This window comes from Nelumbo lutea, chromosome 1 (assembly GCF_056320005.1).
Source record: "Nelumbo lutea isolate HS-2025 chromosome 1, American lotus-T2T, whole genome shotgun sequence".
Lineage (NCBI taxonomy): Eukaryota > Viridiplantae > Streptophyta > Magnoliopsida > Proteales > Nelumbonaceae > Nelumbo > Nelumbo lutea.
In genome coordinates, this window is record NC_142684.1 from 17,892,454 (window position 1) to 18,036,632 (window position 144,179).

General features: G+C 39.5%; 3 protein-coding genes, 2 long non-coding RNA genes and 1 pseudogene across 15 annotated transcripts in view; 3 read left to right on the forward strand and 3 right to left on the reverse strand.

Moving 5' to 3' along the window:
• Positions 1 to 3,424: 3,424 nt before the first annotated feature.
• LOC148873767 (uncharacterized) lies at positions 3,425 to 4,097 on the forward strand. Its single transcript, XR_016104780.1, has 2 exons — positions 3,425 to 3,685; positions 3,816 to 4,097. It is a non-coding gene; the product is annotated as an uncharacterized LOC148873767 (long non-coding RNA).
• A 1,773-nt stretch (positions 4,098 to 5,870) lies between these two features.
• On the forward strand, positions 5,871 to 11,329 carry LOC148873768 (putative beta-1,3-galactosyltransferase 14). Its single transcript, XM_088963596.1, has 7 exons — positions 5,871 to 6,671; positions 6,991 to 7,143; positions 7,246 to 7,328; positions 7,419 to 7,518; positions 7,649 to 7,762; positions 9,322 to 9,464; positions 10,845 to 11,329. The coding sequence occupies exons 1-7, from the start codon at positions 6,316 to 6,318 to the stop codon at positions 10,928 to 10,930; spliced, it is 1,035 nt and encodes a 344-aa protein (XP_088819722.1). The 5' UTR covers positions 5,871 to 6,315; the 3' UTR covers positions 10,931 to 11,329.
• Positions 11,330 to 12,762: 1,433 nt separating this feature from the next.
• Positions 12,763 to 18,363, reverse strand: LOC148873769 (ketol-acid reductoisomerase, chloroplastic). Its single transcript, XM_088963595.1, has 10 exons — positions 17,805 to 18,363; positions 17,606 to 17,698; positions 16,825 to 16,890; positions 16,550 to 16,690; positions 15,109 to 15,336; positions 14,683 to 14,800; positions 14,433 to 14,572; positions 14,171 to 14,338; positions 13,447 to 13,602; positions 12,763 to 13,346 (listed from the first exon to the last, which is right to left on the reverse strand). Exons 1-10 carry the CDS (start codon positions 18,090 to 18,092, stop codon positions 12,984 to 12,986), a joined length of 1,761 nt encoding a protein of 586 aa, XP_088819721.1. The 5' UTR covers positions 18,093 to 18,363; the 3' UTR covers positions 12,763 to 12,983.
• A 16,698-nt stretch (positions 18,364 to 35,061) lies between these two features.
• Positions 35,062 to 112,750, reverse strand: LOC148873770 (uncharacterized). Of its 11 annotated transcripts, none has more exons than XM_088963601.1 (9): positions 112,062 to 112,750; positions 107,100 to 111,307; positions 90,044 to 90,167; positions 89,220 to 89,302; positions 66,427 to 66,668; positions 38,032 to 38,118; positions 36,619 to 36,718; positions 35,928 to 36,132; positions 35,062 to 35,808 (listed from the first exon to the last, which is right to left on the reverse strand). In XM_088963601.1, the coding sequence occupies exons 2-9, from the start codon at positions 111,156 to 111,158 to the stop codon at positions 35,453 to 35,455; spliced, it is 5,256 nt and encodes a 1,751-aa protein (XP_088819727.1). In that variant the 5' UTR covers positions 111,159 to 111,307; positions 112,062 to 112,750; the 3' UTR covers positions 35,062 to 35,452. The 11 variants fall into 11 exon arrangements, with proteins under 11 accessions (XP_088819727.1, XP_088819732.1, XP_088819728.1 ...); XM_088963606.1 differs by having other exon boundaries at positions 35,062 to 35,828; XM_088963602.1 differs by having other exon boundaries at positions 107,100 to 111,300; positions 112,062 to 112,743.
• LOC148873771 (autophagy-related protein 3 pseudogene) lies at positions 71,428 to 72,383 on the reverse strand (annotated as a pseudogene).
• A 31,312-nt stretch (positions 112,751 to 144,062) lies between the features above and the next one.
• LOC148873772 (uncharacterized) overlaps positions 144,063 to 144,179 on the forward strand; it is a 5,033-nt gene continuing 4,916 nt past the window's right edge. Inside the window, exon 1 of the long non-coding RNA XR_016100648.1 lies at positions 144,063 to 144,179. This exon is cut by the window's right edge and continues 328 nt beyond it. This is a non-coding gene — a long non-coding RNA (uncharacterized LOC148873772).

Consider the following 144,179-nt stretch of genomic DNA (forward strand, 5'->3'; position numbering starts at 1 on the left):
GAATGCCACATTAAGATAAACCCCCTTATGTGATTGACTTGTAATTGCCCCTATGTTATTCAAAAATTACATGACTATCACATATAAGACAAGCTTTTCAACTTGCAATTGCCTCTATGGTATTTGAAAATTGCAAGACTACCACATATAAGACAAACATTCCAATTTAATTTACTCTAAGGCATTCAAAAATTATAGGAATGTCACATATAAGACAAACCTACTCTCTTTACAGCAATGCCTTTGTGATATTCAAAAATTACAGCAATGCAATATATAATTATTTATGATTATCCCATCATACAAAATAAAATGTCATCCCTCTTTTCTCTCGCTTAACTCTCTCTCTATTCTTATTCTTTATCTCAACTTTTATTTATTCATTTATTTTTTATTATTATCTAAGAATTTATTTATTTAAGAAAATTAAATAAATTATTTTAAATCAATAAAACAAAAGAAAATTGAGAGAAAGATTTTAATAGACATTTATTTATTTATTTTATTAAATTATTTTTTTATTTTTTTATTATTATCTAATAATTTATTTAGTTAATAGAAGTAAATAAATTATTTATAAATTAGTAAAATAGAGGAGATTTGGCATTGAGAGACATATTTTAATAGTCATTTATTTATTTATTATACTAAATTATTTATTTTTTTTATTATTATCTAAGCAGTTATTTACAAACCCTATCGATTCGGTTTCGATCCAAAAATTACAGACCCTATCAAGTCTGGGTCCAAATCCGAGTCCTCAACATTTTATGTTGGGTTGGTTCTGGTTCCAACTGGTCGATTTCGACCTAGACCTTACCCATTGATAGTACTATATTTAGGGCTATCAATAGATAGGTTTGAGCTCAATATTTATGAGGGGGGCCAAATGTAAGTGGAGGGGGCATGGCTTCCCTAGGTCCCCTTGGCTCCACCCCTAGGGTTGGGATTAAACCTACTCATAGATCATGTCGGGATGTGATCTTTACCTTAATATCAATCGAACATATTCAAGTCCAAGTTTGAGCATGACTGGACCATTGGATATAGATCTTAAGCCCAAGCCCGACACCCATATAAAGCTTGAAGGTCAACCAAGAAATTGAGAAAAAATATTTGTGTTCTTTATTTAAAAAAATTGATTTATTTATATTAATTTGACTTCAAAAGTGAAAACTTTAATTATTTATTTATTGTTTTATTTTATTAAATTAAATATATTAGTATCCATAATTTTTATTTATTTAATTCAACATGCGCCCAATATTTAGGGTTGTCAATGGGTCGGGTATGGTTCTAGATAACTTGGACCAGTCATGTCCCAATAATAAATGAATAGTTATTTATTTTATTACAATAAATAAATGATTTATTTATTTTACAAAATTAAGTAAATTATTATCCATAAATTTTCTATTTATTTAATTTACTAAATTATTCAATTAGTTAATAATATATTTTACTAACAAATTATTTATCTTTCTCCCTAAGCCTAATAATTAAGGGCTATCAATAGGTTAGGTTTGCGTTGGGCAAGGGTGGAGTTAGGAATTTTTTATGAGGGGGGCTAAAATCTAAGTAGATTGGAGGTAATTTAGGGCTATCAATAAATTAGGTCTAGGTTGGGGAGGAGTAGATCTAGGAATTTTTTATGAGGGGTACCAAAATCTAATTGGGTTGGGAGGTAGGGGGAATAAATACGGATGACCATTGGGGTGGGGAGTGGGGGAGTAGGGGAGTGGAAAAATATACATGAAGAGTGGGAATTTCTTGGGCCATAGGGGGGCCATGGCTCCTTAGGGTCCCCTTGTCTCCGCCTTAGGGTTGGAATTAAACCTCTTCATAAGTCATGCTAGGCTTTGCCTTTATATCAATGGAACATATTCAGGCCTAAACCTGAGCACAATCGGGCCATCAAGCCCAGATCTTGAGCCCAAGCTCGACCCCCATATAAAGCCCAAAGCCTAGCCAGGAAATTGAGAAAAAATTGTATTCTTTATTTAATAACAAAATTGATTTATTTATATTAAATTGACTTCAAAACTAAAATTTTATTTATTTATTATTTTATTTTATTAAATTGAATATATTATTATCCATAAATTTCTACTTATTTTAAGTAAATCCTTTTTACTAAAAAATATTAATTAAAAAATTTACCTTTTGCAAATTCATTTTTTTCTATACAATAATTTAGCTTTTGCAAGCCCATGCAACGCAAGGGCCCCTCCACTAATATATACTAACAAAAAAATGGGATACGGATTACATAATTACATTATCTGAATCCAAGATAGTCGATGGGCTTAATGTATACTAACAACACAAATGCCCCTCCGTCGAACTACTTAGTGCATGAACAGGTCTAATTGTAACATGGGAATCCAATCTGATTACATCATCATAGTCCGTGGGCTAGTGTTAGAAGAGAAATAGAGGGTTGTGTGGGAAATGACGAGGCCAATGTTAAAAGATAGATAAAGGGGGTTGTGTGGGACCCCATGTCATTATTGGGGTGGGAGGAGAACGCGGGGTTGTGTGGGACCTAATGGGCCTAATGTTAGGAGAAAGAGAATGGTTGAATGAAACCTCACGGGGCCTCGTGTTAGGAGAGAGAGAGAGAGAGTTTGTATGGGACCTTCTGTCATAATGGGGTTTAAGAGAGAAGAGAAGAGGGGGAGAGAAAGGGTTATCTAGGACCCGATAGGGTCTGTCTCCTGTGTTAGGAGAGAAAGAGATAGAGAGGTTGTGTGGGTTTTGTTTTTTAAAAAAAAAAATTAGTTTAATGAAAATAAATTATTATTTTTTTATTTTTTTAATGATTTTCAATCTTGCAAATTATTTTTCTTTTTTTAATGATTTTCAATCTTGCAAACTCCTGAATAAACTTAGGGATAATTACTTATATATACCTTTTTATATTTAATAAACTACTTAAATGTACCCAGACAAAAGGTAAAGGACAAAAATAGCCTTAACTGTTTATTAAATTCTCAAAATAGGTGAACTCGTCAATGATGTCGAAGAGAGAGAAGGAGGGAGGAGACTGAGGGAGAGGAACTACCACTGCTAGCTTGGCGGTGACAGAGGTGGATGGAACCAAAGGAGAAGGAAAAGGAGAAGAGTAGCAGAATAGGGAAGGAAAGAAGGGGGAGGGAGAGAGGGAGAGAAGGGGGATATGAGACCGAATCTGCTACTATAATGACAGTGGCGGAATAGGGGAAGGGAAGAAGAAAAAAAGAAGGGGAAGAATGGAAAGAGTTGTGGAGAGAGAGAGAGAGAGAAAGGAAAGAGTGTCAAGGAGTTGACGAGTTGACAAATGCAATCACCACCCAGTCTCCAACCGGATACAACCCATGGACTTCTCTAACTTCTGTGGGTGAAAATATATCAACCTTGGGATTTTCAGACCTTGAATGTATCTATCATAACCCTTTTTTTTCCCACCAACTCCAGCAAATCCTTTAATTGTTAACCGTCGTTACACGCACAGGGGAGAGAGAGTAAGCAGGGCGAAGAAGATGGGAACAAGAACGAGGAAGAAGGTCCAAAGGAAGTTCAAGATTAGAGGCTATACCCTGAAAAATCGATGCCCTATAAGATATTCTCTTTTTCTTGATCCGTTTCGAAGATGTTGAAGACGAAGCCATCGACCTCCTCATCGACGGAATCAAGAAGGAATCTCGTAAGTCACACTTACCCTTTTCCTCAAAACCTTCAATCTCTTCATTTTCTCTTCCTTCAAATGTTTTAGTTTTTATTTTGATTTTCTGAGTCCTGACCTTCACTATTCTATTGTTGTGAAAATTTGGCAGTTCAATTGTCCATTTTGAACAAGGAGCCCTGCAACGGGTTGGAAATCTTTTTATTGGAAGCAAAAGCCACAGCAGAGGAGAAAAGTCTAGTTCCAGTAGTCAATCTACAGATCTGCACTTCGTGTAATAGAAGCTTTCATTGTCCCCAAGTTTTACTATGATCCCAGTAAGTCCTTTAATTCAATGTTTTTTAGCAGTAGAGTTGGACAAAATATGAATATAGTGTTCAGGTAAACAGAAATAAGATAAAAATACAAACATGTTTGCGAATTGTTGCCAAAAGCCCATCTGTGGTTTGGTGTTTAGTTATAAGGGCAATATTGACATTATAAAAACGTTTAGATTAATGGTTCTAAACGGTTCATTAACAATTGTCCAATATATGTTATGTGGGGTTGGTCAACAAGGTATATATAAATAGATTTTGAAAGTTTAGGGTATATTAAGGAGTTTGGCTTTGATTAGTACACCTCTTCCAACCTTTTATTATTAGAATATTTCCCCATGAAATAAAGTATTAAGTATAAGAATATTCTTAATGCAAGGCTGTAAATGCTATTTGAACGGACTTTTCACCCATGGAAACTGAACTTACATTTAAGTAGATTCTTAAATGTACGTTATATGTAAATAATGAGCCCATAAAAAATATTTATTTGGAAACTACTTTATCTTTCTCATAGCCGCTGCAACGCAGCCGTCCTCCCCTAGTATTAAATTAACATGAACCCTTGACCTTATTTAATACCAACATTTACCAAAAGGGAAGTAGAAAAATCTGGCCAACTGGAATCCAACCCAAAGGCCAAAGAATTGGGGTCAGGGGTTCAACAGCTCCAGTTGGGTTCGCATTAACTCCATCCCGAATTGCATCCCTGCTAATGATTCCAAATCTAATAGGCACAGGACGATTAATGAGTACTTAATAAATATTTTGACAATTATATTAAAATTTAATATTATATAAATTTTGCTCATGAATTTGACATCAATCTATGGGCAGATTCAGTCGACCCCTATAAATCCTACCTCTAGGGTGGACTGAATTATAAAAATTCCTTCAATTTATTTTTAATCTTTTTCAAGGGTAAAGTAGGGTATTTAAAAGGACAGATGCCAAATTTTTTTTTGAAGTGCTTACTCATCTGATCCGGACTGCCTAACGTGTTTGAGCTCAATCCTACTTGCGATCTAGAGGCATTCATCAATCATCATCATCATCAATTTATCTTCTTGATTCTCCAAAGATAGCTCCAAAATTCCATTGATGCAATGGACAATAAGCTTCCTATCTCCTACCAAAATGGGTTGTAAATCTCTTAACTTAGTGGCCAGTCATAAGCCACCAAGGCGGCCCTTGCCTCCACAATTGTTATAATAGCCCAACCAAACGATTTAGAGCGTGTAGGCGGAATTCTATTTTTTCGTTTTGTGCAATGCAAAGGTTTTAAAAAAATGACGCAGAAGTGGAATCGTTCTGACCATCGCTTTTCAGGCCAATGGTTGGACCATCCGGTTTGAATACATAATCTGTTTTAGCTTGAAAAATAAATAATTAAAATTAAAAAACAGCCAAAACCATTGAATAAATCAACGGTTCAACCATCATGTCAGCAGGTTGTTAGCTAAATCAATGTTTTTTGGCCAAATACCGGATTAAGAATGAAACAAAACTGGCTCGGTCTGATCATCCGGTCAACGACGGCTGAGAACAATTGTAATTGCAAATTTGCAACTATTATGTCAGGGGTTGGGATCTGCTACCAACACAACACGTGGGCCAAGTATACTGTGTACTAAAACACTGTAGGCGGAGCATAACTAAGGTTCAAAATGTCAATACGTTCGATACGCCACTAGGGGTATATCGGGTGTTTTGATAATCGTTCTTTTAATTTTATTTATTTTTTTCAAAACTGGTCCAGGTGAACCGGCCTAGGACCCCTTCATTCCTTGAACCGGTCAGACCCCGATACACCCACTGTAAAATCATATCGGAAGGGTCCCGAAACGATACGTATCGGCCGATACGTAACGATACTTTGAACCTTTAGCACAACCCGCATTTCCACTCGACAGGCGGCTCTATAGGTTGTTGTGACTGATTGTTGGACCGTTGTTGGGACTAGAGCCGGTCTCCTCTACTTTGTTCTTTGGTATCTCATCCTGCACAAAACTCTCACCGGAGATCAATCTATACGTTATCATACATTCTTTTACTTTTTATTTTTTTATTCTATTTATTATTTTCAAATTTTTTCCTTTTTAGATCTCTTATTATGTTCCATTCCTTGAAGTGAAATTAGTAATTCAGTTGCTTCTTCTTTTAATTTTCGCGCAATGAATGCTCTCCGGCATTCGTTTCTGGCTCTGCTGAGAAATCTCTGATTTCTGTAACTTCTCTGCAATCTCAGTAACCTTACTGTTCTTCCTGCAACCCCTAGTTTTCTTCTAAGAAAACCCTAGTTTTCTATGGTTATGAAGGCGATACTTAGAAGATATGCCTTCGTCTCCTAAGGCCTACTACCCTCGCCCATCGAGGTATTCTTACGTTCGGAGATCTTCGTTTTTGGCCTTTTGTCTTCTTATTGGAATCACTAGTTTGGCTTTTGGATTGGTGTCCATTTTAAAGCCTGCTCCTGGGTATAAATGTAAGAATAGGGTAGCTAGATCTGTCTCTGTTGTTTGGGAGAAGGGGAAAGATGTTGAGGATCTGAATCGCGTTAGTTCTGATGGGGATCAGAAAAGGTACAAAGTGATGGGATTTGTGGGAATACAGACTGGTTTTGGATCCGTTGGAAGGCGAAGATCGTTGCGGAAGACTTGGATGCCTTCTGATAAGCAAGGCCTTCAACGGTAACTTTCCCACCTTGGATCTTGAACTTTGATTTCTTTGTCTTATTTTCCTCTATTTTATCCGTTAAGATGTGACAATGCTCATTTTATGGTTTTGGCTTATGTCATAAGTGAATTAAGAAAGTTGGAAATCTTGCAAGGATTAGATTCAAATTCCAAAGATGGGAAGCGTAGTAAATTAGTTGTCATATGTTGTCTGGATGTGATAAAAGTACTGTTACCCGTTGAATACATTTAATGATTTTAAGTAGCGAATTTATAGACTGTTAAAGTTTCTTTCCTTATCTTCACCCTTTTGAATTCTGCAAATTTCCTGCAGCTTGGAAGAGTCTACGGGATTGGCTTTTCGATTTGTCATAGGAAGAACACATGATAATTCAAAGATGTCTGAGCTCAGAAAAGAGGTGGCAGAGTATGATGATTTCATGCTCTTAGATATCGAGGAAGAGTATAGCAAGCTCCCGTATAAAACGTTAGTACCAAAAGTAGATTAGTATAGTTCATCTGGTTATGCTTTTTTTATTCCTTTCAATTTTTTTTGGCACAAAACTCTTATATAGTCTTTCTGTTGCAGGTTAGCTTTCTTTAAAGCTGCTTATGCACTTATTGATTCAGATTTCTATGTTAAGGCTGATGATGATATATATTTGAGGCCAGGTGACATGTTTGGAATTTTACTCTAGTGCAATAGTGTCTTCCATTCTTTCCCACACTTGTAAATTCACAGCTTTTCTCTCTGATAACTAGATCGTCTTTCACTACTCTTGGCAAAAGAACGTTCTCACCCTCAAACTTACCTTGGATGCATGAAAAAAGGTCCAGTTTTCACTGAACCAACTCTCAAATGGTTAGTTGTAATATTGTCATTCATTATGGTTAGAACTTGTGATTTTTAACCATTTACATCTCAAAATGGTGATTGCCCTGCCTTATGTCTTTTCAATAATGTAATGTTTGGATAATTTGCATTAATTCAGGTATGAGCCACTATCTTATTTACTAGGAAAGGAATACTTTCTCCATGCTTATGGTCCTATATATGCTCTTTCAGCGGATGTGGTAGCAAGCTTAGTTGCTTTAAGAAATGACAGGTAAAGATCTTTTTCCTATCCAGTCAAGTATTTACACTCAATCGTTTCATAATTTATTCCTCACTCTCACATGGAAAGACTGGTACTGGATCTTGTGGTTTTCATTTGTGGCACACATTCACCAAATTCAATTAACATATCACATTACTGACTTTTTTGTAATGTCTAATGTGTATTGAACTTCAATGCATTTTCATATCGATCCAAAACAAAACTCAAATGCATTTTCACTCCATTAATAATTCATTGTTTGATGGAAATGTTATAAAGATTTTCTTTGAATATGGTTTTCATAAAAATAGATGATTTAATACATATTATGGTAAATCTTGTCATTATTTTTTGTTTCTGTCTATTTGATCATTTTAATGTTATTTCTTCCCTAATGAAAGGCAGTAAAGAATATCATGCAGACCCTAGATATTAGATCTCAGATTTAACCAGTAACTTGCAACGTATGTTCTCAGAGATTCCACTAAATATGTTTTTCAGCAAGTTTTCTCTTCAATAGATCCAATCTGAGTAATTAAAGCGTGTAGCTGTGTATAGCTGGACTTAACCAGTAACCATTACTTTCATGCCATGGTTATCTTAGATATCAGAAGGGAAGGGGTGGTACCAGGGAACTGTTAACATAGAACTAGATAGATGTGCTATATTAATCCCTATTGTAATTGTAGGAAGTCTTTCAATACCAATAAAGGAAGAGAATTCACTTTATTAGATTTTCATCCAGTGTTGCATGGACTCTCCTAAGTGGATAAAATGTCCATGTTGGACATACATTCGATTTTGGCACTCCATGAATTATTAATTGCCACTTTTACATAATATTTCTTTTATCTACATGCTTATTTGACATAAATGTATAGTTAATGTACACAATGGATTTCGTTTTTTTCTAAAACCATTATTAAGCAACAGAGATAAAGGTACAGACCTTATTCATAGGTATATAATGTTAGAATTGGAAGAAAACATATGGACTATTTTAATAGTTTATAATCTTTTGTAGATGTTTCCAAGAGTCATTGACTTCTTGCCAAGTCATACTCCCTGAGATTCATCAAATTCTGATTCCCATATTTGTGTCAATAAAACACTTTTTGGCTAAATGTTTCTTTTTGTAGTTATTATAGCCTAACATATTCTTAGGAAGAAAATTCAATTGTATAGCTAATAGTTGGTACAACTAGTTGGTAGCTTTAATCTGCCACCCTGAGTTCCTGACTAGCCTATTACCTTATCCACCTACAACTACTATAAAAGGGGCTGATACTGGCTGGCTGGGTTATCTCAGATATTGTTATAATCTCCATCCCAACCTGTCCCAAGTATGAAGTGGGGGCTATCAAACTAGAAACATGAAAACAAACAAATAAATAAAACAGGTTCATAACAAGTTTGCTGTTGGGTAGGTCAAAATTGCCACCTTTGGTTTTCTGGGTGAAACAGCTTTTGAAAATAATGATAGTTATCATCTACATACAATATCTCATATTTTTTGGAATTTCCACCTCCTATCTAACAATGACTATATTTCTTTTGTGAAATTACAGTTTCCGAATGTTCAGTAATGAGGACGTTACAATTGGTGCATGGATGCTTGCAATGAATGTCAACCATGAGGACAATCAAGCACTATGTGAACCAGAGTGCACACCATCATCTATTGCTGTGTGGGATATTCCCAAGTGTTCAGGTTGGTGCTTATAGTTTTTCTTTTTATACTTTTTATTAATGACTAAAATCTATTTTATTACCTTGGGTACCTCTTCAAACCTCTTGATTCCAGAACTTTTCCCCCCTGACCCACTAATGGGGTTGACAGTGAAAGTAAAATTACTAAATTTCACATTCAAGATCCATTTGGTAGACAGTAATAAATATCAAAATGATGAAAATAACCATATCATTCTCAAGGGTTGAGATTTTAGAAAAACTACATTAGGTAAAATGGTCTCATAAAATGATAAAATAACATAAAGGGTAGTGGTTTTAGAAATGTTTAAGGAATATTCCATGAAATTAACTAATGGAATGCTAATGGTGGGAGAAAAGTGCTGGAATCCAGAAGTTCAGGGAGAGCTTTGTTGCAAAACAAAGTTCAGAGGGTGTTTAATTTTAGAAATGTTTATAAAATGAATGTTGGCTTAGTGGTTAAAGGTGTGTTTAATTATTGGGCGTAGGTGTCTTGGGTTCGAATCACGCCACCCTCTAATTTTATTCATCAAAAAAAAAAAGTTCAGAGGGCAGTGTCACTACCCCATAAGTACAGTGTGGCTGTCTGTTATATACCTAATTATTTTTCTGGATTAATTATGCCAAGTGGCCTGCTGAACCCATGATGGGGTGTTTAGCAAATTTATAGGTAAAGATGGATCTAAAACTAGAGACTATTGCTTCATTTGCTTGTGGCAATGGTAAAACCTCAGGCTGACAAGCATGAGAATGTGGATTCAAGTATGACAGCAGCCATTAAAAAAGAAAAGAAGAAGCTAAAGATTAGGTACTTATCCAGTCCACCCTTCCCATGACCCCAGATTTCTAGGACTAGGGGTGTTCACAGTCCGGTTCTGTGCTGTTTGGAGAAGACCTCAGACCAAACCAGTAAATTACGGTTTGAGAAATTTGCAGACCAAACCAAACCATTTGCTGTTTGAACCGTACAATAAACACCCCTAGCTGGGACCGACATTGAGTTATGGTCCTTTTGTGGATCTAAACCCAGTGGTGGAAGATCATTGCACATAGAACCAACTCAGCAAGCTGGTTTCTTTAGGTCCTTAGATTTGTCCAGTTGAGTCCACTAATTTGGTCATTTGATATAAAATAAAACTGTAATATAGAAGTTCCATTTTGATCAGATACAGGTTAGAAATTACTTGTTGAATATTTGGTTGAAGATCTCTGTAAACTATTGAATTGGATGTTGTCTTTGATTAGTTGACTGTTATCAAGATGTGGGAGGCTTTTTTCCTATATATAATTTGCCCAGAAGGATTAATTTAGCAGAACTATAGTTCACCTATCTGAGAGATCGATAGCCACTAATAATACTAACATGGTTATCTTCACACAGGGCTTTGCAACCCAGAAAAGAAGTTACTGGAACTTCATGAAATTGAGAGCTGCTCAAAAAGTCCAACTTCATATTATGACGAGTAGCATCTTTACCGGTTCCTGGTGCAAATGGGACAACTTGTGCAGACTGCAAAATCGCTTGGTTTACCTTTAACTGGTTTGCCAATCGATCACCAATCCTGGCTTTATATTTTCTAAGGGTGCCAATTTGGGTTTCATGTTTTTCAGTTCATTTTCCTCTTATTTTTAGTTGGGGGAGAGGGGGAGGTATGAGAATATCCTTATGAAGCCATAAAATTCAAAATTCTTGGGAATATGGTAGAGACTTATCTGAGAACTCCGATACATGATAACCCTGGACATAGGATATACTCATTCATAAGCACGTTGTTTCAAATTTTCAATTAAAGGTGAACCAAAGGGAGATATCAGCCACGGACTGATGGACGTGATGATAAATTATAAGTTGGGTTTGCCCATCAATCACTTTTTCATCCATACATAAACGTTTGATTTGGCGGTGTACTAATGTTTGATAACAACAGGAAAAATGCCAAAATCAGTTTTACATGAAAACAATGTTTGTCCTAGATTAAGAACTGAGATTAAAGATTTTTATTTTCTCCAATGTTTTCTTTTTCTTTTTGGTTCCACGGAGCTGCTCGTCACAACGGGGTAGCTTATCTCCCAAAGGCTCAAATCCATAATCCACCGGAGGGATTCGATCCCAGGAGTCCTCTAACCAGCTAGACCTTAATATGAGCCAGTTGCCAGTTGCCACCTTTCATTCATCAAGACTGCATTGGACAATCAGACAGATCCCCATAAAATTTGGGCTTTTGGCCTGTTATGGTTCATTTAATCATAATTTTTAGGGTAGAGGAGTTAAATCTCCCCTGAAATTTCACCTAAATACTGAAACATCCTCTCACTTTTCAAATTGAACTTAAATTTCACCTCTTAAATGACATCAATGGGCACAAACCTCCCATCCTTTAAATTCTCCTTCTGTTTGTTAGCACATGACATCATTTTCTGTTATTTTTTTTTTTTAATTTCGATGATACCCTTTATTACCTCTTTGCCTCAATCGATTGTCTTATGTGGATACAAACCTCTCCTCACCCATCAAAAGCAAACTTGAATAAAGGACCTTATTTATAAAAAATAATCTGTTTTTTTGTTTTTTTGAACATTTTTTTTGTAAAATATACAAACGCAAACTTGAATAAAGGACCTTATTCATAAAAAATAAAATCTGTTTTTATTTTTTTTCAACATTTTTTTTTGTAAAATATACAAACGCAAACTTGAATAAAGGACCTTATTATAAAAAAATAAAATCTGATTTTTGTTTTTTTGAACAATTTTTTTGTCAAATATACAAACGCAAACTTGAATAAAGGACCTTATTTACAAAAAAATTAAATCTGTTTTTAGTTTTTTTGAACAATTTTTTTTGTAAAATATACAAACGCATGTAAAGTGGTTTTATGAAGCCAATCAGAGGATCTCTTCAGCTATTATCTGTAAAGTGGTTTTAATGAAGGGATGCTTCAGAATTTGGGTAGAATATTAGGGGAGGTTTTAATCTTTTACCCTAATTTTTCTTAAGCTGCCACTCGGTGGTCATACAGACAAACCACCGATGGACCGATGTTCAATCAGTTGATATTGTCAATACTGATTCATAAGTCAACCCAATTATGCCGGGTTTTGGAGGCTTGGCGCAAAATCCCTCGTATAAGCATATTTTTTAAGGATTGCTATTTGAGTTGGTGGGATGTCAATTTTGCACATGACCAACCTCCCCCTCCAAATAGTGCCAACTGCATGTCATATGATTCCACAAAGCATCAAATTAACTCTGCCAGTGGAGTTGCAATTTATTAAATAATTATAGTCAACAGCAGTAATAATACTAAATAGATAAAGATGTGTTATTAATCTCTGCACGGTTCACAAAACTCAGCACAACATTACAACGTTACAACTCGTAAGAGCACTTGATGCAGGAAAAAAAAAAAGAAACGGATTCATCCTAGATATCCTCCTCATGAAAGCTAATTCAAAGCAACAACTATAAAAAAGGACACAGGTGGATATAGGCTATAGCCGCCTCATCTCAAGTCTAATTTCAAGATTGACGCAACTCAGGCCTAACGAAATCTGCATCAGGAGGTACTGATATGTCGACAGTTGGCCTTAGCTCAGCGCAGACTTCAATGGCTCCATGCACAGGATCAGACAGGAAGTTGCTGATGAGGTCCTGGTTAATTTGAGTGCCTTTGTCCACAGCCACAAGAGCCTGTTGGGTAAGAATGTAATCAAAGCGCGGAGCCCACTTCCTAGATCCCAACCTTGCAGTTGTGGAACAGTTATCAACCATGAATGAGACTCCACGTGCATGCATGAAAGGGTTCAATGAATCAACTGACTCGATCACACTTTCATTGATGATCTCTGAGTAAGAGTGACCCTTCTTCCTCAATACCTCAATCTGAAATGTTTGATGATAAAATAAACTCACAAATGTCAATCGAATGATAATAAAAACATGGTTCAGATCAATCTACTAATAATAGGAATGTATCTCTTACCTGAGCCATCATTAATGCCACATAGACACCAGCAGTGAAAGGATGCAACGGACCCAAATCCCCCTCTGGCCTTGTTGATCGTACTCGTTCACCAACTTTCCACATTCTGGTCTGGTCAATCTTACCCATCGGGAATGCTGGTAAACCCTCTTTTTCCTGTTCAAAAATTACTGATTATTTTGCTGTTTGGTTGGCCAATTTCTATGTTGGTCAGAAATCAATTATTAAAATTGGGCTGAAAAGAGGGATCACCCTTTTTTATAGGGTTCCTCTTTTCAGGCCGATTCTGATCTTTTTGGATGACGTGGCATGTAATATGGATAGGGGAGATAGTTCCTAAAAAGGAAAAATCACTGCTAATAATCACTACCAAGCAAACTCGGGAATCGGTTGACATGGCAGCAATGGTACCAAACGAACAATTTCTCCATCAGTGATTTATATCTGGTCTTTGGTTTAACCAACTAGATTGCCTTGAAGCTTCACAATCATTTTCACATAGTGCCAACTAAAGAGGTGTTTCGGATTGATGATGATTTATGAAAAATCTCATCAGAGGAATCATATTCAATCCCAAACACCTCCTTAGTTGGTACTATGTGAAAATGATTGTGAAACTTCAAGGTAATCTAAGTGGTTAAATCAAAGACCAGATATTAAGACAACACAACATTATGGGCAAAAACATAGAGATGGTAGGAGTGGATATGGTCATAACGCATACATAAAAGCGACGCCCCGCCAAGACAACACTCCGAATCTCACTCCCGTAAGCCACATCTTCATAGCACTCGTACAGGATATCCATACAAGGATAATATGAAGCACTGTAGGCAGCTTCGAATTCCTTTTTACCATCCTCTGACAAGGCATTATAGACAGCCAGCATGCCCTACGGAAAAGAAAATGAAACAAAAAATCCCATTCAGCACAATTTCCAAAAGCAGAGGCAGAAATGGGGAATGGAAGAAGAATTCTAGAATAACCTTAGTTGAGATGGTCTTGGATATAATTCCTGTAATGCACTCGACGGTATTTTTGTAAGCAAGATCTTCACTCATACCGTTCTCAGTGTACCTTCTGAACAAGGACTCCACAATTCCATGAACAGCACCAAGTAAAATGCCTATAAATCAAACATGTGACTAGAAGAATAAATCGACAAAACAATAAATAAGAAATCGTAACAAGATTATCAACAAAAAATGACAGCTAATAAGACACTAATGAGCTTACCACGCTCCCCAAAAATGTCACTTTTATACTCTTGTTCCAGTGTAGTGGCAAATGTAAACGGAGAGCCAAGGGCCACTGACCACCCAAGCGCAACATCTGTAGCTCTACCATCAACATCCTGCACAAGATTATTTGAATAATTTCAATAGATTGAAAATATAAATATAAATCTGTGCAATAGAGAGGCAGTTTCTGGTCTCTTTATTAGCAGTGCAAACCAAGCTGGATGCAGAAGTTGCACTCCCATACATTTTGCACCAGTGCAAATGAAGTTGTACTGCAACAAATTGAACCGAAGTTTTTTTTTATTATTTGTAATAAAGCCAAAAGTTCCACTTAAAAGAGAGCCAAATAAACCCAAAAACTTTGCCTTTTAAATTTAAATCCCAGAGAAGAAAAAATGGTCATTCAGAAGATAACAGAGACCTGGTGGACAGCAAAGCTAGAATTGATTCCTGCGCCATTTATCTCTTTGCCTTGGACATACAGTCTTCTGACAGAGGGGCCCATTCCCTTGGGGCATACAGCGATAACACTAATGTTCTTAGGGAAATCAAGATCTAATGACTGTAAATGTCCAAGAAGAAACCCATGAGAAAGACCAAGTATGCTGTTTGGCTTCATGTGAGAAAATACTTTCTCATAATTATCTGCCTGCAACCAAGGATCGAGCAAACCATTAGCACAAAAAGTTGTTCAGAAGTTAAAAAGAAAGGCAAATAACTAGGAATACGTGCATAGTTCATTTTAAAATCTGTCACAGATATACCTTGAGGGGCTATGCTTGGTACAATGGTAAAACCTCAGGCTGACAAGTGTGCCAACATAGGTTCAAGTCTTTGTGCAAAAAATTCCAAAAGTTTATCTATCCATCTCTCCCAAAAACCCAGGTAGTATCTGGGACCAGCAACGGTTTGTGCTACAGATATTACTTAAGTGGTCAAGTGTTTGGATCACAGCAATGGAATTGGAATTTTAATCCATTCTCACCTCTTCGTAAAACTCATACGTAACTAGGGGCCTTTGATAACAGCTAAGTTCCTTAACTGAATGACTTATTGCTTTGTCATTTAGTGGATAAAATAACTACTTAGTAAAATATACAAGGGTATAGTAGTAATCTACCAGCTTTCCTTCAGCTATTAGAAGCTCACAACCTCCTCAGAAACTTGTTCACCAAAGGACAAAGCAATAAGCTTTTCAGTTGAGAAACTTCAACAAATGGCTCCATAAATTATTCTAGGTTTCAAATTCCACTTCCTTGTGAAAATGGAGCCAAATTAGCAGAATCCTGCAACTTGTGGAATTGAGCCCCTCAATTCTGCCTGGATCCAAAGACAACCTTAGCTTAACTGGAAACCAATCCACCTCGTGGATTATTCATTTTAACAGTCAATAACAGTAGAAGTTTTTACTATAAAAAACTGGCAAATGTAGAAGAAACCTCATAGAGAAGCTTGTATAATATATTGTGCTTGTAAGATGAACCAATTGATCAAGTCTTTTAGTTTTGTTCCATTTTCTATATCCTTCTTTTATTTTATTTTAATAGGTTAAAATTCATCTTGATTAAGTAAAAGGAAATATGGAGTTGAGTCAATTGTGTAACTCTTAATCAGTAGGGTCTCTTGTGTTTTGCAGAATGATAAAACCAAAATTCCACTAAGAAACTTTTAAAGATTTGCAAGATGTTAATATCATATGCTAGTAAAAGTCTTCTGGACCTGGACTGTTGTGGCTGCAATGCAATCATAGACAAACAAAATGGGGAAAAAGAGAAAGAATGGTGGATGGGTGGGGGGAATGATTTGACTGAAGCACCACAAAGAAAGGGTAGATCTATCATCTCTGTGTAAAATCTTCTAACCTGTGCTGCATCGGAAATCAATAGCAACACCAGATCACTGCCAGAAATAGTTTCCCATATATCACCCAGGGTACCACTTTCTTCGGTAAAACCAGCAGCACGAGCTTCCTCAAAGGAACGTGAGCCCTTCCTCAGACCAATCTGTGAAAACGACAAGATAACTAAATTGAGATTGTCATTGATTGGATATAGAAATGTAGATGCAAGAAAATCTTTTGCTTCTTTTATCAGTAAGAAATTCGTTTTGGATAAACATATATGAATAAATAATTCACCTTGACCACAATGTCGGATTTTGCTACTGCAAGAGAATCTCTCAAGTTCTGAGCTTGGGCAGGCCCCTAAATGTTATGCAAAGGGAGAGTAATTACTTAATACGCCTGGAAATATTAATATGCAGCTTCTAAAGGAATTAAGGAAATATCAAAGAAAATGGAAATATACATCAAAAATCAATTCTGGAACTATAAAGAGATGAGGTCACACACATTAAAGTGCAGCAGTCTTGTCAGTGTCAAAGGGATAATCTTAGACAGGCATCAAATAAATCGACAGAGTCAAAAGAATTAAAGAAACAATAAATTGTCTATACAACTCTCGTATGGTAGTTGTTAAATAAAAGAACCACAGTTACAAAGGAGAAAATAATTACAAAGTTGAAAACTTTTATGGTAGAAAAGAGATCAGTTTAAAGATCATAATGAATAATATTTGTATAATGTCCAAGACAACAACCATGACGCTACAACTGAAGCTAAACAAGATCAACATCTATAGCATTTTAACCGTAGGCGACATCACCCCCAAAATACCAGCAAATATCAGTAGTGTTATGGCCATCGGGGGAAAAAGGAAATAAGTGGACATTGAAGATGGCATTCACGCCACAAAGACAAACCAAACAAATACTATGTCAGAAAACTACAACACATAGCAAAAAGTTAAGGGAGAAGGAAGTCGTGTTACAGAAAAGAATAATCTGAATCGAGTTACCACACCCATAATTTCAACCAGAACCGTAAAACTCATGCAAGAACTGAAGAACACGAAGTTCACCTGAGACCCCCACCCAATGACGCCAATCTGCTTGATCCCCTTGAAGGCATCTGGCAGCAAGGGGAACAAATCTCTCCCACCTCTCACAATATACTGCAAAAATACCCAAAGGGATAAACAAAAATGGTCCAAAAAGAAAGAGGAAAGAAAAAGCTTATAGACTGAGATAAAATTGAACGGAGAAATGTAGTGGCTTTACCTCGTCATGACCAGCAAGGGTTATCTTCTCCTTATTGAACACAGAAGTCTCGAAATCGAGCGAAATCATGGGCTTGATCGCAGGTACTGAGACCATGCGAGCTCCGAGAGCGGATCCCCTGGTGGAAGCGGCACAACTCGTCGAGACACGGGCAAGGAGAAGTCTCAGGGTTTTAGAAGAGGAATATTGAAAGCCCAGCCTCAGGCCTAGGGTCTTCGAGACTGGATTTAGGGTTTTGGATGAAGAAACAGGAGAAGTTACAGATGGGGAGAAGCTGGCGGCCGCCATTTACGAGTAAAACAGGCTCACACACTGAGAGAGAGAGAGAGGGAAAAAGAGGGAGAGATGCTAATGGTCGAAGTGGGTTTTATACAGGAAGGAGGAAGGACAACTGATCATCTCTGCGGGAGGATATTGCTCTTCACTCTTCAGGTGAGTCACACGTGGTCCCATCCCATGTGGCCGAAAGGCTGGACACGTGGACGGTTGTAAGATAATCTGCAACCACGGTCACAGCAGATGTGCTACATTAGATCCAAAAAAAATCAGGACATAATCCGTACCCAACGAGGAGAAGATTTTAGTTTTGAAGTTTGAACCCTGGTCCAAACAGGACTACAATTCCATTCTCCCGTACGTACATGCTATATATAGGAGTTGAGTGTGTAACAGATCTTTACAGTTTACATCACCATTCATCTAGCAACAAAACCACCAACCAAAAGCAAAAGCAAAAAGCCAAAAAAAGCAATGCTCCCGCCAGTAGATAATCCTTTTTCCTTTGCTACTCCCGCTGCTACGTCTTCCTTCAATGGTGTCTTCACGTTTACGGCCTTATGTTTTCTGCTCTTCGGCTATTTCATTGCATTCTATTTCATGGTCAATATTACTTGCTCTCTCTACCGCAAGTGCATGGAGATGAGAATGTCGAATCAAAGACGCCGTGGCCATCGTCCTGATCCATCTTTGCCTCTGTCGGTTCGATCCCATCCGACTGTGGATGTGGGTGACGGAGAAGATTCCAGTTCCGAATGCGCCATCTGTTTGGATGCTCTCACGGAAGACAGCCGCTGCCGGGTGCTCCCCGGCTGCAACCATAGATTCCACACTTCTTGTATCGACAGCTGGTTGTCCAGGTCCAATTCATGCCCTATTTGCCGCCTTCAATTACCTCCCCGACCTCAAATTCACATTATCCTTAATTGTTGATTAAAACTTTATTTTTCTTTCTTTCTTACTTATGTAAGTCTCCAACTCTCCATATATTTTCAGTGGTAGGATAGAAATAAGTAACAGACTTGGCTGTTTAACTGTTGGATGGCTTTGGATATTTTAACCAAGGTTTTAAATATTGATACAAGGCTGGTATGATATGCCGGTAATGTGTAGTATTGGTGTTTTTTTTTTTTTGTGTGTTTTATTTATTTATTTTTGTATTGGGAAGGCTCAGAAATGTGCTGATACGTAACGATTCTGGTACAGTTTTTGGGTCAAATAGTCCAACTGTTTGACCCAAACAGATGGCCTATTCTGATAAAAAATAATAATAATAATAAAAGTAAAAACGGCTACAACTGTTGTTTGGGCCAACAGGTCGATGGTTCAATTGTTTAGATCAATGGTTTGCTGACTAAATTAATAATTTTTTACCAAAAAGCCGTTCTGAACTGAAACAAAACCAGTGACCAATTTTTAGTTTTTCTGGTCTGATCGTCCGATCCGGTCCAGTTTTGAAAACATTCCAAGAATGCATAAAAATTGGAGTCCCAGATAAACAAGTATTCCCATGTTCACAAGTAAATCAGATACGTTTTGCCAAAGTAAACACAATCAAGTCGTGGTTTGGCTTATCAGATTATGGATTTGATTGAATTGTTTTGGATATTTTAACACAATATCTGTAAACTACAAGAATTGGAGTCCAAGCTAAACAATTATTCCTATTATGTTCACAAGTAAATCAGATACGTTTTCAATGGCTAACTAAAGTAAACACAATGAGGAAAGCTATCCATGAGTGTGCTTCATAGTTTATTATTAGAACCCTAGCTTAAGAGGATGATTGGTAAAAGAGGTTTCTTCCGTCTATAGTTGCTTAATACGGTGAGTCAGCTACTCTTCCATAATTTGTTATGATATACGCTGTGAGATGAGATCTGCACACAACGAAATACTTTTTCAACAAATTCTAACATGATCTGTGCTCTTACATCTTACCATGGTGAGTCCAGTCTCATGGTAAGATGTGTGAACACTGATCATGCTGAAACTTGTTAGAAGAGTATTTTATTGTTAACAGATCCGGCCCCATTTGCTGTAGCCCTAATTTAAGGCGCTGATTGACCACATATTTATTGTTAGACCTGTTCATCAACTGTGCTTTGAGCCCAATTTGGGCTCGGGCTTGGGCCCATTAGAATAAAGTCAAGCCCGAGCCCAGTCCATGAACAGGTCTACATATTGTATATATGTATAGATTGTGTATATAAGAGATGACTGGTGTAAGGGCATATGCTTGGTAAAAGGTAAAGAGTAAAGGTATAAAATAACATTTATTATATTATTAAGTTCAATTTTCTAACCTGCACCAAACCAAAGACGAGTATCATATTATAGATGTAGAGTTTAAGTTTGGGCATCAGTTTAGACCAAAGTTCAAATTTTCTACACGAAATCCATCCTAGAACCCAAATTGAAGTTCAGCCTGCTCAATTTGGACTTAGGAGTGGATTCGAACTGAGCCGAGCCAAATAGTACGAGGCTCAAGATAGAACCTTGAGCTCGATTTTGGCTCGAGTCAAAAATTCGTAAGCTCGAGTTCAATTTGAGAAAAAAATTTATAAAAATAAAAAAATTATATATAAAAATATTTTTTTATTTCATTATTTGATATTTAAAAAATTAGGAATTATAATATTTTTATTATATATATCATTTTCTATAGTTTTATTATATATATAATTTTCTATAATTTTATTATATATATATCTCATTTTCTATAATTTTATTATATATATATATATATATATTTGAACTTGCCGAGCTCTATTAGGCTCGAACTCGAACTCGAGTTCAACTCAAAACTCGATTCAAACTGAGTAGAATCGAGCTCGAATAACTTGTGAAGAACTCAACTCATGGCCACCCCTATTTGGACCTAGTCAGACTTGGATTGGGTCTACCCAAATTATAATCCTAATTATTATTAATGGGTCCTATCTTTTTAAATTATTTATTATTTTCTTTTTTTTTAATTAAAAGGAAACTTGCAGTTACTGATTTATTGTATCAATTGCATTTGGGTTAAATGTGACCATTTATGATAGTGATACCTGTTTTGTCATAAGCGCATGGGATACACACAACGCAATCATTTAAACCAGTATTAGTTTTGTCTACAAGATCATCCCAAAGACTCCAAAATACCAACTAATTCTCATACCTTAATAATTCATTTAACTTCAAAGTTTGGAAGCTATTGAATCCATAACTTGGAATTCAAATAAGGTCTCATAGGAGTTCAAAACATTTCAAGGAAGTCTCGGTATACAGTTCTATTCATCTATGTAAATGGAAGGTTGTTTTCTCCCTAAAGGGTTTCGGTGGGCTAGGTTTCAGGTTGATTGCTCTAATTAATAAAGCCTTTCTTAATACTTCATCAGAGAAATTAATACCTCCATGCCACTCAAGTTTGAGCTCCGTTGTTAACCTCTTCTCCTCTCTTTCTCTATCCATAAACCAAGAATCCTTCCTAGTAGTGTGATACTGTCATTGTTCTGAGCCACCACCCTCTTTTGTTGATTTCATGGAGTTGTAATTGATAGTAGAGCAGCCATAGGTTCTCGTTTCATCCCCAACATGTTAGAATATCCAATGGCCATATAACAAGTCACATGCTGATGGAAGATTGGTTGTTTTATGGATATCTTTGTTCAATGCTTTTCACACACAACCAAACATTTTTCCTTTTTTTTTTTCTTAAATTATTATTATTATTTTCCACAAAAAGAAAATTTATTTGGCTGGTATTAGAGCAATGTCTTCAATCCATTAGATTCAAACCTTACAAACAAAGGATTTTAGGTACTCTCTCTCTCTCTCATCGTCTACCATTGATATCAGAGCCCCAAGTTCAACTGGTGTAACATATTAAGCGTGGCCACGCTCCATTGAATCACGACCCATGTTTTAAGTCTCAAAAGGAAAGGAGAGAGACCAAATACCTATTCGAGAGTTTCGTCTCAACTCGATTGAATATAAATATACAATGTTCAAGGGACTACGACAACAACAACTTATTCCATTCTATTCATTTTCTTCGATACAATCTAAGAGACCATGCACCAGCATAAATCTGAACTGCTCAAGTGTATTCTTCTCTTTCTTGAGCGTCAATGCCCACTCCTCTTAGCCACTTGAGTCTTCTCTACAATGCCATTAGAAACTCAACAAAGAAATCTACATCAACTTGTGCTTCCGTATCAACTGGAGCTATTCGTTGGGTGGATGGATATCAAATCTAATATCTAAACCTTCAAGGAACCTGATATAAAAGCTATTTTTGAAGAGTATAATAATACTAAGGATATGTTTAAAGCTATTAAAGAAAGAAATATATATATATATATATATATATGCACAGATTACTAAAATGTATAATCATTTATTGATTGAAAAATATTATGACATTGAAATGAGAGAAGATGATTCCATTGTTGAACATGTGAGCAAAATGAATGTGCTAGCCAAAGTGCTGGTAGTCACTAATAAAAATCCTATTCTTGAAAAAATTAGTAGCCATTGTTCTAAATAGCCCTCCACCTTCTTGGAATTCAGTAGTGACAAATCTAAATTTGTCTGAAAGGGAAATAAATATTAAAAATTTACCTACTTTAATTGTAGGGTTTAGAGGTTGAAACTTGAAAGTAAGAAATAAAACACAATGTAAAGGGCAAAAATTTTAAACACAATTGGATGAAATTTTAAACATAAACATCATCCCTAATGGTTGCTTCCAAATCAACTAAAACTTCCAAAGTGGCTAAACTAAGGGAAAAAACTTTAAACACAATGGAAATAAATTTAATAAAAAGTTGACGTTCTCAAAAGGGTTCAACAAAACCAGAGGTAAAATTGCTTCAACTATGGAAAACAAGGATATACAAAAATATAATTGCCTTGAATGCAATAAGAATGAATCAAATAATAAAAAGAGAAAAACTGAAAAGAATGATATTGTTAATTATGTGGTTTCTGAACCCTACTTCACTAATTTTAAATTTTCTAATTTTTCTAATTGGTGCATTGATTTTGGATCCTCTAGGCATATCTACAAAACTAATTAAATGTTTTTAGAATTAAAGGAAATGAAGGCAAGAGAACATAGATTTTTTATGGAGAACAACACCTACATAAAAAATGTGCTTGTAACTAGAAATGTTAAGATCTCAATAAATGAGAACACAAACTCGATTCTTACTAATGTATTGTATGCACCTAATTTTAAGAGACTTTTATTATATGTATCTTTTATTTGATGAAAAGGGGTTTAATGTACATTTTAGGGGAGGAAAAAGTGACTATTGGAAAGAGTGGTTGACTGTTGGGGTTAAGTTTAATGGGTTGTACTAACTATTAATAAAGTTGATGCATTCTAGTTATTCTGGCTGTGTTTATCATGTGGATAAAAATGCATATATATATATATATATATATATATATGTGTGTGTGTGTGTGTGTGTGTGTGTGTGTGTGGGGTACATTAAACTTTACCACATAAATAAGAATAAAATGATAAGAATGAGATCCAATAGCTTAATACCCAAAATGAAAACAAACTTTTAATTATTGTAAACCATGCTTAAGTGGGAAAAAATGATTAGATTCCCTTTTTAAGGAAGGAAAAAAATTAGAAGAATGATTAGTATCTATACACTCAAATATTTGTGGCCTTTTGATTGTAAAAACATGTCGGGGTATAGAATATTTTGTGACATTTATAGATGATTCCTTTAGATTTGGTTTTGTGTACTTGATTAAAAGAAAATCTGAAGTCCTAGAGAAATTAAAAAAGTATAAAACACTAATAGAGAATCAACTAAGAAGAAAAACAAAAAATTCTTGAGAGTGAGGTGCAGAATATACTTACAACCTATTTGATGATCTATATACACAATGAAATAATATATCAACTCACCATGTCCTTTACAGCACAACAGAACAAAGTGCCTATACGTCGAAATAGAACTTTATTAGATATGGTGAGGTCAATGTTATCTCACTTAAATCTAGGACACACTTTTGTGGAGAAACTTTTGATACTATTGTATATTTAAAAATAAAATCAACTAAAGTTAATATCTTGACACCCCATTAAATGTAAATTGGTAAAAAACCATATTTAAGTGATATTAAAATTTAGAGGCATTATGCATAGTTAAAGTGCTAAATCAACAAAGAAGAAAGATAGATAACAAGAGTCTCATGTGTACATTTATAGGATAATAAAGAATTGGCTTGCTTGTTTGAAATTAATAGAACAATTGAATTAACATAAATTAGAGATTTTGTATTCCTAAAAACCAAATTAAGGATAATAAAGAATTAATAAGCCTATTTGAAATTGACAAAGAAATCACAATAATTAAAAATACACTTAAAAGACATGTTTCATCTAATAATGACACCCTAAGTAGAATTCAAAGAGAAAGATTCCCCTCATCAAGACTAAAAGACTACTTACTTGAATAGGAATCTCTTAATGATCCAATTAAGTTTGAAGTTGCTATAAAAGCATTTAATATAGAAAAAATGATGTAAAGCCATGACTCAACAAATAAAATCAAGTTTGGGAATTAGTTAATTTACCCAAAGTAGGAAAACTATAAAGTGTAAATGTATACTAAAAATAAAAGTAAATGCTAATGGGACTATAGAAAAATATAAAGCAATGCTTTTAACAAAGGGCACCCAAGTATAAAATATTGGTTACAAATAGATTTGTTTTCCTATGCCAATTAAGTTCACCTCTATTAGAATCCTAATGTCTGGTTGCTTTTTTCAACTTAGAATTATGCCAACTAAATGTTAGAACTAGTTTTTGTAATAAAAAGTTGAATGAAGAAAATATACATGACTCATCCCAAGGTTATATAATAAAGGGACAAAAAAATAAAGTATATAAATTAAAGATATCATTGTATAGTTTAAAACAATCATTTAGGATGTGATACCATACTTTTCATGAAGCAATCTCAAAACTTGGATTTATTCCTAATTTATTCTTTCATTATATGTAGATGACATTCTCATTGTTAGTAATGATGTGTCTATGATTAATGAAAATAAAAGATTGGTTAAAAACCAACTTTGAAATGGAAAACACGAGTGATGCTAGTTATGTTCTTGGAATTAAGATAGAAAGAGATAAGAATGCTAAAAACTTGATTCTTTCACAAGAGCATTACTTAGAAAAAAAATTTAAGGAAATTCAACATGAAAGATTGTGATGGAGTTAAAACTCCAATTTATAAAGGAACCAAGTTAAGTAGAAATATGACTCACTAATAATGAAAAAATGCAAAAAAATAATAAATAGAAAAAGAAATATAAACCCTATGCTCAAACTATAGGCAGTTTGCTGTTTGAAATGCTTTGTACAAAACCGAATAAGGCATATGTTGTAGGTCTTGTAGATAGATATCAAAGTAATCTATGTAAAACACATTGAAAAACTGTTAAAACTATATTTTGACAAGACTTACAACTAACAAGACACTTCAAATTAATTAATCATGCAAATAATTTAGAGTTACTAGGTTATTAGGATGTTGATTTTATAGGTAACCTAAATGATAAAAAATCCACAACCGGATACGTATTCCTCTTAGTAGGAGTTGTCTCATGGACAAGCAAAAAGCAAAGCTACATAGCTAAATTTACCATGGATGTTCAATTTATTGCATGTAGTTCTATGGCATCGAAAGCGGTTTGGATTAGGAAAATATTCAAAGAACTCAAGGTTCCCGATGCGCCAATAGAGCTGTGAAAATATTCAATGACAATGAAACCACTGTCCAAGCAATAAAAAAGGTGAGATCACTCCTAAAAGAAAACACCTAGGTCTCCAATACTAGTATTTATATGATATCTACCAACAAAATGAGATCCTAGTAGAATATGTGCCTACAAGTGAAATGATTGCTACCGTGTTGATAAAACCTATTACAATTACAAATATGCAAGGCACATGAAGACAATGGAATTGGTTGGCACTTATTCATCTCAAGTCTAACTAGCCAAATGGGAGATAATGGTAGTGGTCATATGCCCTCATTTGATCCTCAACATACAAGTGTAAAACATGTCGTGCCGAGCCTGCACAACACAGCTCGTGCAAAGTGCAGGTAGGGTTGTGCTGTCCTGCAGGCCATCCCGGGCTGTGCTTCCCTCCCCTGGGATATTTTGGGGGGTCAACCCAACATGGCCCATGGCCCGAGCCCATGTGGGCTTGTGTTGGCCTAGTCCATGGGCCAAGCCTTGGGCTAGGCTAGGTCGTGGACCAGGACAAAGTTATTTATTTAAATTTTTGAAAAAAAGTTAAAATTTTAATTTTATATAAATTTTGATGTTTACAATTGCTTATATATACAATAATTAAATAAAATAGTATAATAAAATTGAAAAAATTATTTATTTTATTAATACATTATATATTATATATTATTATATAATTATAATTTATCTAATATATTCTATATTATATATAAATATATATAAAATATATATGAGCTATGCTAGGCCACGGGCGGCATAGCACGATAATGCATGCCGTGCTAGTCCAGCCCGCTAACCTAAAACCCCAAGCTTGGCACAACCCATCAGCCCATACAAATTATGTTAGGCTGACTCAAATTATGTCGGGCCATAGGGTAGAACGACCCAATTAACACCTCTACCTCAACATATTGGAATATCCAATGGCCATGTGACAAGCCACATGTTGATGGAAGATTAGTTATCTCTATGCAACACTTTTCACACAACCAAACTTTTTCCTATTCTTTCTTCATTTATTATTATTATTATTATTCATAAAAGATAATTTATTTGGTTGTTTACTTCCTTAAAAACTGATTTTTTATGTGTAGATATGCCACTATTATTGAATTACATTGGTATTTCTGGCTCTTACTAGGTCAATGGAAGGCCATTTGACTAGAGTAGGCTAGATGACCAAGTGTAAAGAGCCTTGATTATTGAGGCACTTGTCTCAATCTATGGGGTATAAGTCATTCAACTGGGGGAACCTATACTCAACATTTTTTACTTTGTTACTTGCTCCTAATAATAGGGTAAAGAGTCGTCCGAAGCCAAATATATAAAGGTGTTCCATGCTATCTTGTTGATACATAGAACACAAGTTATGTGAGGATATTGAAAGGAAAAGGGGCCTCCAAAACATTGTTTCCCCAATAAGATTTAGTAATTCCCAGTTGCATGTTGCTCTATGGGCAAGGTCTCTAATCCATTAGATTTGTACCTCACAGATAGGAGATTTCAGGTACTCTATCTCTCTCTCATTGTCTATCAGTAATTTGTTCATCTTAAACAAAAACAAGTGTGCCAAATAAGAATTATTTTTACAAATATATCAATAGAAAAAATTATAAAAAATTTTGGAAACATATTATTTAGGGTAAAAGACTTAAACATACTCTGTAATTTTAGAAATTGACTTAAACATACCTTAAGCTTTTAAAATAGACTTGAATATACCTTGTGCTAGCCCAATTGAACTTAAACTTACCTTTCGTTGATGAAACACTAGCATGTGACATTATAAGAACATTTTAATATTTGAAAACCCTATTATGCCCTTTGAAATGTTCCTAAATTTAATTGAGATGCGCATCTCTCTCTCTGCCCTGGTTCTGCTAAGCTTCTTACAAAGAAGTTGGAGAAAGCCAAACTAAAACCTTAATAGAAAGGAGAAAGGTACCAATATTAGAAATTGAAATTCTTTCTACAGAGTATAGACCAACACCGAAGTTTCAAAATATGGATATAGGGTGATACGCCAGTAGGGTGTGTCGGTCTATATCTGTACTGTTTTTTATGTGTTTTTTTTAACTAGTTCAGAGGAGACAGTTTAAAGCCGATCTACCCCCTAAACCACTCGTTGACCCGAAACACACTCTGTAGAGGCATACCGGGAAGGATCTAATATGATATGTATTAGCCGATACATATCGAAATTTTGATCCTTTGCCAACACCTAACCTACACTGTGCCAATGATAATTTAATGTAATGTTAATGGAGAAGAAACACTCCATGTTTAACCAACTATAAAAATGCAATTGAAAGGCAATAAAGTTTAATTAAAAAGAGTAAAACTCTAGCAAATTTGGCATCTTGTTCCAATCCCATCAAGTTCATGCCTCCATAGGCATGCATAGAGCAATGATAGGTATTTTTGCATAGAGCAATGGTCATTTAGTATTTTTTAATCCATAACTATAATGTTAGAGAGTAGAGATAAAAGGGGATGGAGAATACCTTGCATCATTAGAAACCAAAAACTCCTTATGTAAATAACTAAATCCAATGCTCGATTGAAGCACATTGTCGTTGATCCATATTTCATTTGCCCATCACATCAAGGCTCATACCTAGATATGTAATTACATAACCCATTGATAGTAGTCGATTTTAGTTTCTCTTTCATTTTTTCTTCATGGTTCCCTTTTGAAAATTTGAAGGATAATGTAGGGTAAAAGAATCTTTAACAACCACAAGGTAAATTTAAGTCCAATGACAAACCTCAGTTTTATTTTTAAGTTAATTTTTAAAACTTTAAGGTATTTATAAGTCTTTAGCCCTATTAAAGGTGTAAATTGGGTCGGGCCGCCTGTGGCCCAACATGGCACGACACCACACGACAGCCCACGGGCCGTGCCAAGCCCAGCATGATGGTCTGTGCCGTGCTGGGCCTGGGGTTTGAAGTCCACGGGTCTGTACAGCATGGCACGACCAAGTAGGTCGTGCTGCCCACGACCCCCATGCCAGCACGGCCCAGCCCGCGGCACGACCCATATATATATATATATATATATATATATTTGTATATAATATATAATATATTATATAAATTATAGTTATATAATAATATATAGTATATAATATATTAATAAAATAAACAATTTTTTCAATTTTATTATACTAATTTATTTAATTATTGTATATATAAGCCAAGGCTTGGCCTACGGGCCAGCCCGGCCCATAGCACAGCACAACACAACACGGGCCCACGTGGGCCTGGGCTATGGATCGTGCCGGGCCGACCCCAAAATTTTCACCGATAAGGGCAGCAGAACCCACGTGGGCCTCAGTCCCTTTGATTCGGCGTGGACATCTGATAAAGGTGAGATAAATGGAAGAGTAGCTAACTAGCACGCTACAACTAGCAGCCTACTAAAAAACGGATGTAACAAGCGAGAAAATAGAAGTGCACTAACGCGCACTCCGGCTTTCGAGCCTACTTGCTTGAGTGTGTCAATTTATGGACTAGTTGTGGCATTAGCACTTTTATTTGCGAATCCCTTTATTTAATCCTAGAAATGTGATTAAAAACATATTTTTGATTTTTTCTTATTACTTTGCTTGGACTTGCCTCTTGCTTTTTCGAATTATATCAAGATTTCACTCCTACAATCACTTATTCATTAAGACAATTTCCCATGGGAAGGTCTGATTTGAGGATGAAGAATTAGCGAATCTGATGAAACCGTTTCTGCTCACGTATCATTTTTTTGTGGCTAAGTACCTCATCATCATGTCTGCTCCCAGGTGGCCGATGACTCAGGGGATGAAGCGGAGCTCCCTGGCATAGTGCAATCCGGCTGCTCCCTGCAGCAGATGATCATCATGTCTGCTCCCAGGTGGCCGATGACTCAGGGGCTGAAGCGGAGCTCCTGGGCGTAGTGCAACCCGGCTGCTCCCTACAGCAGATGATTTGCTCATCTTTGTAGACGACAGGAATTGGTTGCCTGCAAGAGCTGAATCAGAGAACACGGGGTGGCTTACCCAGCGGGGACACTCTGATGGCTAAGTTAACACACAATAGAGAGCTTAAAGATGATATCAGAGAGTTAGAGAGATAGAGAGTAGGGGTTACCATCTCTTTTCTTGCCTCCCTTCATTTCCTCCTTTGGGGGGGTGAGGTCTTTATATACTGGATTCCTCACGGGTTTGGTGGAGCAGTTCCGGGATTCCTACTGTGATGGGACCTATTTTCGTGTTAGGTGGGGATAATGCCACCAACTAGTGGGGTTGCCCATTCCCGCCTGAATCGGGGAGTGGGTGAGCTAATATAGCCGTTACAAGTCATAATCCCATAAAATGTGGGGTACGGTGGTGAGCTCCTCAGGGTTGTCATGCGGTGGTCGGTCTGACTAGGAAACAAGCTGCCCGTAAGGTGCTAGGTAGCATGGTGGCGAGGTACCTGTAAGTGTTGCATGGTGGCGAGCTGCCTACTGCCTGCGAGTGCTGCATGGTGGCAAGCTATTTGAGAGCGGCAAGTTGCCTGGTTAGTTAGCACTTAGTTCTCATGAGGTGTCAGGTGTCATAATGTCATTGGAGGGCCAAATCCGCCTTGCCCCCCACTCCCGAGCTGAAAGTAACTCGGCAAAGGGAGTAGATTTCTCCTTTTGGCCTGTAATTCGACGAGCTCGTAAGCGCAGATTCAATTTCTTAGGCTCCGGGAGCTGCTTGGAAGCGAGCTACCCGTAAGGTGCCGAGGTCTTTGCCAGTTCGGTACTATAGCCCTTAGGCTCTGGGAGCGACTTGTAATCCACTCATGGACTTTGCTAATGCCGAAGAGGCGACTGGGTCTTATGTAGTATTGTAGCCCTTAGGCTTCAGGAGCGACTCGTAGTCCACTCCTAGATTCTGCCCATGCCAAAGAGGCGACTGGGTCTTATGCAGTATTGTGGCCCTTAGGCTTTGGGAGTGACTCGTAGTCCACTCCTGAACTTCGCCCATGCCAAAGAGGCGACTAGGTCTTATGCAGTATTGTGGCCCTTAGAGAGCGACTCATAGTCCACTCCTGAACTTTGCCCATGTCGAAGAGGCAACTGGGTCTTATGTAGTATTGTGGCCCTTAGGCTTTGGGAGCGACTCGTAATCCTCCCCTAAACTTTGCCTATGCCAAAGAGGCGACTGGGTCTTGAGTAGTGTTGTGGTCCTTAGGCTTTAGGAGCAACTCATAGTCCACTCCTGAACTTTGCCCATGCCGAAGAGGTGACTGGGTCTTGAGTAGTATTGTGGCCCTTAAGCTTTGGGAGCGACCCATAGTCCACACTCCTGAACTTTGCCCATGCTGAAGAGGCGAGTAGGTCTTATGCAGTGTCGAGCTACATGTGAGGTGCCGGGTTGACCAAGTGCCGAGCTGCCTGTGAGGTGTCGAGCTGACCAGGTGCCGGGCTGACCGGGTGCCGAGTTGCCTGTGAGGTGTCGGGCTGACCGGGTGCCAAGTTGCCTGTGAGGTGCCGGGCTGACCAGGTGCCGAGCTGGATTGATGAGATTCGTTGCTCTTTAAAGACCTGCAAGGAACTAAATGTCAGAGGACCCGGGGTGGCTAACCTGGTGAGGTCGCTCTAGTGCTTAAGTCAGTACTCTCATAGTAGACTGCGAGCTAAAAATCACAAAATCTGAGAGCTAGAACTTGTTTACTTGCTTACTTGTTTCTGGCTAAAAATCACTCGCCAGGTCGGCGCATGTGCCAGGTCGCCAGGTCGCGCCTAGGGCAAATTGCTAGGTTGGTGCCTGTTCCAGGCCGCCAGGCCATGTGCAGGTCGTCAGGTGGGCACCTTAGAGCTATGATTGCACTACATCAACCTCGTGGTGCGGTCACCCTCTCCTACAAGAAGCTGCTAGGAGCTCGACCAACGGGGGCAACACTACAGATTTTAGGTCGCCAGCTCGCACGGGAGCCTTGGAAGGCTCCACCAGCAAGGGCACCCATGTAGTCTATTGGCTACCAACTTCTACGGAAGCCACAAAGAGCTCATCTTTGTAGAGGGGAGCTCGCGAAGAGGACTGATAAGGTTTTATTTTCTGTGAGAAGAGGACTTAGCTTTTTGTAAGATAAAAACTTAGCTTTTATAGAATGAGAACTTAGCTTTTTTTAGCGATTCCCACAGACGGCGCCAAATGATGTAACCGTTTCTGGTCATGTATCATTTTTGTGGTTAAGTACCTCATCATCCCGTTTGTTCCTAGGTGGCCAATGACTTAGGGACTGAAGCGGAGCTCCCTGGCGTAGTGCGACTCGGCTGCTCCCTGCAACAGATGATCTGCTCATCTTTGTAGACGGCGAGAACTGGTTGCCTGCAATAGCTGAATCAGAGAACTTGGGGTGGCTTACCCGGTGGGGACACTCTGATGGCTAAGTTAGCACACAGTAGAGAGCTTGAAGATGATATCAGAGAGTTAGAGAAGTAGAGAATAGGGGTTACCATCTCTTTTCTCTTCTCCCTTCATTTCCCCCTTTGGGGGGGTGAGGTCTTTATATACTAGAGTCATCGTGGGTTCGGTGGAGCAGTTCTTGGATTCCCGCTATGATGGGACCTATTTTCATGTTAGGTGGGGATAATGCCACCAACTAGTGAGGTTACACATTCCTACCTGAATCGGGGAGTGGGTGAGCTAATATAGCCATTACAAGTCATAATCCCGTAAAATGTGGGGTACGGTGGTGAGCTCCTCGGGGTTGTCATGCAGTGGTCGGTCTGACTAGGAAACGAGTTGCCCATAAGGTGCCAGGCAACATTGTGGCGAGCTGCCTGTAAGTGCTCCATGGCAACGAGCAGCCTAGTGGCGAGCTGCCTGTGAGTGCCAGGCTCTATAAGGTGCCAGGCTACATGATGGCGAGCTACCTAGTGCCTATAAGTGTTGCACGGTGGCAAGCTGCCTACTGCTTAAGAGTGTTGCACGGTGGCAAGCTGCCTAGTGCCTATAAGTGTTGCATGGTGGCGAGCTGCCTATTGCTTGCGAGTGCTGCATGGTGGCGAGCTGCCTGGAAGTGGCGAGCTACTTGGTTAGTTAGCACTTAGTTCTCATGAGGTGCCAGGTGTCATAATGTCATTGGAGGACCAAATCCGCCCTCATCAGGATCCACTTGCTTTCTTCCTTCCCGCCCTTAGTCCAATGGAACCCCATTTTTTAATGCCGGCAACTCCCATCATATGAAATGGGTTCAACGTTCAATTATGAAACCCTTGGAATAAGAGAACGAATCAAAATATAGCTGCTACACCAAAACTAGGCGCAAAGAACCAACCAGACTGACCTAGTGGATAAATCAAGAATACAGAAACAAAAACAACAATTGGAACAGAGAATGCAATTGCATTATAAGGGCACAATGGAACAGATCGAGCAAGTTCGAATTGATGTAACATGAAACCTATTAATCTAAAAGCGCCATAGCCCAGCACGACCCACTTTACACCTCTGAACCCTATTATTTACTATCATCGTTATCGTAAAAAATCATCACGTGCAAACCATGTGCTTACTTACTAGTTATGTTAAATGGATATGAACTTATGATGGTAAGAAAGAATTATAAAGATTTGATCTAGTTTGGTAACTTTCATTAATCCATCAAGAACTTATGACAAAAACAAAACAGCTTTTCTACTTTTCGATAATTTAGAGAAATAAAAATAAAAAAAACTGAATAAATATTTTAGTAGTTAAAAGCTGAAAATATATAACTTTCACATGATATGATATATATCTTAGAAATTTTGATGGATCAAATATTTTCTAAATTAAGATTATATATTTCTATAAATTATTAGTTATGGTTTAATTTATAATAAACAAGTAAATAACAACATATTGATGCTTAAGAAATAAAAATATTATTTACAAAATTGACTTGTTTGCTTTAATAATTTATAAAAAGTTAAACCCATCAACTTAATTTTTTTGGTTGTTTACACTTTACAAAATAAAAAAGCTAAATATAAAAAATAATTAAGCAATTTTGGTCTTTAAGTGGTTATTTCATGGTTATCTTGGATTTAAATGGCATATGTTAAAATTGAATTTTGATCTTTAACAAAGAATAATAAGAGCTAGATATGGCATTATATTTTATAGCCAAATTGTTTTTCCACTTTTTTGTCCTCTGGATGCAATAACTATTGAATGTATGAATGTTACAACATCCGAAATGAAGTTGTCTTACATATTTACCCCTTTGAATTTATTTTATTTAATTTTTCGTAGATGAAAACAGAAAAAGGAAAACATAGAAGAAAATGGTTTTATGTAGAGATAGACTAGTAGCATTTACTACACCAAATTAAAAAAAGCAAGCGGGGAATCTAAAGCCATGTTTTGTTCAACTCTCATTCTTTTTCATTCTTACCTTAGATGAAATTCTAAAATGGACAAGAATGGGTTATCATAAATAGAATGAAAAAATACCACTATGTAACCAAACACATTTTTCTTGGAAAATGAATTTTTTTCAAACTAACAAGTGTCCATGTTGCTCATTTTCATTCTTAACAAAAAAGAACAAAAACTTTGTTAGCCACAAACCACTGACCTAGGTCTCCAAAATGTTTACCCATAATTGGCCATCAATACAAGTTTCCATGGCAATCCACTAATAAACATTTATAGAATGGTTTTGGAAACCTAGACCAGCGGTTTATGACCACTAACATAAAGTTTCTTTGAATGAAAATGATCAAGATGGGGCATAATTATTTTTCATGCTAAATGCTACCACAGTTTTTATGCTATGAGCTGATTTTTCATTCTATAAAGAATTGAGGCTAATGGAAAGAATTTTGTAACCAAATGCTCTAATGTTATTCATTCTTGCCCAGAATGAGTAAGAATTAAAAAAAAAAGAGAGACCTAAAGCAGCAAACCAAACATGGCCTAAGCCACTAAAAAGAACATATAAAACATGGTTCAAAGTATAGACTTGTTCCAGCACCCCACCAATACATATCCTAATACGCCCAAAAGGAGTAAACCAAACATGGCCTAAGCCACTAAAAAGAACATATAAAACTAGGTTCAAAGTATCGACTTGTTCCAACACCAAAAGGAGTATCGATTCACCCAATACGCCCAAATGTATCTATACCTATGCATATCCAAAGAACATCATAATGCATGTCCATTTCAAAGCTTATTAATAGAATATGTTGTATGATACTTGAACCTTGGTAGCAATTAGTTGGCATTTTCATTGGGAAAAGATATTGCGAATGAATGTTTTGATTTAGGACACCACAAGATTCATCCCACTCCTCTTACCATTACACAAACACAAAAAACAAAACGCTAGGCATTAACAAAAAAACTGGCAACATCACTTCCTTTTCATTCTGAAAAAAATACGTTTTCCCACTTTTCTCCCCTACTAAATAGGAACATTTTGCACTTGATTCCTCTTGTTTTCTTGTTCACTTTTCTCCTTTAGTTATCCTCCCTCCTTGCCCCTGTAAGTTAATTGTTTTATTTATTTATACGTTATATACTGTAGTTTTCTTTTGCTGTTTTTTTTTTTTTAATCTGAGCATTGCATAAGTCTTATCTAATACTTTATATTCATTATTTCCCACGCACTGCACGGGTTTTTCGCCTCAGTTCTGTTGAAAGAGTCCGACTCCCATCATACATACACGAGGACTCTTTCCTTGGACTGCAACATTCAGCATTAGAATCATTTTTTTGTTCACTTTCTCCTAATGTGTAAGTAGATTCCTCAGACAGCCCTGTAAAATGTTTCTGAGTAATTCCTTTCTCTTCACCTGACTGTACAGTCTGGTGTGGGAGCACAACAGCTTCTGCTTCTGGGTCAACTTGTACACTGCAGTGGTTTCTATCTGACTGGAGGATGATCTCTTCACCACAGACACCCATTTCTACTGATCCATCTATTGTCAAGGGCACTGGATCTCCTGGTCCTGGAGCGTGTGATAAACCCCTAATTCAATTCTTTGATTAAAGAATGGAAATATATATATATATATATATATGAAAAGAAACAGTCTTTACTCTTTACAGGCAAGAGCAAAAGGCATACCTGCACATCTGCTCTCTGTAACTTCTTTCTCATACAATCTCTTTTGTAGCAATGTTGTCCCAGGAAACATCATCAAGTTGATGTTGTTTAACTGTTCTTTCTCTTTATCCTCCATTGGTTTAAATCCGAAACCCAATGTCCAAGTATCCAATAAATTTGGAATTGCAGCTACAACCAGTTTCTCAACCTTGAATGACTTCAGCATCTATGAGGGTAAAAGCAAGTACAAGGATTGAAGTAAAATACCTAAGAAGCCTGTAATCAATGTAACTTGCTGGTTTCGAACACAAAGTTCAATCTGTGCTCGTGAACAAAAATGATAAAAACTCAATGATAAGATGCATGACTTTTTTCTTTCCTTTATTCATTTAATGAGATCTCTCCTTTTACTCCTGTTGAACAAAATGGAACCTCAAGCAATAATGAAGAGAAAGGCCAGATGAAATCAAGTCATGCGGTCAAACTTTCAATGGTACCATTCAAGTGGACCTCCACTATAGTGTTTGTTTCATGCCAATGTATGGTTTTAGGTGATTCTCCCACGAAGCATGCATTTAGTTATCTTTAAGTACCAAGACTTGAAGACAACCATTGAAAGTCTTCAGAACTTTTGAGTGATATCCACCACTATGACCACCCAGACACATTTACTCTATTGTAGTGAAAATATAAATATTTACAATTAAAATACCTCTTCAATAGCACATATAAGGCGTCGACACATTCCCTGTCGGCGACGTTCACTTGAAGTTGCAATAAGAGGCATCTCTGCAACTGTTACTCCATGGACCCTGCATAAAATCAAGGACTAAATTAGACTCGGATTCCTTTGGATTAGTCAACCAGACCAAGATCCATAACAATATCAAGTAAGGAGAAAACCAAAAAGGTTAACATCTAAAATAGAGTTGCAAGACCATGTTGTGGTTTAAATTCAGTATTTCTAGTCATTTACATCCTTTATTCACCCTCTTATTTAATGAGATATTTACCATTTATCTAAAAAATAAAAAGAGTATGAAGGTCTACCTGCCAGTCAACAAAATTGGATAAAAAAAACCTGCCAATTTTATCATTCTGGCTGTTAACCCTTTGTTCCAATTAGTAGTCAAGTCCTTGGTGCTCAAACCATTAGGAACATATGCAGCTACTAAAAATTGTGGCCAAGCCTTCATCAAAAGAAAAGAACAAAGGGAAAAAAAATACTTGTGCACAGAATCTTCAAGCTCTTAAAGCCAAGGCAGAGTTTTATGAGAATGCCTCCTTCTACAGTTTATTGGAATAGGAAACAAAATGATATTTATTTTTGTTTCTAATTCTCAAATCCCAAAGAGTTCAAGGCATGTATGTTGTTCAAAGTACTATTATCATTGTAAGGGCAATTGAGTCATTTGACTAATTAGGACGGAGGAGGGTGTTGTAATTTTATGTGCACTAATCTAAATACAAGTGCAAGGGCTACACATGACACTTTTTGGTAGCCCATTCTTCTCTCCTAATTCTTTTTTTTTTTTTCATTTCTAATCTCATACAAAACATCAAGAAACTTGAAAAGTCATTTCAATGACCTCTTGCCAAAACAAAACTTTGTAATTAGAGGACAGAATCATTTAAGCAGTGAAGTTTTGAAGGTAGTTCCATAGGTGATGCAATGCAAATCAGTGTGGTGTGGGTAGAGTTTCAGGGGCATTATGGATAGATTATTCTTGTATTCATGGGACTCAAAGCTTATGGTGGTTTGGTTAAACCAAAATCAACTCTCTTGCAAGGCCTAATGCTTATATCGCATTGAGTCTGTAGTGGATAGAAGTGGAAGGAGATTCTAAGGTCATATTCATTTCATGACCACCTTCCAAGAAAGCCTTGCACAGTTCATCTCATTATTCATTTCCTATCTAGCATAGCTTATGCCTTGTTGGCCCTCTTTTTCCACATGGAGGGCCTGAGCAATGTATTCTTATCTTCTGGAATATGTAGTATTTATTTCTCCACATGGAGGAAAGTAATTAGTTTCAAGGTATCCATTGATTAACCTACATACTTCTCAATGAACAAACCATCGAAGCTAAAAACTATGCAAGTCCTTATCCAATTAAAGAAGTACCTGATTGATGCTACAGATATGAGCTCATCATCCTTCTCTAACACCACAGCATAAAATCCTTCATAATTCAAACGCGCAAAATTTGATCTGAAAATTAAGAAATGGTTTAACATTGTTTGCAACTTTAGATGCTAGCAGAAAAAGCCAAAAAAAAAAAAAGTATAGATCTAAAAGAACTAAAACAAAAGTTCCAGATTCTTGAAAATAACAGGCAATCTAACATTTTAAGAATGTAACTAAGGATTTGCAACACACACACCCAAAAATTTTCTTTTCTGAGTGTGTTTTCCTCTATCTTGTTTTTTTTTTTATTTTTTATTTTTTTTTGCGAGGGGGGGGGGGGGGGCAGGAAGAGGAGGGGAGGTCTTACTCTCACAGAAAGTAAATTGCACTATCCTTTGGTAGATTAGCAAGAGGTACAAGTGTGAGATGGGAAGACTGCTGAAGCTGCCACCACTAATGAGAAGGAAAAGGACAGCACACTGGAAAATCAAGATTGCCAAGATTGTTAGAGGTTGCTTCAGCTTTGCTAAAGGAACCAACTACCACTACTTATCAGAATAATGGTGAAGGGAAATTGTTGGGTAGAATAAAATAGTTGCAGGAGCTGGAGATACCCGAAAGGTGCTAAACTAGTTGTAATGGAGAAAAGAGGGTTGTGACTAACAGGATTGCAAATGGATGCTAGCTTTTTCTTCCCATTAAAATTGGTTATAAATCATGGGAGTTTCAAAGACTTTGAACAGATGTTTTGCTGGACAGTTGGTATAGAACAGAAATGTTGGCCAGCTTTCCAGACCCATGCTCTCCAGGTGGACCTGTCTTGCAACTTCATAGGCGCCATGAATGTTGACAGAAGGTAGAAATCGACCTATTAAATAAAAAGGTAGAGACCCTTTTATTAGCATTTTGAATATGTGAAAGACAGGTTTAACTTATTTCCAGGATCTCTCAATGCTTAAGCCTTTTCTTTTCTCTTCTTTTTTCCCATGGCAATAGGATATTGTGGTGAGTTGATTTTTTCTATTTATAATTTTATACTTTTATGGTGAGTTACTCCTAACAGTTTTGTCCAGGGACTTAGGTTTAAGGATTTTCTTTCAGTGCTTTATTTTTTATGGTTTTCTTTGTCCTCTCTTTAATCCTTTTCCCCTTGTAAATTTACTCTGTTGCTGAGCTTGCTCCCCTTGTAAATCTATCTTGCCTTCCTCTGCATTTAGATTGATGGGATAGGCCCTGATAAGTCACCAGGTGAAGGATCATCATATGTACATTCCCACTCAAACCCTCAACCCCTATGAGACTCCTCCCTTCACATGGAGAAAAAAAGGTCTGATAAAGCTCAAAACAGCATGGAATGCCACCACTTTTTGACTCCTCCGACCACTGAGCACACCACACCACAAAGGAGAAATCCCTTAACAGACAAAGAGGACCATGACTCCGTTCCATCCTTATCACCTTCAGGAAATAATCTTGCAAAACTAGTAATTGCCTCTCCATGGACGATTAAGAGGTAACCGTTGTAACCTCTATCACCAACTCAGATGCAGACTTTGTCAACTGAAACCTCACCCTGCCCAGTTTTTCAATTCCCCACATCCATGGAAACCATTCAAAACCTACTTACCAAGAAAGGGTTCATGGAGTCCCTCCATCGATATCTTTGTCCCATATAAAATGTAAGCATGTAGACTTGAAAGAACCCATAGGTCCCATACAATAAGCCCCAACCCATAAGCCCATGAGAGGCCAAAAGATTCCATAAGATCTGCTTAATGAGGGATCATGGCTTACCAGATCACACTACAGAACCCTGAACCAAATCCAGTAAACCATACCACTCCCCAAAGTTCAAAGTATCGATACAATACATCCCGTATTGGGTGTATTGTATCGTATCTTTTGACTCCCAATACACCTATTTAAAGGAAGTTTGATAAATGTTTTAATAAATAAAGTATATAAAATATTATATTTTTATGAGATTTTGGAAAAATAAAACTAAAAAGAAACTGTGAAGGCAGAAGGTTCAAAGTATTGATACACCCCTTCTTCCATATCGGGGTGTATCGATACTTTGAACCTTGCCACTCCCCCCACTCAGACAAAACTGAACAGACATGTGTCTCAACTGTCGGACAAAGCCCGAGACTCATCCATGCCTAAGAAGGCAAAAAAAAAAAAAAAGGAAAGGAAAATAATGTAAAGTTGAATAATCTACAACCATCCATTGACATTGGTAAGACTAAGATTGAATTAACTCAAGCAATGTATATGGTTATTTAATCATATAACACATGAAAAATCAAAGAATTGAATCAATAGGAGACAAAGAAAGCATTGCTAAGGCATGATTGAATTTCAATACACACACATCCTTAGCAAAAAAAAAGCTAACTAAAACAAGGAATTATCAAAAAGAAAAAAACTAACTAAAACAAGGATGTCCATGCTTTTTTCTGTTTTTTTTTTAATTTCCGTATTTTTCATGCCTTTTAAAATTGAACAAAATAACTCTCTCTCCTCTTTCTCATTAACTCCAATTATCTCTCATTAATCATACTATTAACTCTCTCTCTCTCCTCAAAGAACCCATGCCACTAATTCTCTTTCCTCTCAATTACTCCATTAAATTGCCTAAAATTCATTAATTCTATCAATATCTCTAGACGTAAAAGGAGAAAGAGAAGAAGCAACAGAGAAAAAGAAAGAGTATTTGCCAAAAAAGATGTCAGTGGTGGCATACACATTGACTTATATATTAGGGTGTTAAAAGAATAGAGAAAATTACAATAGTACCCCTGATTACAACTTAACAAAGAAAAGATAGTAACAACATTCTATTCTAAGGAGTCTCTGAGGATGGAGAAAGCGGAGGGAGGCTTCGTGGAGAAAGCGGAGGGAGGTTCCGTGGAGAAAGTAAAACGGAGGTCAGCTCTGAGGATAGAGGCCAAAGATTTCCTGTTCGAAGAGATATGGATCAAAGGAAGACTGGGTTTGAAAGTAAGAGAACAGAAGAGAGCCACAATCCTTGTGGAAGGCTCAGAAATGATTGAGTAGGTGAAAGAGTTTGTCTCTGATGCAACTGCTAAAGGGAAGCAGAAATATCGGAAAGAAAAATTCTCAGGATCAGGTAGGAGGTATGTGCTGGAGAACAAGAGGAATGCAAAAGGTGCATTTATTTCTCTTACTGAATATTTCTCTAAAGGAAGGAAACAAATGATTTGTCTTCCTCGAGGGATGAATGACCAAGGGTGGAGAAGGATTGCTGGGATACTAACAAATTTCCTAAATAGAAGGAAAATGGAGAATAAAGAGAATTTGAAAGTTGATGAAAGGGGACAACGACCAGAAGCTAGTTTCTGTGTAAAAAAGAGGAAACAAACAAAAAGCTTGTGGCCATGGCAAATAGTAGGAGGGACCCTTCATTGGTAGCAGATGGGACAAAAGGAAAATGGGAAAGAATGCTAGTGGTTGAAGCTGGAGGGGTGGTGACAGACTGGTGGAAAGTGGCAGAAATGTTGAAGAGCAAGATGGAGCTAAGAAGCACCTTTATTGTGACCCCACTCGATCCTGCTAAGGCAGTGTTGGACCCTCTTGAAAACCAGGTAATGTTAGAGCACTAAGTATCCAAGATGATCTGGGAACCTTCTCGGTTTTTAAATGGGCGTTTTCATCAAATTCAAAGGTGTTCTCAGTGGTAGATAACGTAACCGTTCGAGTGATTGGGTTGCCATTCCATCTCTGGAATCAAGAAACAGCAAACTCAATTGCTTTGTTGTGTGGAGCTCGCCTTGATGGTGTTTTCTGGGGAGACCTGCTAAGTGCAGCCATTCTACTAGATGGCGTAAAACCAGAAGATATACCGAGGAAGGTGAATGTAGCTGTGGAGGGTTTGTTCTTCCCAGTGTGGTTACTGTCCTCCATTGAAGCTACCCTTTGGAGAGAAGCAAGGCAGGAGGAAGACGAAGAGGTGGAGGATTTGCAGCTACGTGGCAGTTTGAAGTTGGCTGGAAAAAAGAAACAAGGAGTTGTCACAAGAATGGAAGCACAGCCTTTAGGCAGCCCAAAAGACTTGGATCAGGAAACTAATAGAAGTATTAGACGTGTTACACAAGGCAACGGGAGGAAAACCAACGCTTCTTTTGCTCAGGCAGTTGCTTGTGGCGGTAAGCAATTTATTTCAAAGGAGAGGAATGGTCTGAGTGCAATACGGGAGGAGAGAGGTGATTCATCGGGTCGGGCAGAGGTATTGGTAGCTTCAGGAATTCGCACAGGGGTCCAACCAGCAGGCCCATTTCTAAATTGTAATTCTGGGCCCAGTAGGCCCAAAAAGTTAAGTGGCTACTCTTAAAAGACCCTGGGGGCACGTGACAACTTAAAGGAGCACGTGACAAGGCTTACTCCTCAGGTAGACAGTAAAAACTGTATACCATCATCTTCTTTGAGCCCTTTCTCTCACTCGAACAGTTCAGCGAAGGTCTCCAGCTCGTTACAGTGGAGACGCTCGAAGAAGATGCCTCGTAAGGAATAGGAACGACGTAACCCTAGGTGTGTGAAGAGCAGTGAGGTTTTCGACTCTGTTTCGGAAAGTTTGACAGACGATGAAGAACCTCCTGATTCGAATTCAGATTCGGGAGAAACCATAAGCTTGGGAAGTATCAACCTCCAAAAACCAAAAGACATACTGGAAGAGGGTAGCCTAAACACAACTGTTATTCCTAGAGGAGGAGACGGACTCGCACGACTCTGGTAATGTCAAAACGCAAAGAAGAGTGAGCCTTAGAAGTGGCGAACAGATTTTTCCCAAACTGGGTATGCCATACAAAAGATAGGTGGAGTTGGGAACACTCAAAGAGGTACGGCAGATTGCATCCCTGCCAATAACGAGTCTACTCCATATGTGCAGCCTAGTCAGGACATCAGGCCAGAGAGACAGGAATCAGACTTGGAGCCTTACCTAAGGATTCACGCAGAGGGAAAGAGAAGTGAAGTTTCTTTGACTGTAGAGGGTGAGAAAGTATTGGTTGTACCTAGTCCACTTCCAGGGCTGAGTCCGGAAAAGGGGAAGGGCCTAGTCCTGACTCCAACAATTGATACCCAAGAGCTGGTCCACATGCAACCATCTCTGCTAAATCCAGGTAAGCCTGTCCATTTGGTTGTAGATACTAATATGGGTTCTCTGCCTGTAATAGATATCCTGGAATCTCAGTCAGACCAACCAATTGGCAGAAGGGGAGTGGCGATTGATAATGACCGAGTCCAATCTGAGAAAGGGAGTTGGGTTGTTAGAGAGGAAACAGGAGGAATTAGAATGGATTTGGGAGCAGATTTGTGCCCTGTTAAAGGAATATAAACAGGAGGAAATGACAGAGGTGGCTCCAAAAAAGCCTGAACCAGAGGCAAGACCCAATAGATCGGGGCAGGAATTAGAAAATAAAGGGCAGAATAGGAAGTCAGTGGGAAATAAGGGTAGGAAAAAGAAGAAAAAGTCTGAGGTAGAGAGACTAATAATGGACATTGAAGGGGATATCGAGTTCAGTGGCAGAGGGGAAAGAAAGAAGGGTTCTAAATGAAGAAACATTATATTGGAGGGCTAAATTCTTGAAAGGTAATGAAGATAATCAGCTGAAATGTAAGGGGCTTGGGCAGTGCCAGAAAAAGGAGATCGATTAAGGAGCTACTTAAGAGAGAAAGACCTGATGTTATGATGTTGCAGGAGACAAAATTAGCCGAACCGGATAGAAGGTGAGTCAGAGAGATCTGGAAAATAGGAGGGGTAAGATGGTGCTCAACTCTGTCATGGGGAGCCTCAGGGGGAAATAGTAATTTTGTGGATTCACTTGGGTGCTAACAAATGTGTATGGTCCAAATAATCACAGAGAGAGGAATGAGTTATGGGAGGAGCTTCATGGAATTCAAGGTTTATGGGATTTTAATGCGATAAGAATCACAACTGAGTCAAATAATCCCAAGTAGGCCATTACAACTAGTATGAGGAAATTCAATGACTTCATTAATTCTTGTGAGTTACGAGAGCTTCCTTTACTACAGGCTACCTACACTTGGTCCAACTTCCAAGAAAACCCAACTTGCTCAAAGCTTGATAGATTCATATTTAATGAGGGTTGGGAGAGCCACTGGAGAGGTTTGGTGGCTAAGGCCCTACCTAGGATAACCTCTGATCACTGCCCTATAGAAGTAGGACAAGAACCTCTTGGTAATGGACCTAGACCATTCAGGTTTGAGAACATGTGGCTGACACATCCGGACTTCTTACCTAAGGTTAAGGAATGGTGGAGTGAAGAGATGAGAGAAGTGAAATGGAATGGGTTAGAATCAACAAAAATTTAAAAAGGTTAAGAGGCAAAATAAAAGAATGGAATAAGGATCAATTTGGAAGAGTTGAGGAGGTAAAAGCTAGATTATTGGTTCAGATTGAGGATTTAGATGCAAAAGAATCCCAAGGGATGATGGATGTGCAAGACAGAGAAATGAGGTGGAAACTAAAAAAGGAGTTAGAGGAGACTTTGTTGAGGGAGGAGCTCTCTTGGAGACAAAAGTCCAGACATAAGTGGATCAAGGAAGGGGATGGGAATACCAAATTCTTTCATGCTTTGGCTAATGGGAGAAGAAGGAAAAAATTGATACTAAAGCTTGAGGTTGATGGTGTGGAGATAACCTCTCAAGAGAAGATTGCCAGTAGGATTGTGGATCATTTCAAGTCAATCTTTCAAAGACCCTTAGATAATCAATTAATAGTGGGGGTCCTGGGGGAGGAGAATTGGCCAACTTTGAACCAAATAGATAGGGGATGGCTAGAAAGAATGATTGAGAAAGAGGAAATTAAACAAGCTATTTTTTCTATGGATAGGGCTAAGGCACTGGGTCCAGACGAATTTACAATGGCATTTTATCAGGATTGTTAGGGCATAGTCAAAGAAGACTTAATTGGAGTATTTAGAGAATTTGAGGATAAACATTTTGTGAGTCTTGGAATCAATGCCACCTTTATAGCCTTAATTCCCAAAAAGACTGATGCCAGACACCCCAAAGATTTTTGGCCAATCAGCCTGGTGACAAGCATCTATAAGATTCTGGCAAAAGTGCTCTCTAGGAGGATCAAAGCAGTTCTCCCTTCTCTCGTTAGCCAAGCACAAGGAGCCTTTATATAGGATAGACAAATTACAGATCAGATCCTTATTGCAAACGAGAGTGTAGAAGAGCTAAGGAGATTGAGCAAAAAAGGATTTGTTTGCAAACTGGATTTGGAGAAGGCCTATGACTTAGTGGATTGTATTTTCCTGCTGGAGATGTCAAGAAGACGTGGATTTGGGGATAAATGGTGTAATTGGATAAGAGGATGCTTAAATTCTTGTCGTTATTCAGTGTTGGTGAATGGGGTGGTTAAGGACTTCTTTCCAGCCAATAGAGGCTTAAGACAAGGGGATCCACTCTCCCCTTTCCTCTTTACACTTGTTGCTGATGTCTTTAGCAAGATGATCTCCAAAGTAGATGAGGAGGGCCAAATAAAGGGATGGAGAATAGGGAGTAGAGGCATTCCAGTAACTCACCTTCAGTTTGTTGATGATATTGTTATCTTCTGTGAAGGGAATGAATTGAGAAAGGTGGATAACCCTTAAGAATTTAATAAGAACTTTTGAGAGTGCCTCCAACCTAAGGGTAAACTTTGATAAAAGTTGTGTGGCTGGAGTAAACATGGAGAATAGGGAGATTGAATCCATTGCAGAATGTTTAGGTTGCAATACTTCTTCTTGGCCTTTGACATACTTAGGGCTACCCTTAGGAGTCAACCCTAAAGAAAGTAGTTTTCGGGCCCCTATTGTGGAGAAATTTGATAAGTGCTTGGCGGCTTGGAAAAAGAATTACATCTCAATAGGGGGTAGGCTGACTTTAATTAAGGCTACACTTGCCAACCTTCCAACCTACTTCCTTTCAGTGTTCAGGATTCCTCCAAGGGAGGCTAAGAAACTAGAGAAGAGAATGAGGGACTTTTTATGAGAACCAAGAGAGGTGAAAAATGATCACTTGGTCAGATGGGAGATAGTTAACAAACCAAAGGAAGAAGGGGGTTAGGGAAGTGGTTATGGAGATGGCCCCAAGAGAGAGAGAGAGAGATAGATTATGGCATGATGTGGTGGCAAGCATTCATGGTTGCTTAGGAAATGGTTGGGATTCCGGGATATCTCACCGAGCTACCCTTACTACACCTTGGAAGGCTATACATGGTATTCTCCCTCGCTTCCTCATATTCATCAGGTATGATGCTTGTTCTGGTAATGCTATTTTGTTCTAGGAGGATATTTGGGTGGGTACTCAACCCCTCAAAAATCGTTTCCCCTCGCTCTATTCCCTTTCCCTTGACAAAAATGAGTCAATTGCAACTTTTCGCCCGAGCCTGTTAAATCCCTTATCTTTAAGGGTCAGTGTGTCGAGTTGTGTTATTGAGCTAATTCATTTACTAGAATCCGTTTGTTTGGACCCCACTTCTTCTGATCAAAGGGTTTGGACTCCTCTTCCAAAAGGTACATTTACTTGCTCTTCCTTTCTAAAATCCCTCAATTCTAACCCCATTTTCCAAGGATTCCTTGTCAAAGAAGTCTGGGCGCGACCTATTCCCCCAAAAATTGTTGTATTCTGCAGGGAAGTCTTCTACGGGAAAATCAATACTTTGGAAAAGTCAAAGAAAAAGAGACCCTCTCTTTCTCTTTACCCAAATTGGTGTTCCTTGTGTAAGGCCGAGAATGAGGATTGTTTCCATTTGTTGATCTCCTGTTCCTTTGCTACAGCTATATGGAGTTGGAGCCTTTGTTTATTTGGAGGTAGGTGGTTTATGCCTTTTGATTTAAACTCGTTATTCAATGCATCTGTTTTTGTTTGGCACACTAGAAGAGGTAAGGTCATATGGAAATGTGTCAGGGCAGCCACTTTGTGGACTCTTTGGGAGGAAAGGAATGCAAGAATTTTCTTAGAGAAGGAAAGAAGATTAGATGAAGTGAAGGACTGCATCCTAACAAGAGCAATCCATTGGCTAAAAACCATGGATATTTTTTATGACTTCTCATTTGATGACTTGAGGAATTGGCTAGTAATAGCTAACACTTCAACAAAGAAGAATAGAATTCTGTCAGAATGAGTTCCGCCTTTGGAAGGTGTCATCAAGCTGAACTTTGATGGAAGCAACCAACGCAACCCCGGGCCTTCAGGTATAGGGGGTATCCTGAGAAATAAGGACAGCAACATAATTTCCATATTCTCAAGACTGGTGGGAGTGGGAGACTCCACAAGGGCAGAAATCCTTGCTATAGTACAAGGAATTCAGATCGCTAACCAGCTTGAGGTGGAGCATCTCCTAGTTGAAGGGGACTCTCAGGTGGTAACAAGGTGGCTTCTAAACCCGGATACCACCATTTGGGGCTACAAAGATCTCATAAAAAAAGTAAAGTGGTTAACCAACAATATGAGAGTTGAGGTAAAATGGGTTAGTAGGTCTGCTAATTCTATGGCTGATGCTTTAGCCAAACAGGGGGTTTCTAGGGAAGATCTTTTCTGTGCTTCTTTGTAAGTTGCTATTAATCTGGAAATCTGTACTTAACTAGCCCGGAGAGGTTGCAACTCGTGCCTTTCCTTGGGGACTTTGTACTATTGTCTATTGCTGATCAATAAAATTATTTCAATTATCAAAAAAATAAACATTCTATTCTAGTAACAGTTTAACAGCAGTCCCAACAAAATTTTAAATTTGGGTTGGGTTTGGGCCCTTTGGGGAGAGGAATGAACTATAGGAGGAGACTTAAAAGGGCATGTGGGGAAAAGATGTATAGGATACAATGTTCTGAAAATCGTAATCGTATCATAAATCATAAAGGGGTTTGAATTGAATCGTATCGTAAATCGTAAGATTTTTTCTTATTTTTTCAAAAGCTGTTAAAAACTCTAAAATATACCTAAATCTCTCAAAAATAGAAAAAATGACTTTGCACAAGCTTTCTAACCCATAAACATCTTATAACTATACAGTAATGACAGACTTGTAGTTACACTAGTGCCAATAAAAAGCAATATCTTTAATTATCTTGATATGGAATATGAATGAACCATTATTTGTCAAAAAAAATATGAATGAACCATAATTTTTTTGAAAGGAACAATAATGTTTTCTAGAGTCTAGAAGTATAGAGTCTTGTTTCTATTGTTTTAAATTTTAAGTTTCAACTTTCAAGTGTTCAACAAAGTAACAAACTACAGCACATCAAGTCATCAATTAATAATTATCCATACAATTTATACAATAGTGAGACAAACACTACAAATGACAGTTATACAACTAAAGAAAATAATTTCTCTGAAATTAATGAATATAAAGAGATATCATGTGTATAGAACTATGGATGAATTTTAATTCCATTCTAAAGAATCAAATTTTAAAGTCTAAGTATAAGTGCTTCATAAATCATAATCTAATTTTGAGGAAGGAAAATATAAAAAAGGGGAAAATGAAGAGAAGAATGGGGCAAAGTCACTGTTTTAATATGAATAATGAAAGAAAGAAAACAAATGAACCCTGTTTTCTTGTTAGAAAAGAGTGAAAATATAGAATATATCCCTGCTTTTTCATAAAAAAAAATGAGAGTGAAAATAATAGAATGGAACATGTTTTAACATTAGCAAAAAAAAAAAAAAGCTATTTTTGCACAATAGAAAGCAACCTGCTTTAACCTACAAAGTGTCAAATACATCTCTGTTTTTGCATAATATAGTTTTATTTTATTTGTAAAAGGAATGAAAAATGGGAATGAACCCCTGTTTTGTGATTAGAAAAAGGGTGAGGGGAATATATCCGGGCTAAAGCCATACTTTCATGCAAGAAAACAAGTAAAAATATTGGGGAAAAGCCCCTGTTTATGCATGTAAAAAGGGTGGAGCCCCTCTTTTTATGCAAAAAAAAATCAAGATAAAATATTACGAAACAAGGGAAATATTACAAAACTAGGTGCCCCTAGCTTTCATGCAAAAAATGAATGAAAAACATAGGACGAAGCCCCTGTTTTCATGCCAAAAAAAGATTGAAACAAATGGAGTGGAGCCCCTGTTTTTATGCCAAAACACCGACTGAAATAAATAGGGCGGAACCCCTGTTTTCATGCCAAAAAAACAACTGAAATAAAGGAGAAGAAAGAAGACAAGAAGAAAGGAGGAGGAAGAGGAAGAAGAAAGAAAGAAAGAAGAAGAAAATAATGCAAACCATGTACAAATAATATAAAAATGGTAGAAATCAAAAAACAAAAAAAAAAAAAACAAAATCTCTCACCTTTCAAGGCAGACAAGTAGAGGAGGTTTGGAGCTTCACCAAAACAATGGAGGGTTTCTTCTCTTCCAGTCTCCCGCCAAGTATTTTCCTTCAATGGTAAGTCATGTTTGATTGACCAAAGTGGATATTCTATGTTTTATAACTAAAATGGTGATTCTGCCCCTCTATGTAAAGGAGAAACTTTAAAAAGGAAAAGGGTTAAATGGTTATTTAATCTTAAGTTAAGCTTTCAAACTCTAATCGTATGAATTGTCCAAGAATCACGATTTACAATTTACACTAGCGATTTGCTTACAAATCGTACAATTAATTCAAAAAACAATTTATATATACAATTTGAATCATAGATTCAAATCGTGAATCGCACAATTTTGAAAACATTGATAGGATATGATATCGTGCATGGAGGATCTGGATTTGGGGAAACGAATGAGTTAGGAGGTAAAATATTAAATTTTGTGGTAGCTTATGAAATGACAATTTTAAACACCTTTTCCTCAAAATGATAAACATTTAAAAGTGGGTCAAATATAAGTCAAATAGAATTTTTCCTTAAGAGAACAAAACGAATTGATGCATAAAGATTGCAAAGTTTTTTTGGGAGAAAGCTTAACAACACAACATAGGCTAGTAGTCGTAGATGTGCACATTAGGAAATAGAAGAGAAATAGGTGTCCAAGAAGTAGTTGGAAAACTTGAAACAAGAAAAGCTAGCTCAATTTAGATGGAAAAATTAATGATATTTGGCTTATAATGGCGAACAATATAAAGAAAGTAGCAAAGAATGTCTCAGTAAAATATAAAGGGAAGTGGCAAAGTACTAAAGAAACTTAGTGGTATAATGAAAAGATTCAAAATATAATTAGTCTAAAACAAGCATGCTATAAAGAATGACAAAAGGTTAGAAATGTAAAAAAATGGGAAAAATATAGAACCATAAGAAAGGAAGTTAAAAAAGTGAATGAGGTTAAATGTGAGACTTATGGTGAGCATTACCATAAATTAAGCAATAAAGAGAGAGAAAACGGAATGTATAAACAACAAAGTTGAGAAAAAGGAAAGGCAAAGGTTTAAACCATGTTAGGTGCATTAAAGATGAAAACCAAAGAGTCTTGATAAAAGATGAGAAAATCAAACAAAGCAAAAACAATTTTCAAGAATAATTAAATGAACAACATGGAGAGGGTACTAATGGAGGAGATTCTAGCAATATCAATAGTGTTAAAAATAATACATACCTTCGTAGAGTTAGACCCACTGAAGTAAAAGAGGTACTAAATAAAATGAATAAGGGAAAGGTGTTAGGACCTAATGGGATTTCAATATAAGTTTGGAAAGGCATAGGAGAGGAAGGCTTGTTATGGCTAACCAAGCTATTTAATAAGATAGTAAAAGAAAAGAAGATGTCAGATGATTAGAGAAACAACAATATGGTGCCTATATTTAACCAAGTCTCCACCCTCTCGATTCAAACTTGAGTTCGAGGGTGCACTCTGTCTACAACCGAGATGAGATTGGGAATATCTCATCTTCACACCTACGTACTGATTCTCCGAAGGGAGCAATCCATGTAAGGAAGAATGGAAATTCTGAAATGAAAATCTGAGACGAACTACGCTTCGAGATTCAATACGAACATGGAACGAAGAACCGCAATGGTTGGTTCAAAGACTTTTGAACTAGAAAAAAGAGGATGTAATCAAGATGATGAGATATCGGTAACAGAAAGAGGAAGGGGAACTTGGACTCGACTTCTCCTTTCTCAGGAGGACCTCCCCTGTATCAGGTTTTTTGTGCAAGAAGCAATGGAAAGGCAGACATGACCTGTTTCTGACCGTAAGAGAGTGTCAAAAGGAAGAGTTCTTGGTTTACAACTCAAAGAAAACAAATGGGGCAGATTCATTCAACTGAGTCATTGGGAAAAATCAGACAAGGTAAGAAGCATTTGAATACTTGAAGAACCAACTATAGGAGGGTGGAAGATGTTCCCACAACTGATAAGCTATTTCTGCATTCCTAAGCTGACTTTGTGTCCTACAGAGCTTCGACAAACCTCTTCCCTCCTCTAGACTTGAAGAGTAAGATCGTCAGGACAAGAGGTTCAGCTTTTATTTCAATTTTTCACCTAGATAAACTGTTTGGAAGTTGGAAGTTTGCTTTTGTCTGCACAAAAACTCCAAAACTTAACTGGAGGGAAGTGGAGTTAGGCCTGTCTGCAAACCTGCACACAGAGGACCTCATGAAGCTATACCCCTTCGAAGAAAACAAAGCAATAGGCTTTGCTCCTACAGAAGATCTGGTTTTAGCTTGGGTTAAACAGGAGACTGCTTTTATCTATGGTGACAGGATAACTCTAGAAAGATGGTGGTCGAAGGTCAATGAGGTTCCTAACCTTCTAAGTTTCAAAGGTTGGTTAAGAATTAAAGGCCTTCCTTTCCATCTTTGGTCGAAGGAGACTTTCTCCCTTTTAGGAGAGCTATGTGGTGACCTGGAAGAGATAGAGCCCGAAAAGCTGGACCTCTCCAACTTGAATTTCGCTAGAATTAAAGTGACAAGTCGAGGTGTGCATGCTATCCCTAGATCAATTCCCTTGCTCAATAGGAATGTCTGGTTCTATATCTCAGTGGAGGTGGAGAAGACAGATGAGTCCCACTCCAGTTGCACCGAGTCAACTCGCCTCAACGGCTCTCACCCACGTGGCAACCCCTACTTCGACCTCTCTCTGCAAGCAAACACATGCAACTTTTGTAAGGAAGAAGCAAATTTGGTGAAGAGAGGAAACCGGAAAGTCTCGACCATTCATAAAGAATTCTAAAGCTTCAAAAATCCAGGCATCCAAACCTGACCCAAATTCAAATCAGTTTGAAGTTCTGGGCCTATCTTCAAAGGCCCACGATTCCTAGGTGGACCCAAGTCCAAGCTTGGTGAGCCCACCAGAAACCCCTTCCTTCTCTGGTCTCTCAGTAACGGAAAAAAGGCAATGCATTCAGAGCTCCTACTCCTTCAATGAGCTCTGGTATTTCGTCATCTTGTGAGGAATAAGATTCAGAGGAAGACACCAGCTCCTATATTACAGAACGTGATGCAGACCCTCAGGAGATAGCATTTGATAGAGCCCAAAGAGTGTTCGAAGGAAAGAATTCAGGGGTAGTGTTGAGATCCTAGAACAAACTCAAATAATTAATCCAGATTATGGGAAACTCTCTGATTTGGAGAGCTTTGATCGTAGACAAGGAAGAGTCTCATCAGTCCATTCTTCTAACTGCCTCCAACCTAGCCATTCAACAACCAGGCCTACTCTCACCCCTCCTTTAAGTTCCTCTGATCCTCAAAATTTAAACCTCTCAGAACACTCACCCTTTCTCTTCTTCTTTCGCTTTTCTAGGTTCAATCGAAGAGTTATCCCTTCAAAAGCGCTTAGAACCTCAACAAACAACTGTGTCAAGCGGTATTGGAAGGCAGAACTCGACAGACTTAGAAGTGGAAGAGCTAGCAAAGTCTCTGGGAATTGAAAGAAGGGTGACAGGTGGCAAAACACGGGGCAACTCAGGAGGAACAAACCAGTAACAAGAAATCCCAGGAAGACAGAAGGAAAAAAGGACCCAAAAAAGAATTACAAAGGCTTCAATGGGGGTTACAAAACTGGAACTCAAGAGGAAGTAGGATGAACAAGGGAGTTTCTTCAAGAGAGACTCGATAAAAATTCTAAACTGGAATGTCAGGGGTTTGGGAGGTCAGCTCAAAAGAAACTTTGTGAAGGAGACTCTATAAACAGGGAGAATCCAAACATAATTATTTTGCAAGAATCAAAAAAAGAAACTGTAGACAGGAAGTTAATGAAGTCCATTTGGGGGATAAGGGGAAAGAAATGGATAGTTGTTCCTGATGTGGGATCTTCAGGTGGCATCATCTTAGCTTGGAATGAAGATGAACTCTCAGGCCTAACTCTCCCTACGAGAGAGAGATTTTGGGAGGAATTGGATTCTTGGCATGAAGCTGAAGGCATTCCGTGGTGTCTGGCAGGAGACTTCAACATCATAAGGTACAGTCATGAGCACTCAAGGGGTAGAATGTCAACAAGAAGTATGAGAAAATTTTCAAACTTTATTTCCAGAATAACTTGTGTGATCTCCCCCTTAAGAATGGTCAGTTCACCTGGCCAAACATGCAAGGAAATAACATCAGCTGCAGATTAGATAGATTCCTTACTTTTCAAGATTGGATGGAGAAATTTCCCAATCTATTCTAGGAACTACGTTCTTGGTGCACGTCTGATCATTGGCCCATAGTGCTGAACACTGAATTGATCTTAAAAAGAAAGTCCCCTTTCAAACTGGAAAAATTTTGGACCTTACACAAGGGCTTCACCAAAAATGTAGCTGGTTGGTGGGAGGAATGCATTGTGGAGGGATGGCCTGGTTTTAGTCTGCTACAGAAACTAAAGTTCATAAAAAGGAAGTTAAAGAAATGGGGAAAAGAGGAGTTCAAAGCCCTTGAGGAGGAAAAAAGGCTGATCATTTCTGAATTGGAAGTGTTAGATATGAAGGAACAAATTGGCTCTCTAGAAGAATCAGGTAGAGAAAGGACTGATTTGAGGAAATTGTGGGAGAAGGTTATCGGAAAAGAAGAAATTTATTGGAGGCAAAGATCGAGAGTGAGATGGCTGAAGGAAGGAGATAACAACTCTAGATTCTTCCATGTTTATGCTTCGGGAAGACGTAGGAGAAATCTCATCTCTAAACTGAAAGTGGACCAGAGGGAAGTGGAGAATTCTGAGGAGATCACAGAAGCTTTTCTTTCTTTCTTTAGAAATCTTTACTCTAAGGAAAAAAAATTGCAGCCACTTCTTGGGGAGTTGGGAAGGCTCAACCCTGCCTTCAGACAAGAAATCTTGGATGGAAAAACATTTCGAAGAGACAGAAATCAAAGAGGCAGTCTTTATCATGGATGGAGACAGGGCTCCTGGGCCAGATGGATTCCCCCTATTTTTCTTTCAAAAATGCTGGAATATTGTTAAAGAAGATCTATTAGAGTTTTCAGGGATTTCCACCATTGTAAACAAAGGGTTAAATTCAGCCTTTCTTGGTCTCATCCCGAAGAAAGGGGGAATTTAAGAGGTCAAGGACTTCAGACCAATAAGCCTGGTAGGGAGCATTTACAAAATCTTGGCCAAGGTGCTAGCAAGGAGGCTTAAAGAAGTCCTAGGAGATCTGATTTCCCCAAATCGGTTTGCATTTTTCAAAGGAAGACGGATTGTGGATAGCATCCTAATAGCAAATGAATGTGCGGAGACAGAATAGCTTCTAGGAAGCCCGGGGTTCCAGTTAAATTAGACCTCAAAAAAGCTTATGACAAAGTGGATTAGGAATGTATTTTGGACTGCTTAAAACTGAGAGGTTTTGGTGGTAAATGGACTCAGTGGATTAAAGGCTGCATTAGCTCTTCTTGGTTTTCAGTGTTGGTAAATGGGGAGCCTAAAGGTGACTTCAAGGCTAGTAGGGGCTCAGACAGGGATGCCCACTTTCTCCTTTCCTCTTTATCTTGGTCATGGACACCTTCAACTATCTTTTTGAGAAAGCTAATCATCTAAACCTTGTGAAAGGGTTTGAAGTAGGGAGAAATTTGGTTCATATTTCACATTTACAATTTGTGGATGATATCATTTTGTTTTTGGATGCATCCTTAGAAAACATCACAAATGTAAAAAGGATAATCGACTGCTTCGAATTAATCACGGGGTTGAGTGTCAATTTTAGCAAAAACAGCATGGTAGCCATAAACTTTGTAACAGAGGATCCCCTAGAACAATTCAAATCAGTGCTGGATTGTAAAGTGGAAAACCTCCCTATCTCCTACTTGGGGATGCCTCTTGGTGGAAATAAGTTTTTGGGGCCCGGTGGTGGAGAAATGTGAAAAGAAGCTAGCGTCCTGGAAAAGATGCTACCTCTCTAAACGGGGAAGACACACACTTATAAAGGCCTTCCTTGCAAATCTACCTATTTACATCCTATCAGTTTTTCAAATCCCAACAAAAGTGAGGAATTTAATCAAAAAAATCCAAAGAAATTTTCTTTTGGATGGAGGAGAGAAAAGAAACCATTTGGTAAGATGGAAGCAAATTTGCTAGCCAAAGGAGGAAGGTGGATTGGGAGTTGGGACATCTAAAAGAGGAAAAACACTTCTCTTCTGGGCAAATGGCTATGGAGGTTTCCTATCGAATCCAATACCCTTTGGACAGCTGTAATCACAAGCAAATATGGTTCAAGCAACAATGGATGGGATAACAATCTCCTTTTGAACCGGGTAAAGTTATCAAATCCTTGGAAAGGTATTGTCTCCTAACATTCTGTCTTCTTTTCTTTTATTAGATACAGATTGGGAAATGGCTATAAAATAAAATTCTGGAAGGACCTTTGGTGGGGAAACTCTACTTTAGCAGCCTCCTTCCCTAGACTCTACAACCTCTCCCCAGACAAAGACTCAACTGTCTTCTCTTGTATTCCTAATTTTCCCGCTAACAACCTGAACTTACAACTCAGAAGACCTCTAAGGGACCAAGAAATTTCAGACCTCACGGCCCTCATCCAAACCATCAAGGAGGTCTACTTCTCCCCCCATTCCCATGATACCCGAGTGTGGACCCTCCACCCAAATGGCAAGTTCTCTTCCAACTCTTTGTTCAAGGCGGTTTCAACAGGTGAACACAGGTCCTGTTTCCCCTTCAAGAAAATCTGGTGCAAACACATCCCTTCTTTGTATGGGAGGCATGTCTTCAGAAAATAAATACATGTGACCTCCTCCAGAAGAAAAGTCTGTGAAGACTTTACGTTTCTCCTCATGCTTTCTGTTTGTGCCTGCAAGATGGAGAAACGGCTGACCAACTTCTTATCCATTGCAAATTTACTCAAAAGGTCTGGCTGCATTTCTTAAAGCTGAAAGGGTTACCAGTTGGTCAACCCAAAACATATTCAAGACTTAGTTCATCAGTGGCAAGGCTGTGGCCTAAGCAAAAGAGGCAAAGCATACTGAAAAAAGGTGTTACATGCAGTTATGTGGGATGTCGGGGAAGAAAGAAACAAGCAGGTATTTGAAAACAAGGCCAGAAATCTAGAAGAGTTACTTTTGGACATCACATATCACTGTAACTTTTGGGCTGATAATTCGGAGCTATTCCAAGATCTCTCAATCAATGACTTTAACAGAAACATGCAAACTATTCTCTTCCTCCGTAACTCCACTCAGATCCCATTAAGACATCCAGTTTCACTCAGTGAAGGTGGAATATTGTTACATTTTGATGGGAGCGCAGCAGGCAATCCAGGGTTTGCTGGAATAGGGGGATCCTTAAGGCTGAAGTGATGGCTGCTCTCATTGGAATCAGAATAGCTAAAAGTTTGGGTATTCAAAATCTTTCCATCTTAGGGGACTCAGCAAATACCATCAAATGGTTAAGGGACTAGGAAGGGGGTCCTTGGAGGTTAAGCCATTATTTGGCAGAAGCAAGGGATTCCCTAGACAGTTTAAAAAATATTTAAGAACGAAGGTTATATACAAAGTTGTAATAACCATCGAGGGATTAAACTCATGAACCACACTACGAAACTTTTGGAGGGAACAATTAAATAAAGATTACAACTTGAAACAAGTGTATCAGAGAACCAATTTGGCTTTATGCCAGGGAGATCAACCATGGAAGCTATATTTCTTTTGGGATGGGCGATAGAAAAGTTCATAGAGAAGAAGAAAGATCTTCATATGGTGTTCATTGATCTAGAAAGGCATATTATAGAGTTCCCAGAGAGATGATATGGTGTGGGTGTTATGGACACCTTCCTCGGGAAGACGTACCATCGCCGCTGGCAGCAACAGGCACCTGACCCACCGCCAGCAGCAGCAGTGATTCAGTGATGCTCATCCTACCCAGTTCGGCAACAGCAGCCTTATCTAGATTAGATTAGCTCATCTTATTGTTCTTATCTCTTATCTTATCTTGTTAGTAGCTTATCAGATTATGTTCTTATCTCTTATCTTATCTTGTTAGTAGCTTATCAGATTAGGATTAGCTTATCTTATCCTTAGCAAGATAGAACTGGAAGTCTCCCTATTCAGCAAGGAGACTCCCTTTGATTAGGACTCTTGTAGTCTCCTATTTAAGGAGACCCCATTATTGAATGAGATATCGAATATTCAGTTGAAGAAGTGAGTTAGGAGAGTTGGTGATCTCTTGAACAAATCACCAGAGGTGCCAAGATAGGTTCATCAAGAGCAGGAAGGAACAAGGAAAAACAGGAGGTTTTCCCCGTGGACCGACCCATGACGAGATCCTATTCCCGGGCCCTCAACAACTTGGTATCAGAGCAAGGCGTCATGGGTGATCTGGAGCAGCTACCATCCAGGATCCACGACCTCGAGCACCAACTCGTGGAGACCAGCTTCGAAGTCCATGAGATCAAAGACGAAGTCAGAGAGCTGCGACGCCTGATGGAGCTATTCCTTTCTAGCAGGGAAGGGAACTCTGAAGGAGGGACAGCCGCCAATGGCCGCCGACTAGATCTGCCAGAGTCTTCCGGCGAGCAGCAGTCCGTGAGCCAAAGAACCACAGTCGTCCCCAAGTACAGCAGGCTGGAATTCCCATCGTACAACGGCAACGGAGACCCCTTAGGCTGGTTGTATCGTTGCGAGCAATTTTTTCGGAACCAACGGACAGATGACCAGGATAAGGTAAGTCTAGCCGCCTTTCAATTAACAGAGGAAGCACATCTTTGGTTTTATCGGTTAGAGCAAGAAGAACTCGGGCTCAGTTGGCCCCAGTTTAAGTCCTATTGCCTTCTTAGGTTCGAACCCCCACTGACCAGCAACCCACTGGGTGAGCTGATTAACCTTAAACAGACCGGCACAGTGGCTGAATATTAGCGACAGATCCAAACCCTCCTCGCGAGGGCATCCTCCGTACGACCTGACCAGCAAGTGGATATGTTCACGGCAGGGCTATCAAAACCCCTGCGGGTGGATGTCGAGATGCAGAATCCCCCAAATTTGGTCACAGCCATGAACTTAGCCCGTACGTTTGAGCGCAAACTACAGCTCAACTCAAACTGCAATTCAGCCCATACGTTCGAGTGCAAACTGCAGTTGAGACAAGCCACCCCAACCAACTTGGTGGCACATCAGTGTCAACCTTGGTAGGATAAATCTCCCTGGGTCTATCCAATGGCTGTGAAGATTCTAAAGTAACATGAGTCTCATAAGTGTCCAGTTTAAGGGTATTACACAAAAAACACCACAATGACATGAATCGATTATGTACGTTATTCATTTACAATAAATGTCAAAAGGTACATCAATCTAATTGGAGCTAAGGGCATAACTGTCTAACAGCTCCCACTTTCACTTAGGTCCAATTGGGTATGGGTCGGCCACCAAACTCATGGGTACCTCCAAGATCAGCAGCAACGACCCCCTCTTCTACTAACAGCCGAGAACTGAAATCTCCCACCACCACCGCCTCTAGACCAATGACAAGTACAAGTAGCAACATGGCCGCTCCACCCATTAAGCGTCTGACCAGCGCAGAAATGGCAGAACACCGAGCAAGAGGCCAATGTTTCAACTGTAATGACCTCTACTCGGCAGGACATAGATGCAAGAGGCTTTTTTGCCTCCTCATCGATGAACAAGAGGAGGAGGAAGAAGAACTAGTCATATTCGAGCCAGAGATCTCTCTCCATGCGATCAACGGCATTAAAACTTCTCAGACCATGCAGCTACAGCCACAGATAGCAGGTCAGCCGGTGTGCATTCTCGTCAATTCAGGGAGTACACACAACTTCATAAGTGAACATGTCACCCTTCAGTTAAAACTGCCAATGGAGCTTCGACCGCGACTACAGATAGCCATCGCAAATGGTGAGAGAGTTCACAGTCCAGGAATTTGTAAGGATGTGCTGGTATAGGTCAATTCTGAACTGTTTCTTGCTGATTTATTTGTACTTTCATTGGATGGGTTCGATATTGTTCTAGGGGTCAAGTCGTTAATTACCCTAGGCCCGATTTTGTGGGACTTCAGCGCACTCACCATGACCTTCCACCTAAATGGAAAGCAAGTTTCATGGCACGGTTGCAGGGTTAAGGAAAGGACACCACAGGTCCATGCACTTCAGACAGAACCAGCAGCCATGGAAAAACTTCTCGCCGAGTTTTCAGATTTGTTCCAAGAACCCAAGGGCCTTCCCCCTCCCCGAACTTGCGACGATCATATTCCTTTGGTGGCAAGTTCAGCACCAGTCGTTGTCAGGCCTTATCGCTACCCTCACTTACGGAAGGACGAGACAGAGAAACAATGTATAGAGATGCTGAACCAAGGAATCATATGCAAAAGTCACTCCCCCTTCTCTTCGCTGGTTACGTTGGTGGCAAAGCAGGATGGAACGTGGAGGTTCTGTGTTGACTATAAAGAACTCAATGACCGGACTATCAAAGATAAGTTCCCTATTCCCGTTGTGGACGAACTGCTGGACGAGTTGCATGGTGCCCAGTATTTCTCTAAGTTGGACCTCAGGTCCGGACACTTCAAAGTTCGCATGGCTCCTGGTGACGTGAAGAAGACTGCTTTTCGCACCCACCATGGCCACTTCGAATTTTTAGTCATGCCATTCAGACTCTCCAACGCCCCATCTACATTTCAGTCACTAATGAACGAGGTATTCCAGCCCCATCTGCGCAAATTTGTTTTAGTTTTCTTTGATGATATCCTCGTTTATAGCAATTCATGGGTAGAGCATGTCCACCATCTGAGGACTGTTTTCGAGCTCCTACGCCCCATCTACATTTCAGTCACTTCGAATTTTTAGTCATGCCATTCAGACTCTCCAACGCCCCATCTACATTTCAGTCACTAATGAACGAGGTATTCCAGCCCCATCTGCGCAAATTTGTTTTAGTTTTCTTTGATGATATCCTCGTTTACAGCAATTCATGGGTAGAGCATGTCCACCATCTGAGGACTGTTTTCGAGCTCCTACGCCAACACAAATTATTCCTAAAACGGTCCAAGTGCTCCTTCGGGGAGCGACAGCTTCTTTATCTCAGCCACGTCATCCATGGGCAGGGTGTGACAATTGACAGTTCCAAGATTTAGGCTATAAAAGAATGGCCCAAACCTCAATCAGCCAAGGCCTTGCGTGGGTTCCTCGGTTTAACGGGTTACTACCGCAAATTTGTACAAAACTATGGAGTGTTGGCAGCCCCGTTAACCAACCTGTTGAAGAAAAATTCCTTCCGGTGGAACGACGCAGCAGATGAAGCTTTCCTGACACTGAGAAATGCCCTGTCTTCCACCCCTGTCCTGCAATTACCTAATTTCGCCCTTGAATTTACAGTCAAGTGCGATGCTTTCGGAGTGGGTATCGGGGTCGTACTACAGCAGCAAGGGCACCCGATTGCTTTCTTCAGTCGCAGACTGGCCGACCGGCACCTAAAGCTTCCAGCCTATGAGCACGAACTAATTGGCCTAGCCCGAGCCGTCCAGCACTGGAGGCCATATTTGTGGGGCGGTTGTTCGTCGTCAAAACTGATCATTACAGCCTCAAATACCTGTTAGAGCAGCATCTCACCACTTCCCCTCAGCAGCATTGGGTTAGCAAACTGCTCGGGTTTGACTTCCGGGTGGAATATAAGGCAGGATCCTCAAATCGCGCAGCGGATGCCTTGTCTAGGCGAGATGAAGACGCGGTGGTTCTGTGTAGCATTTCCCAACCTCGGATCTCTTTGTTTGACGACATTAAGAAGGCAGCACCACAGTCCCCGGAATGGTCACTCTTTCTACAGCAGATCCAGTCTGGCACCACCGACCCCAATTGGTCACTTCAACACAGGTTGGTACTGTATAAGGAACAAGTCCATCTTCCACCAGACTGCCCGTTGATCCCCACCATCATCACCAGCATCCATAACTCCACCCACAAGGGCATTCAAAAAACACTACACCACGTCCGGACTTATTTCCATTGGCGAGGTATGAAGACTTCTATTCGAGATTTTGTCCAGAATTGCTCCACATGCCAACAGCACAAATGGGAAAATCTACACCCAGCATGCCTCCTTCAGCCCCTTTCCATCCCGACACAGATCTGGGCCGACATCTCCATGGACTTCATTGAGGGACTACCCAAGGTAGGTGGCAAATCAGTTCTCTTTGTGATAGTCAACCGCTTCTCTAAATACGCCCACTTCATTCATCTATCACACCCGTACAGTGCCACTTCGGTTGCCCTCGCCTTCTTTACACATGTCTTTTGCTTACATGGGTTACCAGAATCCATAATCAGCGATAGAGACACGGTTTTCACTAGTGCCTTCTGGAAAGAGTTATTCCGGCTACAAGGCACCACCCTGGCCTACTCATCAACTTACCGGCCACAAATCGACGGTCAGACGAAAGTGGTTAACCGCACAATCGAGATGTATCTCCGTTGTTTCGTAGGCGATCAACCACGACGGTGGGTGGATTGGCTCCCTTGGGCCGAGTACTGCTACAACACAGCCTACCATTCTTCCCTCGACATGACTCCCTTTCGCGTCGTTTATGGCAGGGATCCTCCCCGCTTGCTGTTCAACGAGCCGGGTTCTACTCATGAATTTATTACAGGGCCGAGTACTGCTACAAACCAATGATAAGGTTTCACGCCAGTAATAAAATACATGGGGCCCTCACCTTTCACAGTGGGACCCATGAATTTATTACTGGCATGGAACCTCAGCATTGGTTCCACAACCCGCTGAACAGCCAAAGCGTTCAGCTAATCCGAATTCGAGATTGAGGATGTCACCCAAAGAATTAAAGTAGGATGGGCAAAATGGAGAGGTGCATTTGGACTATTATGTGTTAGGAGAATACCACTTATATTAAACGAAAAATCCTATAAAACAGTTGTAAGGCCAGCCATGTTGTATGGAGCAGTGTTGGGCAATCAAGAAACATGTTCACTTGTCCAAAAAATGAATGTGGTAGAAACATAAGTGCTAAGATGGATGAGTAAAAAAACTAGAAAGGATAAGATTAAGAATGAAGTTATCCCTAGGAATGTAGGAGTAGCTCCAATAGGTGATAAAATGAGAGAGCAAACTAAGATGGTTTGGGCATGTGCATAGAAGACCACCAACTGCACCAGTTAGAAGAAGTGATTTATTACACATTGGAGGGCCTAGAAGAGCTCGGGAAGACCAAAAATGACATGAGTAACAAGATCGGCAAAATAGGATTCATGTAGCCGACCCCATATAGTTGGGATGAGGCATGGATGGTGATGATGTTAAGTTGGTGGATCAGTCGGAAGGGAAGAAACCTGTTGGATGTAGATGGGTATTCACAGTAAAATACAATACAAATGACTTAGTTGAAAGATACAAGGCCCAACTTGTTGCAAAGGGATACACACAAACTCATGATATTGATATATTAAGGAACCTTGCACGGTTGCACAAATCACCAAGATGAATACCATCAGAGGATGGATGTTAAAAATGCCTTCCTTAATGGTGATGTACGAGACGAGGTATATACAGAATTACTCCTAGGTTTTATGATACAGATGTAGGAAAAAAAGTTTGTCGACTAAAGAAGCCTTTGTATGGTCTAAAGCAATGTTATAAAAACGCAAGGCAAAAAAAATATCATGGGGCAATTTGTGCTTGAGGCACAAGGTGTAAAAACGCAAATATTAAACAAAATATTAATAAAAGAATATAAACTTAAATTTTAAAATAAATGTTTTTTTCACCTATTATCTGAAATTAAAATACATAAACATAACATGTAAAGTGTATTCAAATGAAAATATAAAAATAAAATCAAACATATAAAACATATTCAAGCATGTAAAACCCCCAATCTCTTTTTTTCCTTAATTGCATTACTTCAAATAGCTAATGTGATGTAAAACATCTTGCATTCCTAATTCTATGAACCACCTTTGTACCAAGCCCCCAAGTCCGTTTTAAGTCTTAATTCTTAATTTGTACACAAAAAATGATTTTATAAATTTAATTGTTTTTTAATAAAATATTTTATTAGGATGAATGAATGAACAACATTAGAAAAAAGGAGGTTCTCAAAGCTTTGGTGTGCAAACAAAGTGAGCAAATGTTGTTCATTCATTCATCCTTATAAAATATCTTCTTAAAAGGCATTTAAAAATATAAAATCATTTTTCGTGTAGGGGTTAAAAATAAGTCCCTAACATGGACTTGTTTGGGCTTGCCTTAAGGGGCTTGGCCGGGGTTCCACCCCTTGCCACTAGGTTCAAAAAAGAACAAAATGCACAATAAAAAAGTGCATGACTAGGCTAAAGCGCAAGGACACTAGGTGCATACCTATGTGCCTCGCTTGAGCACCTAGGCACACCTTTTAAATCATTGGTTTGAAGCAATCTCCAAAGTCGTGGTTTGAAAGATTTAGACTTGACTTGGAGAAGTTTGGCTATGTACAGGCCTAGTCTGATCACACCCTTTTTATCAAGAAAACAGGCCCTTCCTTGACTCTCTTCTTGTTGTGTATATTGACGATATTATGGTGATAGGCAGTGACACTTTTGAAATTGATTCTTTTTTTTTTTTTTTGATCAATAACAAAAATTGATTCTCTGAAGCTTCTACTTAATAAGGAGTTCGAAATGAAAGACTTGGGTAATCTGCAATATTTCTTGACAATTGAAGTGACTCTAAACATGGCATTTTTTTATCTCCAAATGGAAATATGTCCTTGATCTATTAGAAGAAATTGGAAAATTAGGAGTTAAACTTGCCAACACACCTATTAAGTAGAATCATAAGTGTAGAAGGTAGTGAGCCTCTTGAAGACAAAACTATGTTTCAACAGTTGGTTGGGAAACTTCTTAATCTTTGTTTGACATGGTCCAACATTTCTTATGTTGTCAGTGTTGCTAGTTTGTACCTGCATTCTCCTAAAACAACCCATCTACTTGTAGTTGAAAGGATCCTTATCTACTTGAAGAGATGTCCAAGCCATGGCATACTCTTAAAAAATAATTGTCATATGAAAATAGAGGTGCACACAAATGCCGATTGGGTCAAGTGTGTTGATGATAGGAGATCTACCTTGTATTGTGCCTTTGCTGGAGGGAATCGTGTTTCATGGAGTAAGAAACAAAATGTTGTTGCCCATTCTAATGCTAAGGCGGAGTGCAAGTCCATGCCTAATGATGTGGCGAAAGTGTTATGGATGAGATTCCTACTTAAGGTGTTGGGCATCAAATCTAAAAGGCCCTTGATGTTGTATTGCGATAACCAGGCCCTATAACCAGGCCCTATAATCCAATCCAAAACATATACCGACATTTTATAGAGTTGCTTCTCAAGAAATGTGTCTTCCTTATGTTGTCTCTAATATGCAGCTTGCTGATCTCTTCACCAAATTAGTTACCAAAATCAAGTTAGAGACAGATTTACACGAGTTGGGAATGACCAATATCTATTCTCAACCAAGGTTCAAAGTATCGATACGATACGCCCGATACGGGGCGTATCGTATCATAACTTTTGAAAAAGATATGGTCTGAAACGCCTGTTTCCAGGTGTTTCGGACCCCCAACTTTTTTAAAAATAAAAAACATCTTATAAGCTTTCCAAAAAACCAAACTTCAAAAAAAAAAACTAAAAAAAAAAAAAGTGTGTATCGGCCGTTTCTAAGTACCGATACGATATCGTATCGATACTTTGAACCTTGTTCTCAACTTTTGGAATAAAAAAAAAAATTGTCTATTTCCCTTGAGGAAGAGTGTAGAGATACAATGCAGTAGACTTGCGCTTCCCTTATTTGTTTATTCTTATTGTTTTTTCTTTCTTATATAGGCGGCACTGACTTTTATTTGCAAACATATATATAAAAGTAATGGGGTGGCAAGACCACAACTAACTAACTACACCCCTTCTCTCATTCTCTCTTCGCTCTTTTCTCTTCTCCTTTCTTCTGTTTTATTCTTCTTTCTCTTTTTTCTTGTTGAATTTACATCATAACATAGCTCAACTATTAAACTTTCAGACAAGTAAACATAGTGAAGTTAATTAAAGAAATAACTTCAATAAAATAAAAAAAATGTACTAATTGTTATTTTTGATAAAAAAATATTAATAGAATTTTTGAAATTAATAAAACTACATTTTGTTACAATTAATAAAAAGGGTAAAAATTCTTAACATTAGTAATAAAAATAATATCCATAATTCCATACAAAATTCATTTAAAATTAATATAAAATTAACACAAAACTATTGAACAATAATAAAACTAATATATTTAAGAAAATAAGTAATACAAAAGAATACAAAGTTTTTTACTTTTAAAATTTGTTCTTCTTGATTTCAATCAAAGTTATTTAATTGTTGTTTAAACTGAACATTAATAAAATTTATGGTTTGGTTGGCTTGAAACGAGGGGGAGGGGAAGGGTAATAGTCATATCTTCAAAGGTTCAGCATTGCCAATCCCTCAAGGAGTTTAGCAACTCATCTTCTCAGCAGTTCTGTTCCCAATGGAACAAATAATTGGTGGTTGATTTGTTCTATTTGAGCATTTTTGTATATGTTGTGAATGGTCTATATTGTGCGTCCCTTCTTCTTAAAGGGGCTTTTTTGTAATTCTGGGGGTTCTTCCCTTGATCTATAGTGCAAATCAATTTACTTACCTCTCAAAAAGAAATCATTATATTTATAAAATTCATAAAAATTATAAATAAAAAAATAATTTTATTTAAGTTAATAAAAACGATTAGAATAAAGTTTTAATAAAAATAAAGCGTAAAAAATTAATTCCAACCAGTGCATATAAATGTATATGTTATATTAGACCACAATAATTTTGACTAGAATAAGATGATGAAGTGAAAGTAGTGCTAAATTCTTGTTGACAAGAAGCAAATAACAAACAATTAGAATATACTAAAAAAACTAGAAAACAAAAATGAACTAGCAAACTCATCTAACATCAAAGTAGAAAAAAGGAAATTGTAATAAATGCATAACTGAAACAGGGAAAAAAGGACCCACCCCCAATTGTATAATACATGAGGGATCATGTCTATGCCAGTTCTTGGATCCACCATTGAGAGAAAGCATTCCTCCATAATAGTAAGAGCCACAGCTAACTTTGAGTTGCATTCAGCCATCAGTGCAAACTTTTGTGCAGAAAGGACCTTTGGATCACCATGAATACATCGCAGAAGAGTCCAAGAAAAGCCATCCTCAATACGGTTTGGCGCACCAACACGGGAACGAAGACCAGAATAAACCTGCATCCAACAGTGAATCAAGTTCTTAAAAGTAAGTCAATTACCCGTTTTAGAATACTAGTAGTTGCAAGAGATCAATCATAATTTATAGCAGACTCTAATCATTTGAAACATTCCATTTTTTTCACTTTTGTACTATAAGAACCAATGAAAACATCAAACAAGCAAATACAATACAAAAATATGGTCATAAAAGGCTAGGCTAGGCTGGGTTGAGGGATTTGGAGATTTTATGATATTTTAACAGGATGGGAGAAAGGTTAGGCTGAGCCAAACCCAACCAGAATGTAACTTAGGGTTGAAGGAATTTAGGTTGGGCTAGGGCTAGGGTTGATAAAGGCTGGGTTGAGTTAGGGTTGGTGGTTTAGAACCTGAGTTTGGACTAGGGTTGAACTTAACCTGACCCAACCCACCCTGACCTACTCTTGTTATATAAAGGGCTCTGATCAGGTCATATTCAGGTCGGATCCAGCGACATCCAAATCCAACCCAATAATTGAAACTTCAAATCTTCATCTGATCTGAGATCTGAAATCTGAAATATTGGACATGGATCAGACATTCAGATTTAATCCAAATTCACCTTATTGTCATTGAAATCAAGAAAAATTAAGAAGCTTTAATCCAAATCCACCTTACTGTCATTGAAATCAAGAAAAATTAAAAAGTTTTAATCCAAATCCACCTTTATGTCATTGAAATATTGGACTTGGATCAGACAGATTCAGACTCCATATGGGTTATATATGTGTTTACCTCAGATCTAATTCAATTATGAGCCAGTTCTGATCATTTTCCATATGGGTTATATATGTCAAGTCTATAAAGAGTCCTTGCAATTGAAATTGATAAAAGCTAATTTGATGAATAACTCTCATGTCTTTTATGTTCTAACAGAGAGAGTTATTCTCTTTCTTCCTAATCTGTAATCACTTGCTCATTCTTTGGACAGTGAGCTGCTTACATGTTTCTTCATCTATTCTTTATCTTTATTCGCCCAATTACCAGTCTTCACTCTAGAATGCTCACCAAGAGATATAAAGGCTGTAGAAACTCTTAGCCATCCATCATCAAACTCAGTGATTGATAATCAGTTCCCTATGATTTCAAGTAAATCCTGAAGTGACTCTACATTGGTGATAAGAGCTTCCCTCTAGAAAGCTCACCAACAGATAATAAAAGGTGACTCTACAATCACCTGTCTTCACTCTAGAAAGCTGACCAGCAGATTTAAAAGCTGGAGAAACTCTTAGCCATCCATCACCAAACTCATTGATTGACAATCAGTCTCTATGATTTCAATTCTGAAGTGACTCTACATTGGTGATAATAACCTCCCTATAAATGGTTTTGGAAAATGGAAAAATAGTAATATTGATTCTTTTTCTTTTTTTTTTGTGATGAATATAATATTGATTCTTTATCCAAGTACCTGGTAAGAATTAAATTATCACTTCTCTAGGAGTGATGCTTGTATTAGAACTTTCTTTACTAAATTTCTTTTTCTCTTACAAAGCCATGAAGCCACTGGTTTATTTTCCTAGATGAACTGGGATACATGCTGAAGGTGTGATCAGGTTGTCATGGGATGGATTTCTTCAACTGTGGAAGGCCCTGGAACCTCATATTTCTCATATAAAAAGGTAGAGCCTTGGCTACTCCCATGAACCACTCGTTGAGGTAGCTCCTAAGATCAGCAAATGATTTAGCAGAGTTCTTCTTCCCCTTTGTTCGGTTATTCCTCAACATCTCTACAACGGTCCAAGGTCCTCTGCAACTACCTTTTTCTGGTTCTAATTTCTAATCTCCTCCCATCATCCAGTGTCTCTTTCGGTCCTCACTGTCTTTCTTTTTTACTCTAGTTTTATCCTCTCTCTCTCTCTCTCTCTCTCTCTCTCTCTCTCTCTCTCTCTCTCTCTCTTCTCTCTCTCACGATCCTTCTTGCTTGCTCCATTCGTGTGTTTCAGGCGAATCATACTATGTAATATGTATTCCCACGCATCTCTGACGAGATCTAAACTGTCAATCCGCCGAGTAGCCGGAACCCAACAGTTGAACTTGCATCCATTTTTCAATCAAGCAAGAGGTTCAGCTGCTGCTACAAATACTACTTCTTCTTCTTCTTCTGTACCGGCAAACTTGCTTACTAAGTCGACCAATAACAGTGATGAACAAAAGGACTTCGTTTTCATTTATCAAAAAAAAAAAAAAAAAGTACTTTGTTTTCAGTTTGTTATTGAGGTCTCCTTCAGGGATTGTTGTGGACTCGGGTCGAGGATTTTGGTTGTGGTCTTTTGCTGCTGGAAATTCGTCAGTCTCTTTAGATGGTTTTCACTAACAATGGCTTTGGAGGAAAAGCGGCACCCAAAGACTTTCCATGATGGGGGGAAAGAGAAGAACCCCAAGTTTCTTTTTGGAGTTATTTTGTTTTCTTCTAAATTTTTCCATTTTCCAACTGTTTTGTTTAATCAGTTTGGTAAATTAAGTGGGAAGTTTTGAAATCATAACAGTGATGGATTATTGAAATCAGGAGTTCAATTGTTACGCCTATACTTGAATAATGCTTCTTGAAACTGTTGGAATCCAATTTCAGATAGCATCATCACCAACCTGATGCATGTAAGTCATCAGCATTTACACAAAGAATTTCATGAATTAATGCTGAACTTTTTTAATGATCAAAATTATCCTTTTCTTTCTCTGTACAGGATGGTTTCTACCACTAATGTTAAACCAAGATCAGTTTATTTACTCCATTGGAAACTTTTATCTTACATTGTTTTCTTCATGCATGTATGTATGTGAGAAAAGGATTTAAATCATTTAGGAAAAAGGTTTTTTAATCATGTCAACTAGAGTTTTTCCCTACATGACATCCCCCATTTTCTGTCACAAGGATGAAATATGTGATGGATCTGAACAAACCATCAAATGGTGGATCAATTAGATTGGCCATGTGTTAAATCATTCAGTTCACATTGTCCTTTATTTAACAAGTTTTTATATATCGGCCAGCTAGAGAATTGATTCCAAGAAATCTGGTGATGCCAAACGTGATTTTGTTTCTAATAAACAAAAATCAGATGACTGTGCCAAGCATACCTACCGATTCTCTGGATGAAAATTCTTAGAATCCATCCTTTTCTGAAAGGATTCTAAGAATGAGAATTTTCAGAATTGATACCAAACGGGGCCTTAGCTTTCTGTTAATTGTAGTGATATTGTACCATTTCTGTTTTTTAATAAATAAATATAACCTTTTATTAATTTGGAAATATTAGCACATAAAAGCAGCCCTTGGAGAGGCACGAGCTGTGATCTCTCCACTAAAGAAGAAAGAAAAAGCAAAAGTTAAAGTTGTGCCCAATACAAAAATTCCCTAGCTGCCCCTTGCTTGGCTAGACAGTCCGCCATGGCATTTGCTGATCTCCCCACCCATTGTATTCTTAGGTCCATGTTTCTTGTCAGCACCTTAAACTTTTTAATTTCATTCCTGAAGCACCAAACTCTGGGTTCTGTAACCAGATTATTACAACCTTTGAGTCACCATTTCTGTTTTTTCCCCTACTACTGAAATTTAATGACAGGATTTTTTTTGAGCACACACACACACACACACACACACACACACACACACACACACACACATATATATATATACAGAGAGAGAGAGAGAGAGAGAGAGAGAGAGAGATTATATGTAATACATGGTACAGTTATCCTTCAACAAATTTAAATATCTTCTTGATAATCCAACTATATAGCATTGTTCACAAACAAAGAATCTTGCATGAATCTATGATTTAGGTTTATCCAATAACAAATATAATTAGTTGGGTTTCTTTCTTTTCTTTCCTTTTTTTTCATTTTCCAAATCAAAGCAGCAAGTGATTAGAAAAATAGCATCTAATTATCAATCTAAATTTCTAACTGCTAAAATAGATTTTATGTCACTTAGCAATTAACACCATATGCAAACAAAAATTTCAAAGTAAAGTGAAAGAAATAAGTTGAATTTCACCCAGAAAGAAATTACAGCTCACAATAAAAATTAATTATAGTTCAATTTTTTTCTTTTTTTCAAAACAGAGTAACAAGTAAATAATAGAATAATTTAACAAAGTATACATTGTATAGTACCACATGACCTTCTATTTTAAGAGACGACATGATCATAAAACAGAGGAAAAACATTATACAGAGTCATTAACATATCTGCTCGACAATAAGAACTTCAGAATTTTCTAAAATGTAACAAAAAAGTTTAAAAAACATATAAAAAGGACAAGACAGGACAGTACAATTAAATATGACCACATTTTACCAAGATACAACATAATAAATAAAAAAAAAAGAAAGAAAACAGAGTACATACCAAATGATGAAACTCTCAAGTACTGCTAAAGAAATACAGTTTATATATCAATAGGTTTCTGTATAAAAAATAAGGATCTTTGTACAAAAAGCTCTCACGTTTTGTAAATATCAAACACTGTAGTTTGTACTAACTACTAATATATAAAATGGGTAGAAGAGAGAAACCAAAATAAGCTCTTATTGTTTGATCATGAAGGATGATATTGATCTACAGTTATTTTTTTGAACAGCTTTAAATGAGTTTGTATCATCACCAATGCCACAAGGACTTCAGTTATATTATATATATCATCTTGTAGAGATCATATGTGCAAGAACGTTTTTTTGAGTGTGGAGTTAATTTGGAAGGGTCACACAAGATGCAGCTGCATAAGCACTTCCTCTACAGCTCTACCATCAAATCTTCCATCTCAAATCGATTGCTGGAGCTACCCATGTCAAAGTCCATTGTATAATCATATTCAATAGTAGGAATTACAGAGGCTACAAATTTCAAGAACAAGAACAAGTACTTGTCAACTTATGGTTCATCTCCTCGTGACATTAGAACATCAATGATCTTTTTCATCACAGCGCCATGCCTACATGGATGTACAGATGCATGCTTCCCTGGCAAATGAGGATGGTCTTCAACGGTCACTGTTTTGTAGGCTTGGTCTTGACTAACATCTTTAAGTACAAGCTCTGGTTCTAAGAGCATCCTTGACTCATCATATCCAGTAAGCCAAACACGTGGAGTTCGATAATACTTACCATATGTGACGCTAACATCATATGTTCGAGTCTGGAGAATATTGTCATCATCAGGTTCATGAGCCACAAGATATGTAGATTGAAGTGTTGCAGCATCTGTCTCAATAAGGTTATCAGGATCTTCATACTCTTCCATATCTGGAATATCTTCTTCCTCTTTACCACCAAAATATGAGGGGATTGAGTGAATAGTTTTGTTCTTGCTGATCTCTAAGGTCTCCATGGAAGGTAAATTTTCCTCCTCATCACACTTGGTTTCCCATGAGTTGCTAGTCAACCATCATTATCTTCATTATCAAGAAGAACTTCCCCTCCTGCAGCTTCATATTCTTCTTCCACAGATGCTGCACTTTGTAAACAAGGCACATTTCTAGTGATTAAATACTACTTATCAGGGGGTAAGTAGGACTTGCGTTTGCTCGGCTCCCCAGATTCCCAAGACCAGGTAGGGCATTTGGAGACGAGATTATCGCTGGCAAGAATGAATTCGCTGATGCTAAGAACACCTTTCTTCTTGAATGCGGAGACCGTACAAGGCCCTGTAATCCTCTCGACGGTCCCTTTGAAGGCTTCATTATTGACATACAGTTATTAGTCCTAATGTTTTTGCTCATAAAGTTAATTTTGACCTAGGGTTTCTTATTTTCTCAAATAATTTAAACTTTCCACGCTCTAAGACTTTCCAACTTATGTTTTGAAGGCCAGCTTCCATTAATCTCCTTCTCTAATACAGATTTGATAAAACACTGGTATACAACAGCTATGGGGCCTTAGCACTACAATATCTAGTTGTGGACTTTGTAGGGTGAAAGAAGATAATTTGAGTGATTAACAATGAAGAAGATGGACCAGGATCCAAGATCATGTATAAATCTCCATTTCCCATTGTCTTCCAAATCAATGCAATCATTGAACAGATTGTCTTTAGTCCCAGACCCTAAATCCTCTCCAGAATTTTTTTTTCCTGATAAGCAAGTAAAAGATGAAATGTCATTAAAAAATACGAAGAGGGTGAAGCGCCCTCGACTCATTTACAGAAGCTTCCATACATGTATACCTTTCAATCCTTCCATACACTTTGCATCAATAAAAAATGATAGAATTCCAACTGTTCAAAAACTATCTATAGGTATAAAAGAGTTCAAGACCTGCACCCATCGCACAAGACAAGAGACCATTCAAGATCTACAGGACAAGTTTACCCTTTTTCTTTTTTGATTGGAAATGGTAACTTTCATTCAATTAGTAATAAGTACAAATATTAACACCCGGAGATAGGGTGCTGATCCCTCAAAGTATCTCAGAATTACATCGAAGCCCTAAACAATTCCTCCCCAGTAACCCCTTGCATTGCTAGAGTATCAGCCAGTCCATTTGCTAATCTTCTAATCCACTTAAGAAGTACCTCAACCACTCTTGCTAGGCACCTGATTTCTCTTACAACCTGTCTAAGGGTCCAGATTCCCAAGCTGTTTCTTTGCATCCAACCTATTAACAACTTGGAGTCGCCCTCCACCTCAATTTGCTGTAGACCCATCTCTTTAGCCAATCTCAAACCTTGGCATAGGGCCAATGCTTCAGCTCTTCGTGAATCACCTACCCCTATTGGTCCTGAAAAAGGAGCCAAAATTGTTCCTTCTCCATCTCTTAACACACCCCCAATACCAAATGGACCCGGATTTCCTTGAAGCTTCCATCAAAATTCAGTTTAATCCTTTGTTATTCTGAAGGTGTCCAACTTTCTTGCATAGCAGGTTTTGAGGGTGAAGAGCCAGCAACTGCACTCCAGCCTCTAATTATATCAACAACTGAAAAATCCTTGAATAATTCAAGTGTTTTCAACCAATGTGCAACCTTGATGGTGATGCATTCAATAACTTCCTCTTTTGATTTTTGTTGCCCTTGAAAAATTCTGTTGTTTCTCTTCCCGAACTGACCAAAAAATGGTTGCTCTTGTAGTTCTCCTCATTATTCTTCCCCTCTTCTTCGGCTGTCTAAAGAAGCTCGAGTCAAAAAGGCCCACCACACCTGGGGGAGGTAATGATCCAAAAACATTGTCTTTAATAGAGAAAAAATTGCCAACAGCCCCATTTTGGTTTCCCTCAGTCCTCTTCTCAGCCCCAAGTCCCAAGAGTTATTGTTAACATAGATAGAGGAAATGACTTTGAACATGTTTAAAGAAAGGGAGTAAATATTCAAGATTCTATCCTTAAGAGAGGTGTCCCCAAGCCAAACATCCTCCCAAGATAAAATACCAGAAATAGCTTTCCAAGGAGAGTGTCGCCCTGGGATCAAGACTAGCATCCCATCCATTTGCTACCAATCCATAGAAGCTAACTATCACCTTGTACCACAAAATATCCTGCCCCGAAGGTAGTCCCCATAGCTATTTTACCAACAATGCTATGTTTCTTAGTTTTATATTTCCAATGCATAAACCCCCTTGATCTCGGATTCTAGAAACCATCTCCCACTTCACTAAATGATCCTTTTTTGAATCTCTTGGTTCCCAAAAAAAGTATCATGTGATCATTTCTAGCTGATTGACAACCTTAACAAGTATTGTGAAGGTAGATAAGAAGAACACCATAAAGTTTGTTAGTGTGTACTTGATTTAAAGTGATTAAAGTGTATATTTGAGAAGTGATTTTTGTTGTCAAAATCAGTATAAACAAGAAGACTTCGAAGCCCCCATCCAACCATCAATTAATGATTTTCACTGGCTTACTCACTAATGCCACCATGGAGATAGTGTACTTTTAGAGAAAATCAGAAAATTATCAAGCTACTGATGACTTAGCCAATAGGGTTTGTAAACCAGTGTGTCAGCCTCGGACCAGAAAAACCAATTTGGCCACTGTCATAGGTTGAGTGGTTCAACTATACAATTTAGTTGCCTGACTCACTCATATAAAAAAAATGAAAAAAAAAAAAATAAAAAGTAAATGGTTCAGTTGAAAAACAGCCCACTTGATGTATGGAACTGTTTGATATTAGATGCAAACCAGAAAATGAACAAACAAGAGAGGAAGAGAAGAGAGAGCTGGCGGCAATGAGTGTTAGAGAGTAAGAGGTTCGAACATAACACCTCTCTAACACTCTAAACATCTTATTAATAAGTTAATCTTTGACAAATTACAAAGAGGCCCTTGAGTGAGCAGGAAAATACAAAAAACAGAATATTACAGAGTATGAGCCCAGAATAAGGCCCACAACAGAGAGAAACATAACATAACATGAAATGACAGTCTATGGGCCATTCGGCCCATCTTCTCTACACTCCCCCTCAAGCTGAGCATAGATGTTAATCATGCCCAGCTTGCCAGTGTCATGTTGAAGCCTTGCCTTGGAAATGCCCTTGGTGAGAAAATCTGCCAGTTGTCCTTCAGAAGTAATGAATGGAAGACACACTTCACCGGAGGAGACTCTTTCACGAATAAAGTGTCTATCAACCTCAATATGTTTGGTTCTATCATGTTGTACCGGGTTGTGAGCAATGTTGATGGCAGCCTGATTATCACAGTACAACATCATGGGTTTGTCATGATCTACCCCAAGTTCTTCCATTAAGGACCTTAGCCACAATAATTCCGAGACTCCATGTGCCATGGATCTATATTCTGCTTCTGCGGAGGATCGAGCCACAACTGTTTGTTTCTTACTCCTCCAAGAGACAACATTACCAGCCACCAGACTGCAATACCCTGAAGTAGATCTTCTATCATCAATATTTCCAGCCCAATCAGCATCAGTATAGGCTTCAAGTTTCAGATGACCATGTTTGGCAAATAGAATTCCTTTTCCTGGAGAGCCTTTCAGATAGCACAAAATCCGTTCTGCTGCTGCCATATGGGTATCTCTAGGAGCATGCATGAACTGGCTAATGCAACTGACAGCATATGCGATATCTGGCCTAGTCATGCACAGGTACAAAAGCTTCCCAAGAAGTCTCTGAAAGACCCCTTTTTCTTCCAACAAAGTTCCATCCGAAGCTGAAAGTTTGTGACTCATATCAATAGGAGTTGCAGCTGGTCTTGCACCCAATTTTCCAGTTTCAGACAACAAACCAATGACATATTTCCTCTGGGAAATAAGAATCCCATCCCTGGATCTGGCAACTTCTATGCCAAGGAAATATCTCAACTCCCCCAGATCCTTAATCTAAAATTCTGTACGGAAGAAAGACTTAAGGCCCAGAATGCCAGAGGCATCATCACCAGTCACTATAATGTCATCAACATACACAATGAGATACACTGCTAGAGACCCACTTTTCTTCACAAAAAGAGTATGATCTGACTGTGTCTGAACATAACCGAATTTAACAAGTGCAGCTCTAAATCTCTCAAACCAGGCTCTAGGAGATTGTTTGAGGCCATAAAGAGATTTCTTCAGTTTACATACCTTTCCTTGCATATCTTTCCCATACATTCCTGGAGGAAGACACATGTAGACCTCCTCATGTAAGTCACCATTCAGAAATGCATTCTTTACATCTAACTGATAGAGAGGCCAATCAAAGTAAGATGCCAGAGATAAAAGAACCCTCACAGATGTCATCTTAGCAACAGGGGCAAAAGTCTCCAGATAGTCAATCCCATATGTCTGTGTGTAGCCCTTTGCAACAAGTCTGGCCTTGTACCTCTCAATAGTCCCATCTGCCCTGTATTTAATGGTAAAAACCCACTTGCATCCAACTGGATCCTTCCCTTCAGGCAAATCCACCACCTCCCAAGTACCATTTTCATGTAGAGCATCCATTTCAGCCTGCATGGCATCTCTCCATTCTGGAATCCCAAGAGCTTCTGATACAGACCTAGGAATGGGGTTAGAAGCAACTGAAGAGAGGTAGGCACAATATGAAGGGGAAAGTAGGTCATAAGAAAGGTGTTTGGAAATGCAGTGTGCAGTACACTACCGCTTTCCTTTCCTAACAGCAATGGGGACATCAAGATCTGGGAAGGGGGATTCCAAGGGAGCTGAAGCAATACCTGTTATCTCATCTATGATTGGGAGGGTATGAGCATCATCTGTTGTAAGGGAAACCACTTGCTTATTCCTGGATCTCTGCCTTTGATACACTTTGGGATTATGGGTAGGATGAGGAGGTAAAGAAATAGGAGCACTAGGACAAGAGGAATGAAGTGGCTGATCCTCCTTTGATTCATTTTGTGAGGATACAGATTTGTCAAGAGACTGAACTGGGACAGGAAGGGGAAGAGCAAAAACTTGTGACAGACTCTCCCCCTGTTGACAATGTCCTTCTTGAGAGGAACCATAAAAAGGAGAAAGTTCATCAAAGGTAACATCCATAGAGACATGTCTGGTGCCAGTCTTTGGATCAAAACAACAATAACCCTTTTGTGTGGGGGAGTAACCGAGGAAGATGCATTTGTGGGCTTTTGGTTCAAACTTGTGTCTCTGCACACTTGGAATGTGAACATAACAGGTACAACCAAACACACGAAGAGGAATTGGGAAGAGATCCTTATCTGGATGAAGAAGACTGAAGGGGGATTTAAACCCTAAAACCCTGGATGGCATACGATTTATGAGATAGGTAGCAGTAAGTACAGCATCACCCCAAAATCTTGTGGGAACATGTGAGGCAAATAAAAGGCTCCTTGCAACTTCAACAATATGTCTATTTTTTCTCTCAGCAACTCCATTTTGTTCAGGGGTTCTAACACAGGAGCTTTGGTGAATAACCCCCAAGTCAGAGAGATACAAGGATAAGCTCTTCTCAAAATACTCTTTTGCATTGTCAGATCTGAAAACCTTAATTCTGATACCAAATTGAGTCAAAACAAGCTCATGAAATTGCCTCACAAGTCTCGGGATTTCATTAAGTATATCCAAGTGAATCTAGAAAAGTCATCAATGAACAGGATAAAGTATTTGTAGCCCCCCATAGAGGATAAGTGGTAAGGCCCCCACATATCAGAGTGTACAATATGAAAAAGAAAAGAGGATCTTTTATTGCTCACAAGGTAATTTTTTCTACAATGCTTTGACAACTGACATGACTCACAATTGAGACTGGACACACTGACTCCCTTAAACATTTTGGGAAGCAAATGACTTAAAGCAGAAAAAGGTAAATGACCCAACCGACAATGACTCAACATAATTTGACTGACTGACTCTGAAGAAGTAGAACCAAAAGCAGCATTCTTGGGATGATCAAAGCATTGGCCAGGGGTGTCGAGCAAGTATATTCCATTCGCTTCATGGCCACTCCCAATCACCTTCCGAGACTTCAGGTCCTGAAACACACAGTGAGAAGGGAAAAAGGTTACACAACAATTCAATGACTTGGTCAAGCTACTTACAGATAACAAGTTGGTATTTAACTTAGGTACATGAAGAGTGGAAGATAAAAGTAAAGAGTCTGTAGGCTTGACAGTTCCCTTGCCAGAAATGGGGGCAAGAGAACCATCAGCTAAGGTGATTTTGTCACGACCAGGAAGCAAATCATATGACACAAACAAAGTGGAAAGGTTGGTCATGTGATCAGAAGCACCTGAGTCAATGATCCAAGGGGTCTTGGGATTACCTGAGGTAGATGCATGGTTAGCAGAAGCCCTTATACCTGAGTGAGCAAATGCAGAGGTGGCTGGACTTCCAGAAGGGTTGGATGATGAAGTTACACCTTCAAGCTGGCTGATCATCCTTCCAAACTTCTCATAATCAGCTTTCATGGCTGCCAATTGTGCACTTGCAGACTCAAACTCTGTATCTGTACTTGTGGCTGTATGTGCACTTCCTGTCTTTCTACTGTCATTCTTCTTCTGGAATCGGATAGGGACAAGACTGGGATGCAATTTCCAGCACTTGTCCTTAGTGTGTTTCGGCTTCTTGCAATATTCACACACCACCTCCTTCTTTCCTGTGCCACTGGGGGCTTCTGGAACCCCTTTGGGTTTGATTCCCATATTTGCAAAATGATCATTGATACTGACCCCTTGAACCTGCACTTGCCTCCTGCTTTCTTCACTGCTGACCAAAGCATATGCTTGAGACAATGAAACATCTTCCTTGGACAAGATGTTTTGCTTTGTAATGTCATATTCAGAATTCAGCCCTGTCAAGAACTCAAAGACCCTATTCCTTTCAACCAATTTCCTATATGTTTCAGCATCCTTAGGGGTATCCCATGTCACGGCCTCTATCAAATCAATCTCTTGCCATATAGATTTTAGGGCTGAGAAGTATGCTGCAAGTGACTTCTCCCCCTGTCTTAGATTCTTCACATCACTTCTCAGTTTGTAAGCTCTGGCAACATTCAACTTCTGGGAGTAAGTTTCTGCAACACTATCCCAGATTTCTTTAGCCGAGTTCATCCACAGATAATGCTGACTAATATGTGGCTGCATTGAGTTCACAAGCCACCCAATCACTGTGTAGTTTTCTTGTACCCATCTCTCATAAGATGGATCATCCTCTGGAGGAGCTTTCTTGCTCCTAGAAATAAAACCCCATTTTCCTTTGCTACAAATGTGGATTTTCACTGATTGTGACCAAGCCAAGTAGTTGGTCCCATCAAGCTTAACTGTAGTTACAGCCAGCATAGAATCAGTTGGGGTTCCCAAAATCTGTCCATATTCAACAGCATTCTTGTTTTCAAGGCTTGAGAAATCCATCATATAAAGGCTCCAATTAGGATTTTTAATAGGTTTCTCACGGTACTGGGGTCTTGATGAGTTTAGTTTGAGCTGAATAGGCAACAACAACTAGCTCACAGAATCAGTTCAGACTTGATAACTGTGACAGTCCAGTTCGGTGGTAGTTTTTCTTTACTGTTTCACCCTTTAAAGGACACCCAACAAACCTCCAATCACAAGGTATTTCAGGTTCTCAACAGCCGTTGTCCCAAAGAGAAGAAAACAGGGCCACAGTCCTTAAGAGACCTTTCGTCGAACACTCAGTGTGCAGTAGTTAACAGCCTACTGTTAACTAGAAGAAACCACTTCAAGGTGTTCAGTATAGGTCCAAGAAGAGGCTGGGATGAAGATGAGACTAGTGCCACTTAGTTTTAGATCAGTTTCAGCAGCTCGGCAGTCCAATAATCAGCCGAATAGCACTTCCAAAACAACCCAGAAAAACAGTCCAGCAACAGTGGGCCGAATGTATGTGGGCTTTGAATGCTTTAATAGTCCTCCCAAACAACAAAAAATAACTCAGCAAAGGACTGAGAAAAGACTTATAGCAAGAGAGTCTCTGGTTTGAACTATAAACCAGGCCGAACACTTGTTCTCTGAGATAACTTCAAAAGTCATTTTCTCTGATTTCAAATCAGGCCAAACAACTTGCTCTCTGATTCTTCCTGGTCACCGAACCCTTCTCCAAGTGTATAGAAACTTGGGCACCCTCCAATGACCTCCAAGAACCAGGCGGATGACTGTAAACTTTCAGCCCTAGAACCTCCTCATGTAGTTGGCTGAACTAGAACCACATGAGGGACACGCCAAGCAATGGCCTGCTCTGATACCAAGTTGAAAAACAGCCCACTTGATGTATGGAACTGTTTGAGATTAGATGCAAACCAGAAAATGAACAAACAAGAGAGGAAGAGAAGAGAGAGTTGGCGGCAATGAGTGTTAGAGAGTAAGAGGTTCGAACATAACCCCTCTCTAACACTCTAAACATCTTATTAATAAGTTAATCTTTGACAAATTACAGAGAGGCCCTTGAGTGAGCAGGAAAATACAAAAAGCAGAATATTACAGAGTATGGGCCCAGAATAAGGCCCACAACAGAGAGAAACATAACATAACATGAAATGACAGTCTATGGGCCATTCGGCCCATCTTCTCTACAGGTTCCAGATTATCTTTACATCAAAATAAGCATAAAACAACATATACTGTATATTATCTCTGTTGAGCAAGAGCAAGAGAAGACACGAGAGGAGAGGAGAGCCGAGAGGACTGAAAGCCCCTTCAGAACTTAGAGGGCGAAAGAATGATATATTATTATTTATACTAATACAGTCGAACAATATAAACATAGGAGAAATTACAACAGTACCCTTATGGTACTAAACCTGAATAGATAAACAACTGACAACACTCCCCCTCAAGTTGGAGCATAGATATCAATCATGCCCAACTTGTCACAAAGATCATGATGTTTGGAAAGGTTTAAACCCTTTGTAAAGATGTCTGCAAGCTGGTTCTCAAAAGTGACATAGGGGGTACACACTTCGCCTGTGATAACTTTCTCTCTGATAAAATGCTTGTCAACTTCGATGTGCTTTGTTCCATCATGTAACACCGGATTGGCAGCAATGCTTATAGCTGCTTTGTTATCACAAAATAGAGTTATAGGTTTGGTCACTGGGAAACCCAACTCCCCCAACAAATTCTTTATCCACATGCCTTCAGCAACCCCGTGGGCCATAACACGATATTCAGCTTCAACACTGGATCTAGCTACCACATTTTGCTTTTTACTCCTCCATGTAACAAGGTTCCCTCCTATAAAGGTGCAGTAGCCACTGGTAGACTTTCTGTCACTTTGGGATCCAGCCCAATCTGCATCTGTATAAACTTCAACTTTCAAATGTCCGTGCTTTTGAAACAACAAACCAGTACCCGGATACTTCTTCAGATATCGGAGGATTCTCTCTGCTGCTTCAAGATGAGAAGACCTAGGAGCATGCATGAATTAACTGAGAACATCAACAGCATATGCAATGTCTGGGCGAGTCATAGAAAGGTAATAACAATCTCCCTACAAGCCTCTAAAACTGTTTCACATCCTTGAGTGATTCACCACAGTTGTCACCTAATTTATGGTTGGGGTCAATGGGAGAGTCAACTGGCTTCACCCCCATCTTTCCAGTGTCCTGAAGTTAATCTAGGACATATTTCCTTTGAGAAATGAAGATACCCTTCTTTGACCGGGCAACTTCAATTCCAAGGAAGTATCCGGCAGGTCCTAGATCCTTCACTTCAAACTAAGTGGCAAGAAAAATTTTCAATTTCTGAATTTCATCCTCCCAATCACCAGTAACAATTATGTCATCGACATATACAATTAGAGCAGCAATTTTACCTTCTCCTTTTTTCACGAACAGTGTGTGATCTAATTGACATTGCCTGTATCCTATCTGCTGAACTGCCACATGGAATCTACTGAACCAAGCTCTTGGTGATTGTTTCAGCCCGTATAAGGACTTCTTCAACTTGCACACTTTCTATTCATTGCCTTGGGCTAGAAACCCAGGAGGTTGAATCATGTACACTTCCTCTTCAAGGTCACCATTCAAGAATGCATTCTTGATGTCCATCTGGTGTAAAACCCAATCCAAATTGGCCGCAAGAGAGAAAAGGACTCTAATGGAATTCATCTTGGCAACGGGGGCAAACGTTTCTGCATAATCGACTCCATACACTTGAATAAATCCCTTTGCCACTAAGCGAGCTTTATACCTTTCCACTGTTCCATCAGCCTTATGCTTGACTGTGAACACCCATTTACATCCAACTGGAACCTTTCCCTTAGGAAGATCAACAAGTTCTCATGTGCCATTTTTGTGAAGGGCAGTAACTTCTTCCCTCATGGCATTTGTCCATTCAGGAACTGAAAGAGCTTCTGCCACATTCTTAGGGATAGGGACACTGTCAATAGAGGTAAGGAAGGCACGGAATGAGGATGAAATGTTCTCATAGGAGACAAAGTTGGATTTGTACTTGAGTGAGTATGATCCTCCCTCGAGGAGTCAGGTGACACTGGAGGTACAGCTTCCGGATTCTCTATAGCTCTTGGATTTGGTTGGCCTTTGCGACGACGAGAAAAAACACGAAAAGGTGGAGGGTCAAGGAGAGAGGGAAGCTAAACCAGTTTCTCCTCATGTCTACACTCCCCCTGAGGAGAAACAGGATGGAAAGGCTCATCTTCAAAGAAAAAAACATCCATGGAGACATAGAATTTACGAGAAGCAGGATCAAAAACACGGTATCCCTTTTGAGTGAAGGAGTAACCAAGAAATATGCAAGGTATAGCACGAGAGTCCAATTTCCCACGGGTGGGAGACAGATTTTGGACAAAACACCGGCAACCAAAGACACGAGGAGGAATAGAAAGAATGAGAGCCTTAGGAAAGAGAAGTTGATGTGGGGCTTTGTACTCTAACCGACGAGAGGGCATACGGTTTATAAGGTAAGTGGAACAAAGAACAGCTTCAAGCCAAAACCGTTTGGGAACATTCATATGAAGTAGTAAACATCGAGCCACTTCAAGGAGATGCCGGTTCTTCCGTTCGGCCACACCATTTTGTTGTGGTGTGCGGGCACAAGAGCTACGATGAAGGGAACCATGCGAAGCAAAAAATTCCGTGAGGTCACTATGAAAAAATTCTTTTGCATTATCTGATTGGAAAATTTGGATTTCAATTTGAAATTGAGTGAAGACCATCCGCTAGAAATCTTGAATGATTTTTGGTACTTCTTCCTTGGTTCGCATCGGGTATACCCACGTAAATCTAGAATAATCATCAATGAGGGTAATGAAATACTCTCAGATGGTAAAATAATAGGGCCCCACACATCAGAATGAACAATGTGAAATGGAGATTCAGATTTACTATTTCTTTGAAAAAAATGAGTTCTACAATGGTTACTCAACTGACATGTTTGACAAGAAAAATCAGAAATAGACATTGACTTAAACAGTTCTGGGATTACAACTTTCAAAGACTCAAAAGACAAATGACCAAGACGACAATGCCATAAATAGACTTTTTTCTTACAGGACTGACTCATAGACTCTGTAACATGAAGACCAGCCTTATTCTCCAGCATGTAAAGTCCATCAGCCATACGACCCCTACCAATCGTCCTCCCCGAGGCCAGATCCTGAATCACACAATGATAAGGGAAAAAAGTCACTGAGCAATTCAAGGAATTAGTAACACTACTAACAGAGAACAAATTAATGGGAAATTTTGGAACATGAAGAACATCAGAAAGGGTAAGGCCAAGAGGAAGAGAGAGAGTTCCTTGACCAGCTATGGAAGAGTATGATCCATCGGCTAGTCTCACCTTGTCTCTTCCAGAAAGAGGATGATAGGTTTGAAAGTAAGAGGACGTACCAGTCATATGTTTTGATGCTCCAGAATCAATGATCCATGGAGAGTCACGAGTGTGAGAAGCAACATGGAAAGCAGTGGCAGGGTTACCTGACGTAGATGCAAATGAGGTTGAGGGAGGAGTATCCATCTGATGAATTGCTCTACCATAGAGCTCTAAATGGTCACGGAAGGAATTCATAATGTCCTCCCTCGGGTCAGGTCCAGTGACATGTGTCTGAGTCACAATAGAAATGGGGGGTTGATGCTCCCGAGTAGCCATGTTGGCCATGTGATGTTTCTTTGTATTTTGCTGTCTGTACTTCTTATTCACCTCTAAACCTTGCTTCTTAGTCAGATCTTGAGCCCATTTTGGTTTCCCATGAAGATTCCAACAGGTATCTTTGGTGTGTCAGGGTTTCTGGCAATGAGTGCACCACAATTTTTCCTTATCTTCTGTTTTTTTCTGGAGATCTCCTTTCCGGGAAGAAGATCCCACACCAGTAGATACACCCCCTTTTGCAACTAACACAACAGCATCCCCACCAGGGCTGTTCATCAAATTTCTCCCGCTTTCTTCAGATTGTACAAGAGCATAGACTTCCTGAACAGAAGGGAGATCCTTAGAGTTGAGAATCTGAACTCTGATAGATTCATACATAGGATTTAGACCATGTAAGAATGCAAACACCCTTTGCTGGGAGACAAGCTGTTTGTACTTCTTAGCATCCTCATCACAATTCCAATCCACACTCTGGTAGTGATCCAACTCCTTCCAGGCAGATGTTAAGTCAGAGTAATAGACCGATAAACACCTCTCCCCCTGTCTACAAGTAGAAGATGTTGCCTGCAGTTGATAAATTTTGGCATAATGTCGCAATTCTGAATATGTAGACTTTGCTTGTTCCCAGATTTCATTCGCAGTTTCAGCCCACATGAAATTCTTCCTGATTTGAGGTTGCATGGAAACCAAGAGCCAGAACATAACAATATTGTTCTCCTGATTCCATCTATCATATTCAGTACTCCCGGAGGATGGTTCTTTTATCCTCCCATTAATATAGCCTATCTTCCCCCTTGCAGTGATGTATAACTTGATCCCTCTTGACCACTCTAGGTAATTTAAACCATCAAGAGGGACAATAGCCATAGGAAAGGATAGGTCACCCCCACCCATTCCATTCAGCATTGAGGAAACTCCAGATGTGGCTGAATCTTCACTACTCATGATTTCTGGTTTAAGAAAAAAAAACAGCAATCAAAGGGATACTTCCGTACAAGGCTATTATAGAAACAGGTCCTTCTGACCTACGGCTTCACTGGGAGCAAAGACTAAACACTGTTGTTGCAGTACTGGAACAGGTCTGTATAACCTACGGTCTTGTAGGAATCCAAAAAACAACACTGCAGTTGCAGTACATAACCAGGTCTGTATGACCTACAATTGTACAGAGGTCATATGACCCCCCCAACCGAATGGAAAATACAAGGTGAAGTTCACCACACCCCTAATCGGCAGACCTGGTAGCCGAATAGTCAATGACTGAGATCAATACAATATCTGCTTTAGGGCATCAACAGTCCATCGAAGGGGTAAAGAAATACAAAAAAAATTGTCGAATACAGCTGCTTTGTTAAAGAAATACAGTCCATCAATCGACTGAACAGTCAATCAATAAACAGAAAATCCGTAGGGCAGCCGAACAGTAAATGAACAGTACCTCTTTTAACTTCAGATGATAGCCTCTCTGTAAACCAGAACTCCCTCTACGAACCTCAGATGATAGCCTCTCTATAGTCGAACAGACAATGAATACAACTTCTGGGCTGGAAGATGAAAAGTCTCTATAACTTCTGGGTCGAACTGAATACAACTGAATACAACTGATTAGCAGTTCGATGGATACAGCTCTGGGAGATGAAGAGACTATCTACTCGACATTGAACAACAGGTTTGCTTGACACCACCCTTCAGGCCTGGACGACTTGCTCTGATACCATGTTGAGCAAGAGACGAGAGGAGAGAAGAGAGGGAGAGAGGAGAGGAGAGCCGAGAGGACTGAAAGCCCCTTCAGAACTTAGAGGGCGAAAGAATGATATATTATTATTTATACTAGTATAGTCGAACAATATAAACAGAGGAGAAATTACAAAAGTACCCTTATGGTACTAAACCTGAATACATAAACAACTGACAACAATCTCCAAGAGAGCAACATAAGAACTCATAATACAGCCCAATACAATTGATCCCTTCCCACCCCCTGCTTTGCCAAAGCATCTGTTCTTTTTACCTACTGAAATTGTATGTCCATCCCCCTAGTTGGCCATTTGATTTCCCTTCTTTCATTAGCAAACTTCCAAAGCCCACTTCCCTTCCGTAACCAACTTAACACCAACTTTGAGTTCCTTTCAATAATTAACTTCTGTATTTTCAGTTCCTTGCTCTAATACCTTCCAGTACAACATAGATCTCGGCTTTAAGAGAGTCCCCAACCCCAATGAAGCCTGAATACATTGCCATCACCTTCCCATCCTCATCTCTGAAGACACCTCCTACACCTGAAGGGCATGGGTTACCTTCACTACTCCCATCAAAAATTAGCTTTATAAAACCATTGCTAGGTGATGACCACATAGGAGAATCAGAAAACCGAGCTGGAGCAGAGTTGGCCACTTCCACCCAATTGTTCAGTAACATACCTGTAAAAACATCATCAAACAGCTGCACAGATTTTAGCCACTACACCACCCTAACTGTTATAACCTCAATAACACCTTCTTTACTTCTTTCCTTTTCTGAAAAAATTCTAGAATTCCTTTCCTCCCATAGATTCCAGCAAGTAGCAACCCTCACACATCTCCACATAATCCTTCCCCTTATCTTTGGCCATCCAAGGAAGGAGGAGCTAAACAAGCTTTGGATGTTTGACGGGAAAGAAATTAATAAGTGGTAAGAGCTTTCACCATTAGCCTTACAAAGGATGCACCAACTCGGAAACAAGCACCAATAAGGCCTTTTCCTTGGAGTAAGTCACAAGTGTTACATCTTTCTAAGAAGGCTTCCCAACAGAAATCTCCAATCCTTGGAGGAATCAGCTCACCCCAAACTTCCTTTACTGGGAAATTTTGTGCAAGATTACTGGTAGAATGCAAGAATGACTTGAAAAATGAAGCACAAGTGAATATCCCAGAGGGAGCTAGAGTCCACAGTCTCTTATCCCTCTCAGAGGGATTCAACACCACCCCATTTAAGATTTGAATCAAATTCATTACATTTTCAGCTTCCGAATCCCTTAAGCCTCTCCTAAACCACAGATCCCAATCAAACCCAAAGTTCAACTCAGAAGGAACCAAAAAACTAGACACAACCTTGCCTTTGTACCGGGAGAGTGAGAATAGGTAAGGAAATTAGTCTTTCAAAGGTAATTCACACACCCAAATGTGCCCCCCAAAAAATTTACCCGATTCCCAGAATAGAGGTCATACCTGATGTGTTGCAAAAAAGAAGTAGAATGGCATGTATGGATTTCCAAGGAGATGATCCAATTGACCTTGCCAAAGACCATGTATCCCAGCCATCCTTTGCCTGACCATGAATACTCAAAATTACTCTAGTCCACAACTTCCCCCTCTCACCTTCCAACCTCCACAACCATTTACCTAACAAAGCTTCATTTTTCTTTTGAACATTGCCTAATTCTAACCCTCCATCAGCCCTACTTTTAGAGACCAATTCCCAATTTACCCTATCCTCCTTTTCCTCCCCTGGTTCCCACAAGAAGTCTCTCATCAACTTTTCCAATATTCTACAAATCTTTGCTGTGATTCTAAAAACTGATAAGCAATACACAAGCAGACTTGCCAATGTAGACTTAATCAATTGATTCTGCCACCCAGAGATAAGTAATTCTTCTTCCAAGAGGCTAACTTCTTCTAAAATCTATCAATTACAAGGCTCCAAAAGCTCTCTTTCTTCGGGTTATCCCCTAGGAGCATCCCCAAATAATGCATAGGCCATTGAGCTACCACACACCCTAAAGCTTCAGCCCTTTCCCTTATAGCTCTCTCTTTCATATTAACCCCCACCACACAACTCTTATCAAAATTTACCTTCATATTTGACATCTGTTCAAATACTTGAACCATCAGCTTCAAATTTCTGGTCCATCTCACATCCTCCCCCTCACAAAACAAGATAGTATCATCAGCAAACTGTAAGTGGGTAATAGGTATACTATCTTTTCCAACCCTCCATCCCCTCACAAGACTTCTCGAATTTGTTCTCTCAACTAACCTCCCCAACACTTCTGCAATCAAGGTGAAAAGGAAAGGGGAGAGAGAGAGAGAGAGAGAGAGGGTTCCCCTATCTAATTCCCCTAATATTTGGAAAGTGATCCACTACAGTTCCACTCACCATGATAGAATAATGACAAGTCTCAATACAACCCAGTATCCATTTGCACAATTTCTTCCCGAAACCAAAACAATCCAACACTTGCATCAAAAAAGACCAATCAACCATGTCATAAGCCTTCTCTAGGTCCAACTTGCACACAATCCCTTTCTTCCTTGTTCTCTTCAGATCCTCCACACGCTCATTGGCAATTAAAATTTGATCCACAATCAGTCTATTTCCCACAAAAGCTTCTTGGTTATGTGAAATTAGATCTGGAAGCATCTCTCTAATTCTTCTAGACAGAACCTTAGCAATTATCTTATACAAGCTATTAACCAAACTAATGGGTCTAAAGTCTCTCGGTTGACTTGCTCACATTTTCTTTGGGACTAAAGCTAAAAAGGTTGAGTTCAGTCCCAGATTCATCATCCCTCCTGGAAAAATGGTGCAGATGTACTTTATAACACCCACTAGCATATGTACTTGGGGTAACTTTGACAATTGACCATGTCAACATTCCTAAGAAGTGGGCATCCAGAATACAGCTTTGGCTGCCAGTACCCAGTCCAAACTGTCCAAACATTCAGTCTGATCCAAGCCTAAGAACATGACCCCAACTTTGCATCCAAAATAGAACTACATAATAACTTCAAAGTTCCAGTAACAGGATTGATTTTTTTATTAGCAATAACTAGATTGACTTTCCCAGGACGTTACTGTACCAGTTTAACATTAACATAAATAAATTGTTGTCTTAACTAAAAAATACACACCCATGTTTCAGGTAATATTCAAGTTTAGCATTACAAATGTCAGAATATATCATGAATATCTTCTCTAGGTAAACTAGGTGCTCACTTGTTTAACCAAATCTGAACAAATAATAATAATAATAACAACAACAACAACAACAACAACAACAATAACAATAATAATAATAAACACATACCTCTTGACAACCCCCTCCACAAAACCATGTTTCAAAAACCATTCCCTTATGCATACCCTTTTCATGTATACATGCTTCATGATCTGTTGAAAAAAAAAATTACAAGTTTGAGTAGCCATAGCTCAATCAAAAAAAAAAAAAAAAGAGTAACCATAGATGTCTAAATGATCCTGGGCAGTTTTACTTATGAATTTAAAGTCATACCATTAGGCACATCATATCTCTTTTTTCTAAAGTAGAAAAGGTTTTATTGAAAAAAAAAATGCAAGGGATTGGTGAGATAATACTCCACCAAAAAAGCCTCTCATAAAAAGGCAATGCATTGACTCAAACATTTAAACATACTCTACAACCAAATCTACAAAATTTTACATCCACAAGAAAACTGATTATTCATTTATTAGGAATCATTTTCAGTGATTGAGATTAGAAGACAATTCATTTCAAATAGAATGGAAAAGGACCAAATTCAAATCAATGTCAGTGGTCAAGCCAGTTGGTTTGATGGGTCTATCCAAATTTGGTCCATAATTACCTGGTCCATTGGCTTATTCAGCCAAATTCAGGTCTCCATATATTGAAAAAGTTTAGGGGGCACATTGTGATCAGTATGACCCAAAAATGATCTTCAATGGAATGATAATTATGTTCTAACCAAATTCTCCTTGATTATTTACTTTATACAAGTTCAAAGTGCAGTCCATGAACACCACATTTATTAAGTTCAAAGTGCAGTACTCATGGAACATTTCAAGTCTCCAGCCAAAATTCAAAATCAATGCATCACATATAATAGTTATAATAACAAAAGGGGTAAAAGTTACATTTGTGCTCGCATTGTGAACATTTTAGCACGAGGAAGGAATCTGAAGCCTCTTGCACATTGACCACATAACCACAAATCCAACATGTGCAGTTCGGGCAATACCAACTGCCTTCAGGGAGCTCCTGTGTAAAGAAAGAGATTTTAGTACACATAGTTGAACATATCCACAAATAGCACACCTACTTTCTTTTAACCTTGCTAAAAATCTATTAAACAGAAGCAGTACCCATATTGAAGTGTTCAATAAAACAGGAAAATATACCTCCGATTTATCATTTATTCAAATAACATAAAATAAATATTAATTCAAAACTCATATAATACAATACTAATTTAAAATGGCTCATCAATTAAATAACACAAAACAAATACCAATTTTATTTTTTTTATCAATAACATCAATTTCATTAAATTAAGAGAATAGAGGGAAAGGAATACAAAGGGAGATAAAATAAAGCAGTAACAATCCCTTCCTCATTCCTGAAGACTCCTCCAATCCCAGAGGGCCCTGGATTCCTTACACTGCTACCATCAAAATTCAGCTTTAAAAAGCCAAGGGGGGGGGGGGGGGGGGGGGGGGAGGGGGGACCAGAACGAACAAAGAGTCCTTTTGCATCTTGCAGTGAGAGCAATCTCTTTCCAATTTCTTAGCAAGTCATCCATAGGACAATCTGAAAACAACTCCAAAGATTTTAGCCAGTGGACCGCTCTTATAAGGATTTGCTCTAACAAATCTTCCAAAGTTTTTTCCTTGTCAGAAAATATGTGTAAGTTTCTTTCTTCCCACAAAGGCCAACAAACCGCTGCCCTAATACACCTCCACATAGTCTTCCCTCGCTTCTTAGGCCAACTGAAAAAAAGATGGGGAAAACAAACCTTGGACAGTCTCCGGAGGATACCAAGAACACCCAAAACGGGAGAAAACCCACTCCCAAACAGATTTAGCAACCTTGCAAGAGACCATGAGGTGGTAGCCAGATTCCCCATCAGCTTTACAAAGAGCACATCTATTAGGAAGTAGACAATAGTTGGGTCTTTTTCTTTGGAGTAAGTTTAAAGTGTTGATTCTTTCCAGGAAAATTTCCCAACAAAAAAACCCCACCCGAGGAGGAATAGGTCTGCTCCAAATTTCCTTAACTGGAAATGACAACCCCAGGAGGGTAGGAGGCTGAGTTAAAGTTTCAAAGTCTTCCTTAGCAGGGTTTAGGAAAACACCCTCAAGGGAGGCTAGCAGAGCTACTAGGCTATCCAAGTCTGTATCCCTAATTGCCCTACGCAGGCCAAGGTTCCAACCAAAGCCCGAAGTGGAAGCTGAAGGGACTAAGAAAGAAGAAATGGGTTCATTTTTCAAGTCTAAAAGAGCATACAAGGAAGGGAACTTGTCTTTCAGAGGAGAATCCCCGACCCAAAGATGTTCCTAGAAAACTAATTCGGTTACCAGAGTTTAGACCATACCTGATCCAAGGGGAGAAAACTAGAAGTAGATCGTGGATGGATTTCCAAGGAGAAGCAACTGAAGCCCTTGCCAAGATTCCAGGATCCCAGCCATTGTCTTCCAGCCCATGAATGCTAGCCACAATCTTAGTCCACAATTTATCCCTTTCCAAAGAGAACCTCCACAACCACTTCCCCAAAAGAGCCATGTTCCTTTTCTAGAAATTACCAATCCCTAGACCTCTTATTGTTTTACACCTAGAGACCACCTCCCAACTCACCCTATGATCTCTCTTCTCCTCTCCAGGCTCCCAGAGAAAGTTCCTTATTAATTTTTCCAAAAGATTTGAAACCTTCGAGGGGATCTTAAACACTGACAAAAAGTAAACAAGAAGGTTAGCTAGGGTAGATCTAATGAGAGAGACTCTTCCACCTAAAGAAAGATAACTCCTCTTCCAGGCCGCTAGCCTCTTCTCAAACCTCTCCACAACCGGAGCCCAAAAGCTGACACTCCTAGGATTATCTCCTAAAGGGAGGCCCAAGTAAGACAGGGGCCAATCCGTAATAGCACAACCTAGCTCATCTGCAGATTCCCTTAGGTCTCTTTCGTTCACATTCACTCCCGCCACACAACTCTTGTCGAAGTTTACCTTGAGGTTAGATACCTGCTCAAAAAGTTGTATTGTCAACTTTAGAGTATGGATCCAACCGAGGTTCCCTCCTTCACAGAAAAGGATAGTATCATCTGCAAACTGTAGAAGAGTTAAGGGAACCTCCTCCCTTCCTACTCTCCACCCTCTTATCAGATTCCTCGAGTCTGCTCTATGGATCAAACGCCCAAACACATCAACAATAAGGGTGAAAAGAAAAGGGGAAAGAGGATCTCCTTGTCTTAGACCTCTCAACGCCGGAAAGAAGTCAACCACAGTCCCGTTCACCAGGATAGAACAATGGCAAGTCCTAACACAGCCCCAGATCCACTTGCACAACCTGTCACCAAAACCAAAACTCCTCAACACCTCCATCAAGAATGACCAATCAACCAAATCGAAAGCCTTCTCCAGATCCAATTTGCAGACCACTCCCTTCTTCTTTGACTTTCTAAAGCTCTCCAAGCTCTCATTTGCAATGAAGATATGATCGGTGATCTGTCTTCCCTCCACAAAAGCACTTTGATTGGGTGCAATAATAGAGGGGAGCACCTTCTTTATCCTGAGAGACAGCACCTTAGCAATGATTTTGTACAAGCTAGTCACCAGACTAATAGGTCTAAAATCTTTTGGTTGAGAGGCATCTTTCTTCTTTGGGACTAAGGCAATGAAAGTTGAGTTCAACCCCGGGTTTATTACACCCCTCCTGTGGAACTCCTCAAAGACCAAAGCAAGATCATTCTCCAAGATATCCCAGCAATCCTGGTAAAAGGCCATTGTGAACCCATCTGGACCCGGAGCCTTTGTCCTATCCATAGAGAAAGTTGCTTCCTTTACCTCCTCCATATCGAATCTTTTTTCTAGCCACTCTCTCTTCTATGCACTTAGAGTCGGCCAATCCAAACCCTCCAACCACACTCTCTCATTCATAGGCCTTCTAAAAATAGATTTGAAGTGATTTACTAGGGCCTCTGCAATTTCAGCCAAGTGAGAAAAAACTGTTCCATCAACTTCTGAGTTAGAGATGTAATTCTTCTTTCTCCTTCCATTTGCCACTAAATGGAAAAGCCATGTGTTTCTGTCTCCCTCCCTTAGCCACTTACATCTAGATTTTTGCCTCCAACTGATTTCCTCCTTGATCAGGATGTCCTCCAACTTCCTCCTTAAAACCCATCTCAACTTCCTTTCTTCCTCTCCAAAGGGGCCTCTCTCTTCCTTCAGGTCCAAATCCTCAATTTGCTCCACCAGAACTTGCTTTGTCTCTTCTAATCTTCCAAATTCCAGCCTATTCCACTCCTTTAATTGAGATTTTAGGTATTGGAGTTTCTTGTGGAACCTCATTCCCTCCCAATCAACTACCAGATTCACTTGCTCCCACCACTCTCTTATTTTCTCAATGAAACCCGGATAAGACAACCACATATTTTCAAACTTGAAAGGGGTAAGCCCTACTCCTCTTAAATCCTCTTTTACCAAAACTATTGGCCAGTGGTCTGAGGTGAGTCTAGGGAGAGCCCCAGAAGTAAGGTTGCCCCAATGATCCTCCCAATCTGTTGAGAACAAAAATCTGTCCAATTTAGAGAAAAATGGCTGAGATTGAAGGTTGGACCAAGTGAAGTTATTATTTAGGAAAGGAAATTCTTTGAGATTAAAAGAGTCCACAAATTGGTTGAACTTCCTCATACTTGTTGTCACTCTCTGTCTGGGGTTGTTGTTTCCTCCATAAATCTCACTACATTAAAGTCCCCTCCCACACACCAGGGTCCATCCCAAAGGCCTCTAATGTCACTCAATTCTTCCCATAATTTCTCCCTTTGCCTATAGTCATTGGGGCCATACACATTTGATAGTACCCATTCATACCCATCGACCACCTATTTGAACTTCAAGGAGACAGAGTGATCTCCAATTAGCTCCTCCACACCTAAGAGAATCTCTTCTTTCCACAGGGTCACAATCCCTCCCGAGGAACCCCACGAAGGAGCAGCCACCCACTTAATACCTCTAGAACTCCACACACTCCTTACCCAGCTGCAATCAAAATCCATTCTTTTGGACTCCTAAAGCATAACCACATCCGGATTGAACTTCTTAATTACCTCTTTGATTGTTGCTCTCTTCCTAAAGCTGCCCAACCCCCTCACATTCCAACTTAGGATTCTCGTTGAAAACTAAAGGCTTTAACCCTAAGTCCTCCAAGAACTATTCAGACCATTTTCTTCTAATCCCTTTCACTTTGAACTTCTTGTCCCCCTCAATATCTTTTTTTAATCTCTCCACTTCACTCAGCCTTCTAAACTTCAACTTGCTGTCCTCTTTATTCTGCATGTAGGCTTTTAGGTCATTCGGGTTCTTCAGCTTGCACCCCAACTTTTTCACAAACTCTGCAACTGACTCTTCCCCAAAAGTTTCCTCTTTCCCTAAAGAAGCACTCTCTTCACTCCTAGGAAGCTTCTTGTTCCTTCTCACTTTACCTCCAACCACAACCCTGTCTGTCCCCTCTAGGCTCCCTCTCTGCAAATCCTTCCTTTCCACTTCACCCAAGAGGCTTTCTAAGATTTCCCTAATTATTGTCTCTCTACAAGATTCCTCACCCACTTCCCCCCCCCCCCTGTAGACTCATTGTGGCTTTCAGACCAAGGGCTTCCGACTCTTGGTTGGGAAGAGAATCTGGTACAAGAGATACAGAGCGCTCATCAGTATCCAAAACAGAATTGACAGAGTTGAGGGATTTACCTGAGGTAGAGAAGTGAGGAGAAAGCAAAGGCGAAGGAGAGGTAGTCACTTTCTTTTTTGGGAAAACAGAGCACTCTGTCTCCCAGAGATGGAGGAGGGAAATCCCTGTCGTTGTATCAACACAAAGACCCCTTTCTGTACCGAAGTATGTACCTCTCTGTGAAGTACCCTTGTTCTGCTCTGAGAAAACCCGGGCAACCTCCTTTCCGGCCTCTTGCAAAGCACTAGAACTGAGGGGGAGCTCAGCCAGTAAAGGGTTAAATTCAAACACCCGCTCCTCCCCCTCCACTTTTCCTTCCCCCACCGAATCCCCTAAGAACAAACAGTCCAGGCTAAAAGAATCACTGCTCTGACCTTTAAATAGAGCTTCAACTGCCGCACTGCCTGAACTCCCACAATCATTTGAACTGTCAACATGATCAGAAACTGAACCGCAGCTCAACCAGCCTTGATCAACCTCTTCTTTCTCTTTTGGTCTATCTCTCAAATAGCGTCGGTTCGAGCGATCAGAAAGACTGAGATTTAGCTCGTCGTCGGTTGCCCGTCGGACCCAGCACAGAGGCCGGCGCTCTCTAGCCTTGTTCGTAGACTTCGCCCCTCCACAGTCGAGAGGGCGAGACTTAGATGACAACTCCCATGCCTGCCCCGCCCCACGTGATGACTTAAGTTGTCACGTGGGCTTTTAAAACTGATAGGAAGTTTACCCACTTGCCCAACCGGCTCGATCATTCTTAGAGCCGGTTCGGAGAGAGACTTAGCGCGCGAACCGATCTTTCCCAACTTAGCCACATCAGCATAGGACGGGCCAGCCTCTTTACACAACCCTTCTTCAAAAAAAATTGAAAAAGAAGCCAAAATAGGAAGGCTTCGAGACTTGGGACACCCCTGCCCCTGTTCCCCTTCCTCTGTAAAATGCCCACACTCAACAGACTTACCCGCCAGCCCCTGAAGGCCACGTGTACACCCCCCAGCGAGCTTGTCAGAATCTTCAACCTCTGGTCGTCTTCCCCAAAGCAAAGCTTCAACTTCTGAAACTAACCAGACCTTGTGCCAAGCTTCTTCTGAGAGAACTTTGAAGATCCGCAGCATGTTCTCCGGATTGATCCCAGCAACCTTGAGTTCCACCGCTCTCAAGTTACTTAAGTTAGCCTCCAACAAAACTCCACCCATCGCTCTAGTAATTTTCCCCAGAATAAGGTCATTCCAAAGGTTGAAGGGAAGACCGAGAAGTTTAATCCAAAAACTACCGGCTCTGGGTTCAACTTCATTGCAATCTGGAGCCCAATTCTAGACCTTAATCAGGCTTCCTTCTACAAGGAAAGAATTGAAGAACAAAGTCTTATTTCCAATATCTAGGAGGGCTTTATTTTCAGCAATAGGTAGCAACAATACATCTTCCTCTGATCCCAACCTCTCTGTTAAAACTTCTAAAACTTTCATCCAGTCTTCTAACACCCTTTCTGCCACTAAAACCACCATCTTCTCTCCTAGCTCCCTCTCCCTTCTTCCACTGCTACTCGTCAGAGAACAGATGAGCTGGACACCAAAACTTCAGGGTAAAGCTTTGGGCGGAGCACAGAACAATCCTTTGAGCCAAGGGCTTCTTCTACTCTACCTTCGACCTCCAAGAGAAAAGCCTGAAGATTAGAAGCGAAAGAAGCCCACCCTCTTCGCTTCAGACCTTCTGGAATACACAACACTTGCTTTTTGTTAAAACCAAAGAATTTGGTGACCATAATGAACCACCCTTTTCCATTCCTTTTTAGCACCGCTTCGAACCTCTTGTTCTCACAGGTCAACAAGTTTCTCCAACCTTCTTCTCGAAAGGAAATTACAGCTCCATCTACAAAACCTTTCAGCCACACACAGACCTCCTCTAGTAGGAGAACCGACGCCCTGCTCCCTTCTCTGATTTTCAAAAGAGCCTTCCCCTTTGTCCTTCCCTGCTCAAAGAGGAAAGATTTTGCTTCAATGGACAAATCCAGTCTCCATTTCCCCGCCAACTTGAACTTCCTCTCCTCTCCCATATTCTTAACAGTTCAGTCCTATTGCTTGGCTAAGCTATCTCCTCTCCCTTACCAATTTACAACACCATATTAACCACATTGAAGCACTCAGCAGAGTAGGATAATCGCCCCCTGGTTTGTCTATTTAATTTGAAATATCCAAACAATAAGCAAAAATAAATAATAAATGTTGAAATAAAGATTATATGATAATTCACAATGCTAGACTAGATAATGAACAACATGAGACGCATTCCACTTGGAGCAGAAGAACAATAACTCAGAAACTAGTCACAGTAAATTCTGAAACATATCTGACAAAAAAACAAAAACAGATATAGCTCTAGTTAACAACAATGCATACACCAAGTACATCTTAATGTCATATGCACCTCTGTTGTCAAAAGCATCAAAACTCAAAGGTAGAATTATCTCCTCTCCCAACACTCTTGCTTGGTCTAAGTGATTGTACTGCTCGTTTCCTTTGCTTTCTCTGTTCTTTGTTGACCATGGGACCCGAAAAAGGTGAAATTACCTCAGTGAAATTCCATGGCAGAAACTATGCACTTTGGAAGTTTCACTTTCAGTATTTTGTTGAAGGAAAAGGACTGTGGGGCTATATTGATGGTTCTACAGTCATGCCCAATACTAGTGATGCGAAGGTGCTGAAGCAATGGAAGATATAAAATGTACAAGTTTGTCTTGGATTCTTGGACTGTCACTGTTAATGTTGCAATTCCAATGGGGGGACTCAAGATTGCACATGACATGTTTGAATACCTTGAGAAGGTGTATCAGCAGTCAACTATGTCTAGACAATATTAGATACAGACATATGTTCTTATGCTCAGGGGGAGAAAAGAATTCAAGAGTATGCTGGTTTCGTGAACCTTTGGACTGAATATGAGTTGGTTCACCTGGGGGATTTGTCTACAAACTGTTTTTTTTCTTTGATATTAAAATAAAATAAAGTTTCATTAAAAGAAAACAAAAAGATACATCATATTCAGGTGTTAAGGCAACACCCAACTATAGTAAAAAATACAATAGAACTTTTCAATTACACATCAAAACAAGCTATTCAAATTTCCATTTGAAAACTCAAAACTTCGCCAAGGTCCTAACTAGAACTTATCTATACTCTAGTAATAAAAAGACCCAATCTGCAACAGATTTGCCAACAGCCGCCATCATCCTTTCCAGCTTACAAGCTTTATCTTTAAAAATCCTTCTATTTCTTCCCTTCGTATGTTCCAGCAAATTGCAAATGGTATGCACCTCCAAACCATCCTTGCTTTCTTCATTCCTCTTATCTTTGGCCATGATGAAAATATTTCTGCAGGTACCACACCCCCTTCTTCTCTCCAACATTTTTAAGACTCTTGGGTCCCAGATGACCACCAATCATCTTTGAGTTTTTCCACCTCACTTTCCTCGTCCTTTTTTTTTCTCTTCCACAGCTCCTTCTCTTACAAGAGTTTGTCCTAAACCTGGGTTGGTGATCTTCAAACCCATTCTCTCTACCCACTCTCTTAATGGGATCTCATCAGACCTAACGCCTTCACCTACTTTACTCCCCCCTCCTGGGTCCCTGCCCCCTTCTGTCTCTTTTCCCCCTAACCACTCCCTATCCTTCTCCCCTATCTTCCTTTCCCCTCTGTTTTGTTTGACTACTATCTTTGTTGTCTTCCCTTCTTCCACTTACACCATCCAACATTAGCACCCAAAAACAAAAGAACAGAGTTACCTTGGAGGGAAGGGGTATCTGTAATAACATGACTCGAAGGGGCATTAGTACTAACAGTCCTATCCCCCTGTTTGGTGTTGTTGAAGATTAATTAGTTTTATGATGTTTTTCTGAGTAGATGTTTTATGTTAGTTGTCAGATAAGAGGTGGGGACCACAGTAGTTATGTGAGTCCAAATTTTATTATGTTTTTGAGTGTTATATATGCTGTTTTATGTTTTTCCGCCCTATAAGGGCATAGTTGTCTTTGTACTGTTCTATTATTTTAGTATAAATAATAAGTGTTTTCAACTTCTTCTCTCTTCAAGAAACTACTTTCTTTTCATATTTTTTGATTCAGCAGATTCCTACTTAGTATCAGAGCATCAGCTAGGGTTTCTTGAAGCATTCTCATGCAGCCCTAGATCAGCCGATTGCAATGAAGTAGTAAAGGGCTGATCGATCTGCTATAGATTGCCCAGTTCTTGGAGTTTTTGTTGGGATCTAGACATCAGGAAGGTGATCTACTGTTCGGTATCAAAATCAGGAAGAACTGGAGTACGGGGAAGAGTCCTAGAAAAGTTGGACTCTTTGTTTTTGATCTGATCTTGGGCGCCCAGGTATTGTTAGTTTTCTTTTGATTTTCTGAAAATGGCGGTTTGGTTTCTGAAATTTTCTAGGCCTCCTGGAGTGATCGATTCACGTTTCTCTCTGTTGGGAGGCGTGGGGAGGAGAGATTTCCCTCCAGCTAGGGTTTTCTTCTTTCGGAATGGTTGGTTTCTGTGTGTGTGATATTAAATTATTTTTTGAAGGTCTCAAATCTATTTTTTTCCTTACTGTTGAACTGTTTGAAGTAAAATGGAGAGTTGGAATACCGAGATGAAATCTACCGGTACTGTGGGACTGAGTGTTGGAGGTAGTAGTGATATTTTTGGGTTTGGTCGTGAGGTGAATGGAATCTACCTTCTGGATGAGATTCCGAGACATCAGGGTCATCATGTTAGCAGTAGCAGTAGTAGTGGGTCAGAATCAGTGAACCAGATTATGCTTTGGCACAATCGCTTGGGACATCTTTCTTTGAAATGTCTTTTCCCGAAGTTGTTTGAGTCTGTTCAATTATCTACTTTGGAGTGTGAGAGTTGTCAGTTAGGAAAGCATTGTAGATAGTCTTTTAAACTAAGTAATAAAATAAGTACTTCTGCTTTTAATATTGTTCATACTAATGTATAGAGGCCATATCAAATCCCTTCCATGAGAGGATTTCGTTACTTTCTCTTGTTTGTGGATGATTATACACGATATTCTTGGATATATTTGATGAGATCACGTGATGAGGTGACTAACTTAGTACGACAATTTCACCAAATGGTTCTCACACAATTTGGAGTGAGAACTAAGGCTTTTAGATCAAATAATGACAGAGAGTACTTTGAAAATGACCTAACCACGTATCTCTTAGAACATTGTGTAATTCATCAGAAAAGTTGTGCATATACACCGCAACAAAATTGAGTTGCTGAGAGGAAAAACAGACACATTGTGGAGGTGGCAAGAAGTCTTATGGTGTGTGCTTCAGTTCTTGTTCAGTTCTGAGGAGATGCAATTCTTACAGCCATACACTTGATTAACCATGTTCCTTCACAGACTTTGGGGTTTAAGGTGCCATTTAGCCTTCTTTTTCCAAATGGAGAGATATTTCATATACCTTTGAGGGTTTTTTGTTGTGTTTCTTTTGTTTACACTCTTGGCCCTCATCACAATTAATTGGATCCTAAGGCCAAGAATTTTGTTTTTCTTGGGTATGCTCAGAACCAAAAGGGGTATTGTTGTTATGACCCAGTGTCGAGGAGCTGATTTGTCACTATGGATGTTACCTTTTTGAATCCACATTCTTCCTCTCGAGTGGTTCTCCTCAGGGGGAGAGTTTTGGGGAGAAGAACTCACAATCTATTCCTCTTCCTATTTCTGTGGTGCCTCCATCAATTCAGTCAGCATCTACTTCAGTTCAGCCAGCACCTGCACCTCCAATTTCATTACCTGAGCCACTATGCGCAGCCTCGCAACAATATCAGCGCCGGCAGATGATGGTTGACTCCACACATCCTCAACCCACACCACTCTCTGTCAGTCCTTCCGAAACTCCAAATTCGGCATATACAGTTCCAGGTATTCTTCTTGAACCTGAGCCTGTTATGTTTTCTGATGATAATGTTTCTGTCCCTAACACCATTGTTGCAGCTGATCCCACTGACCTTGATCTTCCCATTGCACTTCGTAAGGGGAAGAGAAAGTGTACAGCCCACTGCATTTCACACCATCTTTCCTACAGTGCCTTATCACCCTCCTACCGTGCTTTTCTTTCTTCCCTGGATTCTGTGTCTATACCTAGGAATGTTACTAAGGCTCTCTCTCCAAACCTAAGTGGAAAACAGCCATGCAAGATGAGATGGATGCTTTGGTCAAAAACCAAACTTGGAAAATAGTTGATCTCCCCCCAGACAAGGAGACAGTCGGATGCCGATGGGTATTCACAGTGAAATATAAGGCCGATGGCAAGATAGAAAAGTACAAGGCAAGGTTGGTAGCAAAAGGGTATACTTAGACCTATAGTGTTGATTATCTGAAAACCTTTTCACCATTAGCTAAGATGAGTTCAGTTCGTATCATTTTATCTCTAGCAGCCACCTATTCATGGCCCTTGTTCCAGCTTGATGTCAAAAATGTTTTCCTTAATGGTGACTTACAGGAAGAGGTATATATGGACACTCCAATAGGCTTTTATGAAAATGTTGGTAAAGGAAAGGTGTGCAGACTCAGAAAATCTCTGTATGGATTGAAATAATCACCGAGGGCTTGGTTTGACAGGTTCAAAGGGGCACTCATCCGTTTTGAATACACACAGACACAGTCTGATCACACCCTCTTTGTGAAGAGGAGAGATGCTTTGGTGTCAATTCTAATTGTGTATGTGGATGATATAGTGGTGACAGGAAATGATCTCGAGGAGATTGATGGTCTCAAAAAATCATTGCAGCAAGAATTTGAGATCAAAGATCTTTGTGAGCTCAAATACTTCTTAGGGATTGAAATTGCAAGATCCAAGCATGGGATCTTCATTTCACAGAGAAAATATGTACTTGACCTACTGCGAGAGACTGGGAAGTTGGGGATCCTATTGATCCAAATCACAGAATTAATGGTGTGGGTGATGAATTGGTAAAGGATGTGGGGAGATATCAAAGAATGGTGGGCCGACTGCTGTATTTGTGTATGACATGACCAGATATTTCTTATACTGTCAGTGTTGTGAGTCAGTACATGCATACACCTCGAGTTCGGCACTAGGAAGCTATTGAGAGAATACTTGCATATCTGAAAAAGCACCCTAGCAGAGGCATTCTTTTCTCAAATCATGAGAATCTGAAGTTAGAATCCTATACAGATGCAGGCTGGGCAGGATGCTTAGATGACAGGAGGTCTACATCAGGAGTGTGTACCTTTGTAGGTGGAAACTTGATCTCCTGGAAGAATAAGAAGCAAGCGGTTGTGGCAAGGTCAAGTGTAGAGGCTGAGTATAGATCCATGGCTCATGGTGTCTTAGATCTTCTTTGGGTTAGATCTCTTTTGAGTGAGATTGGTGTGAAAGCAGAGGAACTTATGATGTTATACTGTGACAATCAGGCTGCAATCAATATTGCCCACAATCCAATTCAGCATGATAGGATAAAACACATTGAAGTTGATAGACACTTTATAAGAGAAAGGGTAACAACCGGAGAAGTTTGTTTGCCTTATGTCTCTTTAGCGTTGCAGCTGGCTGATGTTCTCACTAAAGGGGTGGCAAAGAACAAGCTTGAACATGACCTACGCAAGTTGGGAATTTGTGACATTTACTCCCAACTTGAGGGAAAGTGTTGAAGATTAATTAGTTTTATGATGTTTTTCTGAGTAGATGTTTCATGTTAATTGTTAGATAGGAGGTGGGGGCCACAGTAGGTAAGTGAGTCTGTGTTATATATGTTGTTTTATGTTTTGCCGCCCTATAAGGGCATAGTTGTCATTGTACTATTCTATTATTTTAGTATAAATAATAAGTGAAGGGGTCGGCCAGATTATTGCTCTCTTTTCTTTTCAACTTCTCTTCTTCTCTTCTTCTCCTTCTCTCTTCCTTCTTTCTTCAAGAAACTACTTTCTTTCATATTTTTTAATTCAGCAAATTCCTACTGGTGTAATCCTTTGGCTGGTCACTTTCCGGTGCTTTAAACCAGGGTTGAACCAAACCTGGTGCCTTAACCTTCTTTGGAGTATTAGTGTTCTTCCTCTAGCTGAACTCCTGTATTGTCCAACTAACCCTCTGTGTTTGCTCCTGACTCTGGCTTGTTTCCCCCTTTCTGGAATACAAGGCATTACCCTGAAATAGTTGGACATGTCGTTCAATCAACTGACTACTATCTATGTTGCCTTCCCTTCTTCCACTTACACCTTCCAACATTAGCACCCAAAAACAAAGGAACAGAGTTACCTTGGAGGGAAGGGGTATTTGTAATAACATGACTCGAAGGGGCGTTAGTACTAACAGTCCTACCCTCCTGTTTGGTGTATTAGTCTGGCCTTGTGAAACTTGAGGGTCTAGGTGCTGATTGAAAAAACTCTCCAAATTGTATTCTTCCAACTCTACTGAGGGATTTTTCTCCAAGCCCTGAATACTTCCAATACTAGAAAGTTCATCTGAACTGGTATCACCTTCCTCTTCTGAACTGCTGCAATTAGAGTCGTTGGGATCCCCACTAATATATATGTTATATGTATGCATACATTTATATATTTATATTTTAAAAAATATGGTTGAATATGTTTGAATCTTTTTTAATAGGATTGTAAATTTTAATTTTTTAAATAAAATAAAAAAGAAAAACTAAAGGGTTGACATTATAAAAAGTCACAAAGAGTGGGGGTGTGGGGACGGGGATGGGGATAACCAGATGTGAGGGATTTGGAGTCGCTTTCCATTGGATACATAGGTCAACAAATAGTTTGGTTGACACTATGGCCAAACAAGGGACAAAAGGGGATCAATTATTTTGAGAACTCTTGTTTGAGCATCAAGTGTAATAGCAATAGCTGGACTTAGGTGGTAGTTTCCTCTACAATATTGAATGTTTGTACAAGAGTGCCATATGATGTCAGATACTTCAATTTTTAGCTTAATTTTTGTATCCAATACCATATCCAGCCATGTCCAATGTTATAAAAGTGCAAGGCACAAAAATAGCACAAGAGCCTTTAGAGCCCGATGTGCAAAAACAATCAAAATAAAATACAAAAAAAAAAACAATAATGCATAAAAATGCAAACCTGAATTTTAAAAGAAATTAAATATTTTAAAAAACCCATTGGATCAATTTAAAACAATTCAAAGTGAAAATGTGGAAGTGATAGAAAACATATGTAAATTGTACCAAAGTGTTTCAAGCACTCAACGATTCATGTCAATTTATTTATTCATCTCCTAGTAAGTGTTTGTTAGGGTTTAATCAACACAAACATTGCTAAATGCTGTATTGAACCCTCAAAGACTTCAAAACCTGAACCAATAAGTAAGAAAGAACATAAAATGCTGTCCAATCAACATATTATTTTCTTTTTCTTACTAATTTTGTGTTTTTATATACTAATTTCTTCTTCTTTTCCTATAACAGAAATAGGGGTTCAGGCCCTATATTTTTTGAATTTTCTTTTCTTTCTTCTTTTTCTTCTCGTGAATATGTTGGACTATGTTGATTTTCTATACTTTAACATGAAGTTTATTCTTTTCTTATGAAAATTATGGATATTTATTAAGGATTATGGAACCTAGGGAACTACCCAAGGATACATGTTTTTACTTGAAAAAAATCCATCGCCTAGGCGACTAGGCGCCCCCCTGTCGCCTAGCCTCGCCTTGGTGCCTTGAAAGCTATGCTATTAGCAAAAACTAAAGCTTTAGGTATTTGATAGGTCTTTGTTTTTGTTCATTTTAAAAGTTAATAGACCATTACTAGTGTACAATCAAAAATATATGAACTCCTAAAAAACATATATGAATCCCTAAAAAACAAGAAAACAATCAATTTAAAAAAGGTGCATGTCTGGGCTGAGGCACAAGACACGCCAAGTTGGAATAGACTGTGCTTGGGTTCAGACAAGGGGCATGCCCTGAAGTGTGCCTCACCTGTATATAGGCTCACCATTTAAAACACCGGCATGTCTTTGACGCATCTGAGTAACATACATTTTCTAACCTGAAGATGAGAAGCTTGGCACATATCACATGTACCATTCCTTAATTAATAGTAACAATCATGGTTTGAATCCCCATTTAGAAGGTGAACGTTAAGGCAAGTACTGAGAAAAAAAGGTTTGGGACCATCAGCCACTGGGTGATCAAGGCTAAAGGTTGAGTTAAAAGTAGGCAGGCATATAAGTAGGTAGGTATAAAAGGATGCAGAAGAGGAAGAAGAAGGAGAGATGAAAAAGAAGAAATGTTTCGTCCTTTCCCTTTTTTTCCTTTAGGCTTTGTTTGTTTGCAGCACAATTTCATTTGCACTAGTAAAAATGCATGAGAACGCAAATGAAAAGAATGCAAATTCTGGTTCACTTTTGCTTTGGGTTTTACTTTTTTTTACTCAAGTTTTATTTTACTTCAATTGCAATTTAAACATACAAAATCAAGCAATAGCTGAAACAAAAATAAATCAAATTTTGCACTTAAATCATTTGCACTCTCATACTTGTACACCAATGCAAATAAAACAGCTCTGAAAACAAACCAGGCCTTAACAAATTTAAAAAAAAAAAAAAAAATCAAAGAATTTGATCATGCTTCTATAACCTCAACAAAGTACAACTTCATAGGCTAAGATAGGTTTCTGGTGCAAACCCAATTAGGGACCTTGACACCAGACCTGTCCCAATAGAGACAAGGCAAGGAAGGTTACCTGTTTAGATTAGTCCACTGTCATCCCTATTCCCTAGAGGGTTCAAGTATCAATCACAATAATATATGACAGAGAGAAAGTAAGAACGAGTGACTAAGCAACAGTATTGATAAATATAAGGCATGCTAGGCACATGTCAATGCAACAGATATGTCAGAAACAAGGTTGAACAATATGGAAATGTTTGTCCTTATTTATATACTTCAAAAGGTACACAAAATCCATTTCTTATGCAGATTACATGACTGTCTCATTGTTTTAGTACACCATTAACTTTGCATTTTGGTAACATTCAAAATGCACATGCAACCACATGCAGAAAAGCACATGCTCATATATTTGTATGCATTTACATGGAGTGGGACATGTCCATGATTTTAGATCTTTCCCATGTTTGATACCCCATATCCATGTCAAAATTCTGTCCTCCAGAAATGAAAGGTTTAAGCATTAAATAATATCAAGTAAAAATAGCCGGATGCTAGGGATGAGTCAAGCAACCTTGACAGTTCTAAGGGAAAGCACAGAATGTTTGGAGGGTTGAGGCAATGCATTGAAAGTAGATACTCAAGGGGTAGAGGGAAGAAATGACAAATGTGGATTTCATGGGTTGAGGGCCTAGAGATTCAAGGTCTGGTTGTGGTTTTGGTTTGGGTAAGCTCATGGGGCTTTGAGATCATTTTGTTGTTTTTTGGGGGTGTGCTTTCTTGTTATCTTGGACTGTGGTAACTTTTTGCTATGGCGGTAGATGCCCAAGGTGGTGGATATCATAATTTTTCCTTCTTTTGCTGTTGCTGGGAGTTGTGGTCACTTGTGGAGGATTTTGGTTTTTGGTCTTTTTCTTCCTCTTTTACATATGTGTGCTAACTGTACAGAGAATGGGCTTTGCTAGGGTAACTTTTTACTGCCTTTTGGTGTTTACCTCCACTTCCTTTCCTTAGTTGGCCTATAATGTCCACGTACAACTTGTATATTTTCTCTATTGTTTAATATACTTTTTCCAATTACCATATAAAACATCACAAAATATGTCAAAGTGGCACCAGATCCAAATGGTAAAGGAACATTATTAAATGCAGAACCATTGGACTCCTTCAAGAACTGAAATTAGTTTTCTCTTCAAAGTGGTCCAATCTGATGGTAGATGAGGATGGCAAAGTAGTTATCAGCTGGTTATCATTGAGCAGTGAAGTTGCTTGGACCGACCGGTTTATGTTTAGAGAAGCAAAAGTTTTGGCAACTTGCCTACACTGGTTCAGGCAGATCCCAAGAGAAACAAATAGCAATGGCAGATTCTCTAGCTAGAACAGGGGTTCCTAAGGAGGAACTTGGCATGGGGGATACAAGGCCCCAGAGGAGATTTGTAAGATTATATCTCTATTTTATCGGTTGCTGGTGTGTTCGGTACCATGCTGCTATTATTGTCCCCTTCATCTTCATAATTAGGGAGGTTCAGACCACTTTGAAACTGATATTTTAATAAATTACTGATCAACATGTGTATGTAACAGTGGCAGGAAACAAACCTGTGCAGACAAGCATGAATGATGAAAAGTTGATGGGCAGTTATCACAACATATCAACTCCCCACCATCTCCACAACGTCCACATGTATCATCGTTTTGATCCATCTCATCAACTTGCATTGCTTGCCTGCCACCTTTCCTGGACTTGTATTCAGAAGACCAAGCCTCAAGCTGGCATAGGGTGAATGACTTTCCAGACTCCATAAAAAGATTCATGCAAGGTCTATACAGCTTGAAACCTGCATGAACCTTGAACTCAGACACAGAAAATACCTTACGGCAACACTTGCAGAGTATACCATCCCTTGAAATCCAGCCATCTTTAACCACTAAATTATCTTTTGGGCTCCGATAGTGGATCACATCATTCACAAACACTACACCAGAATGAAGTAACCATGACAGCACTGACCTTGGCCCTGAGGACGACCACTTACCATCCTTGTAGTGCTTTCCACCCTTACCAGGACTTCGTGGAAGCAACTTGCAACTTCCCCTTTGACTTTTAAGCTTTCTAACAGATTTTGAAGATTTTGAGTTACAGACCATCTCCACAGTAGATCCCTTGGTGGAGGGGCTGAAATCCTTGTTTTTAATAATAGCAGCAATCAGAAGGTCATCATCCTCAATCTGACATCTATGCAATCTCTTTGGTCCATTTTCACTGTGGACTACAGATTTTCTTGACCTGCCAATTTTCTTGCAATTCTGGGAAGCAAGAGAAATACTGTTCACCTGCAAAGGGATTTCATCAATGCCATTCTCGAAGTGAAGTTTCCTTCTACGCTTCCTACTTGGGGTGACCACATGCAATTCATCTGATCCATTGCACTGGTGATGAAACCTCTTAAACTTGGATCCTTTTGCACCTTGATGCTGAAGACTGCTGGCAGGGGAAGATCTTCTGCGACTACTATCATTTCTTGCATTAGCTTTGCAACACTTCTGGTGTTCTTTTAGATGCATATGAGTCCTATTTCTTTGGTAACTCCGTGTTCTAACCTTCTGAGGTGATGATAGACATAACTTCTTTGATTTTCTGTTTAATTTGGTTGTCTTAATTTCAGAAATATTCTTAGACCTCTTATATGTCATCTTTGTTGATTTGATTTCTGTAGCCACAGATTCATGATCATTCTCAGGTGTTGATGATTCAGCAGCCCTGTGACTCTTCTCTTTTTTGAATGACGAAACTAGTTCCCCTTGGCCAAGTGAAAAATCAAAACTATCTTTCTTAATGTCCATATCAGATGATAAACCATCCCTGCAGACACTTCTCTTTCGAGAAGAAGACCGTGTTTCACGTCGCATTGTAACTTCTTGGATGATTTCAGGCATGCCTCTCTGAGAAAGATCCTCCTTTGGGTTCTCTATCATTCCATGGCATAGCTTTTCTTGAGGATAAAGAAGCATCTTCCGCTGTTCAACTGCAGATTGCTTGCATAGTTCAAGACCTGTTACAAAGTCTCCATTATGTCTAGAAGACAGCATACCCTCTTGTGTTCTTTCCATCACTGAATTCTTCAGCACATCTATCCCATTGACTTCCACATCCAAAGCAAAGGGCATACTTTCATCTGCTTGATCTATCACAGTATGTTGCACCAATGAATTATTTGCATTGGACCCTTCTGGCATAGAATGAATTGACCCTCCTGTCGCTAGGTTCACACCACTTAAAAATGTGCTTGAATTTTTAAGCAGATCAACTGATGAGTTCAAAGACACATTATTTACTTTAACCTCAGATTCACTTTCTATGACCCTTGCCTTGTTCTTTAGGTTTCCTTTGCCTACCTCTCCATCACAGCAAAGTTTCCTGCTAAACCCTTTGGAGCTATGGTTGAGTACAAGATCCTCATCTTCACAATTTTGTTGAATAAGCACTGAGCAACTACTGTCACCACCACCCTTCTGACTACAATTGCATACAATCCCCTCAGCCACACATTTAGAAACTAAAATAGTAGAAGACAAGCAAGTATCCACCTGTGCCAATGTGCCATTTGAATTACAAGCTGTTATAGAAATCTCATTTCTGCAGCCCAACTGATCCAGAGCAGATCTCTCTAACTGATTTTCCATCCTATCAATATCTTTTCTTTTATAAATAACAGCATTTTCCTTGCACAAATCAACCAATGCATCTTTAATAGCTTTCTTTTTCCTTCCGCGCCTCCTTCCAGAACTTCTTTCACCAGAGTTCTGGAGATCTCCAGCTTGTCCATCCATCATATTTACAGTTCCTGAAGTAGTTGGAGCATTATTCAGCACGCCATCTGGCCGGACACCTGTGATGTCTGAAAAGAGAACCGGTACAGAACTCAAATTCCAGCTGCTCATTTGATCATTTAAGGTTCCTGCAAGCTGATCTCTAATCTTACCTCTGGTATTTGCTCCAGGGAACCTACCCTTTTCCGTAGTTACATAAATTGGCATACCTTTCAATGTGTTTCCTTCCCCTCCATGTCGCCACTGACCAAGGGCCAAGAAATCCCCCTTGCTATATTGTTCCTTGAGAATATGTTCCTTAACCTCCTCAACCACTATATCTACAGTTCTAGTAGTGACAGGAAAAGAATCATGAGAATGAATATCCACCCGTGTGCCTAGTTCATGAGCTAACATCAAATCCCCAGCAATCTGCTCCCTAACTCCATCCACATTTTCCATTGCAAAAGCAACATCTGGCTTCTTGTCTAAATCAATCAACAATGAGTTCCTGTCTGCTTTAACTTCCTTTCCTCCTCTTAGTACACCAATCTTTTTGTTGATATACACCACAGTCACAAATGGATCTAGAAGATTCCAATGCTGAGCCAGCACAGCAGTACTATCCATCAGATGCATCTCTTTTTCAATATCTTTTAATGTATTACATAAGTCAGTCCAAAATTGGTTGATATTAGTCCACTGTTTCCCATAATGTTCCTGCATTAAACCACATCCATCAGCAAACAAACTTTCACCACAGGACTTCCAAGCTATATGGAATGCTCGAATAACTTTTCCCTTGGGTGATATATAGACTGAAGCCCAATAAGACCTGCTAATTATTTTCCTCTTTTCAAGGCTCCAGCCAGAAGCCTTAAATAAACGATCAATATGAGCACGGAGATTGGGACGAGGATCCCTTACAGAATTGCTCCTCTGCCACACATTAACCATGTCAGAGTTTAAAATAATGGATTCTTCGGATCTTTCATTGGAACCCAGAAGGGCTCCAGACTTGTCTTCAACAGTGATGCATGAATCAGCAACCAAAAGCTCAGGTGCAAAGCTTTCGTTAGGAAGAGGTTGACTAATTGCTTTACTTTCAAGGACTTTCTTTCCAGCAATTCCAAGAAAGCTTGACACTTTACACTTGTTTTCTGACGCTCTATAATTAAAAGCGTCACCATCATCTGCATGAACTTCACTGCCCATCTCTCCATGTTGCTTAAGAAAATAACAACTTGAGATAATACCCTCACTGGAAGATTCAACTAAATGGCATATTGTTGTTTGATTGATGTGGCATGATTCTGGATGAGAAGCAACAGAAAGAATTTCTTTCCTTTGCTCCAATTGAATCAAATCCCTTCCCACATCAGAACATTGAGTTGTAATTTTATCCTTGACATCAGAAATTTGATCAACTGACCATTGCATCCTCTTAGCTTTCACTGCAGCGTCATTCAACTTAGCTTTCACTGCAGCGTCATTCAAAGAAGTAGAGCTCTCAAGAAGGCTGCCAGACTTCGAAAGTCCTTTGCTAGTTCCATCCAGGTTCCCCTTCATACACTCAAAATCATCATTTACAGAACCAGAAACTTCCACAAATAAATCTTTTGTAGAGGACTGACTGGTTAGAACCGAATTTTCACTATTTGTGCATAGCAATGTATTTGGGCAGTAACTGTTCTCTGGTTCAAAATTGATAAGCCCAGTAACAAGACATCTCTTAGCAGCACTTCCTGATTCATTTCCATAGAAGACCTCCCTAAAAATTCGGTGCTCATCAATTGAACCTTCAAAGTCATCGTCATACAAACACTCAATTTCTTTGCTGAATAACATCTTTGCCAACTCCTTTCCACAGCTACATTGTTCTCAACATTTCTCAAAATAAATAATTAATTCAAATAGCCCCAACAAGCAAATAATTTCTCGTGGTGGAGTAAAATCCAGTTCTCCCTTCATTAAATTTAGAAGCCTTTGTCTACAACCTTGCAAATAAACATGGGGAAGGGAAAAGACCACAATGCATCAACATAAGAAAACTCTCAGTTCACGCCATCCTATTGTCACTATAAAACCTGCAACTAAAGACCAACACAAAAAGGAAAGAAAAAATAACGAAAGAGCATTAAGAAGCATTCTAATGCTCACATTAACTCTAGTATAAGATTTGTAACTACTTACTCCTTTTCTCTAGGAGAAAACCTACAGGAATTACTGAAAGTGCAGAATTCTCTATTATCTCCCAAGAGAAAATTACAGGAAGGAATCTCCCCCCTTGACACCCCAGACTCACAAAACACTGCAAACTAGAAATGTATTTTGAAAAATAAGATAAAAGAAAGTTAAATTTGTAGCATTTGGATCAAAACAGAAGCATAAATAAACTCGTGTAAACAAAAGCACGGCTCCAGAAAATCTAAAACGAACCTTGTAAAGTTAAAATCCACAGTCCTTCCCTAATACCAAATTTCACAAAGTTAAAGCATCATCCACATTAAGATTTCGACCTCAAGAAAAGAAACAGAGAAATGAACACGCAAGAGAACACCCAAAAAAAGACCATTTTGAAACCTCCTTTCATAAGAAGACTACCCAAAACACAACATTTAGCATACCAATTCCTCCCATTAAATCATGCAAGAAAACAAAGCTCAATTTTGGGAAAACGTGGAACACCCATTAAACTATACCAGTAGAGTAACAAATTTCATAAAGAAACTTCAGAACGAAAAGGCATACATGCAACACAAACACCTTGGAAATGACGGTTCCAGTCTTCAAGCGAAAGCAGCAAAGGGTTTATGACTAGGGTTAGGGTTTTCCCACAATTGCAGATGGTTCGGCCACGTTCAACAGCTAGGGCAGAAGAAGACGACGCAGAGAGCATAAAAGAACCGTCCTTTGGCTTCATCGCCTTCTAAAATAGACAGACCCCACTAGTAAATATCGAAGAGATGGTGGCTTTGGCTTTGGCTTTGGCCCTCTGGCTTTGGGAAACGCACACAATGTACCCGAGTGCTACACTCTCCAGTCTTCTCTCCCTGCTCTCCATCCATCATCCACCATCTCTCACCGACTCGCCATGTACGTATCTGTTGTTTTGTATGCTGTATATGTACTCGTCGTGGCCCCATTTTAAACACATCAGTCACACTGATTCTTGAAAAGTGAGCTTTTTTAAGTAGTCTTAACTCTTAACAAAGGTTTGAAAGAGAGAAAGACTGTGACTAATGTGACCACAGACATTAGACGAGCTCGTACCTTTTTGGGTTAGGTGGGTTTCGTCTTTGTATTTTTTTTACTTCTTTGCTTTGGGTTAGAGTTTTCCGCGTGCGTGCGTACATGCATGTCAAGACTGTGAAGAGATTCGAATGGTGTTCGGCACATGAATTATCCACGCAGACTGTACTGTGTAGCCTACTGGAAACGAGGAGACTTCGACAAATGTGATCGTTTTATAAGCTCTGATCGATTTTTTAATTTTCGCGATGATTTGGGTAAGTTTGATAAATTTAACAAGTTTGTTTTCACGAAAGTAAAGAGGCTCTGCCAACGAATGATGGTTCCACGCGCTTGTTGGAAAACAAATTCTTCATGGATCACAAGTTCGTTCCCGAATTAAGCGTATACCGAATGCATAGTGTAAACAGAATGATTTCGAGGACAATGGTTTAACATACTTTGAGCTTATGTGTTCCAAGAAAAAAAGAAGTGGAGGTGGAATTAATGGGTAATTCTAATCATTCATGGAGAAATAAATTCAATCTTTTGATCTTTTCACACTGCTGAAAACGCTGTAATTGGCCAAGGCAGTATCTTTGGGGCATTTGGTAGTCAACATCTGTAGGTATATTGATCCAAATCCATTAGTAGCCGCGCTGTGTGTAAAATGCTATGTAATCAGTGAATATACCAATGTTTTGTATATGCCAGTAAAATGCTATGTAACCATCTGCAGGTACTGACCCAATTGTTAGTTTTTTCAGTTATTTATTTTTTATTTTATAATTTTGTTGGAATGTGATTAGGGTTAGTTATTTCAGTTATGACATCACTATGAAATGGATTGTTCGTTCGATAGTAGGCTGAAAGTGGCTAAATGAGTTATGGTTTGTCTTTTGATGGATAAAATAGTCATAAGACTAAAAAAAATGAGTTACAGTAATAATAAAGACAAACAGGTTGACCATAATACCAGAAAAGACAAGCTTATGTTTATAACCAACGAGTTATGGTATAATAAAAGTGGTAATCAATTAGGTGGTATTCATTAAAATTAAAATTGAGGAGGGTTTGATTGCTCAAAGCTCTTCTCGCATCATAAATTTAATAAGTCAAAATTTACAAGTCGTTCAAGTCTTACTACTCAAGACAAAGCAACTCATTCAATTGAATTCAAACAGGAGATGACTTGGTAGTTCAGTTGGTTGGTCGCTCAATATCCTTCTATTTGAGGAGGTCTTCTTTTTTTTTTTAAATTAAACATAAATGTACTATACCCGCGAGGGGGGGGGGTAGTATGTCCCCAAAAGCCAGTAGAACAATTAAGAAGAAAAAAGGGAAGAGATGAGATGCTAAAATCTAGAGAACAAGAAGAAGAAAAAAGAGCCTCTAGAGCCAGCTAGTTAATCGCCTAATTTGCTTCTCTATAGACATGTTGATAGTGATGATCTCCATCAAACAGATCCCTTTTCCATAAGCAACTTGAAATAATACCTTCCATCTTCCAAAGAACATCCACTTTTCTTTTGAGGCAGGAGATGACAAAATACGAATCTCCTTCTATGATGATAGGAAACCCCCTATAATTTGTAGTTAGGGCATGGGCTTCCCATGCCACCCATGCTTCAACTTGGTTGATGGAACAAGTACCAAGTTTATATACTTTGACCGCTAACACCTTACCATAATATTTTGGAGCTTTCCAACTAATTTGTTTCCACCTCTTGTGAGATGTGGTAGAGGTACTGAATTTATTCCCATCAAAAGTTTTCATGAATATATTTAGAGTTTTATCTAAAACTATTGGAATGGGAGTAGTACCCTCATTGAAAGTTTTGGAGTTCCTATTTTTCCATATCACTCATAAAATAAAAGCTAATTTTTCCTTAACAAAAAGAATTTTGCTTTCATCTTTAGTGCACAGTCTTATCCACCAGTCCCTTAGATTTTCATTTTCCTTTGACTCTTCCAAGGGAGTGTTTAAAGTTAGCCAAACTTGTTTTATGTGAACACAAACTTTAAAAATGTTTGAGTAAAAAAGAAGCTCTCTAAGGTGAAAAAGGTTTGGGTGTAGATATTTGTTTGTTAGAAGCACAATAGGAAGTAAAAACTAGAAAGAAGCCACTGCCACTTTAAATGAAAGAGAAGGGAGGGAGGATGGTTAGAATGCAAGATGATGTGGTCTCCACTTTTATATGATAAAGAATTGAAGTAGGAAGAAGGTGGTGTAAATTCTGCACTAATTTTTTGTAATGTAAAATTTGCACTACCTATGAATGCAAAAAAAAGAAATATATCAAATAGGAACGCAATTCATAATTTACAAACAAATGAAAGTCATGAATATGCTTTCATTGTAAAATTAAGCATAGCATGGCAATGTCCCAACGAGTATGCTTTCATTGTGAAAGTCATGAGCAAATTTCTAGAGAGAAACGAAGTAAGCAAATATGTTGAATCAGTCTGCCCGCTTTCACGAGGTAATAAGCCATGAGAACCCCATCCCCATTACGATCTCATTGAATGCTGGATGCATGATAAACAGAAACACTCGGGTGACCATGGCTACTCATTTAGTGGATGTTGGCACCAGTGGTGGGGCTAGCATTTTTCACAATTAAAAAAAAAATGAGGTGCAAGGTGATTAGGCATTTAAAATGATTTGACTTATTATTATAATATATTTATAATGATAATTGTATAACATCTCATAATATATCATGTCACCTATTGATTCAAGATCACTAAGGCGATTCAAAATTCATCAATTTAATGATTCAAAAAAACCCTTTTTTTTCAAATCCCATAACTAATCATTGCAAAAATATTTAAAAAAAAAAATAGACAACCAAAATGCAATTTTCTTACTGATTTCGTTTATTTGCGGATGTGGCATGAATGATACATCAGCAAAAACGGAACACTTGTGAAATGCTTTAGTGCCAAACACCTACTTAATGTTAATGCATATTTTCTACAAGTAAACAATCGCTTTAATCTCTCTATTCTGAGCTAGTTTCCATTGAAGGCCTATTGCACATGGGCTTGTGAACTCATTAGCTTCCATAGAATTAATTTTCTTACTCATAAAAAGTAAGGTTGCAATGCTAAAGACTCAACTTATGTGCAAGAATTAAAGCATCGATACAAATACTCCTTATTAGACTTGTTCATGGGCCGGGTGGCCCGTCGGGCCGGCCCGACCCCCATATGGGCTTGAACTGGCCCGCGGGCCAAAAAGCCCGGCCCGCATAAAATTTGAGCTAGGCTCGGGCTTTGCCAAAATAGCCCGGCCTGACCTATAGTTAAACCTAAGTAAACCCGGCCCGGCCTGACTTATAGTTAAACCTAAGTAAAAACCCTATGTGATGTCCATTTGAATAATTTTTTTGATTTGAGAAGGTTGTTGATTCACTTGTAGGCCCATTGTTCAATTAAATAGGGGAAAAAAAATCTGAATTAAAATAGATAATATCTATTTGAATAGAGAAAATTTCAAATTTCTTTTATTAGGTCGGGCTTCGGGCTTTTTATCAGGGTCGGGCTTGAGCCCAAGTTGTAGGCCTGTTGGTCGTCCGAGCTCAGGCTCGGGCCTAACATTTTTTGTTAATAAAGAGTCAAAGCCCGACCCGAGCCCGGCTCGGCCCGGTCCGTGAATAGGTCTGCTCTTGATATAGGGTGTATCATATCCATATCCATGGTCATGGATAGGGGATACACTACGACTAGGTATGTATCTCACGAGTCATGCACATGCGCCTCCATATCAGGCCGTATCACACCACATCAATGGATATGGTATGATACACACTGATACGGAAGCATATCCGTGCCTAGATTGATAAAACTATATATTGACTGTTTTTGAATTGTTTTTCATATTTAATAAAAATTTAAAAATATAATTATAAAAAAACTAAAATAAATAATTTAAGATTAATTTTTCTAAAATATATAATAAAAACTAAAAATTATAAAAATAGTATATTTAATCTACCTTAAATGATTTATATATTTTATTTTACACATAATTATATGTTAAAAATGAAACATAGTTATTATTTGAAAAAAATAGTTATTATATAAAAATACTAAATAAATAAATTTTCTCAACAAAATTAATGGTAAATAAAAATTATATTTACAAGAATTGAAATGAATAATTTAATATTTAATTTCCCAAAAAATTTAACAAAAACTAAAAATTATAAATAATTTATTTTATCTACCTTAACCTATTTATATGTTTTATTTTACAATAAAAATTAATAAAAATTGAAATGGAGTGATAATTATTATATAATGTTCGAATGCTCCAGAGTCCCGATATTATTGATTGTAATATTTCTCTTCATATAACCTATTGAAGTATGCATTTTAATGTGTTTATACTTTATTCATAGATAATTCAACTTTTAATTTAGTATTATTAATGTATTTATGTGATTTGTGATGTTGCTTGATTCGAGGCGTTTCTTGAACTGAGGTCGCAGTCAGACAATCCTGTCAATTGGGCAGAGCTGAGGTGGAAGGACGAAGTCGTGCAACAAGATCTAGAACCAAGAACAGATTCAGAGGCCCAAGGAGTTATTCCCCAGGTAGGCACTCCGAAGCTTAAGTCAGTGGAAGGAATGGGTGGTCGGGCCGAGCAGTTGAGAGAACAGTGTTAATCCGAGCAGAGTAGCAGTATGGATGCCAAAAGTCAAAAGTTGAATCTCTTACCTTGAGCGGGAGTTTTCTTTTTATAACTGAAGATCCGTGTCCTAATCGGATGAGGATTCCGGGGTTATCGGGATGAGGTTGCCTGTCGAGGTCTTCAGGATAAGATCTTATCCCCGACGGAACTGTCCTCCTTATCCCTACAATAGTCTCTTATCTTGGTTGTGCTTATTTGATGATGTGATGCCGATATGATTGAAGTGAAAAGATGGCCGCAGAGGTGACACATAGCACCCAGGACCAGCTCAACCATAACCCAAACAATTTGTATTAATGTATTTTCTTAACATATTCAGCATTTTCCCAACTTGTCCGAGATATTTAATACCGATACTTTGATCTCACTTATGTTTGCTTATGGGAGACCATGGTTTTTCAATCTCTTTTGGTTTTTCCATGGTAACCACTTCAGCTTAATTTGTGCGACAAGAGCATAGTCAGGCCACAAGAAAATGATGTAATCATCACACAAACAGACAAACACCAAGCAGCATTATCACCGGCCCACTGCTCCGTCTATTAACTAAACAACACAGGTCGCGTCAGCGGAACTGACAACCAGTAGAACCCGTTGCCGTAACCACCAGACCCATCACTAGTCCACCGCCGGAAGCCACCGTTAGCACTCTCCAAGCTCCAACCACCACTAACCACGAGCTAGTTGCCCGCTTTCACCACCAACACCGCCACTTCCCACCACCAGACACCAATCAATGACCCACCACTGCGGCCACACTACAACCACCCTACCCTCACCATTTATTATTAATATAGCGATGATAAATGGTGGTGGACAGGTGCTCTTTTCTTTTCTAAAAGATAATCTTCCTATGGTAAAGCCTAAGATGAATTATTAATATTATCTATATTATATAGAAAAAAGAACTTCCTAGTTCCTACTTTTCTGGCAATAAAGGCAAATTATTAAAATCTCAGTTGAAGTTTTGGTAATTGCAATTGCTTTCCCTAACTTTTTGATATAGTTGTAAGTAGGCCCTTCCACAGGCACAAAAATGTTCCAAAATATTCATACACTTATTATTTAGGCTAGTTTCTATAGAAAAAAAAAAACAAAAAAAAAGGTAGAGAATTTAAAGTCCAGCTTTACCTGTAAGGGATAGATATGAAGGAAAATTTTGAAAAATAAATCAATTTCACAAAAGATATTAGAAGGTTTTGGTCTATCAATTTATTGAATAGAAAATTTAGAAAAAAACATTTTCATCAAAAACTACACATGTATTTTAGACATTTTGATGCCTTCTTTTAGAAGATTCTAACAAAAAGGATCTACTTGCAACTATGTTAGAAAATTCAAGAAAGATAATTACAATTATCAAACTTGAGGAGAGGTTTCTACAACAACCGAAAACTTCACAAGAAGTTTCAACAATTTACCCGAAAAAAATAAAATAAATAGGGCAGGCTTATCTATATACCCAGGGTTCCAAATTTACATTCTACAAAAAATCTAATGAGGTAATTACCCACAAGATGCTTTTATAAAGGGAGTAGAGGACACTGTTTTCAAAACCATACCGGATTAGACGGTCAAACCGGGAAAATCGGGAACCGGTCACTTGATCGGTTCTGTTTTCCTCCAAAACCGCTTTTTCCCTCAAAACCGCTGATTTTGGTCAGTAAACCGCTGAACCGGCCGATTAACCATTCAAACCGTTTGAACGGTTTTGACTGTTTCCCAAATTTTAATTTTTTTTTATTTTTTTGTCAGAATGGACCGGCCGTTCGGGTCGAACGGTCAGTGAAGGGATAAGATATCCATCACATGGATGCCCAAAGATTGCGGAATCAAGGGGCGAATTTCAAAATTTTTTCTCTCCCTTCAATTGGGAAATCGAGTTCCCTATTTAGAAAATCATATTTTCAATTATCATTCTTGAACCATAAACTGAACCAGATCTGAACCAAAAGGAGTAGGGAGGGATTATACCTGATACGGAGAAATAGGATCTCCCAATGGAGGTGTTCACACCCAAGGAAGGATCCAAAATCTGCTCCCACTAAAGATGGCGCAGTGCAGGGTGGAGCAGAATCAGAAGTGTTCTTCCAAAAGAACATAACCCTTCGAAAGAATCAACTGGATGGCTTGTGAATACAACTAAAGATTGGTATCAAGATCAAATCTTGATTTCTCCCAAGAACTGGAGATCGAATTGCTGGAGGCGGCGGCTGTAGGAAGGAGGCGGCAAAAGAGTATTCGCAGGGTGCATAATTCTCTCTTCTTGTGATTTCAGCTCTGAAGACAAGAGTATGTTGGTTGCATGTCAAAAGGCTGCCGCCCCCTCCTCCTTTTATAATCTTAAAGGGATTAGCTCCTAATCCCATTAGGAGTTGCTAATCCAAATCATATTTGGATAAAAGTCCCTTTAAATGATAAGGGATAACCATTATCTTATCTGTAGATCAGATCAACCATCTCCTAATCTAATTAGGAGACTTCTAGATCTAAATCTTATTTAGATTTTGGACTCTCTAAGTGGATAGGGTATGGGCCCAATCTTATCAGCTGATCCATCTTAGAATTCGCCCCTTTAAGTGACAAATCAAATTAGCCCAATTTGAAATGGGCTTAAGGCACATTTAAGGTTATGTATTCACTTAGCCTTCCAAACTGTTGCCTAGTTGGACTTCCTTGTATGGCATGGGACCTAAACATTGATCTACACATCAGCCACCTGGGTTCAGCCCAGCCTTTGTCACAAGGCTTGGCCGAATACACTGTTAAGGACAATGCACCCCTTGAAAACCCATCTCATTGGCTCTATGGGCCCAACACTTACCCTAAGTGGTCCTTGGGCCAAGCCACCTTGTAACACCCAAGGACTGTGGGCAGATGCAAGATTAGGCCATCAAGTATTATCCTTAATGGTCTTACACTTAACCTCTCATCCCATAATGATTATACACTGCCCGACAAGAGAGGACCTCTCTCTCGGCTGCAAGGAACAGTGTTGCAATCTCTACTTATATGAATCCCGGGAATTAAAACCTTTTGCAAATCATTTCGAAACCATAATATATATACTTTTATATCACATATAAAATATATTTTGCAAAACAAATCTCAACGTTTGAAATCGGTTGTCGACAGTCTTGGTTTCCATCAGTGAGAGTGCATCCCCGATCATTACCATTGTCCGACAAAGGGGCTGATCCTGTCATTATGATCACATACTCAGATGAATTCTCAGACTGTCCCAACATACCCAGGTTTTGACCCCCGCTAAGAATCTCACTGATTGGTACATCAAAGACAACCCAATCCGACACCTAGTGTAGTATCATAATCGAGTCTAGGGGTCGAGGTGTAACTTTCCAGTTTTGCCCATCAATCTCCAAGGTACAGGGCAATACTAGAAATCTAGTCAAGTTCATTGATTCAATTAATCCTACACTGTATGTGCTTAGGGTCTCACCCTGGTAGCTGAGACAGGCCACCCCAACCGACTTGGTGGCACCACAGTGTCAGCCTTGTCAGGATAGGTCTCCCCAGACCGACCTACTAGCTGTGAACATTCTAAACTAACACGAGTCTCATTAAGTGTCCAGTTTAAGGGTATTTCACAGAAATATACCAAGGGAACATGAATCAAATATGTACTTTTATTCATTTACAATAAACTCATAAAGTACATCATCTTGATTAAAGCTAAGGGCATACAAAACTGTCTAACAGTTGGACCATTCAAACCAGTAACCGAACCCCTGACAGTTTGGTTACTGGTTCGTTTTTAAAAACCATGGTAGAGGACACGTGGGTCTGCCGAGGAATAGCTTTTTGATAAATTCATTGAAAAAAAATCTAAAGTTTTATTAAAGTTTCGCCCTCTATTGCTTTCAATTGCATGATGAAAAAGTAGAAAGCATGTCAATTCATGATCTTGGGCTTCATAGTTATTTTCATATCATATGGTAAAGTGTGTTTGCACATACTAATATTTGCCCTTGCAAGGAGTTGGAAAATGAGGAAGAGGCACTGTTTTAGCATTCATTGAAGCAAGTTTTCACTAAAAAGAACTACCATTTTTTAGGGTAAAAACAAAAAAAAAAGAAAAGAAAACTACACCTCAACCTTTATTCCTGCATGTGCGCGTCTCTATTTGTATTGTCCCAGACAAATAAGTAAATTGCATTGGGAGGAGAATGCAAAATCAGCTAATGGTCATACTCACAAAAGATGAAAGTCGCCAAAAAGAAATTGCAATATAAATCATGTAAAGGTCAAAAGTTAAAACCACTAAAAGGATAGCAGATTTGGTTGTTATAAAATGTCCTATTTAGCTAAAATTCTCATTGCAATACTTTTGTATGGGTTGTGAGTTCAGATTAGACCCGACAAAAAGTTGATCCAACTCACGAACTCGACTCAATCCAATTCGAAAAAACAGGATTAGGGTCTCATATTTAGCTATTTGAATATGAGAATGATCTGACCCAACCCGATCTAGAAAAAACTGGGTTGGGTTAGGTTATGGTCAACCCGCTGACCCGATTGGAAGTCTAATTGGGATTATTTATTCATTGTTAGAAGTTTCCACTCTTTAATTTTTTCTATTTAGTCTTTACTCTTTATTTGTTTACTTTTTAAATTGTTAAATATTCAAGTTTTTCTTTTATTTTATATTTGGAATTTTAAGGTTAATTCCTTTAATTTTGGCATTTTCATGTAGTTTTTCTTTATTTTTTTTAATTTCAGTTAATTTTTGGGATGATCCAAATTGACCCATGGGTCAACCCTAACTCGAACATTTAGGGTTAGGGTCAAGCATTTGATAACCTGACCCGAATCAACCCGAAGTGTCTTGACCCAACACGAACCCGACCCACCCAACCCGATTGCCAGGTCTAGTTTAGACTATAAAACTTGTTGGTGCCACAACTTAACAGGATCAATATCCACCACTCTTGAACCCAAAAAAAAACAACATTCTTAAAAATGATAATAATAAAAGTAGAAGAAGAAAGATTAACCTTTAGATTCTTATGTACAAAATTGACACGAAAAAAATCAACCACTGTACAACAAAAAATAAAATATTTTTGTTGTCGATACAGTGGTTATTTTTATTTTTTGAAAACAAAATCATTATTCACATTGTCAAATACCTCCTAATTTAGTGTGCGACTCGATATTATTGAGTAGCATATGAGTCTCACTGACCATATCACAGAAGATTGCAGTTTATGGGTATCCTAATTGGAGGGGGTGCCGGTACAAATTATGTTTTTGGGTACTAAACTGTAAAATGTGAAAACATTAATTGGCTGTAAACCTTTCACATTTTGATTGAAGTTGTATACATGATTATTGTACGTTTTAATACCCTTCTGATAGTCTGAACATATTAATAAGCCTTTGCATTCCTGTCATTCTTCCTTTCACCCAGGATATGGCAAAGCATATTTTTATGCATGTATACACACACAATTAGGCGCCTATGCTAGGTTTAAAGGAACATGTAGAGAAAGACGGAAAAATCTATACAATATTTGTAAAGGTTGTCTATCTTTTCCTTTCTTTTCCTATATTTTCCTTCAAACCAAACATAGCCTTAATGATCAAGGAGATGTGATGAAAATGAAATCACTATATCAATAATTTAATTAAGGTTTGTTTATTTTAATCTCTTATGATTTATTTTTTCGAACTAAATCTCTTGGGTTTTATAGAAATAGAAAGTCAAGGGGAAGTTTATGTGAAATACCTTTTCACGATGAATTTTGTGAAATTCGTGCTCAGTTTCATAAGAATACAAATATAAGATTTAGGATGAGAACGTCAATCCTTTGGAATCGAAATTAGAATGGTTTATTCCCATAGTCTATTTGGTTTAGACAAAAATGAAAATGGGAATTAGAATAAATGGGAATGGGATTTCATTCCCAAAGGAGGAGTAGGGAATGACCATTCCCTCAAACGGGGGAATGCCATTCCAGGATCCCAATTGCACCCAACCAGATAGTTGGAATCAGAATAGCCCATCCAGATTCTGACTCCAAACCCCTATTCCCACGAATCAAACAGGGCCTAAATATGTTACAATGCAAGGTTTAGAAATACAGTATGCAAGGTTTTGCATTGTATATATTTGTATTGGTATTCTAAGGTTCAGTTTGGAAATAACAAAAATACAAGGTTTAAAAATGTTGTGTACAAGGTTTTGCATTGTACATATTTGTATTTGTATTCCAAGGCTCAGTTTGGAAATAGTGAAACTACAAGGTTTAAAAATGTAGTATACAAGGTTTTGTATTGTACATATTTTGATATTTGTATTTGCACTCTTTACAAACTGTGATTTTAAGCATAAGTGCATAAGAGTGCAAATGAGTTGAGTATAAATTCTGGTTTTTTTTTTTCCTTTCTAATTTGACCTTATCTTTTTTTTTTTCTTGAGATAACTTAAAGTATCCCACGTTAGGTTGAGTTTGGAAGGAGTACAAATGCAAATATGTAGAATGCAAAACCTTATATTTTGTATTATTTTGTATGTATTTACGTTGTACATATTTGCATTTATACTGCTTCCAAACTGAGCCTTATATGCAAAAAAAATGTAGGGGAGGGTTATGCAATGAGGTAAAAAGGTAGTTGTGTGGTTCTTCATTTATAAGAGAGATAATTGTGATAGGTGAAAGCTGAAAGGTGGTGCAAATGAGACAGCAAGTACACATTTTGTATTAGACAACAATGCAAATAATAATTACAAACAAATGGATGCAAAATTGAACTTGGTGCAAATTTTGTATTTTGTTAAGATTTGCATTGTGAACAAAAGGAGCCTTAGGCTGCGTTTGGTTGCAATGCAAACGCAAATATGTACATTACAAATTTACCCTTTTTTCGGTTCATGAATGTAAACACAGTTTACACTTTAAACCGTTTTTGCACTCATCTTTTTTGTTTTAAATTGGTGCAAAGTGTGAATCCATCATTAAATGCTCCAACTATCTTATGCTCTAATGCCTTAATTTTGGTCAAAAAATTAATTATCAAAAGAACACAAAATTGTATCCAAAAAATAGGTACAGTAATACTCTCTTCTCATAGTATAAAAATGTCAGAAAATACATTTTCGATCTAATAATCATAATTATTTTACATATTTAACACACGCTCGCAAACGCGAACCGGGGTATAGGATGTACAAGGCTTGAGGCTAGGTTTGGGTACAGGCTTAACCCAATACCCGACCTGAACATACTCTAAGCCTGAATCTAATTCAATGGAATATTCAATCCAACCCGATTAGGCAACAAATATTACACTTTTGATCAACCAAGGCTATGTATAAGCGTTTCAATGCCATAAATGTTAATGAGTCAGGTTCAGAATGGCTTGACCCCAACAACCTGATCCCCGACTAAAGCTAACTTGGTTCTAACCTGGTAGGATTGGGTCAATGTGGGTTTACCACTTAACCCAACCCACCAACATCCCTGATTAGGCCATCGTAGAGGTTTATTTGACATCATGTCCTCCTCTTTTTATAGTTTCCTTCTTTGTTCAACTTGAGAAAAAAATCAAGGGTTGAAAAATATGAATCAAATTTAATTTTAGGTTGGGTTAAGCTAACATATAAAATGTATATAGTATGTATTTAAACATTACATTTTTATAAATGGTATATACATTTCTCCGCCTTTTGGCTAAGATCATGTATATGTATGTAGGGAGGTAAACGGATTGGATCGGATTAAAAGGCATGGTATATTTGAATACGATCCGATATTATTCATGTTAGATCTGAAGATCTGATTGTATCTGGTAGGATTCGATTTGAATTCGAATCATATTGGTTAGTTGGATTTTCAGATCTGATCGGATCTGACTTATTTTCTTTAAAAAATAATAAATTATTAAAAGAAAAATAAAATATACTAATTTAAATAAAGTAAAAACAAAAAGTATATGTATTTTTTAATTATTATCATCATATATAGACATATTTTTATAAAAAAGTAAATAATATATATATATATATATATTATATATATATATATCGGATCTTCTTGGATCAGATAGGGGTGACCCGAATCCGATTCGATTTCTAATCGGATCCTATTATATGATCCAAAGATCCAAACAAGAATGATTCAAATTTGATCAAATAGGATTGAATCGGATCATGATCCGATCTGCACTGTATCAATAAATTTAAAGACAAATATTTTCTAATATAAATATCATATTCCCAACCACTATAATAATGCTCAGATGAATCAACTTCAAACTGATAACACCAAGTCTAAAAAGCACAAGATCTTACAAATAAGAGTTAAAAAATCAGATTAACCCAAACCCCAGAAAACTCTCAAGCCAGGATGAAGTCATCTGAATGGATTAGGATATTAAACGTCAAATCAACCTAACCTGACCCCACTTACACCCATATTCGATGATCAATTGATCATTACCCTTCTAACCATTACCATTGCTATTAAAATGGTACCATGAAGCACTTGATTTGCAATAGGGGACACGGGTGCTGATTGAAGGTTTTGAATCCGATCTAGTATGAATATTAGTGTTCACTCCTGATTGATTGGTTATGTACATCGTCACCTTTGCACGTTTGTGTTTTATGTGGATTCAATGACTGATTCGGCTCAACCAAAATTTTTATATAGGCTGGGCTTGAGTTTTTTAACATTAAATTGGGCTTGGGTCAAAAAATTTAGGCCTAACCTAAACTCAAGTTCGACTTAGGTTGAGGCCTCGGGTAGCTTGAACTTTTCAATCCAATTCATGTCTATTTAACATTTTATGATATACTATCTACATATTATTAGGGTTATAAATGAATCGGCTCCAACCCGATGGATTTGAACTAATTGTCCCGATGAATCGATTCCAGCTCCCAATTTTTTGTCCCAATTATTATTGGGTCCACCCTATCTCAAACCAATTAGAACCCAACCCGAGCTTATATATATACATATACACTATTAAATATATACATACATGTAATATTTAAGTAAAGGATGTTTAAAATGGTAATTTTTGTAGGGTTTCATTCAAAACCCTACCGAAATGCCCTTTGACCCTTTCATTTCTTCTCAATTCGAAAGGCAAACTACAAAACACAAAACAAGAAAAGGCAGGGGCACATGGATGAACGCTCAAACAATCCCTCGTCCATCGTCCGTCCATTCAACCGGTGACTATTCGTCAACTCCGTCCATTTCTTGTCGTTCATAGTCATCTACATCTGCTAATTTGCAACTGCATCTACATTTGCATTTTCATACTTGAAAGTAATAACAAAAGAGGGGCTGCTGGCTGCATCTACAAGACTACAATTCTGTCCATCGTTCATCTATATGTCTGTTTGCTTCTCGCCATCTGTCCATCTTTTGTCGTTCGTCTGTCTCCTCTCACCGTTATTTTCTCCTCATTGTTCATACTAGCTGATAATGAAGAAGAATCTTTATTTATATTTGTTTCTCTTTTCTCGATTGCAATCTTTCTGCTAGACTTCTTCATTTGGAACCAATAAACCACGGTGTTCTTACATTTTTGTCCAATTATAATCAGGTCCATCGGGTTGGACCTGATCGGTTCGGTTCTAGTTCCAAAATTATTAAACCTATAGGGTCTGGGTCGGTACCAAGTCCATGGTTTTCCTTGTTGGTTTGGGACCAGTTCTACCAGGTTCTGACCCTGAACCGACCCGTTGACAACCCTACATATTCTTAATCTATTCTACATGGAAATTGGGCTACAAAGTTCAACACACTCAAGCCCAAACCCAGCTCGAGATGTTAGGTTAAGCTCGAGTTGGACCTAGGTTGGTAAACTTAAGCTTAAGCCTAAGCTCGAGATAGGGATGCAAGCAAATCGGATCGGATTCAAAGGGTATATCTGAATCTGATCTGACAATGTTAATTGCATATTCGATCAGATCTGATAGACATGGATATGAATTCGAATCCAATCGAGAAGTCGAATATTTGGATATGATTCGATACAATTTGTTTTCTTTAAAAATTAATAGATTATTAAAAGAAAAATAAAATATACCAATTTAAATAAAGAAAAACAAAAATACAAGTATTTTTTTAAATTATTTTCATCATATATATACATGTTTTTTTATAAAAAATAAATAATATAACAAGTTTAGAAAATACAATATAAATAATATACTTATAAATAAATAAATAACATATATATATGCATTATATATTTATATAAATAAATATATAGCATTATATCATATCAGACTAGATAGGGGGTGATCCGAACGATCTGATTTCTGATCGGATCCTATGATCTGAGCCGATCCAAATTGGGGTCATCTGAATTTAACCAAATTGGATCGGATCTTAGATTGGATTGTGTTGACAATGTGTATTTGGCTTTAGAGGTATTGTTGTCTTTTCCTTTTTTTTTTTTTTTTGTATTTGGGTGCCCTTATAGGGACATGGCTGTAATTTCAGATTTATCATATAATAGATCTTCTGGGTGTGAACAGTGACACCCAAGTTCTCTCCCGTAACTCTTCTTCTTCTTCTTCTTCTTCTTTCTTCCTTCCCTCTTCCTACAAACTTGGTATCAGAGCAGGAAAAAGCCTCAAACTAGAACCGGCGGCAACCCTTGAATCTGATATACTCTAGTTTGCCTTGATTTTAGGGTTATTGTGGTATGGTTCTTATCTTCATCTGATGTGTCTATGATTTTTCCCGGATTTTACAATAAAAAAATTACAAAAAAATACTGGTTCGATATTTGGACTTTTTCTTCCTTGTTTGAGTTCAATGCATGCTTGAAACTTGTTGGTTTTGGTTTATTTGGCATTGCTAAAGGTATGGAAAGTGGTTTCACATCTTTATAACCTCTGATCTTTCAATGGGAGGTCTTTTTTCTTCCCAATATTGCCGCCAGTTCAGTTTTGGGCCTCCCATTGGATTCTAGTCGAGTGTTTCCCATCTTTTGTGGGTCTTGTGCATGTTGTTTGGTGGTTGTAGTGTTGTACAACTGTTAAAAGGCCTACCCAACTCAAATGGATGTGCCTAAGGAGTTAGAAATCTCTTCCGGAGTGATGCCAGGTAATGTCAATGTCTCCAATGGTATGACATCCACTGTAAAACATGATGGAACCAACTTCCTAGAGTGGTCTCAATCAGCCAAGCTTACTATTGGAGGTAGGGGTAAGCTGGGATTTATTACTACTAGGGAGGAGAAGCCAAAAGCTGATGACCCCAAACTTGTTAGGTGAGTGTGATTTTACCTAACAACACATCTTGAGTGCAGATATTGTTTCCCTTGCTACTACATACTCCTTAGTGCAGGGAGAGGAGAGTAGAATGGTTGTTATGATGCAGACCTCAGTGATGGATCATTCTTCCTACATGTCTTCAAGGTCCAAGTCGAGTATAGACAAACAGGGTACTAATGAAAAGCATGAAGATGTGGTATGTGATTACTGCAAGAGGCCGAGATAGACGAAAGATAGGTGTTGGAAATTGAACCCACATTTGAAGCCTGACAATTTTAAATCCGCAAAGAAGGGTAATGCTCATCTTGCTACTATTGGAGTTGATTGCCCTCCTAATGTATAGGCTCCCACACATGATTCCTCTAATGTGAGGGAGAAGCTCAGGATTCTGTTGACTCAGCTCGAGAAGTTTGGGCTCTCTGCCTCTACTAGTTCTAGTAATCCTTCTAGTGCTTTTACAAAATCAGGTATTGCACTTACTTGTCAATCTTTTCCTACTAGCTCCTAGGTTGTGGGCTCTGGAGCTAGTGCACATATGACTGCTATGTCTTCCAACTTCACCTCTTATAAGTTGGTTCCAAGGGAAGGAAAAATCACTGTAGTCGATGGATCTTAGACCCTTATCTCTGGTCTGGGGGAGGTTAAGTTTACTTGTGATCTTTCCCTGAGCTTTGTCCTTCATGTCCCCCACTTGTACAAGAATCTTTTATCCATTAGCACTCTTACCAAATCTCATAACTGTTCAGTGACCTTTTTCCCTTCTCATTGTGTTTTTTAGGACATGAAAATGGGAAGGACGATTGGAACTGGACATGGAGCTAATAGAGTTTACCTTTTTGATCAAACCTCTGAGCAAGGATTACTGTGCCAGATTGAGTCATGTCATGATGAAAATTTGAGTTTTTTGAAGTTTTGGCATTGTCGCCTCGGTCATGTGTCTTTAAGTCCATTAAATTTTTGTTTCCAAACTTATGTTAGTCTAAGTCTAGCTTGGGTATGCAATGTGAAGTTTGTTATCACTTAAAACAATGTAGAACTATATATCCTGCAAGTAATAGAAGGAGTGATGTCGCTTTCAACTTGATACACACTAATGTTTGGGGCCCATACTCTATTCCATGTATGGACGGCTATAAATATTTTATATTATTCATTGATGATTACTCTAGATATATTTGGCTTTACTTGATGAAGAGTAGCGATGGGGTCCTTTTCATTGCTCAAAACTTATTTAAGATGGTGGAAACACAATTTGAAAGGAAAATCAAGATAATACGGTTTGATAATGCTAAGGAGTATTTTGAAAAGCTTCTGCGATTATTCTTTGAAAGAAAGGGAACAATTCATCAAAGTTCATGCTCTCATACTCTACAATAGAATGGTATAGCAGGGGGAAAAAACAGACATGTTGAGGTGGCAAGAGGCCTTTTCTTCCAGATGAATGTACTAACTCGATTATGGGGAGATGAAGTTGAAGCAACAGTGTATCTCATTAATAGACTTCCTTCACGATTCCTTTCTCTTCAATCACCTCATCAACTTTTGTTTCCTAAGGATTCAATTTTCAGTTTGCCTCTTAGAGTCTTTGGTTGTAGCTGCTTTGTTCATGACATGTGTCATTCTTGTCTGAAACTTGACACTAAATCTATCAAATGCATATTTTTGGGCTACTCTCTAGTCCAAAAGGGGTACAAGTGCTTTGATCCCCATATTGGCCGAAGGTACATATCTAAGGATGTTACATTCCTTGAGTCTATTCTACATTTTCAATCCACTCATCATTCTCTTCAGGGGAAGAGTGTTTGTGAAGATCAGACTTTTTTTTGTTTACCTGGTCTTACCTTTATGGACATTCCTAGTTTGTCTTCCCTTTGTAGTAACATTATTCATGTTCCTCCTCCTCCTCTCTAGCGGTCCTAGCAACAGTGGTTTATAAGGCATAAAAGGAAGGATACTCCTAATACTGAATGCCCACAACAATCGAATCACCCGATTCCAGGTAACTCTGAAAGCAACCTTGAACTTCCTTCTCCTATTGTTATTGAGCCTGGTGTCTCACAATCTGACATTGACCTTCTCGTTGCAATTAGAAAAGGAAAAAAGGAAATGCATTGCCTACCCCATCATTAACTATGTTTCTTATGATGCTCTTTCACCCTCCTATCATGCCTGTGTTATTGCTATCTCCTATGTTTCTATTCCTCATAATGTTTCAAATGCAGTTCAGTCACCTCAGTGGAAGGATGCTATGAACCAAGAGATAGATGCTCTCTTAAAAAGCCATACCTGTGAGCTTGTTCCTCTTCTTGAAGGCAAAGTTCCAGTGGGCTGCAAGTGGGTATATACCATTAAATATCGGGCTGATGGATCAATTGAAAGATAAAAAACTAGGTTGGTAGCAAAATGATACATCCAAACATATGGGATTGACTATCAAGAGACCTTTGCTCTTGTAGTGAAAATGAAATCTAACCGAGTTATTATCTCTTGCTGTTCATTATTCATGGCCTCTATATCAAATGGATGTGAATAATGCCTTTCTAAATAAAGATCTTCAGGAGGAGGTATATATGGATTTACCACTAGGGGTAATCTTACCCAACGATGAGGGGAAGATTTGCCATTTAAGAAAATTTCTTTATGGGCTTAAACAGTCCCCTAGAGATTGGTTTGATAGATTCATGAAGGATATTCTCAAAATTGGGTTTACACAATCACAAGCAGACCATACTTTGTTTATACGAAGGGTTAATGGCCTACTCGCCTTGTTGGTAGTGTATATGAATGATATTGTTGTCACTAGAGATGATCACTCTGGGATAAAGCAACTAAAGTCATTCCTTACTTCTGAATTTGAAATCAAAGATCTTGGGAATCTCAGATACTTTCTTAGAATCAAAGTGGCAAGGTCAAAGGGAGGGATATTCATTTCACAGAGGAAGTATGTCCTTGATCTCTTTCATGAGGTTGGAAAACTAGGGTGTAAGCCAGTTGAAACTCTTATTGACTCCAATCATAAACTGAGTGCTGAGGATGGAGATATTCTTTCAGACAAGGGTGTCTTCTAGAAGCTTGTTGGTCGGCTTTTTTACCTATGTCTGATTTGACCTGATATATCCTATGCTATTAGCATGGTGAGTCAGTATATGCACAGTCCTAGAACTTCACATATGCAGGCCGTCAACATGATTCTCGCCTACCTAAATGGGTGTCTAGGTAAAGGAATGCTATACTCTAACCAGGGACATCTCAAGGTTGAGGCTTATATTGATGCTGATTGGGTAGGTTCTATAAATGATAGAAGATCCACCTCGAATTACTGCACATTGGTAGGAGGTAATGTTGTGTCTTGGAAAAGCAAAAAATAAAAAATAAAACTAACAATCTGTTGTTGCCTAATCTAGTACTGAAGTTGAATATAGAGCTAGGGCTCATGGTGTATCGGAGTTACTATGGTTGAAGTCTTTGTTATAAAAAATTGGGATCCAAGTTGAAACCCTAATGATGCTACACTGTGATAATCAAATTGCCATAAACATTGTTAATAACCCTGTTCAACATGACCGTACAAAGCATATAAAAGTTGACAGACACTTCATTAGAGAAAAGATAGCTAATTGAGAGATATTGTGCATTTTATTAAGTTAGAGAACCAACTTGCTAATTGCCTCACTAATTATCAGTGTGGCAAAATTAGTTTGAAAAAAGTGTAATTATTACACTAGTAATCATTATTAACAATAATAATTACATATTCGTGTAATTATTATTCTTTAATAAAACCGATTATTATTATTCAGGGTAAATTACAAAGATCCCCCTATACCATGGGGTATGTGACAAAGACCCCTTGTATTTTTTTTGCGACAAAGACCCCGTATACTATGATCGTGAGACAAAAACCCCCTTTAATTATCTTTCCCTTAAAATCTACTGTTGCAATATTTTTTAATCCCCAGACTACCCTTCTAAAAAACACTGTTCATCTCCCCTACCTTAGTTAAACGAACAGCAGCTGCGGTAATCCACATTTCTCCTCTCTTCTTCCTCTCCAGAACCCAAATGCAGCAGATTCTTCATAATCTGGTATTTTTCCTGTGAGGTAAAGATTTTCTAGTTTTGGTAGATCACCGAGGGAAGTCGGGATTGGACCAGAGAAATGGTTGTAACCCAAATCGAGGTAGTCCAGGTTCTTGAGTTGGCCGGGGAATTCAGGGATGGGGCCGGAGAACGAAATCCGATTGAGACGAAACAATTTGAGGTTCCAAAGTTTGGTGATGGAATAGGGGATGGAACCGTTGAGCTGGGTGACTTCATCGAAGGAGAGGGTTTCGAGATAGGGAAGGTCACCGATGGTGGATGGAATTTGGCCAGGGATGTAGGCTCGGAAGAAGGCGAGTTGGGTAACTCGATAGGTTTGAGGGTTGCAAATGACGTAGTCCCAGTCACAGCAATCGGTTTCGGGATCCCAAGAGACAAGGGCGTTGGGATTGATTATAGATTTCTTGATTCTCAGAAGGACCTTTTCATCATGCGGATTGCAATGAACAGAAGAGGAGAGGGTGAGAGATGGGAGAGAAGCTGAAACGAGGAGGAGGTAGATGGAAAAGAGAGAGTACTGAACAGGTGTTGCTGCAGAGAGACTTCATCTTCAAAACTTGGTGATGATTCAGAACCAGAAATGACAACATAGAGCAAAAGAAGGTTTGAATTTATAGAATGCGTACATATGGTGCATGTGCAGCTTGTATAGAAAGTTACGTTACTGATTTAAAGAAAATGGAATATGGTTTCTCAGTTTGTGTGCTTGATGTTAAACACAAGATTATAAAAAATCATGGCCTGTTCTTATGTGTTTTGACTACAAACTTTCTTCGGGTTCATTGTGCAAATGAGATGGGATTTTTCTATGTTGACACTACAACAGAACAAAACATTGGTTAATTGTAGCAATAAAATGAACATAAAACAATATTTGCTTTACTTGGCATTAATCCAAGTTCAAATTTAAAAGAATATATGAGAAAAAAATACAAGGAAAATCAAATCAGAGAAAGTACTTTTCCTTTGAAATTAATATATTGTTTTCGTTTAGAGAAAACTTCATATCAAACAAGTAAATTATTGTTTGAAATTTTTTTAGATCAATTTCGTTTAGAAAGTACTCTCCCAAAACCAAATCACTGCTGCCCCATCACGTACACCACGGTCTATCTCCCAATTCCAGCGAAAAGAAAAAGGAAAACAAGATGAAGTATGGGGAAAAAAGAACAAATGAAAAAGGAAAAAGAGAGATCGGGGAGAGAGAAAAATGTGGATTATGGCCGCTGCTGCATCGTGAGATTGGGGAAGATGAACAGTGTTTTTCTTCCAGTTGTCTATAAGAATAGTATAGGAATTAAAAAATAATATAATGACAGATTTTAAAGAAAAGCTAATGGAAATAGGTTATTCTCTCATCGTTATAGTACAGGAAGATCTTTGTCACAGACCCCATAGTACAAGGAGTGTCTTTATAATTTACCCTATTATTTAATAAAACCAAAATTGTATAAAATATGTGGATGGAAAAATGAATCTGGGTCAGAATATCCATAATCCAACCCGAGGCAGTAATTTTCTTAATCCGGTTTGTGCTAGTGAATCAGCGAGATTTTGCTTGGTTTTGACTGTGGATAACCCAAAAGCCCAAATTGATTCATTTGACGCTGGCGGCCATTATTTATATCAAAAGCGATGTATTTGGCCGCAACATACTACATGGTAACGAAAGAAAGCGTAATAATATTTCTAATTCCAAAAGCGATCCATCACTAGCGATGAATTGCGCGGCCATTACAATAATTTTTTATAAAGGTCGCTTGATTCCAGAGATCTCGTTGAATAAGGCTGTGGCGGTGAGACACCCCATTACATACAGGACCTACTAGCAAAACTATAGGAAGCATAGAGATATTAACAGCATTCTCCACATTCCTCTTTAACAATGTAAATTATGTAATCAAGTTATGTATCACCGGAATGATGTCGACAACCACTATTTATGGGAAAACAATGTTTGGTGGTCATTGGTTTTTAAAGGTATGGGGGAAGATTCTCCCCTGTTTTGTAAAACAATTTACATTTTACAATGAAAAAGTTTTACAAATTGAAACAACATAAAAGCATTCGTGTGGAAGAATTCGATGGTTAGAGAACATATTTGAAGGAATTGGTGCTTCAAGAACTGATACTGTTGCAAATAGCCCTATTGCATTTTGACAAAAAATTTCCCGGTCTCAACCATGTGCACAACACAGGCTGTCAAACGTGATGGAGCGCGATCCGGCTGGTCTTAGTTGTTCGCTGTCTTGCTTCCGAACGGGGTAGCAGGGAACCTGAAATGGAGGAGATGGGAAAGCTCTGGGGGGAACCCGGTGTAGAGGCTCCGAAGCTCAAGTTAGAATCCTTCAAAAGCAAGGTAATACCAGATAGCGCAAAGTTTGCATACCTTCGTTGTCGGGGGGCAGGGGGATTTTATAGTCACTTCGTGTACTCGTCCCGAGGCCCTTGTCAGATCGGGTATTATTACCCTTGTGCTTGTCAATTCGGCCGTCGTCCTTTCTGCTGAGACAGAACCGTCACTGCCTAACCGTCTAACTGGAGATGGCGGTGTCAGTGGCGGTGGCAGGTGGCCGTTTAGAGTGCTGTTGCCAAACGTCAGATCCCAAGTCAGTTAGGCGTGGCACCCTCGGGCACGGACTTCCCTAGTGTCAGGCATGGTACGACTTGTTTGGTTTTGGTGCCCAGAAGATGATGCGAAGTGCTGAGCGAGGCGGTCTTGAGCTTGGAGGTATCTATAGGGCAGGTCAGTTCGGCGAGGTGTATCCCGAACTGTTACAAGGTGGGTCAGTTTGGCGAAGTGTATCCCGAGCTGTTACAAGGTGGGTCAGTTCGGCGAAGTGTATCCCGAGCTGTTACAAGGTGGGTTAGTTCGGCGAAGTGTATCCCGAGCTATTACAATGTGGGTCAGTTCGGCAAAGTGTATCCCGAGTTGTTACAAGAGTCAGTTTGGCGAAGTGTGTCCCCTTGTTCCCGCCTAGGCTTGGCCCCTTTTGCCGAGCTGTTGTTTCTGCCACGTGTCACATAATAGAGAGGTTGGGCCAAATCTTCCTTCATCAATTGCCCCCCACTCCTTGCACTAGGGGTCTTGCCATGGTGCGGGGAGTTTTTGTGAGGTAGCTGGTGGATTTGTCCCGTCCTTCGAATCTTCACTGCACGAGACGCTTTTGCTAGGGTTCTTTCGGTTTCCGAGAAGGGTGGAAACGTGCTTACTCAAGAACGCTGGTGGTTGAGACCGCGCGTTTTAAATTTCAAACCAATTTGCGCCGCTGGGACGTGACATCGGGTCATTTCAAAAAGGCACGCCACTGCTGTACGTGCGCGGGCGACTGTCAGGGAGACGTGCGGCACGTCAGTTTCGAAAAGACGCGTGTCGAAGCGACGTCGGTTTCAAAAAGACGTGCACTGACGTTTCACTTTTTTCGGAAAGACGTGCGCCAATCATGTCTCGACCTTAAGGGTTGTGCGGTTGGTAAGAACGTGGGCCGTCAGATCGTCTTTGGTCTGCACGGTCGATTCTTGGTTACTGTAGCTATAAATAGTGGGGGACCCCGGTTGTTTTGTCACTTCTGCGGTTTGTCTACTGAGTTCGCGTCCAACCTTTCAGCTCGCGTCCAAGTCTTTTCCAGCTCGCGTCAAGGCTGGTTATACAGTCTTCACGGTTCTTTGGTTTTTCTTCAAACTTTCCGGTGAGTACTTTCTTGGATTCATCTTTTCCCCAATGTCTAGCTTTGATAGCTCAGACGATTCTTTGAGTAGGGCTGATGTAGGTTCCACCAACCGAGCCGTGTCCCCAGACTGCCTCAGTGATCCTGAGGTGGAGTTTGAGGACTACGAACCAGTAGGTTGAGTCGCTTCGGACAGTTTGGCGTCTACCTCCTGCCGAGGTTGGATGCTAGACCGGTTTGGTCCTTCGACCATGACGCCTGAGGGGCTTCAATCCATACTTCTGTCTTACAATCTTCCTGGGGGGTACACATATTTTATTCCTTTGGGTAGCTTTCATTGGGAACACGGTCCCGACGAGATCATGATTTTTCGAGAGCAGCTCGCTGTAGGGTTGCGACTTCCTTTCCATCCCCTTCTCGTTGAAGTCATAAACCACTTCGGTGTCACCATTGGCCAGCTTCATCAGAACTCTATTCGGAACCTGGTGGGGACAATTTCCCTTTTTTGCGAGCAGAACTTTCCCTTAGACTTAGAAATATTCCCCTCTATCTTGATGCTCAAGAGACAGGCGGGTTCTCTTCCTGGGGGTAGACGGGCGTATTACCTTTCTCCTCGCCGGGGTTTCAAGCTTCTGCACGATCTTCCTAATAAGGTCCCAGCTTGGAAGCGGGACTACTTCGGTGTGCGAAGTGCACAAGGATGGCCCTTTCAGACCGGGTGGGGTGAGGCCGCTCCCGATTTGGGCGTAACTCTTGATAAAGAGACGGTGAAGGGTCTCCGGCAATGGGCACGGCAAGGCTTAAAGTGCCACCACTACTTAACGGAGGCCAAGCTTATTGCAGCCGACCTGAGTTCGGGTAGGTTTCTAGCTATGCGGTTTCTTGCTTGCTTTGTTCTTTCATTTTTTTCTGATGTCGAACTCGTTTCTGTAGGTGTGATGGACGCGGAGAGAACTCGTGGGGGGCGTTTGTTCCAAGGTATGAAGAGGAGGAAGCGGGTCGCCAAGCGAACTCGTACCGAGCTGCCCCTAGATGAGGAGCCCCAAGCCCCAGACCATACACCAGAGGATCTGCCTAGGGAGCTCGAAGTGACTCCACCGGTGCACGAGACTGCCGGGGCGCCTTACGCTGAAACCACTCATACAGGCGTTCCTACGTACTCAAGTGCTCCTGTTCACTCCGGGTCTGCTCATACGCGGGCTGGGCCCTCAGGCTCGGGAGCTCAAGGGGAGTTTAGGAGCATGTTGACGCCGAACTACGCTCTTCAGAAGAGTAGGGATGCTACTTTCCCCAAGGAGGTTGCGGCGTGGACTGATCTTCCCTTGAATCAGGTTGCTTGTCGCGCCGTAACACATGCCATGGTGGTAAGTTAGATTCTGTCTTCCTTTTTTATTCTGTTGCTTCTGCTGTCATTTGCTCACTTGTTTCTTTTGGTAGGTGAATTCTTCGATTCATGCCTTGGCGGCCCAAGTGGAGAGGAGCTCGCGACAGGCGCGAGCTGCTGAGGCTGCCGCTCATGCTGTTGAAGAAGCCTTCCGTGCTGCAGAGGCAAATACCCGGGCTGCTGAGGCGGCTGCTTATGCTGCTGAAGAGGCTGCACGCGTCGCGATGGCCAGACAGGCGAGGTCTCAGCGTGATGCCGAGGCCATGGGGGTAGTTGTCAAGCATATGGCGGACTTGAAGTTGGATTTACAGCATCAAGTCGAATATCTTCAGGAGGACATCAGGGAGAGAACACAGATTTTTTTCCCAAGGCATTGAAGACGCCAAGAAGAAGGCAGTTGAAGACTACATTGCCTCCCCGCGTTTTGACGATCTGATGGTGGACTCTTACAGGAGGGGGTTCAAGTTGAGCCAGTGGATGATCCGAAATACATACCCCGACCTCGATGTAAGTGCCATAACCACTTCGCGTATAACTCAGGAGATGGCCAATGCTGCCGATGGCGAGCCGGACTCTGAAGCAGAGGCAGGGCCTTCGGGTGTTGTTGAAGTGCCTTCCGATGGCGAAGAAGTGGCTCCGGGCATGTAAATTTTTTTTTTGCCAATGTACTGTTTCTTGCAATGGAGTGTCTTTTTCCCCTTGCTCATCTTCCCCGAGCTGTTTCTTTGCCGGGTTTTTAAATTTCCGTTGTCTTTTATGCCGCGAACTAATTTTTTGCCGAGCTGATAATGTGCTGTCTACGCCAAAGTTCCTCGGCTTGCCTTGTGGCACATAGGGCCTGATTTCGTCCACTTCGCTAGGTGGTTTATAGGTAGTATCGCCTCAAGTTCACGATGTTCCACGTTCGAGGTACTCGTTTGCCTTCCAAGGTTTCGAGTTCGTATGCGCCCCCAAGTGCTGTTTTTTCTTTATAGGGCCCTTCCCAATTGGGTCCAAGCTTGCCGATGCCGGGTTCGGGCACCATAATCTTACAGAGGACCAGGTCGCCGACTCGGAAGCTTCGTTGCTTTACTCTGCTATTGTAGTAGCAAGCTACTTGCTGCTGGTATGCCGCTGTTCGGATGTGCGCGAGGTCCCTTACCTCATCCAGTAGTTCGAGGTTGGTGCGTAACTCATCTCCGTTCGTCCGATCGTCGTATGTTTCTAATCGCAACGTTGGTATTTCGATTTCCGCCGGGATCACTGCTTCAGTGCCGTAGGTGAGGTTGAAGGGGTTTCTCCCGTGGCTGCTTTTTCGGTCGTTCGGTGAGCCCATAAGACACTTGGTAGCTCTTCGGCCCACAATCCCTTAGCTCGATCCAGACGTGCTTTCAGTCCACGCAGGATGGCTCTGTTCATTACTTCCGTCTGACCGTTTGCCTGCGGGTGCGCGACTGACGTGAAATTTTTCCGAATCCCCATGTTCTGGCACCACTCTTGGAACTTGATATCCTCGAACTGTTTGCCGTTGTCGGAGATTAGAACCCGAGGTAACCCGAACTGACATACTATGTTCTTCCAAAAGAAGTTCTGTATGTTTCGAGCCATAACAGTTGCCAGAGGTTCGACTTTTATCCACTTCGTAAAATAATCTACCGCAACAACTAAGAATTTTCTTCCGCCTGTTGCTGGTGGGAATGGCCCTAGGAGGTCGATGCCCCATTGTGCAAAGGGCCACGGGCTGGTGAGGTATTTGAGGTTGGAGGCAGGTTGATGGTGGATGTTAGCGTGCTTCTGACACTTGTTGCATTTTCTGACGAGCTCGACAGCTTCTGCCTTCATCGTTGGCCAGTAGTTTCCTTGTCGAAGTGCCTTTTGGGCGAGTGCTCTGCCCCCCAAGTGTCCGTCGCACAGGCCTTCATGAGTGTCACGGAGTACGAACTCGGCTTCGGTAGGTCGCAGGCAACGCAAATAGGGGAGCGTGTACGACCGTCGGTATAACCGTTCGTCTATTATGACGTATTTGGCCGCTTGGCGCTGCACCCTCTTGGCCGCATTGCATTCTGCAAGGAGGCTTCCGTTTATCAGGAAGCTCGCGAGTGGATCGATCCAGCTCGGCTCTGCTTCTAAGACGGGAGTGACCTCCTCTGTCCCCCCGAGAATACTAGGCCGAGGTAAGTCCTCTATGTACACAGTTCTCATATTGTTGTGACTCGTACAGGCTAACCGGGACAGGGCGTTGGCCTCAGTGTTTTCTGACCTCGGGATTTGCCTGATGATGTGTGACCGGAAGTTGAGCAGGGCTTCTTTTACTTTGGCCAAATATGCGATCATGGAGAGATCGCGTGCTTCGTATTCGCCGGTAACTTGGTTTACCACGAGCTGAGAATCGTTGCAGATGACTAAGTGTTTTGCCTTCACCTTTCGCGCTAGGTCCAGCCTGGCGATCAGTGCTTCGTACTCTGCCTCGTTGTTGGATGCTGTGAACTCAAAGCGTAGTGCGTATTCTACTTTTGTGCCGCTCGGGCCGCACAAGACTATTCCAGCTCCGCTGCCTTGCCGGTTCGAGGAACCATTCACGTGAAGGATCCAGGGCTCCTCATCCCAGTTCGCGCTTTGCCTGACCAGGAGAGATGCCACACTGGTTGCTACTTCACGGGGTTCGGACTCTATGGGCTCCGAAGCTCCGGGTTCGCCGGAACTGGGGACCTCGGGCTCGACCTGTGGAGCTTCGTGGCTGAAAGTGCACTCGACGGTAAAATCTGCCAAAGCTTGGGCCTTGATAGCGGTTCTCGATTTGTACTGGAGGTCGTACTCGCTGAGTTCGATGGCCCATTTCGTCAGTCGACCGGAGACTTCGGGTTTGAGTAAAACTTGTCTAAGAGGTTTGTCAGTTAGGACAATGACGGTGTGAGCCTGGAAGTACGGGCGGAGTTTCCGAGCTGCTATTACTAGGGCGTATGCTAATTTTTCTATCTTCGGGTACCTTGCCTCTGCTCCCTGCAAAATTTTACTAACATAATATATGGGTCGTTGGACCCGGTCTGTTTCCTTTATCAGTACCGAACTGACCGCCTCGTCGCTCGCCGAGAGGTACAGTTCTAAGACCTCGCCCACCTCGGGCCGGGCTAAGGTTGGCACACTAGCGAGGTAACTCTTTAGTTCGTCGAACGCGAACTGGCAGTCCTGGGTCCACTCGAACCCTTTGCCTTTGATTGCCTTGAAGAAGGGTAGGCAGCGGTCTGCTGACTTAGACAAGAAGCGGCTTAGAGCGGCTATGCGGCCGTTTAGCCTCTGAACCTCTTTTACTTTCCGAGGTGGTTTCATATCTAGAATGGCTTTTATTTTGTCCGGGTTGGCCCCAATACCGCGCCGATTGACAATGTAGCCTAGGAACTTGCTCGAGGTGACGCCGAAGACACATTTGTTGGGGTTCAACTTCATGCTAAACTGACGCAGGATTTGGAAAACAGAATCTAAGTCTTGTATTAACTCTTGTGAAAACTGAGTCTTGACGACCATGTCGTCTACATAGCACTCTATCTTCGTACCAATCAGGGGCCGAAATAGCTTATTTACAAGTCTTTGGAAAGTCGCCTCGACATTTTTTAGTCCGAAGGGCATGACTTTGTAGCAATACAGGCCGAACTCGGTTATGAAGCTGGTTTTTTCCTCATCGGATGGGTACATCCTAACTTGGTTGTAGCCCAAGTAGGCGTCCAGGAAGCTTAGCAACTCATTTCCCGAGGTCGCATCCACTAGGCGGTCAATTCTGGGGAGGGGGAAGCAATCTTTCGGGCAAGCTCGGTTCAGGTCAGTATAGTCGACGCACATGCGCCACTTGCCGCTTCCTCCGTGGGTGAAGCTCGCTTCTCACCTTGCTCCGCAGGCCGCTCCAGTTCGAGGTCGTCGGCCGCCTTGGTTTTTCCCTTCAGGGCGGCAACGTAGCACTTGCGAGACTCGAGCTGGTCGCCCCGCACTACCCCTATACTGAAGTCCGTAGGGAACTTCATGGCCAAATAGTAGGTGGAGACCGCCGCCCGTAGGATATGCGTGATCGGCCGCCCTATTATGGCATTGTATGGGGAGGGGGTTGCGACTACCAGGAAATCATGGTTGAGTCTGACCGCATAAGGCCATGTGCCGACTTCCACAGGGACAGTTACTTTTCCGAGGGGCCTGACTTCCTCTCCGCTGAAACCTACCAAGGGAGTGTTCGCGGGCTTCAGCTCGCTTCTCTGTAACTGCAGCTGGTCAAATGCTGATTTGAAGAGGATGTCCGCTGAGCTAACCGAATCTACGAGTACGCGCCTGACCTCGAAGTCGCTGATCCTTAGCTTAATGACAAGCGCGTCATCATGTGGGTAGTGGACTCCTCGCGCGTCGTCCTCCGTGAAAAAGATTGGTTCTTCGGTCTTTGGTCTCTTTGGGGGGTTCCGTTCTTCGAGGGCCGCTTCGCGAACTGAAGTCCGGGCTGCTGCCGAGGTACACCCCGCTACCACCGAACCTCCCACTATTACATGGATGGTTCCCCGAACTGGCCTCTCTTCCGAAGGCTGCTTCTGCAACGGTTCGGCAGGTCTATTGTTAGACTCGGGGGCATCCTTTTCGTGCTCCCCTTGCCGACATGCTTTATTGTTATTGCTGTGCTGTACAAAGTTTCTCAAGTATCCGAGACGGATGAGTCTCCTTATCTCGTCCCGGAGGTTATTACACTGTTCGGTGCTATGACCATGGTCTCTATGGAAACTACAATACAAATTCTTGTTTCTCTCGTTCGGATTTCCCTTTAGGCGAGGTGGCCACTTAACGTACGGAGCGTCTTTGATCGTCATTAAGATCTCTGTCCGCCTCGTGTTTAACGACGTGTAGTCCGTCCGAACTGCTAGGGGGGCCCGGAAGGACTGGTTCGGCTTCGGCTTCCGGGTCGGGTTTTTTTTATTCACCGGGTTGGAGAGCTCGCCTTCTCTCTTTCTTTTCTCGTTCCCGCCTTCGGTTCGTTGGTTGATTTCTTCCTTTGTCCTCATGAACTTATCCGAGAGTTTGAGGAATTCGGCCACGGTCGCGGGCTGGTTGGCCACCATGTGCCGTTTGAATTCTTTGTGCGTCACCCCTCTTTTGGCCGCCGCGAGCTGCACTGCGGGGTCCAATCGCGGTATCTGCAAGCATGCTTCGTTGAACCGCTTGATGTAGCCCCGAATAGATTCTCCTTCTCTTTGGACCACTCCGAAGATGCTTTCCTCTGTTTTGGGGCACCGTCGGCTGGTGACGAAGTGTGTGGTGAAGATTTGCACGAACTGGGCCCAACACTTTATCGACCCGGGGGCCAGGTTCCTGTACCAAGTGCGGGCTACCCCCCTGAGGGTGGTGATAAAGGCCACGCACATGCACGATTCGCTGGCCCTGGCGAGGTGCATTTGTGACTGAAAGGCATCAACGTGGTCGTTGGGGTCGAAGGACCCGTCGTACTTGTCCAGAGGTGGGAGCTTGAAGTCTCTGGGTAAGGGGACCGCCAGGAGTTCCGATGCGAGGGGGGAAGGAACGGAGAGAGCCGGGGCAGCCCCTACCTCGTCCGAGCTCGTGTCTTTGCCTCTGAATTCCGACAAGGAGCGGGTGGCGGTTCGGAGACTTCGCTGGCGCCTTCGCCGTTGAGCGGGCCTTGTGCTGGCGCTGCTGGCTTCCGTGTTACCGAGCTCGATGGGCCCGGAATGCTGGTAGTCTGCCGCCAGGGCGCTGAATCGGTTTTCGGTGAGCGGGAGCTCGGGCTTGGAGCGCCGGGGTGTCGACCTCGCGGGGAGGTTCCCGACCCGCCTGCAGGTTGCGAGGCGGGGATGACATTTTTCTCTCTTCGGCGAAGTGTATCCTGAGCTGTTACAAAGTGGGTCAGTTCGGCGAAGTGTATCCCGAGCTGTTATAAGGTGGGTCAGTTCGGCGAAGTGGATCCCGAGCTGTTACAAGGGTCAGTTCGGCGAAGTGTGTCCCCTTGTTTCGCCTAGGCTTGGCCCCTTTTACCGAGCTGTTGTTTCTACCACGTGTCACATAATAGAGAGGTCGGGCCAAATTTTCCTTCATCAAAACGTAATAGACAAATCTGCCTCAATTGATGTATAGAAATTATTGGGAGAGGTTAGCGATGGAGAGAACACTATTGGATTAATTTCTGGAGACTTGGCGAGGATGGGTTGTTTTTCTTCGATTGGTAGTGCCTGGAGGGAATGCCGAAGTAGTTGCTACAACAAAGCCTGTAATTGTATTATGAAATGTGAGAGCTGGTTGCCAATGATAGATAGATCATATTCACTGCATTTGCTGCCCACCGTTTTTGACATTTAAGTGGTATAACTGGCATTCTAAAAATTAATTAGGGATAATTCTGAACAAAAGAAATTAATAAATACTTACTGTATAAACACTTAAAAAAACTGGAATTTTGGACTCATTCAATAACCATTTATTTCAAACTTACCCAAACTGTTCACTTATGGGCTAAGCCCCAGGATGAAGGGCCAATAAGCTGTTGTGGGTTTGCTCAAGGGATTGA

Bases quoted from the DNA above. Each gene is read 5' to 3' on its own strand.
- LOC148873768 (XM_088963596.1), top strand. From the start codon at position 6,316: ATGCCTTCGTCTCCTAAGGCCTACTACCCTCGCCCATCGAGGTATTCT. The intron at 7,144-7,245 runs GTTAGTACCAAA...TTTCTGTTGCAG, and splicing joins AGCAAGCTCCCGTATAAAAC to GTTAGCTTTCTTTAAAGCTG. The intron at 7,519-7,648 runs GTTAGTTGTAAT...GCATTAATTCAG, and splicing joins ACTGAACCAACTCTCAAATG to GTATGAGCCACTATCTTATT.
- LOC148873769 (XM_088963595.1), bottom strand. From the start codon at position 18,092: ATGGCGGCCGCCAGCTTCTCCCCATCTGTAACTTCTCCTGTTTCTTCA. The intron at 16,891-17,605 runs GTGAACTTCGTG...CATAACATTTAG, and splicing joins TCATTGGGTGGGGGTCTCAG to GGGCCTGCCCAAGCTCAGAA. The intron at 15,337-16,549 runs GTTAGAAGATTT...CCTTGGTTGCAG, and splicing joins TGATTTCCGATGCAGCACAG to GCAGATAATTATGAGAAAGT.
- LOC148873770 (XM_088963601.1), bottom strand. From the start codon at position 111,158: ATGTTATTCAGCAAAGAAATTGAGTGTTTGTATGACGATGACTTTGAA. The intron at 66,669-89,219 runs GTATGTGTTTAT...TGTTGGATGCAG, and splicing joins GTGGAGGGGGTTGTCAAGAG to GTTTATTCTGGTCTTCGTTC. The intron at 35,809-35,927 runs GTATGCCTTTTG...CACACGCTCCAG, and splicing joins TACAGAGAGCAGATGTGCAG to GACCAGGAGATCCAGTGCCC.